This window comes from Peromyscus leucopus, chromosome 4 (assembly GCF_004664715.2).
Source record: "Peromyscus leucopus breed LL Stock chromosome 4, UCI_PerLeu_2.1, whole genome shotgun sequence".
In the NCBI taxonomy this organism is placed as follows: Eukaryota; Metazoa; Chordata; class Mammalia; order Rodentia; family Cricetidae; genus Peromyscus; species Peromyscus leucopus.
In genome coordinates this window covers 55245485-55389663 of record NC_051066.1, presented here as the reverse complement: position 1 = coordinate 55389663, position 144179 = coordinate 55245485, and the positions used below count along the sequence as shown (strand labels likewise).

The 144179-nt window shown below is 39.5% G+C and overlaps 1 long non-coding RNA gene and 1 other non-coding gene across 2 annotated transcripts; both read left to right on the top strand.

Moving 5' to 3' along the window:
- Positions 1-48668: 48668 nt before the first annotated feature.
- On the top strand, positions 48669-118919 carry LOC119087768. The gene is made up of 4 exons (XR_005091246.1): positions 48669-48733; positions 55666-55867; positions 109835-109934; positions 118489-118919. It is a non-coding gene; the product is annotated as an uncharacterized LOC119087768 (long non-coding RNA).
- On the top strand, positions 56971-57077 carry LOC114703741. The gene has a single exon (XR_003736177.1). It is a non-coding gene; the product is annotated as a U6 spliceosomal RNA (small nuclear RNA).
- Positions 118920-144179: the final 25260 nt, after the last annotated feature.

Genomic DNA, 144179 nt, shown 5'->3' with positions numbered 1-144179 from the left:
TGTCCACTTGACCTCCATTCTTGTCTCTTGGGCCTATCTGGAAGAAAGTGTAGCAACAGGGTTGGAGATTTTGGGACTGTGACTTTTGGTTCACCTTGACCAGATTAAAACGGCCCAAGACACTGTCCAGGTACTGCCGGATCCTGTGTAACAAAACACTGGAGGAGGAAGAAGGAGGAAAAGAGGAGGAGGAGAAGGAACAAACGGAGGAAGAAGAATGGGGAAGAAGAAACAATGAGGCATCATCCTCATCCGGGAGGTGGTGCTGGAGACCTGGGTTCTGGCAGCCACTTGGAAGCTTTTGTAAGTCGTTACTAAGTTCCCCCGTTCTGTAGCTTCTTCCACTGCTGCAGCACTCCAAAACCCTTATTATTTTCCAACTGTATTCTCTTGGGAAAGAATACAATTCACTGGAACATCCTGGATAAGAAGAAGGGATCGAAGCAACATGGAAGATCCGTCCTGCAAACAGCCAACACCCACTTGAGGAAGTTTAAGGGTAAGATCTGTGCAACTCCAGGAGGAGTGAGATCTATGCACCCTCCTCTTCCCCAAGGAAAACTGGCTTTGTAGTGACAGTTTAAATGCCTTCTGGCAATCCTCAGAAGGATATCTTCCCTGGTTCCTAGATACAGTCAATTAGTGAAGTCAGTACCTTCATGAGTGAGTGGGCCAGGGAATTCTTTTATCATTTTGTCACACTCACAGGGCACTTTCATACTCTCCACAGCTGCTGAGTTGGTATGTGAATATTCCAGATGTGAGCTGCTAGTCAGGAGCAATGACTTTAATTTTTAAACAATTCTGGGCATCAAACTCAGAGTCTTGAGAGTGTAGGCAAGACCTGTACCCTTGAGCCACAAACCAGCCCAAGCAGGGAGTGGAATCCAAGCTAGAGGATGCTGGGCACTGAAGTACAATTTCTGAACCAGATTTGATGATGCATGATGATAATCCCAGCACTCATGAGGCAGAGGCAGGAAGATTGCCAAAATTCCAAAGCCAGCCTGGCCTGTATAGTGAATTCCAGGCCAGTCAAAGCTATATAGTAATATTTTATCAAAAATTAAATTAAAAAACAATAAATGAAGGAAAGAAGAAAAAAAGAAAGAAGGAAACACACAGTTTGCTCTTTTAAAAAAGTATAGTTGCTACAATTTAAGTTTTCCTACATCTCTAAACTTTGTTTTTGTTTTGTCTTTATTTATTTATTTTATTAAGAATTTTTTATTCATTTTACATACCAATCAAAGATCCCCCTCTTCCCTCCTCCCACCCCTCCAGCCTCGCCCCCCACAAGCCACCCCCCATTCACTCCTACAAGAAGGTAAGGCCTCCCATGAGGAATCAGCAGAGCCTGATACATTTAGTAGAGGCAGGTCCAAGCTAGAACAGGGATGGAGTGGGAGAGCAATGAAAGAGATACCATGATAGAGGGAGACATCATGGGGATAGAGAGAAATCAGGTGCTAGGGACATTCCCAAGAATCCACAAGAATGACCCCAGCTTAGACTACTAGCACTAGTGGAGAGGATGCCTGAACTGACTTACCCCATAATCAGGTGAATACCCTAACTGTCATCATAGAGCCTTTCTCCAGTAAGTGATGGAAGCAGATGCAGAGATCCACAGCCAAACACCAGGCTGAGCTCCAGGAGTCCAGTTGAAGAGAGAGAAGAGGGATTCTATGAGCAAGGGCATCAAGATCATGATGGGGAAACCTACAGAGATAACCAAACCAAACTAGTGGGACCTCATGAAATTCATACCAACACGTGTGGAGCCTGCATGGGACTGGACTAGCCTCTCTAAATTTTGTATGGGCTTTGCTAGCTTTCATTAGAAAAATTTAATTGCCTACAATAATGTTGTATCAAAGCTATGCCCTCTCCTGTTTTTCTTAGGAAAGTGGATTATCTTGACTTTGCTCCACATAATTAAATAATAAACATTCTGTGTTATGAAAAGAAAACAAAAATGAAAACAAAAAACCCAAAACCAAAAAAACAGCAGCAGCAACAACAAAACAATGAAACACTGTCGTTTGTGACCACCACCACCCCCAACTCCCATAGACCAGAACAAATATGGCCCTGCTACCTTTCTATCTGTGTTGGGCCAGTGTAAGTCCATTTCTTCAGCAAAATTGATCCCTTGCAGCTTCCAAGAAAAAAAATGTTTAATATGAAAATTACTTGGGTGAGATATGGACCAAGCTGGCTAGTCTGCAGACAAGCGCTAGAGGAGTGATCACTGGTAAGAGCAAGTTTGGAGCATGGAGAGGCTGGGAAAGCTGAGCTTGTGGTGAAATCTCAGATTACGTCATGTCTGGCCAATGGACAGCCAAGTAGGAATGGTGGAGTTCATTCCCTGGGGCTGCCCTATTTGGCAACCACCCCAAAATCATGGCTTTCTCTTTACTTTCTACATCTCCTGCAACAGCTGCCTGGGTTTTGCTATATGCTCCTTAAGGGGAGAGGAAGAGTGAGATAAAAACTGAATACCAAGAATTCTCTATGTGGTAGGACACTCCTATGGTTGTGTTCTTGTAATTAAAGAAACAATGAACCTGAGGTATCTAGGCTAAAATGTACACCTCAGTGGCCTGACTGCTCAGGGATGATGTAAAGCCGTGTGAAATCATAGCACCGTGATCTCTGTCAACACTGTGAGATCCTTTTTCTATTTAGATCTGTGTGTGTGTGTGTGTGTGTGTGTGTGTGTGTGTGTGTGTATACTTTTTTATTTTTATTTATTTTGTGCTTACCACCATGGAATGAGAAAAAAGCAGGATTCTAGCCCATCTGGCCTCCTCTAGTATCAGGACAACACTAAGTCTTGGTCACATTGTCCTCTGTGTGGGTGGCCGACTAGAATCCCAGGATCCCCTTCCTGCTCCTCTCCTTCTGTACATTGATACAAAGAGACAGACTTCCTTCCCCCACTGCTATGAACCAACACTGAAAACCACGGCAATTAACTCATCTATGAAACTAGTGCCCGAAAGTAAATCATTTTAAAATAGCACTATAAATTCAGAGTATGGTCCCTTACACATGTGAAAAATTAAGACCTTTTAAAATGAGGCAGTATTTACTTTTCAAGTGAAGCAGCTTGTACATCATTATTATTTAATATTTAATGAAGGCGAACAGTGTGTTAGGCATTGTATATCATCCTACACAAACAGTTTGTGTGTGTGTGTGTGTGTGTGTGTGTGTGTGTGTGTGTGTGTGTGTGTAATCCTATAATGATAGGGTCATGTGGCATCTGGATGAATGAACCACATCCCACAAAGGGCAGGGGAGACTGCTCCATCATAATGGGTTTACATATTTCGTTTTCATATTCTTGATGAATTACCATTTATATCACACTTCACGGCTCATGTGGGACTTGCTGAAAATTATGACCACTTGAAAGAGAGTTAAGCTTGTATTATTCACCGGTCATTCGCCCTAAGATGAGACCGCTTTTGCTTTTGTCGTCTCCTTCCCGTGTGAAATACTCTATTCCTTTCAGGTTTTTAAGTTGTCAACACTGAAAGAACTAGTACAAAGAGGAGCACTCCTCGTTTCCTGTCTCGTGTGATAAACACCATGACCAAGTGACTGGGTTAGGAAAGGGTTTATTTCATCTTACAGACTCTGAAAGGAAGTCAAGCCTGAAGCAGAGGCAACGGGGAAACACTGGCTTGCTCCCCTGGCTTGCTCAGCCTGCTCTCTTAGACAACCCAGGACCACCAGCCCAGGGATGGCACCACTCGCAGTGAGCCGGGCCCTCCCACATCCATCATTCATCAAGGAAATAGCCTCCACGGACTTGCCTACAGCTAATCGGATGCAGGCGCCTTCTCAATTGGGGCTCCCTCTTCCTAGATGACTCCAGTTTGTGTCAAGTTGACCAAGAACAAAACAAAACCACCAACAAAACCAAAACAAAACCAGCACAGAGTAGTAACTACATGTTTTAAAGAAGAAAATCATTCTACGTTGAAAAGATTTTGCAAGCATAAAAGGACCTAGTCAGCTATGTGCTGAGAGCCATATTTTTACAGTTTTAGATTTGCCAATCTGAGTTTATGGCACCCTGAAAGTACCCTGTTAAATATAATGGGCATAGCCAGGCAGTGGTGGCTCATGCCTTTAATCCCAGCATTCAGGAGGCAGAGGCAAGCAGATCTCCGAGTTCCAGGCTAGCCTGGTCTACAGAGCAAGTTCTAGGACATCCTTATTACACAGAGAAACCCGGTCTCGAAAAGCCAATATATGTACATATACATAAATATAGCATAGTGAAAACAGCTATTTACATAGAGATAATACTTGGAAAGAAAAGATTAAAAAGTTGTAGCAAATGCATACCAGAAAGCTCTTAGCAAATGAAACGGTCCCTCCAACAGCTCTTCTGTGCCATTGTATGAGATTAGTTTTAGGGGAAAACAAAAACAAACAAACAAACAAAAAACAAAAGTCACAAGGTTTCAGCTCATTAGTCTGGATACCTGACTTTGAGAAGTGCTTATACTCGAGGCTAATCTGCAGTGAGGATTGCCAGATTTCTATAACTTAAGGTACAGATGAGATGAATGTCTTCAGGTTCAGGTACTTGGGATTATTTTTTTAATGGGATAACCATTCCCCGTGTACTAATTGATCCTCAGACAGTTCCAGCAACTTTTGCAGATGGGGCTTGACATAATCAAAAAGAACCATGTTGCCAAGAGGAAATAAACAAGAGCTAATGGAACTTCTGTTGAACACAGAGGGAATATTTCCGATGTTTGGCTAAGGGTTCAATTTCACACTCGAGAACGTTCTATTCTGTCCTCTTTTCCCTGGTCTGTACCACTCACACTTCAAGAAGGGATGAAGAGGAACAAACAAGCAAACAAACAAACACATGTCAAGCTGGCAGACCCAGCTGTCAGAAAGAGCAAACAAGGTTTTTACACAAGCATGAGCCATCAGAGCACCTGGGGATACCTCATTTCACTCTTCTCTGTTTACTGTAAGGCCCAAAGTCAGACATTTGTCACTGGGGGACTGTTTCTTGAACTGAGTGTTTTAATTCCATAATCAGATACCGTGGCTTTAGGGAACCAATGGGCTTCTCAGGATGCTCCTGGCACTGGGCTTAGCAGATCTAGACATCAAGTTTGATTGTTTAAGCAGGCCCCTCTGACCTCAACAAAGAACTTCAGGACTTTTTTTTTTTCCTTTCTTTCACAAAGTCTGTGCAAGATTAGTGATTGCAAAGCACTTTTTAAAAAGCAATTGCTCAATTGCCCCCTCCCCTCCTCTTTCAAGACAGCTATTACTTTCCAGATCTTTTCAGGCATTATGCTGTTTGAGTTATCCTTCAGGTGTCTGAAACACATAACAGCCATTTCTTAGGAAGCATTCCTGAGGTGTGTATTTCATGAATCAGGATGAATTTCAAGCATCTTTTGGTTGTCTTGAATCAACCACAATGAGTGACAGTTTGACCCAGTTACAGGATCACAATTTTTTTCTCTTCCCAAATGCTGTGCACACTGATTGATTTTCCTAACCATTCTAAAAGTCACTATACTTTTTATGTTGTTATAGGTGACCCACTAGCTTTTCACAGATGATTAAAAAGCTCCTTTTTTTAAATAAAATATTTAAGCATAAAAAAAGTCTGTTTATATCTTTTTAAAAACTATTTTAACTAAAATAGAACTACATCATTTCTCTCCTCCCTGTCCTTCTTCCAGCCCCTCCCAGCCATCTTCTCCCAAACTCTTGCATCGCTCCTCCACTCTCAAGGGGACAGGCTCTTTTTTAGGTGGGCTTTCCCTTTATAAGGGAAGTAAAATGTGACTATGACACTCAAGCCAGAGGAGAGGAGCAAACACTGACTTGTGCACACACCAAGGCTTTGCTGATTTATTATCAGTTCTTGCAGAACCACAGGGCAAGGCAAGCGCAGCCTGAACTAAGTAAAAACAGTGCTGCACGCACACCTCTTGCATTCTGAAGGACTTGACTTCCCAGTTTGCATAGTTCGTCGATTTCAAGCATTGTTTACTCAGACATTGATAGTATTTTCTGCCCTAAAATTTTTTCCTGACGGCTTCCAGCACCGAAACCGTATAAAAGTCCTTTCCATTTGAGTTTCTGTCAAAATGTCCCCCTCCCTTGTCCAAGCAGTTATGAACAACAATAGTCAACCTTGTATGAACATGAACAGCAGCAGTTTCTTTGCGGTCTTTGGACTAGGACTTCAACATGAGTTCTCTTAAGCTTTCCCTGCATATTTAGAGACCTATGTTCTCCTTGAGTTTACAAAATTTGGGTGTCTTTCTTGAACCAAAAGAATACGAGTAGAAACAATTTGATTCTGTCACACTTTATTCATTTTTTTTAAAGTACACCTTAAAACTGGGTTGAAAATTTGAATGTCGATTCTTTTTCTTCCCTGACACATTAGGTGATTAAGACAAGGCAAAAGCTGAGGCTGTGAGTATTTTCAATCTTGAAGAGTAGTCCCTGGGCTTCTCTCTATTGCCTTCAACCCAAGCCCTGAACTCACAGTATGTTCTATTCTGTGTTGGGAATGGTATCCTCTGGAAGTTTGAGCCTCTTTTTGTGCTTTGGTTTCAGAAGGGAAAATTAAAAATAAGCCAAATGAAAAGGCTCAAACCTCAAGTTTTCTTTGGGTAACATTGTCATTCTGTATTTATAAACATGGATTTGGATATGGTTTCACCTCTCTTCTCACCAACATTCCTTTCAATGTGTTTAGGTTTGGGGCCATTAGGACAACAGCATTGCTGACTGTCTTGTTTCTATTCCGACCCTCCCTTTCCTCCTTCTATTTAACAGCAGTTACAGACACCACAGGTGTAGTAGTTTTGTTTCTAACTCCATGTGCTTCAAGTTAAGACTCTTAATAAATTATTCAGAAAAAAAAATCTCCCTTTTCTCTACTTTATTCTTGTCTTGGGAGGAGACTGTATGCTTCCACTATAAACATCCTGTCAAACTTAACAGTGAATCTTGCAGGAATTTGAGGGTTCTATGGTTTGAAGAAAAAATTCTTGATTTCAATGGAAATGAAATTTTTTCCTCTCCTTCTACTCCTCCTTCTTTGTGTGTGTGTGTGTGTGTGTGTGTGTGTGTGTGTGTGTGTGTTGGTAGACTGGAGAAAGTGAAATTATACAGACATTTTCCAAAAGTATAACTGGCCACTTTTATTGTAAGATTATATACTTTTCTGTTATTTATCACTTAATGTCAAGAATATCTACTTTAGACCATCAATTTTCAAATGTCTTTCTTTCATTCTCTAGTACAGACAATACAAAAATATCTAGATGGGAAGAATACAGCATGTTTAAGTGGACAGGGGATTTATAGGCAGAAATCTAAGAGGATCTTGACAATGTGTGATCACGGGTGTATTCTATATAATCTTAAAGTATTTTTCCTCTGCCACGAAATAGATTTACATCTGGGGATGTGGCTCAGTCAATAAAGTGGTTGCCATGCAAGCAGGAGGATCTGACTTCAGATCCCCAGCACCAATATACAAAGCTGGGTATCATCACATACACCTATAAATCTAGCTCCAAGGAGACAGTGATCCTTACAGATCTCTGGCCCAGCTAGTCTTGCTGAAATCAGTGAACTCCAGGTTCAGTTAGAGACCCTGTCTCAAAAAGTAAGGTAAATAGCAATATAGAGACACCGAACATCAACCTCTGGCCTCCATACAACCATGCATACACATATGCATGCACCCACTAGCACACATGCACATATATGGACACATACAAATGCACACTGCCAAAGAAATAAATATAGATCCATCTATCTATCTATCTATCTATCTATCTATCTATCTATCTATTCTATCTATTTTTTTTTTTTTTTTTTTTTTTTTTTTTTTTTTTTTTTCTATTTTTATCTATCTATCTATCTATCTATCTATCTATCTATCTATCTATCTGTTATCTATCACCTGTTTTCATCTATTATCTATCATCATCTATCTATCAATAAATCCTATCATTTATTTATATATCCTTCTGGCATTTACTAATTATCTACTATCTATCTACTATTTATCATCTATCATCAGTTAAGTCTATCTATCTATCTATCTATCTATCTATCTATCTATCTATCATCTGTCTCTATCTATATCAACCTTCAGGAAAACAGACATTTTGGGTCCATATAGTATTCACCACTTTCATCATAACAAACTAAGAAACTGAAACAGAGCCTGAGTATGATAGTTTATATTAAAATATCTATAAGTTTCAAGCACAATATTTTGAAGTACTTTTGAGTAATAAGTTAATGCAGGTACTTCAGTGCAAAGTGATTCTTTCTATTGTCTCTTTCTGATTATTTCCCAAAGCAACTTGAAAGTGATCTAATCAGCTCGCTACTGTGATTGCCTCTTGCTGCCACTTAGTGCAGCTGTTGAGGCTGATTCTCATGCAGCTCTGTAGACATTTCCATACTGCAGGGACCCTCTTGCTGACTCAGATTCTTCAAGGGGTTCAGAGTTGCACTTTTTCTTCCTGTCACTGGGTCTGCATTGAAGATTATTTAATCTATCTGGGCATTTGTGGTTTCCTTTATTCCCAGAAACTCTTTGTGTTCATGTCATTCTTTTTATTGATATTTGTGCATGCTTCTCAGGAAGTGAGAAACTTCATAAAGCCATAGATATTATCTGTATATCTTTCCCCTACATACATAAAGCCAAAGAGCCAGCTCCTGTGGTACCTGGGAGCAGGGACATTCATGGAACAACAAAAAGGTCTATGTGACATGTCCTCAGTGATGGACATTCAGTAGGCTTGGGATAGCATGAGTGATAGGACAAAGGACCGGTAGGCTTATGGGTGCTGAGTAAGGAGCCTCTGCTGGCTCACTTGTTGCTCTCTGAGACCCAGACAAAGATATACACATGCAAACCATTAAATATCTGGCTTGATTACTTGATTTTGCCTTCCACCTCAGAATGGCACATCAATATATAGCATAGAGTCTATCAACCGTATTGATCAGTCCCAGGTTTTCCTATTGCTATAAGGATTCTTGATTTTACTCTAAGTCAGTTAGGAAGCTATTGGAAGCTGTTGAGTAAATCAGTATCAGAGCCTGATTTGATTTACCTTTTAAAGAATTATATGTGCTTTTCTGTGGAGAACAAGAAACAGTGGTAGCAACAAGAAGGCTAGTCAAGATGGCTGGAGAGATGGCTCAGTGGTTAAGAGCACTTAACCAAACTCTTCCAGAGAATCTGAGTTTGGTTCCCAGCACCCACAGCAGGTAGCACACAACTACCTGTAACCCCAGTTCCAGGGAATCCAGTACCCTCCTCCGGGCATCTGCAGGCACATTGTGTACAAACACAGAGATAATTTTTATAAATCATTAAAAATAAGATCAATTGGAAGAAGAGTAAAAAACTGTTTTTATTAGGACATTAGTAATCAAGGCACAAAAAAAATCCTTTAGGTCTAGGCACTATTTTAAAGATAGATTTTAGAGGATTATAAGAAAAAGCACCAAAAGTGACTAAAAGGACTGTATTGGTTTGAGTGACAATGTCCCACATAGACTCAGCTATTTGATTTCAGGTGGAGACAATGTCTGGGAAATTTAGGAGGTGTGGCCTTGCTTAAGGAAGTATGTAACTGGGGTGGTCTTGAGATTAATTTATGTACTCTGAAACAAGCACAGGCTTTGAGATCAAAACCTCCACCACTTCCAGTTTGCTCTCTCTGTTTGGTACTTATAGTAAAGGACGTGAGCTCTCAGCTTCCTGTTCCATCTTTCTCATCTGCTTTTTGCTGATTTGCCTTCCTGCCAGTATGGACTCATCACTCTGGAGCTGTAAGCCAAAATAAACTCTTCTATAAGTTCCTTTGGTCATGGTATTTTATCAAAGCAAAAGAAAAGTAACTGATACAAATGATAAAATTCTTAATAATCTTCATAGAATCAGTCATTAAATAGATACATTTGGAAAGACAAGATTGTCCACTTTACTATAGAACCCTCTTTTTTCATTTGTTGGTTGAGAATAATAATAGTATTGTACCTAATTATTGTACTGTGTCAGTGTGAGAGTCATGAAATACTGTGTCAAAATATTTCCAAAGGCAAAAAATGATATAATGATAATTAATATCTGAAGGCTGACTTCTGGGCATGTTTAATAGTACCTGGAAAATCCTTCCTGCATTCTTGTTTTATTGCCTATTATGTGTCAGAGATCTCTAATAAACAGGGTAGACACCTGTCTATTTGAGCCTTGATTTTTTTTAAGCATTAAAGAGCCCTTACAGCACTCAGATGCAGTTGTGTATAATAGCTTTTTTTTTTTTGTGATTAGCAGTTAACAGCTCAGTGGGGACTGATAACACTACAGAAAAGTGACACTGTGTGAATAATGCTCAATTTATGCTTCAGGAAAGGATACCTGGAAGGCTGATACCCAAAAGAGAAGACTTCATAGTCTGTATCTTTGTACTTCACAATTTTCTCCATAATCTATAGTATTTCTCATGCCCCGTGTCACATAGGTGTATTTTTAGTAAGAAGAAAATCACAACTTTACATTTCATAGATTTTAGGTAGAGGTCCCAGAGATCCAGTGATAGTGACTAGAATAAGGGGTAATTTATTTTGCATAAATTAAAGAAAAATAAGAGCTGAGGGTGTCTCAATAGTTATAATGCTTGCTGCATAAACATGAGGACCTACTTCTGGTCTCCAGGACCCATGTAAAAGCCAGCTGTGGCCATACACATGTGTAACCCCAGCACTGAGGACACAGAAATAAGAGGATACTGAGGGCTTCCTGGTCAACCAGTCCAACCAATTGGTAATCATAGAAGGTGGCCTCGATATCAGCCTTTGACCTCCACATGTACACATATGGATTCACACACATGTATACATATATCACATCACACACACAAAAAAGGAAGAAACAAAGAAACCTGTAACTTTTATGAGAAAATATAGACCATCATTGCTGTATCAAACTGCATGAAGAGAAAGCTTACATGAGCAGTGACTTACTTCATCTTGTGGTTTGAGCCCACAGTCAGCTGGCTCATTCTTCCTAAGCCAGAGGCAAAGCATTAAAGTAGAAGGGCATGGTGCAGAAATCCTGGTGGCCAGGAAGCAGAATGATAGGTTAAGGAGTCCCCAATAAGATGAAGCTCCCAGAACACACCCCAGAAACCTACTACCTACAACTAGAACTCATCCATGAAAGCTTACACTAACTCCCAGTAATAGCACCAAACTAGTACAATTAAATCACTGGATTAATCTGTCAGTTAGGTCAATAGTTGGACTCATCACCAGAGGATCAATCCTTCAATACAAGAGTCTTCTGTGGAGCATACCTCAGATCTAAATGACAACAGGCAATTTCCCCAAAACTGTACCTAAGTTCTACAGTCTAGAATTAGCATATATGGTACAAACATAATCCACTTCCATGAATTTAAGATCTTTTTTTTTCTCTTTGTATAATTTCTTTCAGCTCTTTTTAATATGTTAGGACAATTCCTATATACTATTTTCTGATAATACAGAAAATGCTAATAATTTGATGTTTTCTATAATCTTTGTTTAAATCATAAAGAAAAAATGACCTCATTCCTGAAGGTCATATGTTCAATATATGGTATTCATGTCCTCTTACTAATTCATAAAATTGATAGTAACACTAGTATTTATTTAATACTACTTATGTGCCCTTGTTGGACCACTGTGACCTTGCTGTCCAACTCTTAATGCTCTTAGCTGCATTCTGGTGTCATGTGTGGGTGAGGCATGGTTTTATGTGTGCAGATTTGTAATCCATGTGTACAGGTGCTGTGGAGGCCAGGTCGACTCAGGTTGCTTAGTTACATAATCAGCCCCTTTATCAGTGTTGGCTATTACTAGACCACTTCATAGATGAGAAGATTGAGAATTATCAGTTGTCAACTCTGTGGAGATCAGTTGTAAGGTAGAAAGATGTCCCTATGAGAGTGGTGTAAGAGTCAGGTAGATGGAGGAAGGCTGAGGATCAGAGAAATTATAGAAAGCCACTGAATAGTAAAATAGGTTTTAATCAAGACAATTTTTACCACATATATTATGAACTACTTTGTGACACTACATTCAGTGGAATTTCTTTTGAAAATAACCCTGATTAGTGTGATAGCTGTAATTTAATAATTTTCAAAATGCCATTATGAGTGATTTCATTGATATGCATTTCATGATAGCATTGAAAAAAAGTCAATTATATGTAGTTCTACAATAACATACTCTACATTTTTAGTGTCAGCAATAACACGGTCTACTCCCTGAAAAATTACTCACTCTTAGCATTGACAAATCAGCATATTTAGTTCTTAGTAAAGATAAAGGATTTAATGCACTTGGGGAAGGTTTATCATGTGAATTCTGTGTGTCACATTCTGATCTAGATGCTCTGGATACACTGGAAAGTAAATAGCTAGAATCTGCCTCAACTGCAGAATGCTAAACTATACAAAGAAAAAATGATTTCCGAGTAGTATTACAGAAAATCAAGAAAATCTCACAGTGCTCCCTCCAAGTATTATCATGATTAATTTGTCTCCAAGACCTCAATTCTGAGCCATTCTTACTTTTGAAATTTGTTATAAAAGAAGAGGTTGATAGACTTCCTTACCGGGGTAGGTTGGGGATTGAGAATAATAATATCATATGACTTAACCAAATACCTATTTTAGGCTCACTGAATGATTTGAGGAAGTTCCCAGGAAACTTTGGACAAGTTCTCAGAGGTTTTGATAGGCCTGTGGTGGTTAAACTACCATGCCTGTGCAAAGCCATGAGCGATGTAAGGTGTCATGAATGCTCCTGAGTCTTTCTCCTTCAGATATGTACCCATTATCATCTCTGGCTTCTCTGCTTGCTAGATTCGAGAAAAACATTCAATAAAGGTATGGCCATCTTACAAAGGAATGCAGACTGAACTATTACCAGTGATAGTGCACGTTGAACATCTTCCAAATACATAACGTTTAGTCACAGAATTTTCACATCTGTAAAACGTGGAGAATTTAAAATGCTTAGCTGGCTTTTGGGTAACTGACAATTCCTGCTGGACAGCCATGAGGAAAAGTGTTTCTGATGTTCTTGAAAATAATAATTATAATGAAAGACACATTTAGTAGGCATGTAGAATGTGCTTTAATTTCTTTGAGTTAAAAATCTCATCACTGTAATAAAAACCCAGCTTTCTCATGAATGGAGAAGCCAGTTAGAAGAACTTTGGTCGTCAGTTCTGCAAGATATTATATTCAGTAATTAATTTTATAAAGCTAGTTCACACATACAAAATAGTCCATTTGCATAAAAAATTACTGCTTAAATGACAAATCAATTATTGCACACAAAGTCAATTATTATACACTTGTTTAAAGCTGAATATCATAATTAAAATTTGAGTAATTTGCTGTTTTTCCTAATGCAACACAGTACAGTAATTAGTATTCTAGCACTGTGAGATTAAGCATCTCCATAAAGCCATTAAATAAAAATCCCCAACTCTAATGCACAGCAAAGCCTGGTAATTGTAAGGTTTCAAAGAAAGGTGCTGTTTTTCTCTTAATAGGGCTGATCACTGAGACTCCAGCTCCCTCCTTGCTATTCCTCAAATGGAGGTAAACATGACAACTGGGCAGTGCTCTGTATTTCCCTGAAAAAAGCATGGGGTGAAGCACTGAGAGCTTAAATTTAGGACATAAGCATCTTTCTGACCAAATGAAAGTCACCCCTACCTTATAAAGAAATTGTAATTCTTGAAGCAAACATCAAAGAGGAGCTTAGTGCTGAGTTTTCTAATTAGGCATGTAACTCCCGGTGGAGATGAGCATTTAGTTAGTGTATTTTAATCCCACTGAAATGCTCTGTGAGTGAAAAACACCCACAATGGCAGCCAATTCATCACAGGTGAATTGAAGTCTGTGAGCAACTTACAAACCAGCTTCACTCAGAAGCGAACACAGGCCCACATAGAATGTGGCTTAGAGAAGCTCTAGGTATTCAGTTCCTTCCAAATCTGACCTTTTTTGGGATATTCTAACAGCTTCTTGACTTCATAAGGATAAGGACCCAATTCACTGAATGACCAGTTCAACAAAACTGTACCAAGTTCACAGTCATTCTTCTGTGCAAATGCTCGAGTGGCCGTCATCTCACGCACAGTACATACTTATGTCTGTCATTGTCCTGAACCGGCAGGAATAAGGGTCCAGGGTGAAAGGTGTTGAGTGGGAGGGCAAGGAATGAGAAGTAGAGACAACGGGAAATAAAGACAAAAGCAATAGCTGGGACCATGAAGTCTGATACAAGCTGATGACTTATGCCAAGCAAGTTTGTAAGGAAGTATAGCATCATATAGACTATTTTCAGAGAGAAGAACACTCAAGGTCAGAGAGAGCATAGTCAGACAATGTTGGCAAAAAAAGCATGGGATAAGATGCTTAAGAACTGATAACCACAGCTCAGGGAGAAGAGTCAGGTCCCCAGAAACCTCAGCCTTTACTCCTCTAAGGCACTGGCTCCAGCCTTAGACTGATCATGCCAGTTCCACGTAGACAAGGACACAGAACTAAAGCTCCATCTGTCCTTTCATTGGGGCCTCTGAGAAAGCCTGCATCAATCTGGCTCTTCACATGCCGTGACCCAGCACACCCTGACCAACGCAGCATCTCCTTCCCTGTGTCTGTCTCCTACCAGCTTATCCCCTCCATGTCAGCCTGCCTGGACTCCTTTCTCCTGACTCTGGACTTGCTCACCTATGCTTTGCTCAGTCTGGACAGTGTTTCCCATGCTCCATGCATGATTGGTCCACTCCTTCATATCCTTTGGGTCTCAGCTCAAGAGATACTTTACACCTAAGGCGTTTCCTTATACACTATCTTAGGACTCCCTACCCCACTTTTTTTTCCTCCTGAAATGTCATTTAATCATTGTTCATTTTTATACTTCCATTTTCCAGCAAGCATATAAATTCCACTAGGACAGGAATTGTTTTGTTCACTGCCATACCTCAAACATCCAGGTTACTAGTGAGTATTTTGTAGGAATTCAGTTAAATGCTATTGGATGAATTGATTAGTGGGTGTATTCATAATCTACTCCAACCCTACACCACCTTCAGTTTATCTATCAAGACTGTGTTAATAGTGGTGACGAATGAATAACTTTATAATGACCACTAGCCATCACTTATTTAACAAAGTGTTATTTATTATTCATAATATGTCAATACTTTTACAAGTACTACAGATATAGCAATGAGCAAAACAAATTTATATCATTGAGTGTGTATTTTATTGGTGATTACCAACAACGAAGATTATATAATACAATGCCCAACAGTGGTGAGGCCTATATTGACAAATGAAACAAGGTCAGAGCTGTATAGACTTCCAAATGCTGTTCTGAGAGAGCTGGTGAGGGAAATCCTGTCCGAGCAGTGTCCTGAGTGAGGCATGTGGGTGAGCCAAAATGAGTCCACAGAAGAGCTGTCCGAAGCATACCACAGGATGAGCCCACTGTTACAGGTATCATATTTGAGAAAAGGAGATGAGGACAGGCAGCACTGAGGAACTGGGGAGGCAGTGTGGCAGCCAAGAAAGCTGAAGAAATATCTAGGGCATATTTTCCTAGGGTCCCATTAGCATGGGACTCTCGGTGTGACTGGAAGCTCCTGGAGAGTTGCCAGCAGGACAGTGACTTTAGCTGACTTAGATTTTACATGACAGATTCCTGGAGGCTGTTATGTAGAAAACAGATTGGGAGGGAGGGGGTGCGGAGTCTGGAAATGCAGACTTGCAGGGGATGATTGGTCTTTGCAGTGGTGGCACAATACTAAGGTCTCCTTGGTAATTGGGAGCTAAAATAAAAGGGCTGGGTACTCATTACTCAGGTGTCTATAAAAAGCAAAGCATGGTGACTAGGTTCAGCAAAGGTCATTGTCATGCTTATTTAAGATGTTTAGAAGAGGAGTCCAGAATTCAACATGCCCTGGACATCATCTTTCCAATATTGGAAAAAGAAAAACAAATACGATAAGAAATACAGTATTTTTCAATCTTTCAACTGTAAAGAAAGAAAAATAGAATCAGCAGAAATAACACGTGAAATTAACCACCCAGGTCCACCCATCCTCCTGGGAAATCTGTTGCCAGATTGGCCCCATTAGTCAGTTGTGGTCACATTAAATAAGGCATTATGGAGGAAGTCACCCGTAACCCCAAAGGAGCAGTCACAGCATTGGCCACAGCAGAAAAATAAGTTTTGCTTTCTCTGTCCTAACTTGAAGTTTCCTTGTTTCAAATCACCACTGTTATATAAGTGTCTCTGTTTGCTTTCCAGTAAAGAGAATACTTCATGCTAATCTACCTTGAAGTCACTAATTACTTTAATTCACTAAAAATCTGCTAATTTATTCTTGTCACCAGATTACCTGTGCCATACTCATATTGACTGTGACAGAGACACACTAGTGAGTAAAGGTACTTCAGTGTCCCAAGGACCCATCAGATTTTGAATACCAAAGGGTTGCTATTTATACTGTTGAACAATTTATGATTTAAGCCTCTGCCTAGAGTGGGACCAATGCCACACCCCATTCTAAGCTTTCCTGATTCTTTCTGGAAGGGCCCATTATGTGCAGGTGGCTAGAATGCTTAGCTGGTAATAGGGTCTCTCTTTAAAACTATTCTCTATTTGTGCTGGGTGGTGGTGGTGCATGCTTTTAATCCCAGCACTCCGAAGGCAGAGGCAGAGGCAGAGGCAGAGGCAGGTGGATCTCTGGGAGTATGAGGCCAGCCTGGTCTACAGAGCTACTTCCAGGACAGCTAGGGCTGTTGCACAGAGAACCCCTGTCTTGAAAAACCAAAAACCAAACCAAAACAAACAACAACAACAACAACAACAACAAAACTATTCCCTATTTGCATGGAGTGTGGAGGAAGAAAAAACAAGGGTCAGCTCAGGCTCTGAATTCAAAATGCCCAGATTTGAATTCAAGTTTTTCTACTTATTAGCTATAAAATATTGGGTGAGTAATTTAGTCTCTGTATTCCTCATTTCCTTGATATATAAAACAGGAGCAATCATTTCTTCTTTCCCTCATAGTAATTACAGCCTCAATGCAGTCATGCAGAATTAGGATCTATAAAGTATTTATAATTGCGTCTACATCTGATAGATGGCTATCAAGAGTTATTGGCATTACTGTGACTCAGGGATGGAACTATTTCCTGCTAACCATGGCTTCTGATAATACCACTTTGGAAATGGCTACGTCTAGGCAAAATCTCCTATTCCCAGGTCTTCTCAAAGCTTTCTTGCTTTGGTCCTTAGTTCTGGACAGAAGCAGAAAAATTAACTGTCTTTGAACTCTATTAGATCCCAAACAGAGTTGAGATCCATTATCAGGACAAATTTGTAGCAAGTGTAGAATGGTTTTGTTAGTTTCTGATCCTGCACCGATGACTGTTCAAACCCATACTTTGCACCTACTTGGAGAAAAGACCTCAGATCATCTTCTTCCAGCTAGAGTCTACTTCCAAGAAAACTATATTACTTCTTTTAATTACCTAGTAATCCCTTCCCCTCACTCCACCAAATATTAGAACATACAAGAATGGATAAGAGTATATATCTACAGCTAGTATCTTCATATGGTTGATCAGTGAACTACTTGATACATTGCAGTTTTATACTGATGTGGGTCATATCTAGATGGCTTACAATATTTTGTTCTAAAGGTATAATGTATTAATTAAACACATCAATATATATATTTTAAATGTTTTTCTTTATTTTTTATTTATGTGTATGGTGGTTTTGTCAGCATGTATGTCTGTGTACCAGGTGCATGCAAGGCCTTCCAAGGCTATAATAGAGGTTGTCAAATCCCCTGGAACTGGAGATACAAACAGTTGAGATCCACCATTCAGATTCTAGGACTCAAATCCAGGTCCTCTTAAAGACCAACCTGTGTTTTTCACCACTGAGCCATCTCTGCAGCCCAATGTAGATTTTAAAACACAAAAATCAAGTCTGTATGGCTAATATTCTATGAGATTTTGATTTCATATTCATGAAATAAATCCAAGGTAGTTGTAACTATCTGGTATCTCTCCTCCACTTAATCATTCAAGGACTAGTTAAGATTCTTTACCTTTGGATGATCTGGACCCTAATGCCATCTAGAGCCTTTCTAGAGAAAAAAGACGAGCCTGTTTCCTTTAGTACAGTCTTTTCCACTCACCGTCCATTGTGAGCTAATCCTATGATCATATATTATCTACAAGGGTTGTCAAAGGTATTTCCTAACCAAAAATGACACCTTCTAGCTATATCTTTAACTGACAAAAGGAAGGAGTGTCCTTTAGTGGGCAGTTAGCCATCTCTGCACATAGAGAAAAAATTCACATTTCTCTACGTCATTCAAAATGCATGAACGTTTAATTCAACTTTAGAACTGGCTTAGTCAAGCACAAACTTAAAGCCTACTGGTGAATTATTATCAGACAAAATGAAATATTTTTAAAAGGTGTAGTTTAATAAGCATTTTTATTTCTACTGCCAGATTCTTTACAGGGAGTTACAATTTTAAAAAGAGACAGTATTTGCTGACAAAGAACATTAGATACATTCTTATTCTAATAATCATGTCTGGCAAAATTTAACCTTGACTGAAATATCACAGACACATAAAAATGGTAACTGAATTCCCTCCCTCAACTTAAAAAAAAGCCTTTCTACCATCCAAATGATGACCAACATTAAGTCTCTCATAAATCCAGAGATGGTTGTAAATAACTGACTTCATGGCATTCATTAGCAATATTTGAAAGGCTATTTTTAACTTTAATAAGCTAATTCAATTCATGCTCAGGAGCTGTTGAAATAAAGTGATTTCAGTGTGCTAAACAAATACCCCCAACTCGGGCAGCATCATTCTCTACATTACTAATGCATTACACATAAGCTTTCCTAATATTGGTGCCACTGTGCAAACAGTACTGTCACTTGGAGCCACGTTTACCTTTTGTAAACAAATGATTTAATTAATAAGCCTCAATGGGGAATAGTACTTTTGACTTAAAGGTTGCCTTTCTACGATTGCGTTATAAAAGAGTCTTCACACGCCAGGAGCTTATGACCTATATGCGTTTTAGGATTCACTAATGAACTGCCCAGCTGCTGAGCTGGGTAAATAGAAAAGGCCATTTCTCTTTGCTCTTTTCACACCTTTTAATTGGAAGAAGTATGTTTTGGTCTGATTCATGCCACTTTTATGTGCTAAGACTTGTGTGCATAAAAATTCGATTGAAATTCTACAGGCAGCAGGGGTCATATTTTTTAACACGGGCAGCAGTGTTGTTCTGATTCTACAGAACAAGGATTAATAGATCCTGAGTGACATGATGGATTGGTTGGAGAATTACATTCCAACCTAAGTGAGTTTTAACTCCCATAATGTGTCTGTCCACATTTCTAAAGCAATTATTTTCCAAGTAGAATGCACAAGGTGGCCCAAGGGGGTCAGAGAGATTGTATTAGTCAGGATTCCTTCCAGTTGCAAGTGATAGAAGCACCTCAAAATGGATTAGGCAAACCTGGAATGTTCAATGCATATCTGTGAAAGGTCTATGATTAAAGTGATTTCAGCCAAGGCTGGTATGTCATTGGGTATCTCATAGATAGATAGATAGATAGATAGATAGATAGATAGATAGATAGATAGATAGATGGATGGATGGGCAGACAGATGATAAATGGATGGATAGATAGATAGATAGATAGATAGATAGATAGATAGATACACACACATACACGAATGCTCTCAGATTAGAAAAAAAAGATCCATTTATTCTGACAAGGGCTCTTAGGAAGATATAAAAACAGTGAGGGAGTTGAGCTTATACAGTAGCCCAGGAGCAGCAGCAGAGCTGATAGATGCCATCTGTGTGATTAATAAGTGAGAGGTGAAAAAGACTGGGTCTTCAAAGAAAAAAGTAGGGTGTCATTTTCAGAAAAGAAAAGAGAAGTTGTGTTGAATGCACTAAATTGATGGCAATTCAGAGATATAACCCCAAATCATGTGGAAGATATTCCACTCAGCAGTATGATTCTGTCGATGTCCCCAAGATTTGTTCTATGAAAAGCAACCCCTTTTACTTGGGACACATCTGTTTGGGAATCTGAATGTTTAATGTTGTCTTATCTTTTCTGATTCCACCAATTTAATCCTTTGGTAATTGTCTTTTCCATAGGTTGAAAACAGCTCCATTCTCTCCCGAAAATAACTAAGGAAATTTGGTAATATACTCTCAGCATTCATTAAGAATGGTTTCTGGAGAGGTGGCTCAGTGGTTAAGAGCACTGGCTACTCTTGTAGAGGACCCAAGTTCAATTCCCAGTACCCACATGGAAGCTAACAACTGCCTGTAACTCCAGCTCCAAAGGTTCTGATGCCCTCCTCTGGCCTCCAAAAGCACTGTATGCATGCAGTACACAGACATAGAAGCAGGCAAGAAACACATATGCATAAAATAAAAGTAAATCTTATATAAAAAGAAAAAAAAAATGGTTCTTGGGGCTGTTGAGTCGTTTATCGTTAAAGGAACTTGCCACCAAGCCTGACAACCTGAATGCAATCTCCAGGACATGGCGAAAGAAAACTGACTTCTGCAAGTTATCCTCTGACCTCCATACATGTACCCTCATCCACGATTAATTTAATGTAGGAAAAAATAAGAAATTGTTCTTACAAGCCTAGGCAGTTCAGTTATAGAAATTAGATATGTTTTCTTGTATATATTTGAAATTATACAGAAAATATCATTTTCATAATGAGGAGAATTCATAGGTTTTCTTAGGGTCTTGTAACAGGCTTTCTTTTGAGCCATGCTTCCAAATCATGACATGGAGACTTATTATTAGTTATGAATGCTCGGCCTTATTGTATGCTATTTCTTTTTCTTTCCTTTCCTTTTTTTTTTTTTTGTTTGTTTTGCTAGCTCTTATAACTTATATTAACCTGTTTCTCTTCATCTACATTTTGCCTCAGGGCTTTTAACCTTTCTTTCATTCTGTATGTCTTGCTTCCCTGCTTACTCTGTCTGGCTGGCTGGCTGGCCCCAGGTGACTCCTTTTTTTTTTTCTCCCTCATTCTCTCCTCTTTTCTACTCCTTTTGTGAGCCTAGATTCTTATTCTCATTTATTCTCTCTGCCCACCAGCCCTGTCTACACCTCTACTGCCTAGCTATTGGCCATTCAACTTTTTATTAGAGCAATCAGGTACCTTAGACAGACAAGGTGAAACAGCAGCACACCTTTACATAATTAAACAAATACAGCATAAACAAACGTAACACACCTTTACAAATTTTAAGTAATATTCCACAATGGGTGTCTAGATTGGTAGACAGCAAACAGTTCATAAACTTTTGACGCTCATACCCTTTCTTGTGCAAATGCTCTTTTCAGTGATTTACAGCCTTTCTGGGGAACAGTTATAAAATGATTGACCAGCATCTGAGTTCAAGAGATCACAGACCACTGCCTCTTTTGTTGAGGGTTTTTTTTCAAGTTGTGAGTAGACAAACATGACAAGACAAACATGATCTATAAAAGGAAAGAAAGGAAAAAAAAACATTTAATTTAAAATGTCAACATAAATCAGATTATGATACCCAAGAAATACATGATGCTTATAAAAACTAATTCAAATAAAATACTGAATTTAAAATATCAATATAAATTAAATTCAATGATATTCAGGATATGCACGATACATATAAAAGCTAATTATATAATGAAATGAAATTCTCATAAATATCTAGGAATGTTTGGGATTTTTTTTTCTAGAGATCAGATCTACCTTGGTTAATACTATTTTAAAATCAATTTATGTTCTTTCTCATATTAATTTTCAGTGTCTTTAAATGAAAGATATGGCATATTGCTGCCTAGAGGCACACTAAAATTTCATTCTTTTCATAGCTCTGTCATTCTGTGTGCTTGTAATGTTAAACCAGATGATCATGTCAACTAAAACCCCAGAGGCTAGAATGTAGCATGAGTCTTAAAAGTTTTTATTAATAAAAACAAACCCAGAGCCAGGTATTGGGGTGAACTCTAAATGATCAGAGAAACAGAACAAGCCACAGCCACCTCACCTTGCCAATTCCTCAGCTGATTCTGTTTCCTCAGATTGAAAGCCTCTGAGTCTTCATCCAAAATGAATCTCAACTAAACTGTTGCTCAAAAGCATAAAAGCTTAACCAGACTAGTTCCTGGTCCTCACACCTTATATACCTTTCTGCTTCCTGCCATCACTTCCTGAGATTAAAGGCGTGAGTCACCATGCCTGGCTGTTTCTAGTGTGGCTTTGAAATCACAGAGATCCAGATGGATTTCTGCCTCTGGAATTCTAGGATTAAAGGTGTGTGCTACCACTGCCTAACCTCTATGTTTAATATTATGGCTGTTCTGTTCTCTGAACCCAGATAAGCTTATTGGGGTGCACAATATATCAACCACACTGGAGGTGGCAATGTACAGGGGCTTAGCTCCATGTCATAGAATCATGACAGGACTTAACATTCGAAGTGAGGCTGGCAAACATAGAGCTAGCTTAGCAATGGATGAGTATGACTGGAGCTTCACACACCCACCTTTCTCAACAAAACATTTAGCAACCCAGGACCTCACCTGCATCAAGTGTATGCACACCCCTCTCCAAACAAAGCAATCGGGTCACTTCAACCTGTGGCCACCTAGCAACCTTGAGAAACTTCCCTTTTGTGACCACATATATCCTAGAATATATCCAGAAAGAAGGAAATAAGCTAATGCAGCCTGGACAGGGTTTTGGTATATGTGCAATAAGGCAAACTGTGACCTCAGAATGAACTTTTAGGAGAAATTCCCTATTTATGATCTTATGTCTATTCATGACTGAGCATGGACATGAAATAAAATCAGGTGCATCATGAGAAAGGACATACACAAAGAAGAAAGGCTTATGTGTCCCAAGACTATCACCTGAAACAGAAAAACTTCCATATCTCATCCTTAGCAATTGAGTCCTCCTTCTGGAACCCATACAAGGAGGCAACAAGCAATAGGTCACTGCTCTTGACCACTCTAACTCAGGAGCCCCTGGTTCTTCTATAAAGCATCTCACCTGCACTTGGACTTGCCTTTTGAAGAAAACCTCTTGCTGCTCCATAATTTGAGTGCTCTTTCAATTCTTTGAACAAGATAACTCATCAACACCTGGTCCACACTGAAACCACATTAATAAAAGCAAACAGAGGCACACAGAAAGAACAAGGCTTCAGTTCCCGCCTTGCCTTGACTCTTGGCTGTAACTAGAGTTTTCCTGCCTTGCCCACAGTCAGGACAAATCTTTGTCACCTGCCAGTCCCACAGCCACTCAGACCCAACCAAGTAAACACAGTGACTTATATTGGTTACAAACTGTATGGCTGTGGCAGGGTTCTTGCTAACTATTCTTTGACATACAGACCATTCCACAGGACTTAGCAGAATGAAGACATGAGAACCCCAGGGCAGACAGCCAACCAGGTAGATGCTGGAGATGGGCTTAGAGAAGCAAGCACTGCCTAGGCTGCCATAACAAAGCAACATAAACTCAGCCTTATTATTTCACCCCAGAGGTTCATTTCCCTTGTTTCTGGATGTTTGAAGTATTAGACCAAGATATTAAAGTTGTTTTCTTTAGAAAGTGGAAATAAAATTCATGTATGCCTTTCTTCTAGCTCATGGTGGCTAGCTGATGTTCTTGGGACATCATTGTCTGAAGACGCACACTGATAATCTCTGCCCTGACCTTCATGTGGTGTCACTGTGTGAGGCCTTTCCATCCAAATCTCTTTAATGAGGGCTTCATTCATAGGACAGTAAGAGCTCCCTCACACTCTGGCAAGGTCTGATCCTTACCTCCACTGCTTCTACAGAAACTTCCTCTCCAAATGCATTCATAATCAGAGATGCTAGGAGCCAGGACTTCAGAAGATGAGGTTTTAAGAAGCCTACATACAGTTCCTACAGGACATTCCCACTGAACAATCTATATTGAGATACATAACAGTAATAAAGTCAATGTTATCAGACCAGATTAAATGGGTTTGGCAGAGCAGAAGTAGCCATGAAATTAGGAACTACACGAATTAGGAAGAATTGGAAGTTAAAAGGAGAGGGATTTTCACCTATAGATAATGGTGTTATGAATATATTAAAACCACAACCTCTTCTGCACATTTTCCCGTGGAAGCCACCAGTGAATCAGGCTTTTCTCCCAGTCCCTGGCTCTGTGGGGTTGGATAAGAAAGCCTGGTGAATGAAAAATGGCTTTCCGAGCCTGGTTCTTTTTGTCTACTTAGTAAATGGATTAGATCAGAACAGCCCACGTTCCCCCAGTGCTAGATCGTCTCCTCTCAGATTTCAACAGAAAGAAAATGAATTTAAGATACTACCCTCTCTCCTTTTAAGGAGACTGGTGTGTTAGAAAAGCTGACACTTCCTACAGTCAACAATGCTTAATCTTGTTTGAACCAGAGTTTTCCAAACTTATTTTTACCACATTTCACATTATTTTTTCATTAACTCTCATTCTTCATGCTGTGTAGCTAATGCTATGAGAGACATATATCCGGAAACAACATGGCAAAGCCTATTCCAGATATTTTTTAATTCCAGGAAGAGAGAAGTAGGATGCAGAAGGAGAACTAACAACTGAATAACTGAGTTTCATTTCTTACATTTTAAAGTCACAGAGTCTGATCTGTACTCCATGTTCCTGACAAATAAAACTCGTATGGAAGATTCATGGCACACTTAAGTAACGCCTAGCATCTATATGGGGAGATTTATTTAAAATATCATGTATCCAGGATTTATTTAGTTAGGGTTTCCTAGATCCCAGGCTAGCCTCAAATTTACTACATGGTGGAGAAAACTGGACTTCTGCTCTTCCTGCTTCTCCCTCCCAGAGGGCTGGGATTAAAGGTGGGCACCACCACAACTGGTGTATGCAGGTCTGGAGACTGAGCCCAGCGCTTCGGGGAGGCTGGACAAGAACTCTACCACCTGAGCTATATCCTCAGCCCTAAAAAACGATTTATTATTCATGGCTGAGAATACAAAAACAAAAGCAACAGAGCGCTTTCCACCTGATGTTAAAGAAGCATGAGATGACTGATTAATTGTAGAACAAGGTCTACTCCACAGATAGCATGGACAGTGCTGACAGTACAGAGCACAGCAGAAAGTACTTAGGTCTCAACCCCATATGTTTACTCCTTACTGTAGGCATCTGAGGTCCGCGCTGTTATTCTGGTTTTATATTTGGTATTCAAAGTCATCACAGTACTGAGGAAGAGAATCTAGACATCTAAATTCCTCACACCCATATCCCATACAGCTCTGTAGACATCCCTCAGAGAAGGGGATATCATCGAGCAGTTAAGCAGAATGAAGAAAGAGTGACTTGATCAAAAAGTCTTGTCCTAGAAATGCCAAGGAAGCTTCACCTCAACAATATGGCTGCCTAAACAAGCTCTGAACAAGAACGACAATAGATAAGTTAGCCGGGAAAGGGAAATCTCACTGGACCCCACCCCTAGAAAAGGAGATGTGGGCAATTAAGGAATGCTGAGAATGGGAGAAATAGTCTTCCCCAGGGAAAAGCACTGGCTACCCAGTACCAAGTGTTCAGCCCTGAAATAACCATACACATACAAAAACACAAACTGAGTGGGTTCTCTCGCTCTCTCTTCTCTCTCTCTTTCTTCTCTCTCTCTCTCTTTAAAATATAAGAAATGAAACTCAGTTATTCAAATATATCAAAATTATCCCTTTGATAATTACAAAGAAAAAGAGGTCATGAATTTGAGAGGAAGCAAGAGGAGGGACATACAGGAAGGGCTAGAGGAAAGGGAAGGGGAAAATGTAATCTTATTTTTAATAAAAAGAAAGTCTTGACCTAGCACATCATATTTCATATCATGATTTTTAGTATGGATTATTGTCACTGTTGATATAAGTACTGTTACTTCCAAACTAGAGTGACATGCAAAAGACAGAAGTACATTTCCAAGACCCAGATTTCACTGAACAACAGAAAGTGAAAAACTATCACTGAATTCTTTGGTCTATAGGTAGATTTGCAGGCACATGCTAATGATGAGAGAAAACAAAAGGTTAATTAACTTTAAAAACTCAATACCCTTGAGACCAGACCAGACATGATTAATCAATGGTTGTATCTGATATTCAAGGCTCCTGCTAGGTCTCTGGTATACACTGGGTACTGGGAAGCTTCTCAATGTCACTAGTCAGTCATAATTGGTATAAAATGAGACAGTCGGAGATCACCAAGGAAATCCTGAAGCAGTCAGTAGCCAAGCTGGTTATCCACCACTGATTTGTGGCAAATACATAAGAAACACAGTAGCAGGATCCAAGGCAGCTGAAGAGCAGGTTTGAAGCAGGAAGCGTTTGAAAGATACTGAAGCCCATTTTGAGCAGCATAGCAGAGCTGGGAAGGAGCTAGAAGTCTCACTGGCAGACAGAGCAATATGGCATGAAGCATCCCAGATGGGTTGACTTATTGCGTAAAGGTGTCAAACAGACTGTGAGGAAGCGAAACAGATTCTCCCATGGTGGCTGCAGATGCAAATGAAAGGGCAATCATTGTGTCTGCAATGTGGAGAACACCACTTTGCATTTTTCTCAGCATCAGTAACACCCATACATCTAGACTGGGAACAAGCACAGGATAGACTTTCAGCTTAAAAAAAAAGACTCACCATAAAAATCCTTCAAGAACTCTGAGCATTCGATCCTCCTGGTTTCCTATGGGATTCCTTGCTCAGTGCCATTCTATTCCAACACACAGTTAAGCTTCAGCACACTGAATAGTAACTTTTCTTTCTACAACTAATGGATATTTTTCTCCCAACCAGGATAAGACAAGTGGGATAACATTGGAAGGGTGGGTGGTGAGAGTGTCTCAAAATATTACTATGCCAGTGTTAAAAATATAATAGAAACTAAAAGGTTTTGGTGGAGAAGATAAAGCTGTTTATCGAACTGAAGTGATCAAACTAGGGACAGAAAGGATCTCAGATATTTAAAATTTTATCCTACAAAACAAAGCAAAAGCAATTCAGAAGAGCAGATCAGAAACCAATGGAAAGGAACCACAGAGATACAGATTTTAGTTCAGTACAATGGAGACCTTTCCAAAGATATTCCAGACTTATAGAGTAGACTACATGGAGGTAGCCATTTAGCTGGCACTGGTCAGCAACTATTTGCTTGGAATGATACAGGATATAGAATAGCATAATCAGAGGGCTGATTACTTTTATTTTCCATTTGTTTGGCTCTCATTTCTTCTACTGGCTACAAACTCCTTGAAGACAAGAATGAGATGTTCTACCTATTCCTATCTCTAGAGAATCTAACAGGAAATATTGAAAACAACAGGCTCTCAGAACCTATGATTAAATTGATTTCACAGCTCAGCTGATTATCAGACTATTGTGGTATAAAAGTGCAACCATATCAACTCACATTGATTCAGTTTATCCAATCCAGAAGCAATAGGTTGCACAGATTTATTAAAAATCTGTATTTTTCTTTCAAATTCATGACCTCTTTTTCTTTAATTGTTGTTACATACAAGATGGGTACATGAGATGGTTTGTAGAAAGGAAAGAGAAAGGGAGAAATAATCATAACCTCAAAAAAACTTATTTTTGAGTCAGCTATATACTCCATGATTCTCTAAGACAATACAATTCTTGGTTAGCTATCATTTAATATTAGATCATATCATGCATGCCAAAAGGGCCAAGGTCATTTGACTCATGACATTTTCCACTTCCCAAACTTAAATACTCTTATCAGGTGACTATAATTATTTGCAGGAAAAAGTATCTTTTAACCATTTAGGAGTTTTTACAACAGCCAAAACAAAATTAAATAGCATCAGTCTATCCTTCCTAAGCTCCAGCTCTTCCATGTAGCCTCTTCAACACGTACAAATGCATTAAATTATTAAGAGACTTCAGTCCCATCCTTTCAAAACTTAATCTTTGTTTGAATGATGTACTCAAACTATCGTGTCGACCTTCAAATCTTTGCACTTGAGACTGTCTTTTAAAATGTGCCAGTGACATGCCTATCTTAACAGACATTTCATTAAGGTCACTGCTACATTTGCTGTAATAAATAGAGGGGAATTAAGAGCTCCCTGGCAGGGTGGTAGTACAACACTGAAGAGCTAGAATTATGTGCTTCTTGAGATGACAGTGCTTCACTGATGACAGTTGGCAAACTGCTTAAAAAGCAGCTGCCTTGAAAAATATCCTTGGGTACACGTGTTTCCACGAACATTTTTCCTCCTTCAGCATATTTTATTTTGACAAAATACAGCCATAAATTGGAGTTATCTTTTTAAGATTCACACTCAGACTCCATCATTTAACTATCCTCTAATGAGGTCTCAGGGATCCGCGGCATAGCTGTTGTAAAGATCTCAAAAATGCAGTCGTCAAGTGCTGATTGAACATGAGTTGTTCGCCTGACTCAAGGGAGTAATAGAGTGCTGTTTAAACAAACAAACAAGAGGAACAATAAATATTCAAATAATGAGGAAATATGCTCTATGAATTGTGTGAAGGTATACTTAGAGGTATTTAAGACATCCTTTGTGTAAAATCTAGCATCAATCTATTTCCAAGTGTGGAGAGTGAGCCTGGAAAATCCAATGTAGCTGTGAGCAGTTTACATTGTATCCTACCAATGTTCAATTTAAGAAAAGATTGAAGGACATCAGGCTGCTTTAAAAACAATTTGTGCAAAATAAATTTGGTACTTGCCAACCGTTTCTCAGAGAAAACAGCTTTCAAGCAGAGCCTAGATGTCGTATGGCATGGTTTACCAGCACTCAGGCAAAATGATTATCAGGCATAAAATTAGTTCAAGAAAATAGATATGCCACAGTACTTAATGCTCAAAATGGGAGCTGTATCTGCCTTCGAAATCTATTTCGATTTTGTTAACTGAGAACAGGTGGGAAGAAAAGGATGTTTCTTGCTGTAATTTAACAAGTTATTTTCTGTAGGAGTTTTGTAATTGCATCCTACAAAATAATAAATTAAAGAATAACAGCCACTACCTGTGAATTAAGCGTGTCCATTCTCTTTATAATGTGAGCCATAGAGAATTAAGAAGGACAGGAAAGCCTGGGTTGGGGGAAGGGTCTAAATGGAGTTGATAGTGTTAACTGTAATTCTAGAAGGCAAGTTTAAAGGGAGTAGAACTTCAAAGCCAAATCAGTGATGGAGAATTCAAAGAATGCTTTTGTGGAGGGCATGGAGCTAAAGAAAGACCCCTGAAGAACACAGAGTTCAACGAATGTGGGGACGTAATAATTCATTGACCACACCACCACAGTTCAGAGAAGTCTGTGGAGCCAGAACACTAGAGGGCAGTTCTGCACTCCTCCTCTTTGTGCCCTTGCAGAAGTCACTTACCTTCCTCGTGCCTCAGTTCCTGGATCTTCTGTACTGCAGCATCTGGATGCTATAGTTTGATCTGAAGTTTCTCTCAAGACCCTATGTTCTAAGGCGCTGTTTCCAGCATGTGGAGCTAATGGAGTAGTGGTAGAACCTTTAGAAGGTAGCCCCTAGGAAAGGGAACTTAGGTGGCAGGGTCATGTCCATGAAGGGTGTCTTAGTCAGGGTTTATATTGCTGTGATGAAACACCATGACCAAAAGCAAGCTGCAGAGAAAGAGTTTATTTGGCTTACACTACCACAGCACTGTTCATCATCTAAGGAAGTGAGGACAGGAACTCAAGCAGAGCAGGAACCTGGAGGCAGGCTCTGATACAGAGGCTATGGAGGAGTGCTGCTTTCTGGCTTACTCTCCATGGCTTGCTTAGCCTGCTTTCTTATAGAACTCAGGACAACCAGCCCAGGGATGGCATTACCCACCGTGGGCTGGGTCCTCCCCACTGATCATTAATTAAGAAAATGTCCTACAGCAAGATCTTATGGAGGCATTTTCTCAATTGAGGCTCCCTCCTCTCTGATGACTTTAGCTTGTGTCAAGTTGACATAAAACCAGCCAGTACAGAGGGTATCAAGTATCCCAGCCCCTTTGCTTCCTTCTTCACTCCCATCATGATGTTCTGCCTGAGCACCATCCAGCCCAGCACGACCTCATGACTGCGGACTGGAATCCTCAAAATTCTGAGCAAAATGATTCTTTCCTTTTCCCTTTAAGTTGTGTATTTCAGGTATTTGTCTCAGTGAAAAATGCTACCACATGGACCTAATGAGCTACCTGCCTCTAAGGGTTGGCTCAGGGATTAAGTTAGTCAACATAAGCAAAACTTTGGAGTCATATTTAGCATGCAATTAATACTAAAGGTAGTGATTATTAATATTGGCATTTTAATGGCTTTTTGGTTCGCATCATCTGGGTTGAAGTATTTCTTTCTCTAAGGTTTTTTGGGGGGTGGGGAGTAGAAGTAATGGACATGGCAATTTTATGTGAGGCACATGTCTGGTTTCCTTAGAACCGCTTTGCTATTATGTAGTTCGTTGTCAAGGGGAGATATAGCTGGACCTCACACATTTCCTCTCTTGCCTTGGTTCCTGCTGTCGATAATTGACTTGCTTTGCCCCAGATCTTCATGCTTGATGAAAGTTCTTTTGGGTAGCCTTCTTGGGTATTCTTCTATCTGTCTGGCAGAATCTTGATGAAGAGGAAATTTACAAAGACAAACACAGGAGGCTGGGATATTGTTGCATAGAAATTCTCCCTGAAGCTGTGAAGAATCATTACATTCTAAAGACTCAGGGAATTCTGAGGGGAGGTGTGGTGATTTGAATAGGAATGGCCCCTATAGGCTCATATATTTGAATGATTGGTTATTAAGGAGTGGCACTACTTGACAGGGATTAGGAGGTGTGGCCTTACTGAAGTAGGTGTGGCCTTGTTGGAGGAAGTGCATTACTGGGACATCACTGGGAGCAGACTTGGGGTTCCGAAAAGCTCAGCCAGGAACGGCATCTCTCTCTTCATGCTGCCTGTGTTTCCAGATGTAGAACCCCCTGTCACTTCTCCAGCACCATGTCTGCCTGCATGCTGTCATTCTCCCTTCCATGATGACGATGGACTACACCTTGAAACTATAAGCAGGCTCCAATTAAATGCTTTCCTTTGTAAGAGTTGCCCTCGTCATGGTGTCATTTCACATTGACCAACACAGGAGGCTTGTTAAGACTGGAAGTTCTAGAAAGAGGCACCTATAGACCCAGGGAGCGAATAACTCACAAGTCTAAGGAAGTCTCTGAAACTGACCAGATGCTGAAGGTTTCTTACTCTCCAACATCGTATAAGTAGTAAGCACTGCTAAGAAGACAGAACAACAGAGCTGCCTGAAAAAGTGTCAGACTGACTGAGCTGTGTGGAAGATATCTGGCATGCCTGCAAGTTAAACAGTGAGTTCCAGGCTTCTGGGTTTTGTGAGTCATCACCCATGCCAGGGTACTTTCAATGTTACAGCTGCTTTCCACTCATCCCTGCTCCTGTAGCTAACCACTAACCTACACTCCTGCTAGTAACCCCAATAAAAACTCTTTGGTTCACCAAGTTGGACTTTGACAGTACCCTTAACTTTGCTCTGGTTTCCTATCTGAAAGGAGTCAGTATTTGTTCCTATCTCTTGTTTCCCAAGATAGCTGCTTCTCATTTCTTTTCCGAATTCTGCCATCTCTTCCCAGTTCTTGTCAAGGTTACAGATGGATGAGTAGATCTTAAAATTGCCAGTCCAAGTATATATCCAACAATGAGATGAAAAAACTGTGCTTTCTTGAAGATGTCCTGAAGCCAATGATTCTCTTGCATGTTATTTGCATATTTGGGGATCATATCCCTTACACTCTTCCCTTCTCCCAGCCATCAATCACCCCTCTATACACACACTTGAAAGAGGCCTCAAAGGGTAAGGGTTAAGAAAGAGTAATGGGAAGGTAGGTGATTGCCTTTGTGGCCTCTTAGCAGGAATTTTAGTGAGTATCTGCTTGGTGGACTTCTGATCTGAGGCCTTTTACCTGCAAGTCCAGAAAAATAAGAATAAAACATTCCTGAACATCCCATAACATATAAATGGCACCTAGTGAATTAGATACTTCCTGTTAATGTTCAAAAATTCTATTAACTTTTCAGATTCCATTCCAAATTAGAAAATGTTGGGCCTGGTGGTGGTGGTGGTGGTGGTGGTGGTGGTGGTGGTGGTGGTGGTGGTGGCTCACGCCTTTAATCCCAGCACTCAGGAGGCAGAGGCAGGCGGATCTCTATGAGTTCAAGACCAGCTTGGGCTACAGAGTGGGTTCCAGGACAGACACCAAATCTGCACGGAGAAACCCTGTCTGGAGAAACCCTGTCTCGAAAAACCAAAAGAAAAAAAAAAGAAAAGAAAAGAAAATAAAATGTTAACCTACTTCCTTGTAGTTGTATATTCAATATGCCATATTTAAATTCTCATGGTACTTTAATTCATAACACTTGATATATAATTACTGTATATTCCAATATTTAATGATACTTATACAGTTATAATTGCAAAATTAAATATTATATTATATATAATTATTTGCCTTCACAATTTTTATATTTAAAAAATTTAGATTTATTGATCTTATGTATATGAGTTATTTGCCTATGCATACATGTCTGCACTATGTGCATACTTGGCACCTGAGGGACTCAGAAAAAGACACCTCGTATTCCCTGAAACTGGAGTTACAGGTCATGGTGAGCTATCGTGTAAGATCTGGGAACTGAACTTGAGTCCTCTGCAAAAGCAACAAGAGCTTTTAAACATAGAGCCATCTCTCCAGCCCTGATTTTTATCATTTTAAATGATAAGATTGTTAAAACTATACTTTACATAGGAATAGTCTTGATGAAGTGATTCTTAACTATGAAGTGATTCTTAACTATGAAGAGGTGAAGGAGCTTTGTATAAAGTGCACAAAATTTTACATTTATCATAATACAGCACATAAATAGGGATAAACTTCCAACAAATGGTATAGAAATATTGACACAAGCTTGAATGGTAGAATCCCTTACAAACATATGTATTATCTTCCTTGTATAAATATGGCACATGGAAATAATTCAAACAATACAGAATAACATTAAGACCCTTGTTCTAATGCTGTATTAGTGAATGGCTGCAACTTGAAGCCATTGGTCCAATAGGAAGAACAGAGCTCCAATTTTCACACTAATTCTCATGTAAGCATGAAAAAAAAGGATAGCACTAAGAGACATAAAATTTAGACAATACGAAAAAATACTTGTTGAAGTCATAATTTAAACGAAGAATACAAAACTTAAATAAAGATGATTGAAATTAATAAAAACCATAAGCAAATGAATAAAATTTGGAAGGTAGATGAATGCAGTGGACTAAAGATGTGGTATTATATTTATATATTTTTGTAATTTAGTTTGAAACAAATACAAATTTAAAACAAAGACTTGTGAATTTTGAAAATGTTGTACAACATTCCTGGAAAATGTTTTCCTGAGTATCAGCAAGCGGAGGATGCCCAGCTCTGTCACTAGCTGAAGAGTTTCCATGTCTGTGCCAAGTGAATTATTACATTCCCCAGATCAGAGTCCTCTGTCATAAAGACTGTCACTCCTTTTTGGATATTATTGTCATTTTTTACCTCAGTCTCTATTTACCTGCCCATCTAAAGCAAACTGTCAAGTGACCTTGAAGAGTCATCAGTGAGAATGCAGCTAAGGAGAATTCTGCCAATCCATATTAGATACTAATGGCTGCCATGGTAGCATTTGAATCTTTTTCCTTCTCTATGTTTTACCCTTGGTGCTTTTTTCACTCTTCTGAAACTGACTTTCCCAGATGACTAAAATTAATAAACCTGAGACCAAGGCTATTAGATATCTGTTGAATAAATTAAAACTACAAAACAAGTTAAACACAATTTGCTCAGAAGCCACTCTCCTCCTCTGCTATCCCGTGAAGTCGTTTTTAAAAGCACACATATCTGTTTCATTTTCTCTAAAGCCGCCTTCGTCAGAATAGGAGTACCTAACAGAAACTCTCCCCTGGTATCTTAGTCTAAAATGCTCGTCTATAGGAAACAAAAAATCACATATTTCCAAACTGTCAGCCCTCTGTGCATTTTTCTGATCTGTACTGATGACTTCCAGTTCAAACCTTCCGTACCATGTTGTGATTCTGGTATTTCTGAGAATGCTCCTTTGGAACACAGTGACAATGTTTCTCAAATCAGTGATCAACTAAGATATGTACCTGGATGTCTAATCTTTATCTGTACCTTCCTCCTTGACATAGATAAACCACCTACCACAGCAACCAAATTTCAATATGCTTTCCTTTTTAAATATCTTCAAATGTTTTTCTGTTACATAAAAAAATTCAGAAAATTACTTTTTGTAATTACACAAAATTATCTCAGTTCTGTTCTTCTTAACTACACTAAGCCCTCTAGTTCTCATATCATTGTTTGGGGGCCAGTTTATCATGATAGCAGAGTTACGTTTGTAAAAAATAAAGCTCACACGGGGATCTAATGTAATTACAACTTTACCTTCAATTAACCTTCTCCTCAATGGCTAAATTAACACAAATTAGACAGGATGTTATTCCTTGCCACACAACCTTACTGTTAAAACAGTGGTTATCTCGTGAACACAGTATCCCCATTAGGAAGAAGAAAATCGTTTTGAATGCGCAGCTACACACGGCTCTCATTTATCTTTTGGTCTTTATTATGTGGTGGTATTCCTGGAAATCAGTAGATACATAATGTCAGTTGATTCTCTTCTTCCCCACCCCCCCCCATAAACTGAAATGCAGCACAGCCAAAACAGGATTAGTTCTTCCACTTTACATTCATTAGTCATGCGGGAAGCTAACCATCTGACTGTCAGTGGAAGCTTGCTCCAGCTCAGGTAGGGCACTGTTTACTTTCTTCTCATCCTTAGAAATGGAAGGCACAGTTGGTGGAGGACAACATGACCAACAAGCCTTGAGATGGTCACACTTTAAACAAAATATTTTGCTTTCTCAGAGCAGTAATGCTCAACCTTTTTATGATCAGAGGACATTACTATACCCTTCGTAAGAGGCCCGCTGAGCTGACAGAGGGGACGGTTGGTTCACAGGTGAGGTGTGGAAAGTAAGAAACTTTACATCTCATTGGCATGCTGACTGACCATAGTCTTCTCTTCACAACCCACTGCTATCTAAAGAAGTCGGTGATGTGGTCTGACTGCTCCAGCCTTGATTACATTTTTCCCTAGAGCAAAGTTCGAAACTCTGGAATTGTGTCAGCAAGAAAGATTGGAGGCAACTGTCTGGTCTCTCTGTGGACCTGAGAGCAACCTGTGGGAAAAGATCTGCAAAAGTGTTAAACCATTACTTCTAAGTCATAGTCTTAGGCCCATCAAGATTTAAACCCTAGGAAGTTGGAAAATTCTATTTCCAAAATTAATGTAATAGATGAAAGAAATCAATAGAATTTAAGCTGATATTTTTACTATAGAAAATGATATAACAATGTTATTTTTTGACAATAATAGTGAATTGATTTTCTATTCTAAGGCATGTAAGCATCAATATTTATGTTGATTCTCTCAAGTCCACTACACAGAAGAAACAGAGATAAGAATAAGCCTATGGAATCCCAGAAATGCTGCTATCAACAGTCCTAAAATAGAGGGAGTCTTGGAAAGTAGAAAAGAGTCAACAGGATATCAACTGTCACACTGAGGGAAACTTGAGAAAATGAGACCTCAAAGCCTGCCTCCACAGAGACACTTCCTCCAACAAGGCCACAACTCCTAATAGCGCCACTCACTTTGGGGGTCACTTTCTTTCAAACCACTACAGTCATGAAAGCAAAACATGTTAAAGGGAAGAAATGATCTCACTAGAAAAGAATCCATTATAACAAAGGAATAACGCCATGATCAGGAGTGATGGATATTGAGGCAGACCACTGGGGTGCCCTCTGCTAGCAGCTAGTGACCACGGTGGTCTATCTAAGGAGCAAGGAACATCTTCCTAGCATTCCCGATCTCAGTTTCATGATACCATGTTCTCACCAAGAGAAAATAATCACTAGAGCTCTTTGAATAATGTAAGGTGAAAGAAAGCTCTTAGAATTAACATAATGGCTCACCCCTGCAACACCAACATTTAGGAGCAAAAGTTAGAGGATCACAAGTTCAAAGCCAGTCTGCGATACATAGCAAGTGCCTGACCAGCTTGTACTAACTAGTAAGACTCCATTTACATAGACAAATGACTGAGGATATATCTCAGCACTTGAGTGATGACCTGGTGTTCACAAAATCCAGAACAACAATCACAACAAAAGGATAGAAGAAAGGAGAAAAGCAGACATTGCCCAGGATGGGCGATGGGCTACCTACAAGGCAAACTCTCTACTCATGCAGGAACCAACAGTACTTTCTAAATCCACAGACTAAATCTAGTACTGCCTAAGACTTTTCTTGGAAGAGAATATAGATTTTAATTTACATAGGAAGATTGTATTGTGAATAAAAAGATACTAAAGAATGCCAACTACTTGAGGAAATCATATAAACATTCCAATAAAAATGTTGATACAAAAAGTTAGAAAAGGACTTAACTAGAAATGTGACCATTCTCAGAGGAGTTAAAAGGGATGGCTATAAAATTAAAACATGCAGCTATAGGGGAAAAAAGGATTAATTACATCTTTGAAGTTAAAAAAAATTAAAATCCAGTAGCAAAGTTGAATTACAGGGAAGTTTCTTTGTTTTTCTATCTAGTCTTTTACATCAGCTGAAGTTTGGCCCCTTGGCCAGCTCCAAGCTCTATCATATGACCAAGAGAACCAAGTGCAGCTGTCTAATATCTTTAATTGTTTTAATAATACCAGAAATGGAGAGTGTCTTTATTGGCAGCTTCTGTGTGACCCACTTTCATGATCGAGTCCTTCAGGACCCAGAACTGCCCATGGTGACAAGAATCAGTCTCCCTAACTACTTGAAAATGAAGAGAAATGCAGTGAATTCACCATAGACAAACAGTTGATAGGAAAAGTAGGAATGCACAGAGTGAGCCAGTCAGCTACATAAATTAATGGGAAAAATAAGAATCCTCCAATACCAAGTGGGCAACCCTGAATTCACATACATACAAGTAGCACTCAGTAGACTGATCAGGTTGTATTTACATGTTTAGTAGTGTTCACATGTGTGTGTGTGTGTGTGTGTGTGTGTGTGTGTGTGTGTGTGTGTGAAACAATAAAAATTAAAAGAGACAACAATTTGGAGAGGAAGCAAGTCAGAGTGGAACACAAGAAGAACTGGAGGGAGAAAATTATAAGATTATACCACTAATACAATTTTAAAAGTTCAAAAATCTATGGAAGTGTGTGTGTGTGTGTGTGTGTGTGTGTGTGTGTGTGTGTGTGTGAACGAGAACTGCTGAGTGCCAAATAAAGTTAGAGAACTTCCAATAATAATAATACAGATTCTCATTAATTAATCTAACATGTTAAGTTTGCTATTTTGCTTTTGATGTCCAAGACCCTGGTTCTTGAAACTTTATCAATTTAAAAGATAATTTTGATACTAATTTACAGTACTAAAACTTGTATTATATAAATATTTAAAGTCTGTAACAAAGAACAATGCTGATGTCAGCACAATAGAAAATCGTGTTTTCAAAACCCCAAATCTTAGCTGCCGAATATGCCAATAGCCACTGACTGTTTCTTCTTGGAAGTCTTGAAAATTAGGATTCCCCCAGTTCAAAGTTGGGGAAATTGCCTTGTGATTTCATAAATCTGGCCAAGGTTGATTTCATTGTATAAGCAACGATCATGAGGATGTACCTAAACTACATCCTGACGGGCAATCATACTCCCAGAAGACAAAGGAGATGATCTGATATTTAATAGACAATTTTGGCATTACGTGATTTCTTGATGAGGTAAGGCCATTTCATAGATGGCTGAGCATCGTTTGGAAGGTCAATGACTGGAGGTGAACAGCTTAGTACATTCTCCCAATCATAAGCAGAGAGGGGCTGTGCGAGTTACACAGGTTCTGCTCCCCGCCCCCTCAACGCTAAGGTCCTGCCGGCACAGTCGCTCTGTAAGGAAGGATGCTGACGCAGCTGCACGTGCTTAGAACGCAATAGATTTTCTTCCTACAGGATAGTTTTAGGAAATAATTGATTAAAGCTGAGCGCAAATTTCCTTTGTGATAGACATGGGAAAGAGCTTAATTTGATCCTTCAGTAACAACAACAACAACAAAAATAGGCATTTTCTAAGTCAAGCTTCTCTCCTCAGTTTTATGTACATGTTTGAATAAAGAAGTATTCTAAAATATTATTTCAATTTTGTAATGTTTTGGTAAAGTTTCCTAAGAATTTCGCAAATGTCTTGATTTTGTCTAATCATGAGAACTGGATCAAACCAGCTTTCATGGTATTTAGAGATTTCCAGGATATATTGCCATTGGACACAGGGCAATAAATGCATGCACTATAATGAAATTCGTTTCTGGGAAAAAATATCCATCAGTAATTAAAACAAGGTTTAGTGATTATTACCTAAGATAAGAAGGACACACAACATCACTGCTCAGTGTCTGTAAATATTAGCTGTGTTGGGGAAATTAACTGTCTTTTGTAATGTATACTAATCTAGGCTTAAATTAATCATGGTTAGCAAAGGCATTCAAAAGACTGTTGTTTTCTCAGTTCCTAGTTGCTGTAGAACATTCTAGAATCTAGATGTACAGGAATACCTGAAACTCAGTAACTATACTTTATTTTCGATTGTAAATCTGTATCTTCATCCAGTGCCTTATATCATTTTATGATACTGGAATGATTTCAGTGACCTCTCTTTGACAGTGCAGAAGATAAGGTACAGGTATAAAATACAGGATGTAAGATAAGACATAAAAGAATAGATATTTAGAAATTCAGTGTTGCTAGAAAAATCAAAGTTTAGATTTTGCATTAAAGTGTAATTTAGATAGGTTAAGTCTAAACATATAACTTACTGACAAATGTATACACCAATACATCCTAAACATCCACCCCCACACAGGACATGCCCGTGCTTCCAGATGTTTCCACCAGGCCCTCCTCCATCTTGCTTCTGTCTCATTTCTGTCACATTCATCTCTTTTTTGCCCTTCCCAATGTCACCCTCTCTCTCAACAATTTGGCTGTATTGTGAATCTCTCAGTTGGGCAGTATACATTCTCTATGACTGTTCTCTGTTTTCTTTTTAGGAAATTACACATTTCATTTTTATTCATAACACATTGACTAGAATTAACCATGTGGACCCCTCACTGAAAATAAAGAAATACGATTCACCCATGTACCCTAAAAACACAGAGAATTGGACTTTCTGCCCCATAGACATTGTTATCATAGATTAATAATATCTCATTTGGATTTTATGTAACAGATTGAAAAACTAGCAAAAATACTTTTCTGAAAAAGCTAAAAAGAAAAAAAGCTTTTTTTTAAAAAAAAAAAAAAGCTAAAAGCTAGAAGCTTTTCCTGAATGCACACAAATCTATATATAATCACTTCCTTATGTATTAAATAATAAAAAAGGAGGAAGGATTGGAGGAAGGGAAGGGAGAAGGCATGTGATATAATTATATTTCAATTAAAAACATATTTTAGAGAAGAATATTAAACTTTTTCTAGAACTTTCCATATACTTATTGTAGTGATTTTAAAAATACTAAGAGTTTCATCCTCTATGTTACCTCTCATTCTGACTCTGTCACTTATATCTTCTATTTTCATTTATTTATGTATGTATGTGTGTATGTATGTATGTGCCACTGAATATATGAACTCAGGGGCTCAGTCTTGGTAGTGTGTGCCTTTACCTGCTGAGCCATGCTGCTGGTCCTCTATTGTCTATATCATCCCTGAATAATAGGTCTCATTTTATTCTACATGCAACTGAAATGAATATTTTTACTTCCAGAAATAGATTTCTACCTCCCATCTGCTCCCTGTAGTGAATCTAACCTATTAGACATCGTTTTCTAGATTTTTGTTGTTTTACTTAGATACTGTTCACCACCAGCTTTAATAGATTCAATGACAGAAATGAAAACTCCCTTTATCAAAATGTGGGGTCCAAGTGCCTGGAGTATTTGACCCAGGATTCTGGTTCCCTTCTCAGCCATTAATGTGTTCTGTGGATTTGTTCCTCAGCAGGAAGTTTTTCTTCTGCTCTCTGGCCAGTAGCTGATAGTTATTCCTGGTGCTCAACATACATGTTGGAGAGCTTGCTAGGTTTTTTCTGAACTCTTCGTACCTCAGTGAGCCTGATATGTCCATCTTTCTCATGGGCACTTATCAAAGACCTTTGCAAAAGAGTTATGGGTAGAGTCTCTTTTGTTTGCGACTTCCATGTCCTCTAAATGACACCGTGTACCCATCCCAGCCTTCAGCAATTCATTGTGAAACTGCTCTTACCTTTCTCACACATATGGCAGCTTGTTTTTTTTTCTTCCCATTGCCCTGCCAAGAATGAGTGTGGCCATGAGTCTCCCTGTTCCTAGAAGGGACTCATTACTTTATAAATTTCACCCTACAGGTTTTCTTTAACATCTCATTTCCCTGATGGTCTTCTTTTAAATTTGGTCTTTTTCTGGGAGACTATCTCCTAATTCCCAATGGGTCTGATGACCTGGGACAGATGTGTGAAGTCAGTTCAACAAAGAAACTATGACCACCTGTTTCATACAAGTGGCCCCGGGATAGCCTGAGCTGTTTTTATTTATACAGTTTTAATAGTTTGCATGAACAGTTTTACAATCAGATTTGTTTCCTTCAGTTTGTAACAATGGTGACAATAATTGCCAGTTTGTTCCTTTACCTCATTCCCCTTCCGTCCCCCAACTTTCCCACTGGTAACCATTACCCACTTTATTCATAGCTGTAATGTCAGGAACATAAGCAGTGTTGTAAGTGACAAAGGAAGTTTTCTAACTAGGCACACCTACAGGTAGAACAGTGTGCCCAGTTGGCAGCATTGGCAGTTACAGCACCATGCAAAGGGAAAGAGAATTTGGCCTCTAATGGTGAATGTTTACCTCTAGTCAAATCTAAGTTCTCACAATTAACTCCTCAGCCACGGCTGAATCAATTCACTCTTCATTCTATACTGCTCTATCTCCTCTAGGGCACATACCTGGTTTTCTCCTATCATCCTGTACACTGCATAACTTAAAAGCTTACTCTTAGTAATTGACACTGCTTATCTCCTGTTCTCATGTCTCCTTCCCCTCAACTTTCCACAGTATTGGCACAGCTATTAAAAGTAAGGGCTTGTGGATTTCTATGATTCTGCTTCATCCCCTGTTTGTAGACTGTTCCCATTAACTCCTGATATCATCTATTCATTTACATTTCTCCTAGACTCTTGTGGTTAAAAATCATTCTCTCCAGAATAGTCACACAAATTTTTAATGGCATGAACTACTGTGACTCTTTCAGGCTAGTCACAAGGTGTGTTGGAAAGGCAACATCCTGTTCTTAACAATCCTGAATTCATGGTCACACTTGAAACATCAAAGGCTTTAGGAGTTGAATTAAGTCCATTGTAGATTTTTAACACCATCCCCTCTGGCTCACCCCGAGGAGAGTCCTTGGGGGGAAGTTTTCCTAATGCAATAGCCATTCCCTCCATAGCTCTGAGAAAGTGAAACTAGAGGCAGCCAGCGATATGGTTTGTATAAGGAAAGCAAGGACAGCGGGTAGCACATATGTTCCTGGGGTCATGCCCAGCATTATACAGCAAACTATCCTTTGGCCTTGCCAAAAATGGGTCAGATTCTCCACGGTCTTGCCACAAGGAGAACTTGTGTGTGCTATTCTCAGGCCTTGTTCCCTGAAGGAGTCACACGGTCCCAGCAGTCTTTGTAGGAAATCTAACTTCTAAGCATTATTGTAAAAGAACAGCTGTCTTGAGACTTTCTGTTTCCTGAGCATAAGATGATTTCAAACTTTAAACTAAAATACACATGACATTACATTTATGGCATGTGATGTGAAAAGACTGTGTTTTTCTCAAGTGCCCAGTGCATACTTTAAGTATTTAATGACTATTGTTATGCCTGTAGTTAAATACAGTAGTGTTTTACTGGTTTTTTTTTTTTTTTTTTTTTTTTTTTTTTTTTTTTTTTTTTTTTTTTTTTTTTTTCGAGACAGGGTTTCTCTGTGTAGCTTTGCGCCTTTCCTGGAACTCACTTGGTAGCCAGCTGGCTCGAACTCACAGAGATCCGCCTTGCTCTGCCTTCCGAGTGCTGGGATTAAAGGCGTGCGCCACCACCGCCCGGCTATGGTGTCTTAATGGATTCCCTGAATGTTTGTTTTTGGTGAAAACAAAAACAAACAAAAAAAACTGATCAACTTGACTCTCTTAAGTCCATTGTGGGAAAAAAAAAGATGCTACATTTCAAATAAAAAATCACATTATAATATCGGGTGCAATTTTGTATTGTATCACTTCCTCGTATTACCTATCCGAAAACTTCTCTGTAACCAAGTCAAGAGACTGGGGCTAGGAGGGGTAGTTCAGTGGTTAGGTGTTAGCACTGCTCTTGCAGAGGACATGGACGTGGGTCTAAGAACATACATTGGTGGCTCACAACCACCAGTTCTAAGGAATCCAACAGCATCTTCTTTCACATAGTATCATGGGATTGTATTTTTAAAATATTTTTAAATACTTAGCTGTACGAGACCAATTCGGCTCACATGCCTTACGGAAATGGATCAGCTATGTATGCCTGTTATTACAGGCTGTAACTGGAACTATATTTGTCTAATATATTGGTAGACTATGACAAGTTCTATTCAAGCAGAAGTCATGATTCCTTGAACACTATTACAACCGCTGTGTGTGTGTGTTATCGATGCTATCCAACTAATGCTTTGCGCATTTTGTATTTTCAGTCATTCATTGAACATACACTTCCTATCACTGTGATGAGTAACAAAGACTCTGTCATGGGCATAAGTGAAGAACCAAAGCACCCACCCCCATTTCAAGTAAGCCCCTCACCCCAGCTTGGAACAGGCCTGAGTTTCAAAATTCTCAGAGCTGCTGGCAAGTCAAAGGACAAAGTCAGGATGTTTGAAGGACTATCTGGTTGCAATTGATTAACCATAGAATGCCCCAATGCCAGAGGTAGTCTATAAAGTTTAACAAACAACTGGTTAAAACTACAACGTAAGATAACCCAGAAATTCTGAAAAGCCCCTAAAACTTGAGCCAATCAGAATTGTACCCATACTCGCACCCCTAAATGATGTAACCTTGTGGTTTTTGCCTTATAAAACTGAGCTTGCAGAGGGGCAGACACCTCCCCTAGCCTCTGCTGTGTCAGGGTGCTCGACCGAGTTCCCTGCCGTGGCTTGAATTGAAATAAACCTTGCTTTTGCATTTTGGTGAGTTCTCTGGTGGTCTCCTTGGGGGCCTCATGTCCAGGGCACAACATAAGTAGGAATCTTTTAGTCTAATTGGAAAAAGCAATAGACTACAGTGTGGGGAGGGAAACAGTAGAATATATTATTCAATGGGGAAGAAGCACACTTTAATTCAGGATAGAATCTGTAAAAGATTCCTTACAAAAGGGGAAACATGAGCCAGACTTTCAAAGACAGATGAGCTTTTTCAAGTAGATCAATGAGAAGTGGTAACAAAAAAAAATTAAATAAATAGCACAGTGTCTGGAGAGGCACATTAGACAAGATAATAAAAGCAATACAACCCATATCACCAAACATAAAATAAATCACTTCTTAGAATATATGGAAGCTCTTGCTCCACAAAGACAGAGTTATCATGCCCAAACTTCCATCAGCTTCTCCTAGGTACTTCTATCACTGGGTCCTAGTGTAGGCTCCCGTGACAGGTCCAGACCTAGAAGAGTCTCCTGTTTCAACCAAATGCCATACTTGAAAACATTTTGCCATAGTTTCCAGGAGTGGAATGAGTAATCATTATCCCCTGTCTTTAGGGGGGAAATCCTAAACCTAATTTGGTCTACATAATTCTTCCTACTTAAATTTCCATCCTAGAGCATAATTCCTTTCTCTAAGAGTTGAACCTAGGACTTCTTGAATATTAGGCAAGTGATCTACCACTGAGCAATATTCTCAGACCTCTAAAAATAATCCTTACCATGCTAATTAAGAATATGCACTAGTTCTCTATTACATAGGTATTATTGCCATGGATATATGAATATTCTCACTTCAAAATTATCAGCATAATGAGGCAAAAAAGGTTAAGTAACCATACACTTGAGGAAGAATACAAGAAAAAAATTACTACATCATGCAAAGGAGAGAGTCATGGGTCACCTATTGTCTGGTCTAAGCTTTCTCAGATTGAAACTGATGATACATCAGAAGATAGATAGATAGATAGATAGATAGATAGATAGATAGATAGATAGATAGATAGATAGATAGAGATAGATGCATATGCTTGTGCATGCATACATACACATACTCAGAAATTAATTTATAGAAGAACCATGTCATGTTGAACTATGACTTACTCCAGGTTCTGAATTAAGAAAACACATTTTTAAAATACTATATTTAGGAATGTATATTAGGAAAGGTGAAGTCTGTCCCCTTGTGACAGAAGCCAGGTTACAATATTACTCAGGCAACAACTCCAGTAGCCACCCTAGGGCCCTGCTGTCCAGGAGTTCATTTAGGATTCAGACTTTTCACTTCTCTTCCCTCCATCATGGCTGTGGTTTTTACATTCATGACACTGTCATTATATTCTAGCAAGGATGGAGGAATGAAAACCAGAAAGGGTAGTGCCTATATTAGGAAATGAAGACATTCTATTTTGTTTTAGTGACTACAATGTGTCATGTGGCCACTCCTAGGAAACAAAAGTACTAAAAAACTAAATTTTCATCAGAGAATATCATAATCCCAAATAAAAATTGTTTTTCATCTTATTGAAGTAGATAGAAAAAGTTACTTTCTACTACTTTCATGCAGACAATAGACATGTGTTATGGTTTAAAAACTGCACCTTCGAATCTTGGGCATTCAAGTTCAATGGCCACAGTGACAGTTTTAAGAGACAAGACCTTTAAAAATAGTGAAGTCATGAGGCCTTGTCCCTTTATAACTAGAATTAAGTATCCTATAAAAGGGCTTGCAAGAGGATGTTCATCTCTTTGGAATCCTCTGCTTCAGAGGATGTAACACCAAGATACCATCTACAAAACAGAGAACAGCCCTCAGGGCAGCTGACCATCTGGCCCTTTGATACTGGACTTCTCAGACACTGGAACTGTAGGAAATAAAGTTCTCGTATTTATTAACTGGCTAGTATTGATGTTTTATTGTAGCAGAACAAACAGACCCAGACAGCATGCCTGACAGAGTCATCAGGTTGTAGAGCTTTAATAGAATTTGAAACTGGCTAGCGTAAGCTCTAATTTTTCAGATAGAAAGATTACAGTGATTTGCTGCAAGTTATATCTCAAATACATAATAATGACACAATGTAAAGTTAACAAAAACAGAACTTAGTTACCTTTCTAGGGGCACACCTATCACTTCATTACAGCATCAACCGTCTAAAAATGTATTATGCTTGTGCAAAAAACCTTGTCTCAGACTCGGTTTCCTTCTCAGCTCATAGTCCTCAGTGCAAACAACCATTGTCACACTGGGCACTCTTCTGTAATTACCTGAGTTAGTGTCTACTCATCCTCCAAAGTAGGAACACCCCAGGAGCAGCACCATCACTTATTCATCTCTATATCCCTTTCTTATCCCCCCAACCCTGCTCTCAGGGATGCTGAGCACACGGTAGGTGACTAACAGATGATCACTGAATCAATTATCCTCATATAAAAGTGAACAATCTCAGGATGCATCCCAATGGAAGGATTTGATGTATTCTTAGGATGTTGATTTTGACTCCTGTAGCCCCCAAACCATTGGTTAAAATTATTACTTTATCCTTATAGATCTTATAACTGGTGAAAAGCATCATTCCATTCCTACATTTGTATATTCTACTTAATCAACAGATTTAACTAAGGATCCAGTGGAGACTCTGACTGAGATGACAGGCCCCACAGCCTTACAAACAAGCGCCATAAGCTGGGGACCAAGTGCTTAAAAAGAGGAACCTGTGAGGAAACTTCACATTCAGATAATAACAACACTCAACCCTAAACTGCTCTGTACTACTTTAATACCAACCCTCTGATAAATTGGCAGAATTGAGTCATTATTAACTGAAAATGCAAACTTTCTACATGTATAATATTGAACATAGATGACAAAAAATAAAAGTTAAGCATATGGTTGGGATTGAACTTGAGTTTTTCTACTTTTTGTTTTGTTTTGTTGTTTTTCGAGACAGGGTTTCTCTGTGTAGCTTTGCGCCTTTCCTGGAACTCACTTGGTAGCCCAGGCTGGCCTCGAACTCACAGAGATCTGCCTGCCTCTGCCTCCCAAGTGCTGGGATTAAAGGCATGCACCAAGAGTTTTTCTACTTTAAAAAAAAATTTTTTAAAAATGTTTATATATTTTGATCGTTACTTTCCTCTTTCCAAATTCCAAGATCCTTCTCCATGCTCTATCAAACTTCAAATCTTTTTCTCTCTTAAAAATAAATAACACAAAAGCAAAACAAACAAAACACACACACAAAGAAAAGAAAAGAAAAGAAAAGAAAAGAAAAGAAAAGAAAAGAAAAGAAAAACCCATGTAGTCGGATTATGTTGACCAGCTCTTCCAGAGCATGTGGCCTGCTTAGGGCCTGGTTGATATACCCAATACCACCACACTAAGAAAACCAGCGCCCCTCTGCCCCCCAGCAATCGCTTGCAAATAGATTCATGGTTACAGGTGGGACTTTGCACCCACTTCCCCTCTTTGCGTTGGGATTTTGTCTGGCTTGGATTTGTGCAGGCCCTGTGCATGCTGTCCCGTGCATCTTTGAGGTCAGATGTGCATCAGTTCTGCTGTGTCTGTGCTGTGTCATGGAGTGGGCCTTAAGGACAACCAAATGGTGGTTCGTTACTACCACAAATAACGTTTGTGTCACTGTTGCATGAGTGGATACAGCTTCCAGGGAGGTTGCCATTGTAGCTTGCACAATTCACAGCTAAGTGAGATTGACGATTACAGTTTTTCCACTTCTAGAGGTGAACACTTACAATACATCTTAAGTACCCTTCAAAGGCAGCTTACATAGTCCACTACCTGTAACTTGGAAAACAAGGGTTCAAATGAAGTCAGACAGAGAGTTAGAAAGCTACTATATAAACATAGGCATTTGTTTTAATTTTCTGACTTTTGTAAGGGATATCTTTGTGATAATATAACAGGTTCAGCACTATTTTCTCTGAATTTTTTTTTTCATTTGAAAAGGTGGATGCACATTTTGTGTGATGAAATAAATTAGAACAGATTAGGATATGACACACAGTCCTTGTCTCTAAGACCTAAATGAATTCAGAGAAGCACATTAAAAGCTAGATGCTGGACATAGAACAATCAAGTACAGCATGCACCCTGAACTCATCTGTTTCTCATACATATAACCACATGTATCAAGTTTCATATATTTATAGCAATCTTCATGGTTTTTGTTACAATTTGTTGTATGATTACTTCCTCTGGACATAAATTCTACTCAGTACAAGTTTCTTCTTTTTTTTTATTAAAATAAGGTTTTATTTTTAATTTAATTTTCAGTAATAAATTACACTGTTAACAGTGTGCTTTTACAGAATCTAAATCATGACGACTGTACTGTGTTCATTAACATCACTAAAAAAAAAGACCCAGACATCACAACTAAAGCAGAATTCTATTCCTTGTAATACTTTTATTAACTGAAGTTATGTGGATCAATAGCTATAAATTGTCTTAGGATAAAATTCAAATATCTGTGCTCTTAAAAATAATCAACAAACCTGTGACTATAAAATGTGATTGTTAATATTCTAATAACAGAAAAAAAAATCACAAAACTTCATGGAGAGCAGTATTGTTAAAGGATGAGAAGAACAGCTTCTCTTTTTAATTGGGGTACTCTGTTCATTCTGAAGGTGACCCTAGTGAATACTCAACCATGGAGGACACGGAGCTCAAACTGTCCATCTTCTGCAACAAGGCAAGACTTCCAGGGATGGCACTGGGACACCAACACAGCCACAAAACCCACGACCCACGATCTGTTCTGCCTGCACGAGGTTCTGAGGCAATGGTAACACACCAAACAAGACTTTGGTTGATGGGTGATGTCGTTCTGTACACTGTGAATATCTGTTGCTCTGATTGGTTGATAAATAAAGCTGTTTGGCCAATGGTGAGGCAGAATAAGGTTAGGTGGGACATTCCAACTAGAGAGAGAGGAAAGAAAAAAGAGAGCGGAGGAGACGCTGCCAGCCAACGGTAGCAGAAGCAAGATGTAAAGTACCGGTAAGCCACAAGCCATGTGGTAAAGTATAGATTTATAGAAATGGGTTAATTTAAGATGTAAGAGCTGGCTAGTGAGAAGCCTGAGCCATTAGGCCATATTATCTGTAAATAATATAAGCCTCTGTTATTTGGGATCTGCTTATTTGGGATCAAGGGTCATGGGAATTGGGCGGGACCAGAAAAATTTCAGCTACATTGGGTCCCTAGGACTGGACTAGCCCCAGTTAAATTAGAAGTCTTCTGCCTAATTGTCAGCCAGAGCATGGAGCCCAGGGGAAGGGGTCCTGTATAAGTATGTTAAAGAAAATTATTTATGTTTTTGTCTCCAGTTTAGAACAACTTGTAAAAACAGGAAAACTGGAAGTTGTTTGAGTATTTTAAGGTAGTTCAGAAATTCAAACAGGATCTGATGCAATTTTTACATGAAGTTATACTCTCAATATACCTAAAGAGATGGTAACTGGACTTCTGTTTAAAAATATATGTTCTCATTTTCACACTTGGACATATTGGATCCTTTCTACCCTCATAAAGTAAATAATAAATTCTTGTGTTTTTGAAATATAGGGGGAAAAACAGACTCAAAAAAATATACAGCCTGCCCCAATTCTTAGATCAAAGAACTTGAGGTTAGACCTTGAAATTGCAGAAGTCTACTTCTAAATTCTGGCCACCATTTACATCCCCTCTCTCTTCATCAGCAGTAGAGCCTCTTGGGCAATGGTGGATGGAATCAATGCACCTTGTTAGACCAAAGTTCATGTTCTATAGAGTCATTTTTTTAAAAATTATTTTTACTCTAGTTTGGTTACTAAACAACTACCTGGAGACAGGTAATCATTTGAAACATAAATCATTTGTTAAAAGTATGAAGTGACTGAAGAGTAATTAGTTCTACTGTATAATTGCCTTGCTATGCTTCATGTAATGATCATTACGACTTTACATTTGTAATTGTCTAATATCTACTCACCTATTGCTATGGGACAAAGAGACCTGTTTCTGTGATATGTGTGCCCTGTAATCCTGTCTTTATATTGCTCTGTGAAAGCTGATTAGGAGCAAAACCCATTAAGGGCTATACTAAAAGAAACGAAGGAAAATAATGAATTAAAAAAAAAAAAAAAACCTGACACAGGGAGTGAAATGGAAAATAAACCCTCTCATACCTGTTATTCTCTTTGTAATGCATGTGCTTCCTTTGCATGAAAGTGTTAGAGGTCAGTTAAAAATTTGAAGCAAAAGCCCCATGGCTACAGATGAGTGATTGAGTGTTTGCCTAGCTATGTGCTGGGGGAGGAGGAGGCTGGGTTTGAACACATTCAACAAAAATTAGCAAAAATAAATAAAACCGTGCCACAAAACTCCTATTGGAAACAACAGAACAGAACTCTTTTTTTGGTGCAACAACCTAGCCTTCAGATAAAAGGATTGCGTCTACTGACACTTTTGTATTTGTTTAATGCTTTATAGTTGAAAAGCAAAATTTCCATATATATTCTATTTGATCTTTCTCTATTCTAGTGTGCACATCCTATTATGTCTATATCTTCAGGGTTACCCTATTTTTTCTGGTCATTGTCTCTTATAGAAGGTAATTTCAGGAGTTATTCATGAGCCATTACACTGAGATCTTCATCAGTATTTGGTGTGGTGAATATATAGAGATTTTTAGCTAGCAAGAAGTTTGTAGCTAAGCAATAAGATGAATGTCCTGATCACTGTGCAATAAATTTCATGAAAAAACATGTCATAAATCATCTAGAAATTTCATGTTCTCCTAGATCATAGACTTAAGAATGTCAGAAACATAGCAATGGGTTGTCATCCTTGGTATTCAAAGGTGACTCTTGTTACCAATACACTCATGTCTATTTAAGCCTGCACTTGCCAAATGTTTGAAAATCTGAGCACATTCTGTACAAACCGAGTGCCCTAGCTGCTAATTGCTGTTGTTAAAGAGCTGTGTTTCAGGTTACGGATTTGATTTAAACGTTTGACCTCTGCATGCCGGGGTACCCAGTCTGCTACCCCCTTTGCTATCTTAAAGCTCAATTATTCTGCTTAAAGCCAAGTAACTCCGTGATGTTGCTTTGGCTCTCCCCAGGAATTTGTACTTCTTACATGTCTGTCTAATTTTATAATTTTCCTCTGCCTATATCTAACCTAGGTCCATATGGTTATTATCCCCAGTCAAGGAAGAGATAGAGTTTGCTATTCGTTTCCTTCTATCACAACACATGGGACTCCCCTTACTATTGCTCCAATCAAATTCAGCTTTGAAGAAAGTTCTATAAATATTATTTCAATTCTTTTATAAACACAAATCACCCTAACCCTAGAGTTTTAGTATTTAGCATAGTATTTCTAGTCCTGAACTAAAATTTTCTTAAACATATAGTAGATATTATACAAGAAAGGGAAATTCATATGGAGGCTGTCATTTAAAAAAAGCAAAGGTTGAGCAATGGGTTCTGAAGTATGTATTTGTCTGACACTTTATCTAGATCAGAGTCTTACTTTGAAATTCTAAGAATAAATTTCTCTACTCTCATCTTCTGACACACATTCTAGAAAGATTAGGAGTGGGAACTTTGACATTGTAATTTAAAGCCACAAAGCAATATTTGTGTAATTAAAAATGGTTCCAAACTCAATGCCAAAAAAAAAAACCAAACAATTTAGCTGCTTTGTTTCATTTAATAATCAAGAGCAATCTGAAGAAGAAGCTAGTGTCTTGGAAAAGTAAATACTGGGAATGGAGACATCTTTGGGGAGAACAATATAACTTTTGAAATGTCTCATTTATAATGACTAAAGAAAAAGGTGCAAAATTCTTTTCCTCTTCCTATCATTTTGTCTGTGTTTTGAAATGAAATATTTCTACTTTTATTGTATTGAGAACAACTACTAGATATGTTATTAAAATGCAAGTCTGAAGATTAAAATGGGTTCAAAGAACCACTTTGATTTTATCATTTTATATCTCAGAAGTGACAACTTACAGAACACCTTTGCTAAACTTAATAACAGGCTGCAGAAATGCCAGGCATGTATACATCTGTCTTGTGGAACAGTGTGAAATTCAGAGACAGCTGCACCAGCATGCACACCATCCTATGTGCTCTTCATACAATGTAATAGTGCCTGGTGGAGAGGTGAGGTCTGTCTCCCTTCTCTCTTTCTCTAGTATTTTCTCTTTGTCTTGAGTCCATGTGGAGAATTCACAGAGTCCACACCACATGAGGGAACTGACTCTGCCATCTAATAGCTGCAGGTATGAGGTGGAATTCAGGTGCTTCCAGCCTTTACTGCTTGCAACTGCTGCTCCACACATAATGAATAGAAAAGTTAAAATGTTTTTGTATGCTTTCTATATTGCTTACCTATGTGACCAAGAAGTGTAATAAAAGCTTATTTTTCCAAAATAGGTTTTTCATAATTCTTATACAGTCATGGTAATCAAGGCATCATTAAATTAGAAACATGGGACCCGATGTGTCTGTTTTCTACTCTTCATCTCTGTCATTACTGCATTTTTTGATTGTTTAAAGAAATGATGAGGACCAGTGAAATAGCTCAGAAAGTAAAACGCGCTTGTTGTCATCTGATGCCCCATGTTCAGTCTCCAGGTGACACAAGGTAGAACGAGAGAACTCTGGCAAATTGTCCTCTAATCACTAAGGTGTGCACTTCTTATGCACAAACAAATAACTGTAATTTAATGACTGAATAAAAACAATGAAGTAGTTTGCCTTATTTGCCTCAGCCTTTCCATACCTAGGTAGGTTCAAATTCACAACCAGAAGTATCTCATGGCATACCGTATTTCAACACTACCTCAGTTATTTAGATGCCCCATGTGAAAAACTCAACTTATGACCATATTTATGGTAGCTTCCAAATATATAGACACTAAAGTTGTTTCAATATACATTTATAAAGTGTCTGTAGACTAAAATGGAGAAGATACAAAGAGATGATTGGTGCCTGGTAATTTGTGAACCAGTATTGTAAGTTTCTTAGAAATGTATGACCACCTTATCATACTTTATCATATAACACATTTACCATGAAGTTCAAGGCATAGCTACCAAATGGTGGTAGACAGGATTCAAGCACATGTCTTCATCATGACAAATTTGTGTCATTTACATCTTGCCTTATTCTATTAGGATGACTATGATAAGGATTTCAATAGTAATTAAGTGTCAGTCTAATGACTGGCTGACATAATAACATAACCTCTGAAAACTGCCTGACACAAAGTAAGCATGTATTACATGTTATTACCATCCCATTTTGTTCTGTTTTCACTTAGGACTAGATACTACAAAAATTAGTGTGACAAAATCTTCACCTTCAATAAATTTACTCTATATGATTGAATATTGAGTATAATGTAAAATAAAATTTAATAAATGGTTCAGTAAATTATTCATTTGACATATTTAAAATGTTTCATGGATACAATGCGATTGTTGATCTACACTGCCTGGGCTTTCATAAACAATACAATTTTTAAAAAAATCAAATAGTTCTCAGAATGTGTTGGCTGTTTATGCTCAACTGTAACTGCCAAGGAAAACCAGTTGTGGTCATGTGTTACTCCATTTGGGGGCTTCGGACTCAAAATAGCTATCACAGTCTAACTGAGGTAGCTGAGGTAACATTCTAACTGTGGTAACATCCATAGTTAAAACGTGAGAATCAAAAGCAGTTTTATGATCACCTATCTTTATCCACTTTTAGCACATGAAAAGTGTAGACATTTGAAGAACAGAGGGTTTTTGTAGGGAGCTGTGTTTTCTGTAATTACCTCCCCAAGTGTGAGGCTTCAGAACATATGTGTGTTTCTCCTTTCATTCTTAGGAAACTGACATTTTTCTCAGGCAGCCCTCAGAAGGGATGATGTTGTGATTTGGGTTAGACATAGGGAAACATGATAGAGAGTTTGATGGTCTGAGGAATCATGATTTACAACACTGGGCTGACTATGTGCTCTGGAAATGGAATAGAGAGGATGTGTCTGGTTTCTTCAGGGAATAGTGGTGAGGGTTCTTGTGGACTAAAAAGGCTCTCTTAAAGAGAATATGGGTGTCTCTTATAAGACAAGAGTCCTTGATGAAAAGAGCTGGAATTGTCTGTTAGAAGGAGCAGCTTTGGGGACTTTAAAAAAATAATTTGTGGGGATCTCTGTGATCCTCATGTCCTCCAACAGGATAACATCCTAGAAAGGTAAGAAGGCAGTTGAGTTCAGCACAACACAGTAGCTCGTGTTGGTTCAAATTTCCGGAATTGGATCCTGAGGGGTTTGTTTTAGGCAAGTCTAAGCACAGCACACTTTGGTGAAAACTTTTCTGATGATAATTAACTCAATTCCATGTGTTTTGTTGTCAAAGCATATGTAAAGCTCCTTGAGGAACAAAGTAAGCTAAATACAGGTCGGGCTTGATTACACCAAAAAGGCTTTGTGAGGTCCATAAAGATGGGATCTATAGATAAATGTGAAAAGCAAATTTACGGTAAGGGTCTGGGGGAGGACCTGGTGCTGGAGAAGTCTGCAGCCACATAGATAGTGCAAAGGTAACCAAACCAGTGAACACATCTGCCCCTTCTAGGCAGATAACAGATATTTCATTCCTTCCCTTGATGGAACAACCATGTGTGCTTAAGACACCAAGTTCTTCAAGTTCAGTGGTTCTCAACCTGTGAGATGCGGAACCCCAAAGATCATCAGAAAACACAGATATGTTAATCAACATTCACACGATGATTAACAACAGTAGCAAAATTACAGTTAAGAAGTAGCAATGAAAATAATTTTTAGGTTGGAGATCACCACAACATGAGGAACTGTATTACAGGGTCGCAGCATTAGGAAGGTTGAGAAACTCTACACCTAGTGCTTATCTGTGAGAACAAAGAACTCTTTGTTTCCTACAAAGACCAAAAAAAAAAAAAAAAAAAAAAAAATCAATAATTCATCTTGAAAGGTTTATTCAAATAATTGTTTTTGCCACTCTTAGTTTGATCTGCCTCCAGTTAATTTGTCAAACATGGAAGCCTCAGAAACTTTTTAAAAGGTACTGAAATGTTTAGGTTGGGGAAAAGATACCATAACACTTGACTCCTCACTTCCTACTTAGCAAGACAGTTTGGGTAGATCTGAAAGAGACAAAATTAACTTAAAAATAAAAATGTATTGTTAGTCCTTACATTTCATGAGGAAGAAACCAAACTATGATGGTCTCTCAAAATGGCTGGGGCGCTTTTCATATATGCATACATTAGGAAAGATCATGGTTTGCCCAAGGTCCTATCAAGAGGCAGGATCAGTACTAACCTCATACAACAAAATAAAACAAGGAAAAGAAACAGAGTGGTTGTGGGTTGCACCCCAGGCCCCTCGTGTTCGTGGAGATGACTACACAAACATTCATAGCCTTCCTACCACTTGCTCTCTTTCCCCAGGGGATACATGACCAACATTTCTAGTATCTCAAGTTTTTTTCCCCTGTCCTGTAACTTGAAGCTTTAAAAAGCAATAAAGGTGTGGATCAGATAGATCAGATGGAACCTAAAGGTATTTTAGTTTATAAAATATTGAATCAGTTTTCTCTTATTTACTTTCCGGGTGAGATGAGTTAGCAAATGCTTGCAGAATTCTTTCTACCTAGACAGAATGTAATCTTCTGTGCTAAATGTGCCCATGTATTCCTGAATTAATTATTCCCATACTGCTCTTTTAATGCTTATTCTTAAAATAAATGTCATTAACTAAATGATCCCAGTGAAACATATTTGTTACCAGAATAATGACTTGGTAAAACATTTATGTTAGGGCTATCTGTGCTTCTGCTGACTCTGGCGTTACAGGCTGTAAGTTGTTTGTCCTAGGTAAAGACTTCTGTATTGTTTGTTTGCCTTAGGAGAAAATATGGTAGAACTATGGAATGCTGATTTCTGTGAGAGCTACTTTGAAAGCAGTCATTTGAAAGCAGACCAAGTTCTCTGCCTATGCTGAGCAACAGACAGTATGGCCGAGCGGAGTGTGTGAGAAACCTTGTCTATCTGAACCAGTCACTGAATTGTGTACAGAGCTGCCTGTGGCATCCAGACATGAAGTATCAGGTGAGCCATGCTTACAGTATGATATTTCTATAATGCATTTTCTGCCAATACAGGTTTTTGATTAATCACTTGTTAATGTATGAACATTACATTTTTATGGAGGTGATTTAAGGCTTTAAATTTGGGATAAAAGGGAAGTATTTCATTTTTCTATGACATATATACTACTTCAATTTTAATTCTGAAAAACAGTATTTTACTTTTCTTTGCATTTTCTGGTTGTGTAGCAAGAGTTTAACTGCCTGGGCACAGTCAGGACAAATCTCTCTCACCCGCCAGTCCCACAGCCACTTAGACCCAACCAAGTAAACACACAGAGATTTATATTGCTTACAAACTGTATGGCCATGACAGACTTCTTGCTAACTGTTCCTATATCTTAAATTAACCCATTTCTATTAATCTATTAGTTGCCACATGCCTTATGGCTTACCAGTACCTTACATCTCACTTGTCATGGCAGCGACTGGCAGTGTCTCTCTGACTCAGGCTTCTACCTCCCAGAATCCTCTTCTCTGCTTATCCTGCCTATACTTCCTGCCTAGCTACTGGCCAATCAGCATTTTATTTATACAGAGTGATATCCACAGCACTTCCACTTTTCTTTTTTTTTCAAAAAGGAAGGTTTTAACTTTCACATAGTAAAATTATAGCCACAACATGCGGGTTTAAGCTACTATGGCAGGTTCCTGGCGTGTGATTTTGACCGGAATGAGGCATCCACAAGTGGCACATTACGCTGCTGCGTGGTGTATTTAGTCTTTGCTAGTACATCAACAAAGAGGTTTCTGGTCTACAAGCTGCTTTGATAGAACTGTTTCTGATCATGATGGTACACATGGCTCCAGACCCAGAGCTGGTGGTAAACTGTACCACAGCCATATTGGGAAGCTGAGGTGGGTGGAGCCACCAGCCACAGTGCAGTTTCAGTCTTAGAAATGCTGCAGTTTAAAGCAATAGGTTCACGATAAGACAGATTCAGATGGAACAAGACTTCAAATGCTTTACAATGTGTGTAAAAATGTATGTAAGCTTGGAAGAGAGAGAAAAAGGAATATATACAGTTATATAAAGAAATAGATAGTTTTTAAAAATAAAGTCTTGTGCTTGCTTCGGCAGCACATATACTAAAATTGGAATGATACAGAGAAGATTAGCATGGCCCCTGCACAAGGATGACACGCAAATTCTTGAAGCATTCCATATTTTTTTTTAAAAAAAATAAAGTCTTTAAAGAGAAAGTAAAAGTAATATAAAAAATAAGCCACGTAAAGATGGCTATCACACAGAGAATCTGGATTATGTTGTCTTTGATATTCGTAATTGAAGAAAAACATTTGATTATAAAAGCTGTTGAGTTAAGCCAATATGTATACTTTAAAGGTACCTTGACTTCAAAATTTGGATGTAAGGATATGTTGCTTTGGAAAGGAGGCTCTGCTTTTGTTTCCACAGAAAGCAAGAGGCTATGAATTTGTTCCATATTAAGATACATCAGGTTTGACCAGCAAAGACCCCCTGAAAGGTCTCCAATGACACCATGGCCCAGATGATCCACCATCAAAAATGGTTTCAAGGCAATTGGCTCAGACAATACAGCCTCATGGACTACCCCATAATCCCAGAATTTTCTTTGTGTCCCCATAAGATACAGCCCCCCCCCCAGCAGGAAGTAGTAAGAGAATCTAGGCACAAATACACCAAATATACAAAGCTGGCTTTGGAGATGGAATTGGCTCACTCCTTCTCTGAACCCAAACATATTGCTAAAAAAAAAAAAAAAAAAAAAAAAAAGGTTGAGAGATTCTTTTGTCCCATATCAGAAGAGCCCTCTGGTATGGGACAGAGAAAAACCAATATTTTTATTTAAATCAGGTTGATTATGAATGTGATCTGTTTCTAAAGAAGAAAAGGGAATATGATATAGATATGATAGGATGAAAGGGTAGACTAATGAACCTACTTTTAAAGAGTAACAACTCATTTAGAAATGTTTTGCATTGCTATGGATTTTAGTTTATTGATACAAGTTTAAACTTAATTTTGTTATACTGTATATATATATATATATATATATTTCTATTCTCATTTGAGATATTATGTTTATGTAACTCATTTAAATTGCAATGGATAATTAAGAAGTACAGATTAATAATTAGTCTTCTATGATTGTCAAACTTATAGTCATGTTGTTTGCTAAGTATACATAGATATAATTCAATTAGGTTGGTAATCTTCAAACACTTCAAAGACCTACAGAATATGGCATTTAAAATGTTTTAAAAATTTAGACTTTCTGGACAATGAGACATGACTGCTCCTGGCAGCACAGATTTACTTCAGAGAGGAGGATGGCTATCAAAGATACTTCATATGGAGTTTATCTTCACCTTGGCAAAAATAGCTATTTGTGTAAGAAACTGTTCTTGCCTGGACTGCTTGATCAACTGGACATACAGGACCCATGGAAAGGTGACCACTGAGCTTTGCTTGGAAAAATGGTCCTTCAGGTTCCTACTTCACAGAGGAAAATGCCAGACATTCTACAGGACACAGAAAGAAATGACTGAGAAACTCCAGGCCTGTGGCTGAAGACAGATGCCCCAACTTTACAAAGGAATATTAGGTGACTGTCCAGGCTGTCAGCTGACTCTGTCTACCCTGCAAGACTCCCGAAAGTTTTTTGCATCCTTTTCCCATTGCTGTGGGATGGTCTGTATGTCAAATTACTCTGATTGGTCAATAAATAAAACACTGATTGGCCAGTGGCTAGGCAGGAAGTATAGGCGGAACTAACAGAGAGGAGAAAAGAAGGAACAGGAAGGCAGAAGGAGTCACTGCCAGCTGCCACCATGACAAGCAACATGTGAAGATGCCGGTAAGCCACGAGACACGTGGCAAGGTATAGATTTATGGAAATGGATTAATTTAAGCTATAAGAACAGTTATCAAGAAGCCTGGTACAGCCATACAGTTTGTAAGCAATATAAGTCTCTGTGTTTACTTGGTTAGGTCTGAGCGGCTGTGGCACTGGCAGGTGACAAAGATTTGTCCTGACTGTGGGCAAGGCAGGAAAACTCTAGCTACATCCCATTTCTCAGGTAATAATATATCCTTCTGGGGTCTTTGATGTAGTTGAAGACTAGAGTTATAATTTTCTTTAGTTATGATAAAAGATAAGTTAGATATGAAACCTTAGACTCACAAATATAAGATAGATAGGATATCTTCTTTAATCTTGCCAAATACAAATAGACTAGATATTATAAATAGACTAGATATTGTAACTGTAATTCATGCTTGATAATTGTTTTGTTATATGTAATTTTACTATGTGAAAGTTAAAACCTTCCTTTTTGAAAAAAGAAAAGAAAAGGGGAAGTGCTATGGATGTCGCTCTGTATAAATAAAATGCTGATTGGCCAGTAGCCAGGCAGGAAGTATAGACAGGACAAGCAGAGAGGAGAATTCTGGGAAGTGGAAGGCTGAGGCAGGGAGATACTGCCAGCCGCCACCATGAAAAGTGAAATGTAAGGTACTAGTAAGCCATGAGCCATGTGGCAACTTATAGACTCATAGATATGGATTATTTTAAGATAGAAGAACTAGATAACAAGAAGCCTGTCACGGCCATTCAGTTTGTAAGCAATATAAGTCTCTGTGTTTACTTGATTGGGTCTAAGTGGCTGTGGGACTGGTGGGTGAGAGAGATTTGTCCTGACCGTGGACCAGGCAGGACTGGAAAACTCTAGCTACATGGTTGTGATAAGCATATTTAACACAAGATCTAACCTCTTAATGAAATTGCACATGTCCACTATGGTGCTGTTGGTTTAAGCATGATATTGTGCATCAGGCCACCAGAATCTGTTTAACTTGCATAACTGTAACTTTGTATACATAAAGCCTTTGAACAGTGACTCCCAACTTCTGTCATGACCCCAGCGTCTGCCATTCTCTCCACATCTTCTAGTTATTATTGAAAACAGGATATTACTCCTATTATCATGCTCAGTTCGATTCTCTCCTCAATTCTTTGCTATTTGCTTTATAGATTCAAGTACTCTGATGTTGGGTCTGCATGTATTTATAATTGTGTTGCTTCCTCAGGAATTGATTCCTTTGTCATTATTTAATGTCTGCCTTTGTTTGTAGCATGAATCTTAAAAGTTCTTATTAATAAAATCAAACCTGAGGCGAGTTATTGGGGTCCATGCTGGTAGATCAGAGAGACAGAACAAGCCACAGCTATCTCACCTTGCCGGTCCTCAGCTGGTCTTGTCTCCTCAGACTGGAGGCCTCTGAGTCCTCATTCCAATGGCTCTCAGCTGAACTACTGCTCAAAAGCCTGAATGCTTAACCAGCCAAAATCTTAACCAGCCAAATGCCTCTAGTTTCTGGTCCTCACGCCTTATATACATTTATGCTTTCTACCATCACTCCCTAGGATTAAAGCCTTGCTTCCTGGGATTAAAGGCGTGAGTCACCATGCCTGGCTGTTTCCAATGTGGCCTTGAACTCACAGAGATCCAGAGGGATTTCTATCTCTGGAATGCTAGGATTAAAGGTGTGAGTGCCACCATTTCCTAGCCTTTGTATCTAGTGACTGACTGTTCTCTGACCCCAGATAAAGTTATTAGAGTACACAATATTTTGGGGAACACAATACCACCACATTTGTTGCTGGTTTTTAACTTAAAGCTATGTTATTTGATAGAAATAGTTTTAATTGCATTCTCCTTTGGTTACCATTTCCACAGAATATCTCTTTCCATATCTATTTTCAGCCAGTGTGTGTCTAAAATAGGTTCTTATTTAAAAACAACAACAACCCCCCCCACATACTTGGGCTATGGTAGTGGCTCTCAACCTGTGGGATGTGACCCCTTTGTGGGTAGAATGACCCTTTCACAGGGATCACCTAAGATCATCAGAAAACACATATTTACATTACAATTCATAACAGTAGCAAAATTACAGTTATGAAGAAGCAACAAAAATAATTATATGGTTGGGGGTCAACATAACATGAAGCACTGTATTACAGGGTCGCAGCATTAGGAAGGTTGAGAACTGCTGAGCTATGGTGTTTGTTTGTTTGTTTTTGAGACAGGCTCGTGGTGCACAACCTGGACGTGAACTCACTCTATAAGCTGGGCTGCACTCAAACCTGCACTCCTCCTGCCTCAGTGTCCTGGGTGCTGAATTAAAAGTGTCCACCACCATGCCCAGTGGGCCTAGCTTTTTGTATTTTTTGGTGGTGGAGTCATATCTATTTTACATTTTTAATTAATAGGACAGGACTTTCACATGACATTTTAATATTAACTTTATCTTTGTCTTATGGTTTTGTTTGCTTTTTTGCACTTTTTTAGGGCTTTGCCTTGCACTGACATACTTTGGTTCCTGTATGACCCTTTGATTATCTTCTACAGGTACCTTCTTTACGGATTTCACAGGACTTACCTAAATAGCTTAATAGCCTATTGTATATCAATAACAACTTAATCGTGTACAAAACCACACGCTTTTACTTCTTCCTACGTTTGGTTGTTAATACCACATATGGTATTTCCATATTGTATATTGACTAAGAACATTATATGTATAGTTACTTTTAATATTTTTACCTTTATTTTTATGTTAGAAGCAAGTGATTTACTGATGAAATTCATGGCATCACCCTTATGTATTGATCTACATTTCATTATGATTTCACTGTACCACTTAGTGTCCTAATTTTATTTCAGCTCAAAATTCCCCTTATAGTACTTTTATATGGTAGTCAAGCAGAAATCAACACTGCCAGTGTTTGTCTAGAAAGTCTTTATCACATCTTAATTTTGAAGAATTATTCTTGTTGGCATTTCTTTTTCATTTAGCATTTTGAATTCCATGATCTTCTGCCCTGATGGTTAGGGATCCATTATCCATCCATAGGGATCCATAGTCTCAGGAGGATTTCCTTGTATGTGATCATTGTTTTTCTTTTGATGCCTGGATTAAGATGACTATTTCACAGGATTTTGGTGGTCTTTCATGGTTTCTTTTTTTTTTTTTTAATATCTTCTATCTTTAATATTTTCTATCTTTTTAACCTTACTGACACCCCAAAAAGTATATGTCTCCTAAGTTTTCTCTTCTAATTGATCAGTTCAAAGTCTGTTTTGGCGATGCTGGGGGTTGAACGTAGGGTCCTTGCTCATGCTAGATCCAAGTTTTACCACTGAGTCATGTCCCAGAACTCTTTTAATTGGATCAATTCCAATGATCTTTTTTTTTTTTTTTTTTTTTTTTTTTTTTTTTTTCTTTTCTTTTTTTTTTTTTTTTTGGTTTTTCGAGACAGGGTTTCTCTGTGTAGCTTTGTGCCTTTCCTGGAACTCACTTGGTAGCCCAGGCTGGCCTCGAATTCACAGAGATCCGCCTGCCTCTGCCTCCGGAGTGCTGGGATTAAAGGTGTGCGCCACCACCGCCCGGCTCCAATGATCTGTTTTTATATCTGTGATCCTTCTGATTTTTGTTCTACTTGGCTTTGAACCACTCTTGTGCATTTTTCATTCTATTACCATATGTTTCAGCTTTGAGATTTGCATCTGGCCTGTTTACTGTCTTCTCTCTGTGGAAATTTTCACAAGGCACACACTTTGCTCTCTTACCATGATTGAGGACTTTTGTAATGATTATTTTAAATTCCCTGTCATATTGCTACATTAGTATCAGTTTATAAACATATTGTTCCTTTGATTGAGACTATTTTCTTTTATCTTCACTTTCCTTAGTACTTTATGTCACAACCTAGACAGTAGACAAAACAGCTTTTTTTTTTTTTTTCTATCTTGAGGACTTGGCATGGTTCAGGAGAAGAATCACAACAGTCAGGCTGGCCAGAAATGATGAGTACTACTTAAACCTTCATGGTGGTTTGTTCTCAGGTCTCAGGTGTATGGAGTACGTGGCATCTCTGAAACAACAAGGACTGAGTGTAGGCTCTTTGGAGACCACAGAAAGTCAGATTACCAAAACTCTGTGCAGTTTTGTGTCTCTACAAGAAAAACTGGGATCTGAAACAATTTTTCCCACTCACCCTACTGATACTTGAGTCACAAGGAGCTGTGGGTGGCAGTTACATGATGGATCAAGTTGTTCCTTCTTTGACCATTGGATCCTAGGAATATAGAGTGTGTGAGCCCCCAACAATACTCTGAGACAGGCGTAACAGAAATAATTCTTTTGGGCATACGCCAGAAATATTGGCACCTAGGTTGTATTGGCCAACTCTCTCCCTCCCAGGGACAACCTGGGACATAAATGTTTTTGTCCATTAGTTTTGTGCTGTACTAAGTAGAGAGGCTCTACAAATTACCAGTCAAACTGTCTTCTTTCTTCTCACCCTTCCCAGTCACTTAGCACTTGAACAGAGGTAAAAATTTAATTTGGCATATGAGATGTCAGAATATTTGATATGTAGCCCAAGTCTTTTCTCCAGGAGGAACTGGGAGTTTGTAAGTACTTTCTTTACACTGAAGTAGAATGTGAGGCTATGGTGACTGTGTGCAAATTCAAGGGTCTTGTTTGTTTTTTAACTATCCATGAAGCATTTAGAAGATGCTGGATTCCACCCATGCTCTGAAGCAAGTGAGATAGAAGCCAGAACTCTAGATGACCCCAGGAAAGATCTGGACACTGTATGTGAAAACCATATCTTTCCCTCCCCAGATATGCTGGAAGTTAGGGTTTTCTTTTAATCTTTTTTTTTATTAAGAGATTTTCTATTCATTTTACATACCAACCACAGATTCCCCTGTCCTCCCTCCTCCCACCCCCTAGCATTCTCCACAACCCACACCTTTTTCCTGTCTTCTCCAAGGCAAGGTCTCACATGGGGAGTTAGCAGAGCCTGGTACATTCAGTTGAGGCAGGTTCAAGCCCCTCCTCCTTACTCCAAGGCTGCACAAAGTGCCTCACCATAGGCACTAGGTTCCAAAAAGTCGACTCATGTACTAGGAACAGGTTCCGATCCCACGGCCTAGGAGCCCCTAAACAGTTCAAGCTAAACAACTGTCTCACTTATCCAGAGAGTCTAGTCCAGTACCATGGGGGCTCCTCAGCTATTGGTCCACAGTTCATGTGTTTCCACTAGTTTGGCTAGTTGTCTCTGTACTTTTTCCAATCATGGTCTCGATATCTCTTGCTCATAGAATCCCTCCTCTCTCTCATTGATTGGACTCCTGGAGCTCTGCCTGGGACCTGGCTGTGGTTTTCTGCATCTGCTTCCTTTAGGCACTTGATGAGGGCTCTATGATGACAGTTGGGGTATTCAGTTATCTGATCATCAGATAACTATTGCCAGTAGTCTATGGTGGAATCATCCTTGTGGATTCCTGGGAACCTTTCTAGCACCCTGTTTCTCCCTATTCCTGTGGTGTCTTCATTTATCATGAAGTTTGCAGGCAAATGGATGGAACTAGAAAATATCATCTTGAGTGAGGTAACCCAGACTCAGAAGGACAAACATGGTATGTACTCACTTCAATCATAAGTGGACACTAGTTATAAAGCAAGGGATAACCAGACTGTAAACCACAGCTCCAGGGAGGCTAGATAGTAAGGATGACCCTAGGAAGGGCGCATGGATTGCCCAGTGATGGAGAAATGGATGAGATCTACATGAGCAAGGTGGGGGGTAATGGAAGGCAAGGGACAGGGGATGAGAGCTTAGAGGAGTAGAAGGTTCGAGCTGGTGCTGGAACAGAGTGGGAGAGCAAGGAAAGAGGTTCCTTTTGATCTTATATGGCATGTCTGGAATGGGTTGAGATAGCATCTTCATTACCAGCTTCCATGTGTGTGATCCACCGGACACAGGAATTTCCAGGGAGCGTGTGAATTTCTCACACAAGAGATTTGGCAGTGTGTGATGGAGGCAGTATATTCAGTGAGGGAGAGGGGTCCAGGGCTTCATTTTCTACTATTCTTCTGGTGTTACTTTTGCCATCATATTTTCTACACTCTTCTATGACACTGAAATTTTCAATGAGTTTATGTGGTATGACAAATGGAAAAGGGAAATACAATAAAGATGTTCATTGCTATAATTTTGTTATTTGAAAAGTTCATCCCAAATAGAAAATACCACATTTATAAAAAAGTTTGTGTGTATTAGGCATGTCAGCGAACACATTTTCCTCCGGTGGTAACAAACAGTTCTTCAGTGCCATAAAGTAGAAAGGACAAATATTATGACTTTACTGGGTCGGGGAGGAAATGGGGAACAGCATTTGAACCGACTTGCATTCAAAAGCCTGCTGTCAACTCCAAACAGGTGTTCTTTTTATGGCTTACTGAATAAAAACACTTCTTATTCACTGCAAATCTACAAGTTTCATGTTTAGTCTTTAACTGGAAAATTTGCTTCCTAGCCTGGCACGGGGTGAAGAAAGCACAGAGGTGATGTTTCATAGCACTGTTTAGTGGAGTTTCTGGGAAGAGATTAATAACGGCTTAGCTCGGAGTTTTTGCCTTCTGCCCGAGAACACCTTTGCATGGAAGGAATAAAATGCTCCTCGCTGTGATCAATGGAAATAAATTAGGCACACTGTTTTGGAACACGGAAACATTTATGTCATCCTTCTTATTTCCTCAGTTTATATTCTCAAGCAGTGAAATGTGATGTCTGAAGGCACAGAATATGGTCTCAAAGGAACTGAAGATCTTTTGGAAATCAATATACTGGGGGTCTGGGGAGATGTCTCAGTCAGTAAAATTTCCTTCTGTGCAAATATGAGGACCTGAATTTAGATCCTAAGTACCCAAATAAAACCTGAGCCTTGTGGCACATGTCTGTGCCCCTGGTATTAGAGGTATAGAGGTGAGCAGAGACAGACAGATATCTGGAACTCATTAGTCAACCAAACTAGGTAAACCAGTGAACTCCAGATTCAGTGAGAGACCCTAGATTTAACTCTTGCTCTTCAGGTCCCACAAGGGAATATAAGCTCGTCCATGAGAATACAGCAGCCTAGATATCAGAATTCTATCCAAAAACAGATACCATGTGGTTTAAACTCAGTGGAGGGAGCAGGAAAAGCTTGTGTAGACCTGGGAGGCCTGCTTGGGGCCCCAGGCACTGGAAACTTGCTATACTAGAAGTAGGAAACATGAACACTGGGGGAATATCTCTTCTTGGCCACCTATTTCCTGGTTCCTTGAAAAACACCATGGGAAAGCCAGTGTCCTCTACCTCACCTCCTCCATGGCAATAGTTTCTCTTCGTTGGTCCCTAGGGTCACAGTGCTCTCTAGAAAAACTTTAAAAAAATGAATGCTAATTGCATTTCCTCTTTTTTAAAATAAACTGTTCTTGACAGGTAGGTAGTATCGTCTGTATCTACCTCAGCAGTTCCCATCCAACACAATGCAGAGGAAAAGATCAGTAGGCTGCCGCATGGCTTCAAGTGAAATGGGCTGGTTACCAAAGCCTTGTAACACATTGATTTGTGAGTTATTTATTCAAGTTCACTGAAGAAGCAATGTACAAATCACCTTTCACTGATTTGATTCAGCACTCTGAAGTAAACAAATATGGTCTCTGTACTGGGCTTTTAGTGAAATGTCAGTTTGGCCCAAATAGACGATGCTGCATTTCAGTCATAAATGCAACTCTATTTTACTACATCTGGACCCTACTTTGTCATTCTGTTGTTCATTGGATCAGTGTGAAGATTAGTAGAACAGAATGAAAAGGCTTCAACAGCTTTTTGAGACAATAATAAATTTCAAACAAATCATTCTAGCTTTAATGTTTATGTCTTCAGCTTAGTTTTCTTAAATAGTTAATTGATTGAAAAGAAATGTCTAAACACAGAAGTTTTACTTACTCGTGTTCGTTCTAAAACTTGACCACAGATGAAAGTATAATCTCTTATACTGGCTCTGGATTAGAAATTAGCAGATTTTCACAAGAGCCTTGCCTGTATCTTCTTTATTTTTCTATATTTAAAAGTAATTAATCCTTACACGCACTGAGACATGTCATGGCCTATACAGATTTTGAAAATACATCATTTATCATATCAAAAAAGATAGAATTTATGCTCTGGTACGCAAGGATGTAAAGGAGACAATTCCAGAGAAACCATATTTAAGTGATGTTCTGTTGTTAAAAGAATCACCACACAGCAAGATAGCTAGAAGAAATTCGCTTATACTTATCAAGTAATTAACTATTTAGAAAATTAATCAACTGGAAGAATCAGAGGTTAAAGATATGAAAGGAAGTCATGGTTGGTTATACAAAAATAACAAATTGACCTAAAGGTTAATCAGTGAAAATTATTCCCAGAAAACCCCCCATTACATGAATTTATGAAACCAGATTATATGGCACATAAATGCCTTATGAATTATTCCCACATGTTTCTTTGTATTTTTCCCATGTTGAAGCAGAGCATAATAAGAAACCCCAGAGTGCCGTGTACAACTCTCAAAAGTTATTTGAAAATCAGAATGATTTCAATAATTTTGATCTCAATAATAATTGGCTTTTTTTCTAGTTAGAATGAATCTAGCTTTTGAAAAATATTAACAGTAAGGTAGGCAGATGCCGGCTTATACAACAATACAGCAATTAAAGAGAATGGAGATACGAAGTCAAGGTCAGCTTTTACTGATTGTTCCCCCCTCTGACTTGTGGGTACAAATGTGTCCATCTTCTTTTAGACATGAAACAAAAACATGTAAATAAACAGAAAAGAATGTTAAATTGTGTTGACTCACCAGTGTCTTGGTGATGAATAAGGGGGAAAATGTGCATTGGTCTTGGACCACAGACTTAATGTCAACAAAAGATATTTAAAATACCCTTGCCAGCCTCCTTGTTTCAGAACATCAATGACACATTCAGAAAATGCGGAGCAGGCGGCAGGAACATACTGATCAAGGAGAGCACGGGGACTCAAGGAGTCAGAGAAGCACAAGCAGGCAGGCATTCTTACCAAGAGAGCACAAGAAGCATTCTGAGCACAGAACAATTCTGCCAGAATCTACCAAGAATGGTTGTGTCCACGAAACTGTCCATTGTCTAGCTCCATAAACAAAGAACAGAGTAAGGACTGGGAATATCCAACCGTAGAAACCTTGAAGCAAATGTGTAAGCGTCATGGCAAAGAGAAGCATCTCATTCACTAAGAAGTATTCTCTCCTAAACAGAACGTTTGTGAACAGATTTGATTTCAGAGCAAAGAGGAAATGGATAGTAGACAATGATAGCCAACACCATAAATAGCTTCTTAAAATTCTAATAATAGAATTTTAATAGAATGGAGAGAGCTGGGAGATGCCCACCGTTAAGAGTGCTTGCTGCTGTGCAGAGGACCTGAGTTTGGTTCTCAGCACCCACACTGGGCAGCTTACATCCACATTTAACTTCAGCCCCCAGGGATCTACAGTCCTCTTTAGCCTCGCTTGGCACCACATGCACATATAAATATACACATGTGAACACAAACACAGATAAATAAAATTAAAAATCTCAAATGGCTTGAGGTCTTATTGTAGTGTATTGGCTCTGATAAATGTCAAAACTCAGTTTGCTGTTTTCACAAGATCCTGGACTAAAAAAAAAAAAAAGTCTTCTAGGTTCTATGATAGCAACAGAGCGGAAACAAAAGACAGTGTGGTGTTGAGTTAGACTTTTCCTGAGCGTGATGGGCAACCTAATGCCTATCTTATATGAACAGGTGCAATCACTGCCTTTCACAAAAAAAAACGAGAAGATAAGTTGTAAAGATTTCACGTTCACACTTTACTCTCTCCAGGAAGACTTCACAATCAAAATTGTGCAGCTGATGTAAAGCGCATGACACACACTGGAACTACGAACATAATTCTATGATATTTTTAAACAACTTATATCAGTTTCAAACCTCTCAAGAAAGGAGAAACAAATTCAGTGGAGTTTGATTTTATGTTATTTCTTTTTAAGGTTGTATAAAGCACCAGAGTGCTCTGGTATTCCCAAGCTATAAAAGATGAGAAGGGAGATATAGATTCTCGAATCCTTGAACAACCTGGGTCCAGGGTGACTGTAACAACCCAAAGCTCTGTTCCTGGAGCTTCCTGAGGCCCCCAGTTACCTATAGAAAGTTCACCATACCTATAGAAAGTTCACCATTATTTCTCCTTTGTGTTCTTGCATCATCCCTGGGCTTAGCTTGTAAGATGGACAGGGGCGTGCTTTTTCAAATGTCCATGTTGCTACTTCCATCTTCTTGTTTATACCTCACCTTTCCTTTACCAAGCCTGAGGGAACTTTATGAGGACAATAAATTGATCAAAGGGATCCTACCTTTATCTTCTTGCTACTCCCAAATATTTAGTTCAATCTTTGAAAAATCTGCCATCTCCTAATGACAGTATGACTCATAAGGTTTCAAAATCTCTTTACTGTCACATCTGTCTCCTGAGGGTCTAAACAAAGGGTTAAGTTACTCCAATGGGAAATTTTCACTCCAAAAAAAATTATCAGAATATACATAGTGGTTAACATTTAGTGTGTGTGTGTGTGTGTGTGTGTGTGTGTGTGTGTGTGTGTGTGTAAAACATACTTGTGTATGCTTGTGGTTATAAGTGCATGTGCATTTGTTGAGGCCAGAGGTTGATGCTGGATACCAATTACAGTCACTGTCTGCCTTTTGTTTTTTGAGACAGGGTCTCTCCTCAGATCTGGCATTTGTTCACTGCTTTACCCAGACTGGCTGGCCAGCAAGTCCCATAGATCCTCCTGTCCCCACCTCCCCAACACCGTCATTAGAAGAAAGTACTAGCATACCCAGCTTTTTTGTGGGCGCTGGGAATGTGAGCTTAGGTGTTAAAGCTTATGTGGCACACACTTAACCAACTGAGCTGTGTCCCCAGTCCCTTGTTCATATCTCTTTTAAGTTCTCTGGATACAATAGCCCTTAAAATGAGATGACCAAAAGATTATCATTTATTTGAGATTTATTAAGATTTATTTGAAATGTTATACATGCATATACATGTCATGTAATACATCATTATGCCTCAGCTTTTGAATTCATGTTTAAATTCATGAATTCCAAGTTTAAATGGACTATAAATACAATATAATAAGTAACTAGTGCTTTCAAGGATAATCTGAGCTTAAAATTTTGATTTTAAGATCTCTCAAGAAAAAACATTTTATAAAATCTGAATTAGACCTCAAGATTCAAAAAAATTATGGTTTCTGCTTTTAAATGTCACCTTGCTCTGAGATTTTTATTTTAATGATGAGCAGGAATTTCTGAAGACATACAGCCACAGTCATGACATCAGACAGGAAGGGAGAGCCCTCTGCATAACATGTACCCAGGAGAGATGGCCTGCGGAGGAAATGTCACGAACAATGTTTTGTCAAGGATTTCTCTAAGCCCATCATTGCCAGGCACCTGTGCTCCGGGGCATCTATCCAACCACCAGAGAGCAGGCACCTTGCCATTTCAGCAGATGGGTATTAATGTTGAAGGCAAAGAAACCATGTAGAGTATATATTTCAATTACGAGTGTAGAGACTAGGAGTCCCAGTTGGACTCATGTCCATTCCTTTCTAAGCTTGTATCAAACCAGAGATTGTACTATCCAGAATTGGCTTTCAGGAAAAAATATACATTCACAAAGGGAAGAACATGCCTTATAGACAAACCGAGAGTCAAAGAAAACATATTAAATAATACTTGAAGAAATTCCCTAAGTATTTCATCTCTACTGAAATGGTATTTAAGAGGTGTAAGGGAGGGAGTATTTCCAGAAATTCCATAGATACGTTATGTCAGAACTGGTAGAGCTCCAAAAGCCTTTGTATCCCTAAAGGATCAGGCCACGTTTCAATTTTTCCAAGTATTCTAGTCAAACAAACCCCAGAGTTGAAGTGACTTTGGAATAAGATCATCTTCCATTTTAAATCCATATATTCTAAGACATACTTCCAATTCATATTATACCTTATGCGGTATTATATATTTTAAAAGTAAAATCTCCTGGCATCTCACTGTTTAATATCATTCACTGGCCAGTTATTTTAAAACCTAGCATACTGTGTCACTTTGTATTTAATTATTTACCTAATATCACTATCATCATAAAATTATTTAAATGTTCACTTCATGTTTTATACATTATTCTAGCCAATCCACATTATAAGTCAGTGGTTATATTTGGGAGACTCCATTTAAAGAAAGATGATCCATTTTTCATTGCCCTGGCACAAAAATCCATAACAGTCTTCTTAAATAAGGGATTTAATCCATGCTTTGTGATTAGCTCAGGGAAAGAAAGAAAATTTTTATCCTCATCAAAAATACATTTATTGTTTTACCTAGTCAATCAAGCATTGCCATGAAGTTTCTTTATAATGCCTGGGGTTGACATGCAAGAGGAAAGTTCACACATCATCTCATCAGTAGAATTTCTAACTTCTTATCAAAACATTCCGTTATTTGTATTATCAACCACAAGTAGTACCTAGTGCTGAGAATATACCATTACTTATGAGCCACATGAGAATTAAGAACAGTGGTAGGTTCCAATGACAGAATACTCTGTACTGTAAGCCATGGAAGCCACCCCCAAACTTAAGGGCTCTGCCTGTGTTCTAAAATGCCACTTGAGGCTTTCTCCTCATTGACATACTCAAGTAACATGACAACAAAATTAATCCTCTAACACTGGAGGAAGTCACATGGGTAATCAGATGGCTAACACAGTGATGGGAGAACGAGGTATCACTAGCGACAGAAACATCCCATGCACCACTGTCTACTCGATGAAGATGAAGAAGTAAGTTGAATCAAATTTCTGATCGGCCCACCATTTCTGTTTGGACTGGACGAGCTGCTGTATCCCCTTTCTATGAGAGTCTAGGTTTAAATTTGGAGCCCCAAAGCTGCACTCATTATCATCTTGAAGTAGAACCTGCCATGGTATCTTTCTGACATCAGGCTGTCCCAGAATTGAATTCTTTCTTACTCAAGAAAAAGGCTTTGTGTGCTGTAGGTAGCCACCTTGCAATGATTGACCGGTACTTAATCCTTCTAGTGCCCTGCCTCCTAATTATGATAACAGCTACCATGTGTGAGCACTTATTGTGTACCAGGCATTATGTTCACTCCCCCAATAGCCTCAGATAGAACTGTCTCCTTTAGTCATCTCAAAAGCATAGCAAACCACAGCCTTCAATCATCTCTACCTTTCAGAACAGATTATCATGCTATGTTTACTATCCAGTAATGAAAGTCAAGGCTCATCAAACCTACTTTCACTCTCATTTTTAAAACATTTGTGGTACACATACATGCATGAAGCAAAATAGTCATACACATAAAATAAATAAAATTTGAAAACGTTATATTTCTTTAACTGCCTAGTAAAGAAGAGACAAAAGGGAAATAATTCATATATCACAAAAATTTCTGTCTCAAGCAGGGCGTTCATGCCTATTCTCTAAACCTGCTCAAACACTGGAGAAGTATAAGCCATGGAAGGAAGAAGAACCTACTGCTGATATTTTGCTAAGTGGACGTATTGTCAAACCACCACTTAAATATTTATATTTATTCTTACAGACTGGTCCTGTCTTCAGCCTGCACCAGCGAAGTTTCTGTCTGCAATGGACAATGGTTCACAAAAAAGCTCATAACTGTTCCAAATGCAGAGAATAAGTGACTAGCACGTGTTCAGCCCTAAATGGGAAAGCTTTATCAGGCCTTCCTCCAAGGTGCAGGAGACAGAAGAAAAATAAACAGCCAAGCAAAGAAAATAGGATATGGAAGTAGAACTAGCTTGGAAGGATAAGGGACCAATAACAGTGGGGGAGACGAGAGTAACAGGGTGAATACGATCACAGGATATTGTTTACATGGATGTCAAATAAGAATTTTTAAAGAACATGTAGCTTATTAATATATGTCAAATAGTTGCTTTCTTTTAAAAAAAAAATGCCCAGGAATTGCTACTGTGGGACACACATAATGAGAGAATCAATAGTGACACTCATATATGTCACTGAGATTATTGTCTGCTCAGCTACAGTCTGATAGACACTCATATTGATGATTTAATTGTGGGAACTGTGTCAGTATGGGTTATGGGATTTATTTTCCAAAGGATGAACAAACTTTGACCATAGAGCAGAAAGAAAACAAAGTATATTTTTCCCTCAGTTTACATGTTAATAATTTATAGTCCGGGAAACTTTATGCATATAACATGAAACAGACTGAACAGGTTGTATTTATATACAATTACAAGGGAAAAAAAGAGAGACCATAAATTCCAGAGGAGGCAAAGAGGGATAAGTAAAAGGGCTTGGAGGGAGGAAAGGGAAGGGGGAGATTATGAAATATTTTAGTTAAAAATTAAAACTATGCAAAAACATTACATTTTTATGTAAAATATTCTAGGCTTGGGTAACTCTAAAGATAATTTTTATCTGAATTAACATCTTACAGCTGTTGAAAAAAAAAGTTCAGGACATGGTCCTCTGTGATAGGAGCTTTGCACTGTCGCCCTACTAACCAGAGTATTAGACTCTCTACCAATGCTATCACCAGAGTGAATCCCCACAAAAGGTTAAATTCTATCTCTTCCTGTGGAAATCACCTCCCTAAAGAGTAATCTTACTACCCTGCTATACAGCCTAAAAGCCTGACACAGATAATTTATCTAACTCCAAATCTCTAGTGAGATTTCAGCCTAGGTCTTACTGTCTCTGAAACACAGAGCTGGCTCTGTTTATACACAGTGCACCCTGTAAAATCTGCATTCAGGAGGCTGAGGCAGGAAGACGGCACAGACTGAAGTCAGTCTAGGTTACAAAGTGAGACTGAGCTTCCAAAGGATAAAATGAAGCAAAGGAGCTTTAGTATATTGCAGTGGTTTAAGAGAAAATGTCCCCCAAAGGGAATAGCACTATTAGGAGGCACGGCTTTTTTGAAATAGCTATGGCCTTGTTGGAGGAAGTGTGTCACTGGGGAGGCAGGCTTTGAAGTCTCATATATGCTCAAGCCACACCCAGTGTCTCAGTCCACTTCCTGTTGCCTTCTGATCAAGATATAACCAGCACCATGTCTGCCTACATGCCACCATGCTCCCTGCCTTGATGATAATGGCCAAACCTCTGAAACTGTAAGCTGACACTTAAATCTTTTTCTGTATAATGGTTGTCATGGTTGTGGTATCTCTTCACAACAATAGACACCCTAACTAAGACATATATAGACTCTTTAGGCAGGGTACTGCTCCAAGGACATAAGTAATTTCATTGAATACACTAAATATATATATAAAACTCAGTAAGGTGGCAATGAAGAATAAACAGAACCTAGACTCAAGGACTCAACTCTCAGAGTTTTGAGAGAGTAGAAAAAGCCTTTTGTATTCCCACTAGTTATTCTTTTTTTTATTTTTATAGAATTTCATATGTGAGTACACTGTATTTTTATTATTTCTACTCCTCCCATTACTCTCTCCAGCACCTTTGAATCTAATTTTCAGAATTGACTTAATTATTTTTCCTTCTTGTGAACTTACACTTCTTTGTCAAAGACCTTGCTGTAACTGGAACCTTTTTGGTCCCACCTAGCCCCACAGTCCAGCAGCCGCTTGTAAAATAATCACTCAGAGGCTTATATTAATTACAAACTGTGTGGCCTATGGCTTCAGCTTCTTGCTAGCTAGATCTCTTATCTTAAATTAACCCATTCCTATTAATATATATGTTTCCACGTGGCCATGGTGTTACCGGTCTTCCGGCATCTTGTTGCTCCTTTTGTTGGCAGGCTGACATCTCTCTCGACTCCGCCCCTCTTCTCTCATTATGTCTTTTGGATTTTCCCACCTGGCTCCATCCTGCCCTGCCATAGGCCAATGCAGGTTTATTTATGATTCAATGGGAGTCACACATATTCACATCATACAGAAAGACATCCCACAGCGCCTTGCCCTGCCTGGCTCCAAAATACAATTTACTTACCTTCATTGCGCTGACTACTTAGTAATTCTTTCTCTCTCTCCCCTTATGAATTATTGATACTAAATTGATCTGCATAGCCAGGAGAAATACAGACTTGTGAACCTGAGGAAAGGGTACTTTTACTATACAAACCTTCAAATGTCCCAGTGGCCTCAAGGTCAAATGGTCAGTTTCCAGATTAGTGTGATTTGAGGGTCACAGGTAAATCAGACCTTTTAGGCATAACGTTTTAACAAAAAATGTGTTAACAGTTGATTAGCTTACCTCACATTTCTGTGAACTTGAGTGAATTCAGAATAATGTTAGCACACTACTTATGAATTGTTTCATAATTATGGAAGGTTGGCTTTAAGGTTTAGACTTTCTCCATCATACAAAGGATATGCTGAAATTTTTAGTAAAAAGAAATGCATGCGGGTGGAGTTTTAAGAGTAAACCCACAGTATGTGGGGTTTTACATCACATATCCACAGAACTCTGACACAGAGGGGGGAGTTCAAATAAAAAGAGGGTCAACTGAATCTTTGGTTCATAATTAGAAACACGCCCAACAAGATAAAATCCTTTGTTTTAATAAATGACCATAAATGTTAATAAAATGTCAGTATGGTAAATGATCAACTGTTGTGACATTAAGAATAAGAATTAACTAATCCATTTGAAAAGGTTAGCTCTGGATTGGAGTGTCACTGTACTTTATATGCATTTCAGTCTGGAAATAAACCACCTTGAAACATTCTAGATACATAATCAATAAATGCAGTATATTCTTCAAAAGATATTTTATAGAAAAGAATGGTAAAACTTTTATGACAATATTGATGTTTTATTTTGAATTAACTATTGCATCTTGACTTCATAATCTAGTTTATAGATTATCTATGGATAGCTTGGTTTCAAATTTTTTACACTCTTCTTTTAAGGAATTTACCTTCATGTAACATAGAAAATGATCTGATTTGACACTGTCTTCCTAGTAAAAATGAAGTTTTTATGTGAGTTACAGATTAAAATTCTGTTTTCAATTGGTTCAGGGTAGAACAGTGCAAATAATACATTTCAAGAAAACCGATGCATACACGCAGCATGGCATACAGCATGGCAACCACAAGATACATGCATTTTATGTGGGCATAAGAGTATTTGAAAATTTCAAGAGAAATTCAATTGACTTGTATTTATAAATTTAAAAGTGAGAATTTACTTCTCACTTTCCTCCCTCCCTCCGTCCTTCCCTCCCTCCCTCCCTCTCTGCCTTCCTTTCTTCCTTTTTGGTGTGTGTCTGTGTGTGCATGTGCCTGTGTGTGTGTGTGTGTGTGCGTGTGCGTGTGCGTGTGCGTGTGTGTGTGTGTGTGTGTGTGTAGTGTATATGTATGTGAAGTGTGTGTGTGTATGTGTGTGTGCATGTGCGTGTGTGTGTGTGTGTGGGTGTGGGTGTAGTATATATGTATGTGAAGTGTGTGTATGTGTGTGTGTGTGTGTATGTGTGTGTGTGTAGAGTGTGTATGTGTAGTGTGGTAGTGTGGGTATGTATGTGGAATGTATGTGTGTGCTTATATGTTATGTGCAGGTCAGCATGGAGGCTAGAGGCCTTAAGTCTTCACCATCTTTTACTTTTTGTAAAAGGTCTCTCCCTGGCCCTAAGTTGACTAGGCTGGCTAAACAACATGGTGGATCTTTGTCTTCTCAGCTCTGGATTTCACATGCATGCTGATACACACAGCTTTTTATGTGGGCACTGAGGATAGAACTCAGGTACTCACACTTGTGTGGCAAACACTATGCTGACTGAGCCTCCCCACCCACTCACCTTCCTTTCTATTAGGGGTGCTAAATTTAAAACAGTGATAAGCTGTATGTATTGGGTAATACCAAATCCTTCCTCACATTTTTCCAAGTTCTTCTGGCTTGGTTTTAATGGAAGGAAGAATACAACTTTCTCAATTCCACTTTCTCAGCATCCTGACATCTTCCTTGAAAAAAAAAAGTGTGATCTAAATTTCATGAGTTCCTACTAGTTTGATTTGGTTGTCTCTGTAGGTTTCCCCATCATGATCTTGATGTCCTTTGGTCACAGAATCTCTCTCTCTCTCTCTCTCTCTCTCTCTCTCTCTCTCTCTCTCTCTCTCTATCTCTATCTCTATCTCTATCTCTATCTCTATCTCTATCTCTCTCCCCCCTCCCCCGCCCCGCCCTGCCTCCAACTGGACTCCCAAAGCTTGGCCTGGTGCTTGGCTGTGGATCTCTGAATCTGCTTCCATCAGTGACTGGAAAAAGGCTCTATGATGACAGTTCCGGGTATTCACAGATCTGGTTACGGGGTAGGCCAGTTCAGGCACCCTCTTCACTATGGCTAGTTGTCTAAGCTGGGGTCATCCTTGTGGATTCCTGGGAACTTCCCTAGCACCTGGTATTTCCCTATCCCCATGAAGTCTCCCTCTATCAAGATATCTCTTTCATTGTTCTCCCACTCCATCTCTGTTTCGGCTCGACAATCACATTCCCTTATGTTCTCATACCCCATCCCCTACCCTCCATTGCCCACCCCTCATCTCCAGTTTACTCATGGGATTGGACTAGGCCCTCTGCATAGTGAGACAGTTGTATAGCATGATCTGCTTAAGGAGCCTCCTGGCAGTAGGATCAGAATCCATCCCTGGTGCATGAGCAGGCCTTTTGGAACCCACTTCTATGATGGGAAGCCTCATACAGCCTTGAGGCAGGGGGATGGACTTGGAACTGCCTCTCCTAAAAGTACCTCCCCATGGGAGGCCTTGCCTTCTTGAAGAAGGGAATGGTGGGTGGTGGGAAGGGGGAGGTTGGAGGGGCAGGAGGAGGGAAGAGGGGGATCTTTGGTATGTAAAATGAATAAAACAAATTTCTTAACTAAAAAAGAAAAAGAATGTGTGTGTGTGTGTGTGTGTGTGTGTGTGTGTGTGTGTGTGTGTGTGTGTGTGTTTGGGAGAGAGACAGAGACAGACAGAGAGAGAGAGAGAGAAATCAGGTGGCAAGAGTGTGTGTGAGCCTTTGTTTAGAAGCCAGAGGGCAACTTGGGACACTGTTCCTCAGGAGTCATTCACTTCAAGGTTTGAGACAGGGTCTCACTGTCCTGGACCTTGCTGGGTGGAGTAAGCTGACCAGCTAGCAATCCCCAGACCTTCCACTTCATTGCTAGCACAGCACTGAGATGACAGTGATTTACCATTGTGCCCATTGCTTTGTTTGTTTGTTTTGTTTTGTTTTTCCACTAAACCTGGGTTAAGGGATTGAACTCAGGTACTCAGGTTTGTAAGGTAAACACTTTACTGACCGGGGTGTCTCCCCAACTCTGATATCTTCTCCATCCTGAAAACAGTTGTCACTGTGGCTGGGGAAAGACGGATAAATGAAGCAAAAGAATGAATGGGGAATGAGATAGGAATCAGAGCAGAGGCCAAAGAGAAATGAAAACAGTACCATGGTGAGGGAGAAGTTGGGACTGAAGCCAGAGAGGAACAAAGACTCTCTCACGAGATCGCTAGAAGACAAGCTAAAAGTGGAAATATGAATGAGTCCATGACAATTGCCTGCGGAATTTGAGAACATTCAGCGCCTTGAGTATTTTTTATCCAAAATTATCAACAGAGCAGAGGGTCCAGCAACTACTTAGGAAGCTAATATTTGAAGATTGTAGGCAGTTACATAGTTAGGACATCAAACTTGACGGAGGACTGGTGAGATGACTAAGGAGGTAAAAATCCTTGTTTCAAGTCTAATGACCTAAGTTCAAACCCTAGGACACATATTGTAGAGGGAGAGAACTGACTCCTACAAGTTATCTTCTGTCATACAAGCACATACACACATAATGAATGAGTAGATACATAAATGTAATATTTTTTAAAGGTCATTACATTTCTCAATGATTATCTTGAACAGTTAGTAAAAAAAAAATAATTGTTAGCCCTCACTAATGCCATTCATAGCAAAACAGAAAAGCATGGGAAGCATATTTAACAACATCTTATACTAGTTAATTTATTGACTATTTAGGAGACGTAATCATTCAAAAGCTATGAAAATGAGAATTTTCATCCTTCAATTTTTCAAAAGTTATTACTCTGAGGATAAAATTCACAGAACTGTTGTTTGAAGAAAGTTACTTTTCACATGAATAGGTACAGCAGCATCCTTAAATCAGATGTTGCAAACACATCAAGGCAGAATTTTTTCCAACCAGTTCAAGTAAATAACCAAAAAAAAAACTCAGAAATATGTTTTGGGACTGCTGAACATGTTAATTCATAGTTTATATAAATTTCAAGCTTTTAAGGTAAACCTTAAAATATCAAAAAGCTGATTTGATAGCCTGTCCTCAGTACATGGTAGTCATATATTAAACTGTACATACTCCAATATACTATTAACTTGATCACATAATAATCAACACAACACAAGAACAGCCAGGATGACCCTATGTCACATGCCTTTATTGTCTTAAGAGTTTTCTGAATCCAGAAAAGGACCAGATTGTGAATCCCACTGTGTTCACAGTATTGGCAATAGACCAATCTATTTCCAAACTCTGGCAGCAGAACATTGCATCCTTCTTTTACGAAACTTTTATAACTGTGATTAATATTTTTAATATATATGGTGCTTAACTAATGTTCCATTCTTTCTAATCTATTAATATGTCCATTACATTTTCATGATAAATAATGACTTTGGCTATGGATACTAGCTTTGACCTGCTGGTTTGTCCAAAGAAGCCTTGACACCTCATTCTCAATGAGCTGAGCCACTGAGTGAGAACAGCCTATAGGTGGAGTCAGGCTGGCTTGCAGCACCCAATGTGCAACGGGCAACCTGATCAGAGTGCTTTCTTTCTCGGGGTGCATTGTTTAAAGCACCTGGCAGCTGCAAGCCATACCACACTGGGTTATGCAATACATCTCAAGGCCAGAGGAGAAATAGATTTTGTTAACTATGTCATATTTGATAAGGAACAAAAAATAAATCATATGCCCCACTCAACAAGAAGAGAATGTTAGCCTCTTTCTTTAAAAGTGATTAATAGCCAGGCGATGGTGGCGCACGCCTTTAATCCCAGCACTCGGGAGGCAGAGCCAGGCAGATCTTTGTGAGTTCGAGGCCAGCCTGGGCTACCAAGTGAGTTCCAGGAAAGGCTCAAAGCTACACAGAGAAACCCTGTCTCTAAAAAAAAAACAAACAAACAAACAAACAAAAAAAAGTGATTAATAATTATTCCCTTAGTGTTGAAACAGTTTGTGCTTTTTTTTTTTTTTTTTTTTATGCCAGGTTTTAGATCACATTGGAATGGAAGTTAGATATTTCTGGTTCTGGATAGGACTGAGTCATTTTGTAAAAACCCTTAGTAAGAATTTCTTCCCCGGTTGTCACTGCTGCAATGACCTGGATAGGAGCCGCTGTCTGCATGGGAATGAGGAGTTAGTGTGCTGGACATGAAACGGAGCCTTTGCATTTCCTCAGATTTGGAATGTGGTAAAATCTTGTGTTCTTGCAGCAAGTCCTAGAAGCCCCTCTACCATTTTCTTCAAAAATGGTGTCTTGTACAACAAATTAGGACAATTTTATAAGTTTTCTTCCCATTCTGACATGATTTAATTCTCACTGCCTCCAGGCAAATTGCTCAGACACAAAATCAAATTATCCCCCAGAACCCTTACAACTATTTCCAGCTAAACATATTGAGAACTCGTTAGGTACCAGATTCCCTGCTAAAATGTTTGACATGTATATTCTCCTAAAGAGTGTAATACTCTAAATGAATTATTCACAAGCAGTTACCAGTATGAGAGTCCTGTTTTTCTTTTGGGTTACTTGATCTGGTGTTTATTATAATATTAACTGGGTTGGCTCTCCATTTCTATAATTGTATGATTTTGTGTTTCTTAATGATAGCTAAGAACACAAAAGGAAATGTGAAGGGAAGATATTGGAAAAGAACAATTTACACTGTGTAAACCAAGTACAATTTTTACCAGCCCAACCCTCATTACAAGTAGTTTACACCCAAGGAATAGGATTTCTCACATTCTTTTTGGTCCTATAACATTCTCTGCATGCTTCTGCTATAGAATACAACTAAATCCACTGCTTAGATTCAAGAAGTACATAGTCCCTGACTCCTAACTGCTTTACCTGCCTCATTTGCACAGTTAATCTGACTCAAACCTCCATTTTTCGCTTGGAAAAAGCCATATTAATTCACTAAGCAATGCAGATGGATAAATGCCTACCCATATTGGCCTGGCATGGGGTATTCTGGCAAGCAATATTTAGTCTAGAATTTCTTGCAGAGTAGGTATTAGAAATTACTTCCTTGCTATTTCTTCTTCTCTATCACAGTTATTTGTAGATGAACGGTCTTATTAAATAAGAAACACAGAGCCAATGCAGAGATGAAAGCCCAAGGGGTCAGAGCTAAAAACCCTACCCTTCACTGCTGCTATTGTCCTCTTCAGCAGGAGAGCTACTTCCTGTCTGTTTGTCTTTTTTATAGACTTTCTATTCTGCCTTCTCATTGGTTGTAAACCCAACCACATGACCTCCTCTTCACTGCCTGTCTGTACAGACCTCCAGGTCTTCTATGGTTGGTATTGAGATTAAAGGCGTGTGTCTCCATGCTGGCTGTATCCTTGAACAGACAGAGATCCACCTAGCTCTGCCTCCCAAGAGCTGGGATTAAAGGTGTGCACCACCACTGCCCAGCTTTCGCTATGGCTTGCTATTAGCTCTGACCCCCAGGCAACTTTATTTATTAACATACAAATAAAATCACATTTCAGTACAATTAAAATATCACCATAGTTATTGATCCTTGATAAACACCTGATATCTTAGAGTTCATTTAATAGCTCAGAATGATGGGTACTCTCAACCATAGTCTAAGAAATCAGGCCATAAAATAATTTTGCGGTTGGATCACTCATGTCCAACTAGCAATGAGTATTCCATCACTGCTGAAGGTAAAGTGCCAATAGCCCTGGTCACAAAGTGACAGTCTCCTTATAAAACTTTAACAAGGGGGTGAATTCAGAAGCTATATCAGTAGAAAGTAGTACACTGGGAACAGCCTATCTGATATTTGCAACATATGGAAGAAATACTAGCTACAAATATAATAGAATAGGATGGCTGTATTTAAGAGCCATGGATGCTCTATTAAAGAAAATGTTCAATAAAGGTAATTAACAGCCAAATGAAATCCAGGTACAAAGGCCAAAGAACTACTTTCATTACATATATACAAAAAAGTTCTCATGACCCACATGGGGAGCAGAGAAAGTTGAGGAAATTTTCCAGATTTAAATAGTATGAGCAGTTTTATTTCCAAAAAGGTTAAAGACAAGACCAAGCCTGTCACTTGTACTTGAATATGTAAGGAAAGTGTGTAAGTATATAATCAAATTCAAGAACTTTTTCTAAGAAGCAATCCAACACAAACTTAGAGAGGCTGCATGAATGCATGCAGAAAACAGAGTCTATGGTTGTCCAATAAGAAGATTAGAGCATTAGATTATACATGGAAGAATTTGTGGGCTTTGGCGTGCTCTCTCTCTCTCTCTCTTTCTCTCTCTCTCTCTCTCTTTCTCTCTTCTCTCTCTCTCTCTCTCTCTCTCTCTCTCTCTCTCTCTCTCTCTCTCCAGATATACCCTGTGTGGTGGTTTGAATGAGAATGTCTCCTATAGTCTTGAGTATTTGAATATTTGGTCCCTTGTTGGTGGCACTGTTTGGGGAGGTTTAAGAGGTGAGGTCTTGTTGGAGAAGGTGTGTTGCTAGAGGCAGGTTTTTGTGGAGAACCCTACACATTTCTCTGTGGGAGGCCCTCTTCTACTTTTTCCCCAGGGTACTTTTGAGGAGGGAGGAGGGAGAAATATTTAGATAGAAGGATAGAGGGGGAGAGAAACAGAAACAAAGGATACGCCTCAGGAGGGCCTGGGTCATTATCCACTGGCCCCTCTGTCTCTTCTAAAGGACTTTTTATAGGAATGCTAAGGGGTGGAGAAAAACGATCTTCTTCTAGGACAGCCAAGTGCAGACCCTTTCCAATCACCTGGTAACCACACATATGGTCAAGCAATTCTCTAATGCAGCCCTGCTGGATAAAACAAGCTCAGATCTCACTATGAAACCTCTGTGAGCCTCCACGGGCTTTGAAAGTTTAAAGGCTTCAGCCATTTCCAGTTAGCTCTTACTCTTTCCATTCTGTGCTTGTGATTGAGATGTGGGCTCTCAGCTTCCTGTTCCTGCTGCTTGCTTCCATGCCTCCCCACTGTGATTGACTCTTATCCCTCTAGAACCATTAGCCCAAACAAACTTCTCCTTCTATAAGTTGCTTTGGTCATGGTATTTTACCATAGCAACAGAAAAGTAACTAAGACACCCTGGCATAATTTAGGAGGTAGATATAGTATGAGCTCATTGCTAGGATGATGCTAAAAGCACAGAAAAATTAACCCAAGAAAAGGCAAAATGCTGAATTGTCATAGTGGACAAGAAAGAAAGAAAGAAAGAAAGAAAGAAAGAAAGAAAGAAAGAAAGAAAGAAAGAAAAAAAAAAAAAAAAAAAAAAAAGAAAGAAAGAAAGAAAGAAAAAAAAAAAAAAGAAAAAAAAAAAAAAAAAGAAAGAAAGAAAGAAAGAAAGAAAGAAAGAAAGAAAGAAAGAAAGAAAGAAAGAAAGAAAGAAAGAAAGAAAGAAAGAAAGAAAGAAAGAAAGAAAGAAAGGGCTCAGGAAACTGAGCGTCCTGAAATGACTATACAACAGAATGTTGAAAGGCTTACTAGAAGACTGTTTCCCATAGGAAGTAACAGGAAAGAGAAGACTTACCAAAGGCACAGGAATTCAGTCGTTAAAAAGGCAATAGCATGAATACAGTGTTTAATATTGGCTCTCCTTTATAAGCCAAGGTATACAAAAAATAGAAAGTTTTGTTATGTACATTGATTTGTTGATCTAAACAAAGATACTATGGACCCCAAATCCTTCAAGTTACATAGCAATCAGCCTCTAGAATCCAAAAGAGTATGGCTTTTTAAATGACAACACAGAACAAAGCAACTTCAAAGAATAATGGAGACACTTGAAAGAACACAGTATCCTAAGGGTTGTATAGATGTATATCCAACAAGAAAACTTCTCAATTTATAATATCAGAGGAAATCAAGTGTAAAAGACCAGAGGGCCAAGGGCTATTGCCCAACAAAAGTCAAGATCTATTGTCCATTTCTTTAGACTTGAGCCATTTCCAAGACCCATAATTCAGTGGTTGAAGAGGTTGTTGGATCCTTAAAAAGAAAGACCATGCCTACTGCATCAGACTTGTACAGTATTGAACCCTCAATCATTGCTTGAGGGGAATTTGGCTATTGACAATGATAATTAACAGAAACTTTTTATGAGAAGTTGATAGGGAGACATTTCAAAGACAGTTGCATACAGGTTAAAATTAGCATTGATATCTAGAAATTTATTGTCAATATCCCTGGATGACTAGGGAAATGCATTCATTCAAGTCCTTTGAAAAGCAAATGTTAAATTTGAATTGAAATGTGAATAATTTGTTGGGAGAAACTCAAGTGAAAGATAAATTTAAAATAGAGAGAGATACTACAGAAAAGCAGCAGTTTTCTTCCTTGTGCCAAAAATCAACCACATTATAAACTGCTGCAGATTAAGGATGAAGGTAACTAAGCATCAATGGAAGCAGCCACTATTATACCATATTCCCTCCCCAGCTTATTCCTATAGCTGTAAAGGGAGTCCTCTATAACCATCTGAACAAGGAAGAGAAGACTCCCAGCAAATAAATGAAATGTAATGAACACTCTTCTTCATTTTGAAAAACTGAATAATAGTACAATATATTCATATCTGTGGATAAATGGTTAAAGTTCTACCTGGGCTTACAGATATGTAAAAGAAAGATATTTGTTTATAGGAAGGTGGATTAGATACATGAGATGTTTATGTGGTACACATATGAGAATGGGTATGAAAGGTAAAGATTGGTGTATCATATGTCCAAGTCCACAAAGGAATACCTACTATAAAAGACCCAGTAATCGACTAACTTGGCAATATAACTCTTCCACTTAATATCAGCAAGCCTCTGCCATTACCCACTACAATGATGATTTACAAATACAGATACAATTATTATAACAGCAGAATATAAGATAACACATGCTAATTAATGGACTCCCACTCAATAAGGCAAATTTAGCTACCGAATCACCAACCTACAAATAACAGATACCAATGTGGAGCCACTGATGTGGCAACATTATTTAGGGAGAAGCATTGAGTCATTTAAGCCACATTCACCACAGAAGTGCCATTAGTTTATATCTAGAAGACCAGACGTGAAATGCATTCCAGGCATGGGTTTTATTTTCCTATCCAAAGACCCAAGTCAGCATTCTGTCCAAGTAGTTACAAAATGTGCTGTCTACTATTATGTATGTTAATATCACATTTCTTCATACCAAGAAACAACTGACAACATGAGAAGTACTATTTTGGTACTATGACAATAACAAATTACACTATCAAGATGCTGAAGGACTAAGAAAGCTTTGTGGCTGCCTATTTAATGAACAGCCATTGATCCAAATATGAGGTAATATTCAGAGGCCACCAACCTTTGAGCTACAGTATTCTCCATGAATCAAAGACCTTTGAGCACTGAGTATTACATAAGAAGAATCCAGGGACCCCAGAAATAGGAATTAAAAACAGGAATATGGCCACTTTACCATCATAACCAAAAATCCTTGGGGAACTCTTTGTTTTCTGTTCCTGAAACTCTATGCTCTTCACAGTTATAAATGCCCACAATTTCAATAGAAGACTATCATAATAGTCTTATAAGAATTATGAACAATATGGGAATTTGAGGCTAAAAGATAAGTTATGATCTTAGCAAGAACGATTAATTGGAGCTAAAAGGACATCAAAAGGACTGAGAGCAGCTGTTATATAATGAGAACAGCAAGATGTACATATGAAACATAGATGATTCTCCTTGGTCAATGTTAAGTGAAAATGGACAGATTCAGCAATGCAGGCATGAGAAAGATGGGATGACTACAGAGTGTAATGAATCTAAAATAAGGGGTGCAGGGGCATCAATTTAGGACTGAACTTGACTGCAGCAATGGGACTGTTGTTGGTTTCAGATTACCTCTTTCTTTTTAATTTCCCTTATGAAGAGATTTTCCCCACAGTTCTCTAGAAAAACGGCCTATTCAAACACACATGAAGAAGTTGGTATATATAATTAAAAGGTGAAGTGTGGTGGATATGGAATTGTACTAGCAAGATCCACCTTTAAGGAAAGACTTACTGCCTTCATGAGCTGTCAGGACTTTTAGCTCTCTATTGCTACTAAAGAAAATTTACTTTTAGAACTTAGCAACCCCAATTTTGTGCCTTAAATTTCTTTGTAATATGAATCAATGTGTGTCATAGTTGGTGCCTCTAGTTCGAAGTCTCTAAGACTGTGGTCAGGCTGTTGACTAGAGCTGTAACTACATTTTCAACATACTGAGAGGGGCTGCAGATGGAGGAAGGTCCATTCACCAGACTGATGCACGATTCAGTCCTTCACTGTGCAAACCTCTCTCTCGAGAGGACTTTGTCACGACATAGCAGCAGGCATTGTCAAGGTGAGGAATCCAAAAGAAAGTATAAAAAGATGCCTCCCTCAGGGTCATACCCTTTTTGGGCCCCACATCCAGTAGTTAAATCGTGTGAAAATGGCCCAGCCATCTATCCAGACATTGGTCACTCTGGTAAGTAATACTCCTCTGAAAGCCCATTGACAGGTGGATGAAGGCACTGTCAAGACTACATCAGAAACCACGTTTTCCTCTTGCCAATTTCCTCTTCCTTTGTCTAATAAAAATTGAACACCAGTAAACATCTTGTGCCCCATGGTCCATCTCTGTGTCTGCTTCAGAAATGCCAAACTCTTCCTTCATAGTGAATTGCTTGGAATGGTTGCTTTATTACCTTTCTTCCTGACTGACCATTTTCCATTCAGGAGGTTACAAGTTCTCCTTTCAATGTTAGTACTTCTTGCACACTGAGCTATTGCTCAAGGGTCTAGAAGAGCTCATTCCCCTAAATCACAGCACGTGGAGTCATTATGCTTTGTCCAAGTTAGCTGTTTCACCTGGCATGGAGGTTTTGTGTTTTGTTATATTAGAATAGTTGGGACAAAGTTCTGGAAAATGATTCTACTTTTCTATTTTTACAAATTTAATCTAAGTAGAGATAAAACTGACTTATAAAGATCAGTTTGGAGGCAGGAGAAGAAAGCTCAATCAATGGAATGAGAATCTCTAATTCCTTTGAAAGTAAATGAATCATCAATCTTAGTACATACAGATTAGAAGCAGAAATAAATGAAAATGCAAATTAATTCAAAGGTCTATGGTGAGATTGCTTAGCCATATGGCCACTAATGAAGTCTGTAACTGCTAAGATTTCAGCATCCCAATAAGAAGGCAAAAATAGAAAATCGCTGCTGTATTGTCATTTCTTTAAGACATTTTCAAAACTTAGAGTAAGCTTGGAAAATAGTGTCTACCTTGGAAATATTCCTTTTACCCCAAGGATCATTGAAAACTTGTAACTACAAAGCTTTAAAAGAGAGTGTAAGTATTAACATCTCATGTTGTCAGATGAATAAAAAAATCAAAATGCAACATTCATAATTTAGCATACAAAATATATGCCAACATGGATTTCATAATGAATATAATTAATTTATTCATCTATCTAAGACATATTAATTAGCATGTATAATGTGCCAGGAACTCTTCTAAGCATTGGAGAGATAGATGATTTTTCTAAACAATAAGCCTTGTCTTCATGGAATCTGTATTCTACTCTGGAAGATAGACAGTAAAATGGTTTTTGAAACTAAGAAGTAGGTGAAATAGTAAAAAATTTGGAAAATGGGAGAAGGAAGTGATATGAACAATGGATGCCCATGAAAAATGAGAGTACAAAGTTTGCACTCTATATTGAGAGAAGACTTCAAGAAAGGAGAGCAGACTTTAGTTGGGTGGGATTTCCTCTTGAGAAGGACTTTGAAACAGCAATGGGAAGTTCCTGGGGAAACACTATAGCAGGATTCAGTCTGTGTCCCAGATAGCATGACAAGATTGCAGTGTAACTCCTGATGAGAAAGGAGGAACAAACCCCTTGAGTAGAACCTGAAAGGTCAGAGCAAGAGGCAGATCACAGCGAGACTGTGGCCTCATGTAGAAGAGAGACCTTGAGGAGCTAGCAAGTGACTGTAACATGGCTATATATCATGTTTCCACAGAATGGCAAAACTGTTCTTGTAAGTAATGAAATCAGAACACAGACAAATTAGGACTTCTTATAAGCAAGTGCGAGATGCTAGAAACTTCTCCAAAGCAACATCAACTTCAATGAGGAAAGTGGTCAAACTCTGCAATGCATAGGACTCCCCAAATGTCCTTAGTCATGAGCATGGTTTCTAGTGGAGAAAACTAAAACTCAAAAATGTTTTTACCTTCACTTTATCAAACATGACTAAAGAAAGATAATGCTAAATCTGTCCAACCTTTATTTCTCTTACCTTATTTTCCTCATTCTTAGTAAAGACATATTTCTGATGTTTATCATTCAATATTGTTATATAAATTATATTTGTCAATGAAAATTTTGTTTATGTTCAAGTTTAGCACTTAATAACAGTAAGAAAATGTCCAACCAACTTAAAATGTCTACTTTGTAATGAATAAGAACACAAAAAGTTCAAAATGCTGGGACTGGTGGCATAGACAAGTAGCATCAACCATTTGGGAGATTGAGATAGAAAAAAATTTCAGGTTCGAGACTGGCCTGAGGAACAGAGTAAGTTCAAGGCCAGCCTGGGTGACTTAGTGAGGCCAGGTCTGCAAACTATAGAAGTAAAACAAGGCTGGGGATATAGCTTAGTGGTAGGATGTAACTTAGCGAGCGGCCATGCAAATTGCCATACATTCAAGCGTCAGTACCACAATTGAAAATAAAAGTTCAGTGAAAGCTTAACCTATTATCATGTTAAAGAAGGTGCTTGGAGGAAAAACACTGTGAAACTGGTTATTGCTCTTAGTTCTAGAGAAGGGGAACTTGACTGTTGGCTGTCTGGAAATGGAGCCATAAAGGGCCAGAGCAGGGGCTCCACTGTTTCTAAGGGTTTGAGAACTGACACTATCCTCACTATTCTTTGTAGGGAAAAGGGGCTAAAGAAACCCACCCTGACCCTGGAGCCCAGAATTAGGGCTGTGTTTCTTTCCTTTCTGGTGTCCTGCTCTGTGATTGGTTGATTTCACAGGTCAGTTGGACAGGAGCGGAAATGGCTCTGATCTGAGCTAAACTGTGTATTTCTCTCACTGGACTTACTTAGCTTTTTGACACTACCTCTCAGGCCAGGGTACATTTCATTCACTGACTCTGATTCTAGGGGCCAAGAGTGTTTCTTTGGTACTGGTTTTAGAGCCAGGGTACGTTTCCTTGGTTCATTTCTCTGGCTCAGGTCCCAAATATAGGCTGTGTTTCTTTCCCTGGTTCTGGGCCCTGGGGCCAGGATTCTGTTGTCCTGCTCTGTGATTGGTTCGTTTCACAAGTCAGTTGGACAGGGGCAGAGATGGCTCTGATCTGAGCCAAACTGTGTTTCTTTCATTGGCCTTATCTGAGCCATCCTTCCCTAATTTTGGGCTCCAGGGTCAGGGTGTGTTTCTTTAGCCAGCCCCTTTTCCCTACATTCTTGCTTCCTAGAGGTGGACTTTTTGATTCAGTGATTGTTCAAACACCCAGTACTTGTACTTTACACCTCAGTGTTTGTGATATTGAGAGAACATTAAGTTTCATTTTCTGATTTGAAAGAACAAATAAATACATGTGATCAACAAGGATCCTGCAGTACACAGCCACTCCCCGAAGGCTGCTTCTGCTAGTCTGCATGCTTTTTCACCCTGAAACCTCTTCATCATAACTGCCCTTGAGCTCTGTTTAAGGTCATGTAACAAAAATGGAGAATCAAGTAGATGCTTCTTCCACTTTGAAAGCTTCATCATTTTCTTCAACGAAAACTGGTATATTTCCTCTCTACTATCACCACGTCTCCTAATTCTCTTATTTCTCTCTTTGGCCTGGTCCCCATGGTTAGCTTTTCTGTCCTCTCCATAGTTTCTAACATAGCCGTTAGACTCCAGACTTTCTGTCCTCCAGCTTCCAGAACAATGACATATGAATCTTCCTTGAATTTATTTCATATCCAATGAGCCTGTGTTTATTACTAGACCTAGCCAAAAATGAATGCCAATTCCCCAAACACTTAGCACTGTGGCATTGTTAATTCTATTGGTGCCAATAGTATTAAATTAACTTAGCGATGTTTCTGGAGAAGAGCCTTGGTACAGAAAGCCAAATTATTAACATTCTAAAATGGTAAAAACATTTAAAAATAAGAATAAAGTGAAACAGTCTTTGATCACCAATGGTAAAAGGAGTAGAGACAACAGATAAAATAGAAAACCATATTTCACTACATGGATGCTAAATAGTTAGAATCTAGATTTCACCTCTCTTAATTACTTTTCTCTTTCTGTGATGAAACAACATGACCAAGGCAACTTACAGAAGAAAGAGTTCATTGGGGCTTACAGTTATAGAGGGTGAGTCCATGACAATCATGATGAGAAGCATGGAGGCAAGGAGGCAGGCAGGCACTGGAGCAGTAGGTAAGAGCTTACATCTTGAGATACAACTACAAGACAGAGGGGAGAGGGAGGGAGGGAGGGAGGGATGGAGGGAGGGAAGGAGGGAGGGAGAGCATTCATTGAGAGTGATATGGGCTTTAAAAGCCTCAAAGCCCAGCCACCTCCAGTAACATACCTCCTCCAACAAGGCCACACTTCCTAATCTACCCAAAACAGTTCCACAAACTAGGGACCAAGTATTCAAAATACATGACCCAATGTGAATCATTCTCACTCAGTCCACATTTCTCAAAGATTTGTGTGTTGCATTCTTAGTCATGAGCTGATAGCACTATATGGAGAGGTCATGGAAGCTTGCATAAGTAGGGCCTACCTGGCAGAAGTCAGTCATGAAGGGTCTACATTGGTGACCTGCCTGCAAGATATGCTGGTGCAAGCATTGTGAGAGTAACCAACTACTCTCTGATTGGCCTTAAGGCCTACGCCATGAGATGAAATCCGTGCTTTGCCAAGAACCTAAGACTAAATAGGTCATAGACCTAGGGAAAAACTAAATACAACTGCTCTACTAAAAGAATAGCAGTAAAATGACTCCTAATGACATAATCCTATACCCATAGTAATGGTTAAAATAAGAATGGCCCCCACTGGCTCATATATTTGAATATTTGGTTTCCAGTTGGTGGACTACTGAGAAGGATTAAGAAATGTGGCCTTGTTGGAGGAGGTATGGCCCCTAGGAGTGGGCTTTGAGGTTTGAAAAGACTACTCCAGGCATAATTTAAGCTCTCTGTGTCTGTCTCTGTCTGTTTCTGTCTGTCTGTCTGTCTCTGTGTCTTGTTGGTGTGTGTGTGTGTGTGTGTGTGTGTGTGTGTGTGTGTGTGTGTGTCTGCCTGCTGCAGATCAAGATGTAAAGCTCTCAGCTACTTCTCCAACACCATGCCTGCTCTCCTACCTGCCATCATGCCCCTGCTGTGTGAATGGACTAACCCTCTGAAACTGCAAACAAGCTCCCAGCTAAATGCTTTCTTTTGTAAGAGTTGCCTTGGTCATGGTGTTTCTTCACAGTGATAGAACAGTAACTAAGACACCCATAGTTCAGTTCCTTGCTCAGCCATTATCAGTGAAGCTTCCTCTTGTAGTAGATAAGAACTGACACGAAGATCCACAATGGGACAATGTATACAAAATGTGCAGAGAATGAGAAATTTTGGAACACTCAGTCCTGAATGGGATGTCCTCATCAAGCTCTATGAGATCTTCATCAGGGATCTATGTGGAAGTAGAAGAGGGGATCGATGATTCTTCCAGACACAACAGGACTGATGCACATATAAACTCACATACTGTGGAAGCATGCACAGGTTCAAGACAGATGGGGTCCCAGCACTGGGAGGGGGTAATGGACATGGGCTTGTACCCCTAACCAAGAACCTATATCCAATTAACATCCACTTGCAAAGAAAAAATTAGTTTTCCCCAACAGAGTTTCACTGGGTATATGAACCACAATAAAAGTAGGCTCCATGCCCAGAAGTAGATGGCCAATATAAAATTATCTCAGTGATATTTTTGGAAACTTTTTAATCTCATATTACTTTATTTGGGTTGTTTTGTCATTTGTCTTTATAATATGTTTTCCAATTTTATGTTGTTGTTGTTTTTTTTTGTGTGTGTGTGTGTGTGTTTCTTGTGGTTTTTTTTTTTCTTAAAATTCTGGTTTGTTTGTTTCCATGTTTATTTTTTAAAGAATGAAAGAGCATAGAGTTGGATGGGTGTGGAGGATGGGGGGGGGGAGTTGGGGCAGGAGAAAGTTTTGATATTTTATCAGAATTTATTGTATGAAAAAATTTTCTTTTCTTTATTGTATTGATTATTTGAGAATTTCACATCACGCACCCCAATCCCACTCATCTCCCTGTCCCTCCATCGCTGCCACTCCCTCTTGTAGTGTACACTCCCAACCGAAAGCTAAAAAAGAATAAAAATAATACAATAACGAACAGTAATAAAAACAGAACAAAGGAAAACACTTCATGTCTCCTTCTTTCCTGCTTCTCCATAGTGTCTTCATTCATTCAGCGGCCTTGGGGGCTGCTGTGTATCAATCAGTATACCCTTTTGTCCAAACAGCTTTGTTTGAACATACTTGCAAATGTTCATTCTGTAATGAGTTGTCGGTCAGGTTCAAGGCCTCTGACTTTGGTATACCATCAGTACTGGACCCCCACTGACATTCAGTTCTGATATCCTGCTGTTGCCCCAAGTCACAGAAACCCCGTGGCTATGGTTCTTCACACACTCCAGTCCCTTTGCACACTCCAAAAGGTCATAGATGGGGTAGATGTTGGTGTGTGCCTACTCCAAGTTCCAGCTGAGTTGGTCAGTCCAGGCCACTGGGACCACTCCCTTCAGGTGAGGGGTTCCTCCCCCCTTCCGGTGCCCCCCCCCAAGTCCTATGGTGAGGGATGGTGCAAGCTTTCCTGCATGTGGGGTCCAGCTTTCCTAATAGAGGGTGGGGCCATCTTTCCCTTGCCTGAGTCAGCAGGGTCATTATCCAAGGGCCAGTGGGGGGCATACTCAATTCTTCTGTGAGGGGCAGGCAGTCATTCCAGGTGAGTGAGGGATGGGGCCAGCTCACTAGGGTCCTTTTACTTTAATACATACATGGAAACAAGGGCAATGGGCATTCATACAGAGCCCAGCTACAGCAGAAGCATGGACCCAGATGTGATCAGCAGCAGCAGCTTAGGCCAGATGTCACCATGGCCCAAGGTGGCAGTTCAGACCTCTCAGATCCAGATGGGCCCAGCAGCAGCATGTTCTGGGGCTCTAACCTGGCCCCTTGTGGTGGTTCAGACCCTGGGCATTTGCATGGCTCCCAGTGGCAACAGGAGCTATGAAAAAAAATATTTTAAATAAAAATAATAATACTATTTACAATGTAGAGATCAAAGCAATATGAGATCATCGTATTTGTGTGAATAATGGGCAAATCCTATATGTCATGGAGAAATTTTGGATTTATTCTTAACATGTAACTTCCTAATAGAGATCTATAATAACACAAGACTATATAATATATTGTAACTTTAGTAGAGTAAGAATACTTCAATGAAAGCATATTGTGTTTGTTAGAGGGAAAGTATAGACTTTTGAAGAGACAAGTTTTAGTTTGCTGTATAATTACATGACTTAATTGTGACTTCATGGGAATGAAAAAATGTGTAGAAATTTTCAATTGTTGCATTATTATACTACTTAAATCATTTGCAACCATTGTCCAAACATGACAAGAATAGGAAGAGCTGAAAGAAGCAGTAATGGTTTCTCAGAGTAAATGTTACTGTATCTCACTATAGAATCAATATACAGTTCTTTCTAAAGTTTTGTCATAGAAGTATCCATGTCATTGGACAACTGCATTCTGACCCAGGGGATACTTATCCACCCAGTATCAAATGATGCCAAGGAAAGATATTCATACAAGTAATTGCTACTCTTATCTATGCATGTTGTATCATTTATCATCTTAAATGGGATGTGCTTCTTTTTAAACACTTCTTAAGCAAGCATTATTAGAAAGCAGTTCTCTCCTGGATGCTATGAGAGATGAGAAATAAATGCAATGTTTGGAGATCATACCAAAGTAAAGCAGCTGGGGTAGATATGCAAATGTGTATACATGTGAGGTAGAGTGAAGTATCATGAATGGGAAGGAAATTCAGTGTCAAGAAAGCACAAGGGAGAATTTACTTTCAGCCAAAGGAATCAAAGAAGGCTCAGACAGGTAGCATCTGAGACGAGCTTGAAAATTGACTTTGAAATCTATCAAATGCTTTTAGCAATTTAACTGAGATTAAAGTATTATCTGTCTCTTTTGATCAATCTATGTAACTTATGTTAATAATTCCATGGTAACAATCTATCCTTACACCTGCCCAAGAAAATGCACTTTTTTTTTCAAAAACATGATGCTGTGTTCAATTTGCATTTAGTTTGTTTGCCGTCAAAATGTTTATTATTGCATACTTACTCATACATATTTTACACTTTTCTCTGTATCATTTACTTTCCCTACAGAGATGAACTAAACAGGCAAAATTTGTCTTTACTAGAATTTACAGTGTAGAGATCATAGCCATGTGAGCCCATCTTTATTCTGCATATTACTAAGCATATTCTATGTAACCAGGGGTCACTTACCATCAGGTTAACAGAAAATGGATCCCTCAGCATTTTGTTCTCTTCACTCTATTGAAAGAAGTCTTAAGGGGATCTTCAGTTCTTAGAAAACAGTCAAGTGCTGGGTTCACACTTCGAAAGTAATTCTGTGGTGGCTTTTTCAGTTCTCTCTATCATACAAATACACCAAAGTCTTTATTCACGTTTATTAGCTTTTTCCAAGATAATTGTAGTAATTAGCGTTTATAAAAATATGAATTTTATTTTGTTTAGATTTTAAAATGTGCTTTTATAGAGTTTCATAGTTTTTCTCCCCATTACAGATGTCTTTTGTCAATAAACCATTGCCCTCTCTAATTTCACTAGATTTTTTTTTCTAACTTGTGTATTTTATATTTCTTGGTTAATTTTCACCACTAGGGCTGGCGCCTCAAATGAATAAAATTAGGAGACAGAAAAGCAATGGAAAACTATATTAACTGCCTAGAATAAAGATAGAGGGTAGAAGAGAGAGACAAGCAGCAAACTTTTCAGCAAATGAAATATTTAATAGCAGTGAGGGAACAAAAAAAGGACAGAATTCTCTGAAAGATAAACAATATTGTGTGTCTTGATAACATAATAATCACCTTTAAAGTGCTACTTTACTAGCTCAGCCCACATGAGCATTGTATTGTAATAGATAGACACATTTATCAAAATGAATGTTTTCAAATATAGGCCTATATTTATCTAGAAAAATAGCTACACTGATAATCAGGAATTGTGCACTAACTATGGCACAAGTTGAGCGAGGCTGCTGCTGAGTGTTTAATTCCCCTCCTCTCGTTCATCCTGTATGAGGCAGGGATGATGTTTGTCCTATAACTAGCTACCAAGACTATCTCAACAATAAATAAGGAAATACAAGAAACACGTCAGTCTTGTAAAACTTTAACGCCAAATAAGAAAAGTTTAAAGCCTTTAAGACTCATTTAAGGACATATTGTGCCAATCAATTTGTGTCACTAACAGAATATCTACTGAATATTTTAATTTCAGTGATTTTAGGCAAACTAGTTGAAATGTAGGCTATTTAAAATGGAATGTAACCTCAGTTAGGAGCAGGTCCAAGCAGCACTGTGGTCCTTTGCTTCAGTTGGCACCTGGCAAAATTAGGTGCAGGGACTGTCTACGTATTGAAATAAGCACAGCCATTCCATAAAGAGGCTTCCATTATTTATATTGTTGGTCCTCTCCTCATCTCTCGGAAAGCACAAGTACAATGAGATCCTGGAACAAATGAGCTTATTAAGATCATGCTTAGACATATCGTTTTTCAAATCACACTCTACAAGACAGATATGCTGGCAAAGCTGTAATAAATGTCAAGGCTCAAGGCATCCACCATTCTTTTCAGCTGCCGGTGGCTTGGCTAGAAAAGCTTTCCATAAATTTTAGCACACACCTGTCAAATGGCAGGTGTGATAGTCTGCTATCACAGAGGAGCCTGAGCTGTGATTTCTGGGCAGGCAGCACTGTCATCCTTTTCAGAGCAATCCTGTGCTTTTCTCTGTTTGTGACCAGAGAAATCCCTGTGATCACACTGGGACTCCGCACATCCTGGCAGATCTGCCAGTGGTACTCAACACATCGAGAATTATTTTAGATTGCATGCCATGAGGTGTTACTTCCCATTTGCTAACACGATGGGGTTTCAGGACCATGACAACTGGAACACATTCATTTGTATATAAGATTTGTCCTTGTTGTGGGTACAGAAAGGTGATATATCTTCCCTAGATCCCTTCCATCTTCCACCAATCCTCTACCAGGAAATGCTGCAATGTCAATCATGTGGTGTGTTTTCTTACACAGAAAACAGAGGAAGGGAGCCTTTATTTTGTTTCAGTGAACTTAACTTGCAGGTTATAAATAAACTTATTTGAAATAAAATTGTTTCCTATATGCACATGTATGTATGCTTAGAACATTCATAAAGGAAAACTAAACTATTCAAGATGGCACTCAAGAGAAAAGAATATTTAGATAAGTGAGTCAAAGTTCTTCCATTCTCTTCTCTGTATATTATGGTAATGCTTTGATCTCTAAGATGATAACATAGTTACATTTTCTTTGTGTAATAAAAAGGGAAATTTTAAACCAAGAAACCTAAATATTAATGTCAAAAAGAGAGCAGGATACTGAAGAGGATACCATGATGAATAGCACTAATATAGTTAAATAATGTGTGCTTTCATACACATTTTATACCCAAATCTCATAGAAACTGGACAGGGTGATTAGATCAGATATTTGCATACAATTTGCATAGGCAAAATCTGAAATTCAATGAAGTTCAGTGATGCGCTAAAATTTCTTGTTAAGTTTCTAAATGAAGATTATGACCTGGATCCTCAGACACCAAATGGAAACTCAGGCTCCCCAAGCTCCTGTCAACACTGCTTCCTGCTTTGAAAGTAACAATGGATTTTATTCTCTGTTTTTAAATTTTTCATACATTTGTGCAACATGTCTATATTTCAAACTACCAATAGCTAGGGTTTTATATGAATAAAATAGACCAATTACTTTGTGGAACTGTTCAGTCATAAACAGAAATTTAGATTCTGGAACATAAACAGAAATTCTATTACTAAGCTTCCCATTGAAGAAGAAATAACTGTAATTATGTTTAGCACAATAACTTTTTTTTTCCAAAATCATGGCAAGTGCCATGCCTCTGGCTTGTCAAGTAACGGATGTCTGCCATCTGAATGTCATTTAACTACAATTGCAATGTGGAAATATTAGTTTCTAGTATGGTCTAATTTATGGAATTAATAACAAATCGGCAGTTATGTACAGGCACATTTAAAAAAATATCTTTACTAAAAAAAACAGTAATTACTCAGTGAAACATTAGCATGAGAATTTCAGTACTACTCACCTTTCCAGTCCTTTGCTGGGATGTCTCTGCTTTGCTCTGATCACACCATAATTCCCAATTATCTTCCTTCCTTTCAAATTGATTCTGTAAAAATGTTTTCGAGAAAAGGATGTTGAAAGGGGTCTCTAGCCTCACATTTACACCTACAGTTATGGAACTTAAACAGTAACATCCTCATATCTCTGTATTAGAGTACCATGTACCTGCACAGAAAATGTTAGGTCATCTCAAATCCACATGCAGAATCATAGCTGTTGGCAGTACTGGTCCTCAAACCAGTGTTCCTAGCACTCTTTGGAACTAGATGGAAATTCTAGTAAACATTACAGGTAATTAAAAACTTGAAACAGTGTTAAGCAACAGCAATCACAGCCACTAAACAGTGGGGTCTCACATACCTGGCAGAAGCACCTCTCTGCCTATGGCTTTCTCATTGTCTGCCCCTCTGAACTGAATCACAAGGTAAACTGCAAGCAAATCCTTGATCTCCCCCTACTCCTGTGGCTGTTCCCTGTGCCTCTTAAAGAAACATCAACTTAGACAATTTTTAGGGCATGTTCCCTTCAGCACTCTGACCTCCACTAAACTCATCATTAACTGATGTAAATGTAATGTTACATCTTGTGGTTTTTGGAAGCAAAGATGGGAAGGTACATAGGGTGTCATAATTACTGTTTTATTGCTATGAGGAGATACCACGACCAAGGCAACTTGTAGATGGAAGCATTTATTTGGGGTTTGCTTAGAGTTTCCAAGGATTAGTAAGTTAACATCATGTGGGTTCACAGGCTCCCAGCAGGCAGGCATGGTACTGGAGAAGGAGCAGAAAGCTTTAAAGCCTCAATTGCAGGCAGAGAGAGGGGGGGAGGGAGAGAGAGGGAGGAGAGGGAAAGGGAGAGGGAGAAGGAGAGGGAGAAGGACAGGGAGAGGGAGGAGACTGAGCCTGGCATGGGCTTTTGAAATCTCAAAGCTCACCCTTCAGTGACACACTTCCTCCAACAAGGCACACTTACTCCAACAAGGCTACACCTCTAAATCCTTCCCAAACAGTTCCACTAAGTGGGGACCAAGCATTCAAATACATGAGCCTATGGGGCCCATTCTCATTCAAACCATCACATGGGAGAGCTCATCACAACACCCTTTGAGAAGCTGTCTCCTTCCTTCCCAAGTATGTCCACTGCTAAGTCTAGCCCAGTGATACTTGGGAGTTGGGAGTGCCCAGTCTCTTCCTATAAGTGCTGGTTGACAGGAATGTCCTCTCCTGGCCATGACTGAAATTTCTTTTTGCTGTACCTTCTCCTAATGTGCTCAGATCTTCACCATGGTTTCCCATCTAGGGCCTCCTTTACCCACTAACTAGAGGAGTTGAGGAGCGCAGTTTTCTGTTTCTGGCAACTTAGAGGCAAGAGATATAAAGTTACCATCACATTGAGGAAACAATTTCCATTTTGATATTTGCTTTTTTCCAACTTGTTTCTTAGAAATACTTATTCACTAAGTGCTAGATAATCTTAAAGATTTACATTAATTAAATCATTTAATCTGAAAAATAACTGTAAGAGACAAGTACTGCAGTTACCCACATGTTATACACAAGAAAACGGAGGCCACAGATAATCTATTGAACTTGGCCAATAACAATAGAGTTAGCATCATCAAGCGTTGGCATTTGTGGGATGCTATTTCCTTCACTGGCTTCTCTGTCCATCTGTTCTTATCTAAAATGCTAAAGTTCAGACATCTTCCCAGGACAAACATTCAATGTAGAGAAATGCATTTTATAAATCATCTTTCACCTGTCCTAAGAAAACAGCAATTCAACCAATCCCAGCTGGTCTTCTTAGCACTTTGCAAGAAAATTCCTGCTCTTTATACACATGGGCCTTTCTTTCTTTTTTTTATTTTTATTTTTTTTAGGTTCAGTCAATATCAGTTTATTTGGTTTTTTTTTTGTTTGTTTGTTTGGTTGGTTTTTTTGGTTTTTTTTTCTCCTTTTATTTTATTTTACAATACCATTCAGTTCTACATATCAGCCACGGATTCCCTTGTTCTCCCCCTTCCTGCCCCCCTCCCCTTCCCCCCAGCGCACCCCCCATTCCCATCTCCTGCAGGGGGCCTTTCTTTTTCATAGCTACCGAAGATGTAATCTGACAAAGGGTAAAGGGGGATTGTGAACAGGACAGTGAGATATTCATCATGACTCAACCCCCTGATTGCTGGTGTCAAGGGAGGTGCTGTGGAAGTTCTGGTAACGAACTCATGGCTTGTTTCCACCAGGGAATGAACAGCTAAACCTGGGTCTTACATTGTTTCTGAGTCTTTGCCTCCTCCCCTGGCTTTCCCATAGGCTGTTTCCCAGGCCCTGCTCTAGGTCAAAGCAAAGATAATGCTGGTGGCAAAATCTCATTCCTAAGGGATTTCAGTTGGTTCCATTTCAACAGTCTCTGTCATGGACTTCATGGAGTATCTCTGTGTTCATATTTTAACTTGCCATCGTTTCACATTCCAATTTTAAGTTGCATGAATCATTCTAGCATCCTCTCTAGCTGATATGCTGATGGCCTAGAAAACAATCACGTTTTACCAAAGCAAGCTGTCGATCAAAATTTGTAAGTATGTGAATGAAGCAAAGGCAACTATCAATCCAAAGGAAATGCTCATTAGATTCTGGCAGGGAAATCATTAATATTTGAATAATTTCAGGGAAAGTGATCAGGTTCCTGATTAATGCAAACAGTGTGTGCAGTCCTGAATGAAATGTGGTTTTTCTAATCCAGCTTTCTCCCTTTTCTCTAAGGTAAGGAGAAAGGGACCTATAAATAGCTTCATCACTGTAGTCTCCAGAGCTGAGGAATTTGTTCAGGTGACTCTCAGCTCACCAGGTTCATTTCTCTGATCTTTTGCAACAAAGGCTGAGATCGATGATTACATTTTTAAAATTTCTAAGGGGTTGTTGCATTCAATTTAACCTGAGACTGTAGTTTTTACTTAAGAAGGCATGGGGTAATTTTTTTAAAATATAAAACCAGCCATTGTTTTAACTGATGAATTGCAAACATGCTTACATTACCCTAACTACAAGCCCAGTCAGCCATCTACTGTCGTAGTTCTTCCTCTTTCATGGAGGTTAAACATCCTAGCCATGTGCCTTAAGTGTTGGGGTCCACAGAGGTTTCCTAGTGAGATCTGAGATTGCTTTACACAGCAGGCCTACATAAGGGGATGGATTGACCATGTGTGTGGTTACCAGGTGTTTGGAAGGGGTCCGCACTGGGCTGTGCCTGAGGTGTGCTTTGATCTAGTGGGGGGGGTGTCTTTTGCTCCATCCCTTGGCATTCCTTTAAAAGCCCTTTAGCAGAGACAGAAGGGGCTGGTGAGTTTTGACCCAGGCCCTCCTGAGACTATCCTGTGTTTCTATCTGTTTCTCTTCCCTCTATATTTCTATCTCAATATTTCTCCTTCTCCCTACTCAAGAGGACCCTGGGGGGAAAAGTGGGAGCAAGTCTCCCACACTTAAGGTCTTGGTTCAATTTCCATTTGACTGGACTTATAAGAAAACACTATGGAAATCTGTGTTACAGACTGCAAGGTGTGTTACTTATCAGGTACAAAAAGACAAAACTGGCCGGGGGTCCTACTACAGAGTAAACCAAATGACACAGTAAGTGAGTCAGTGTGTGAAGTTTTATCACTACCATCATTTACCCTGTGGCAGAAAGAACTCTGCTAATGGGATCGTGCTTTCACAGATTAATTTTCATTAATATGTGAGGTAGATGTTACAATATTGCCATCTTAGCAAATACGGGGGGTGCAGGGAGGGGGGGAACTTAGAAAGAGTGAGCGGCTCAGTCTTCAGACCAGTCATTCAGCCACTCAGCTGTCTCATTAGGACGGGAGCTCTATCCAAAGCCTGGACAGGCTACTGTCAGGGTTGATGTGCTAACTCAGTATAAGCCATGACTCTCTCTCTCTCACCACATGAAGGGAGCCTTTGGGTTAAATAATACATCTAGTCCTTATTTCTTCATTGTGACAGGTTACAGTACATTTACATAACACACACGATCTATTCTCTTTTAAATAAAGGGAGTGTTTTATAGTATATCCGTAATTTCTTCATCTGTTCATATATTAGCACATCCTATTTCATGATATGGATAAATTTACCTAGATCTAAGTATAATTATGCTAGAGAACACCGTGATGTCCCCATAGTTTGATCTGGCCAAAAATGTTCCTATAAGCAGCTTTTGTTAATGCATTTATTTGTGTACATGTGTGCATATACACACAGAAGCATATCTACATTTGTGTATGCATAGGTGTATGTAAAGAAAGAGAATCAGAAAGTGGAAGCAGTCACTGGACAGAAGCCCCACTGACAGATGGCAAAAGAAGGAAGGCTGGCCAAGTAGACAGACAGAAATAAGCACAACCTGCTGCGAGCTGTTTCACTGTTCCCTCATCCACTGGCAGGACAGGAGAGCATCCACCTCACTCTCAACCCTCCTGATCTAGCAGTTACTGTGATTTTTAGTTTTCATCAATATGTTGATGAGGAAAAAATGTTTCCTCAATATTACATTGTTTTGCATACCCTCACTAGAAAGATTCAAAGATACTAAACCAGAGATATATATTTTACTTTCTATAAAATATTGATAATATCATTTGTTTTTCTCTTGGGCTTTGCTTTTATTTATTATTTATTTCATGGCATTAAGGCCATTTTGTCAAGGCCTTGGAAAACCTGAAGTTTTTACCCAATTTGCAAGCTACCAATTAGTCTACTATTGATTTATGGATGGTGGCTAAATACAATAGACTCCTTGGTCTAAACCAGTGGGCATTTTTTAGCATATCACATAAAGCATAGATGGCACTATTATCTTTGTCAGTTCTTCTGACAACCAAGTCTAATAGAGAGGTCAGAACTGGATCCAGCTGTGTGGGAAAATACAGCAGCTTATGCTACAGGAAGGAAACCCAAAGTATTTATGCTAAGCAGTAAAGAATCTTGCCTTTTGATCCAGATAGTTTCTATATATTGAAAGGCTTTCTATGCCTTCCTCAAGAGAAAAGTCTGAAACAAAGGGAATGTAATGCCTTACTCTAAAGACAAACAGCAACACAAAGGACTCCATGGTGACTGGGATCATTTCTCAGCATTTTAATTTAGGTCATTGCATCTGCTTTCTCCTAATCGCTACTTGCAAAATGTATTTTGTCATTGCTTATCTGTTTTTTATGGTCCTTGATTGGACATGCATGTTATTCATCATATATTAAATTCAAATAGCATGGAAAATTTACCCTAAGTGTAGATACAAGCTATTGCTTTGCCCCTGGTCAAAATGAAGAGAGACACTGTCTAATAGATTTATGAATATATGTATGTCATATTTCTCTTGTGCTTTCGGCCTGATGCATTGGGGCTGAAAGGCATGGGAAGAGAAATAAACAGGAGCTTCTTCCCAGCCAAAATAAAACTGAAAGTTCCTAAATCTTTCCTTTCAATGTCAACTTTGCTAATTCGGGGAGTTGGCAGCAGATTCCTGAACAGGGAAAGCTATAGGGTGGGAACAAATCCATTGTTCTGTGGGGCTTAGATGGTCTAACACCTGGGAGGACAGGAAGACAAAGTGCTTGAGGTAGAAGAATACGAGATTTTATACCCAGTGTTGCTAGGCTTGTCCCAGGCACTTAAAGATCCAAAACTGAAATGCTAGGCACACTCTAGTGTGATGGTTGGTTTTTATGTCAGCTTGACACAAGTTATAGTCATCTGAGAAGAAGGAGCCTTATCTGAGAAAATGCTTCCGTAAGATTATGCTGCAGATAAGCCTGTAGAGCAGTGGTTCTCAACATGTGGGTCATGACCCCTTTTGAACCAACAGCCCTCTCACAGGAGTCACCTAAGACCATCAAAAAACACAGATATTTACATTAGGATTCATAACCATAGCAAAATGACAGTATTGAAGTAGCAATGGAAATAATTTTATGGTTGGGGGGGTCACTACAATGTGAGGAACTGTATTAAAGGGTTGCAGCACCAGGAAGGTTGAGGACCACTGCTGTAGAGTGTTTTCTTAATTAGTGACTGATGTGGGAGGACCCAGTCCATTTTGGCTGATGCTGTTCCTGGGCTAATGGTCTTGGGTTCTAGAAGAAAGCCTTGAGGAGTAATCCAGTAAGGAGCACCCCTCCATGGCCGCCTCAGCATCAGCTCCTGCCTCCAAGTTCCTGTGGTTTGAGTTCCTGTCCCAACTTCCTTCAGTGATGAACAATGATGTGAAAGCCTAAGAGGAATAAACCCTTTTCTTTTCAAGTTGTTGTGGTCATAGGGATTCATCACAGCAGTGGTAACATTAACTAGAACATTTAACATTACAGACAGCATGCTCTTCCTGCTAAAGGTTGTGAAGGAAAAGGTAGAGGCACATCATAATTGTGGCTTGAATTAAAACCACACCCTTATGTCTATGTTATGTTTGAATGTTTAGTCCCCAGTTGGTAGAACTATTTGAGAAGGATTAGGAGATATGTTACATGGGGCAGGCCTTAAGGTTTCAAAGACCCATGCCAGGCCCAGTTAGCTCTCTATCTCCTCCTTTCAGATTAGATGTGAACCCTCATTTAGTCAGAGCCATGGCTGCCTGCTGCCATGCTCCCTGCCATGATGATCATTGGCTTTAACCCTCTGGAATCATGCGTCCCATAGTAAATACTTCTCCTAATAGGCGGCCTTAGCCATGGTGCCTTAATCGCAGCCATAGAAAAGTAACTAAGACAATATATAGTATCGAGATTTTGCTATTTTATTCCACAGGGCTCTTTTATTAAGCTCATCAGCATCTGTGGTATTCCATAGCTTTTGTCCTTCCAGCCCTTGGATTATTCTGGGCTTTAATCCAAGGAAACAATTTTCAATAGTTTATATCACTGAATGCATAAATGATCATACTTGATCCAGCACACTGTGAGGGTTGGAGGTGGGCACAATGACTAGCATATTCATTTTTCTAGGTGCCCTTATGTGACCTCTCAGGCATTAAAGGGATGAAATACATTCTAAATAAACCCAGAAGGTAAGAAGCCAGGCAAAGAGTTACTGAAGCATCATGATACAGGGTAATACGGGGACTGACATTTGGGGATGCACATAGAGTAGGCTTAACAGTGTGTGAGGCAGCCCAGGTCCTCTTTTGTCTATCTGACAGCTTCTTCTTCACATAAGATGCTTCACACCACACACACACACACACACACACACACACACACACACACACACAGAGTTTTCCCTCAGTATCTGCAGGATTTATTTTAGAACAGTGGTTCTCAATCTTTTTTAATTAATTTATTTATTTTTAAATTACACTCATGATATTAATCACATTTGTGGTATTCATAGATTATATTCGCAGTATTCATTCAATTTTATTTACATAGATAGATAGATAGATAGATAGATAGATAGATAGATAGATAGATAGATTTAATTTTAAATGTCGAATGTAATTTCTTGAAGGGGGTAGGGGATCTTAAATACAGGCTTATAGCACAATGAGAGGACCCCGGAGGGCAGAAGTTCGCTACTGATGTTTTACAATCTTGCATCTAAGCTGTTAATGCCCATTATTCAGGATACACAGATAAGGGACTTCCCTTAAGCATTCAGGAGGGTGAAACCTGGCAGGGAATTAGCATAGGGAGGATATCAAGGTCAAGGTCCACAAGCAAGGCAACAGTTACCCAAAACAGGGGCCAGAACCCTGCAGGTCTCCCTTTTATTAAAAAATGAACTTCTGACTTGGGTTGCATGGGACGTCAGCAGGTCACCTTACCTGTCATGAAGACGCCTGCCCAAGCCACACAGGTGCTCTGTCTTAGGTTGGTGAGTGCCCCCCAGGCATTACCCATCTCTGAATACTTATTATCATACCAGCTCAATCGTGTGTGAGCTGCATGGTTAATTGCTGCCAAAGATCTCAAAGTGGCACTGGGCTTGCAATCTGTGTGTTCAATACAGAAAAGACCAACAGAGGTCCTATCTCACCCATAACCAGTAGGCTAAAGGCAACTGAGCCATTCCCTTCCTTATCGAGCCATACTGTGTGTTGGAGTCCTTGTAAGATAGTATCCCAAAAGCAACTGGAACTTGAGTTTATAAATTTATAATTTTCAAAGCCAATCGAGATGTATATAACTACTGAATTAAATTTATCATGCCCAATAGAATGAAAGATTAACTAACTGTGGTAGCTACTTTTGTTGCCAGGGTCTCCACTGTGCTAACTGTAGTAAGCATTTATAAAATGGTAATCCCAGAAATAGTAGCAGCAGTGGCCGCCATTGTTATAACAGCTACAGCGGCAGCAGCAATATCAAATTCTCTTCTGGATTGTGTGGACATCCACTGGCATGGATACAACTCCAGGAACACGAACCACCAAGGCCCGTTTTTCTTGATCCCAGCATGACTTTGGCTGGCAGCTCTTCTGGAGAATCCAATCTCATGGCTACAGTTCCTAGGCTTACATTAATGCTTGCCAAAGCTGGCCATATTGGGCTCTCAATCTCCATTGGCATCAGAAGGGTAGATTTTTTCATGATGACCCATTAGGTCTCTGTCATGTTGGGCTTCAGCAGCAGCCACAGGGCACGTTCAGTGCTCAGGAATCCAAAGAGGAACCTCATTGTCCTGAGGAAAGACATAAACCAAACTCCGGGGCCACACCAAAACTAGATCGGGTCTCCTCCACATGCTGGTAGAAAGATCCTTCCATCGCTCCAGAGGGTGATTTGTAACAGGAGCCCTCCAGTGTTTATCTGCATCGGATACTGCAGAATCCTCCAATAAAAAAATTTAAAATATATAAAACAAGGGAAAGAATAGAATGTGGAGAGGAATGATGAGTTCCTAGTTCTCCCTTTTTTTTTAACTTTAGTAAAATGTTTGTTTGTTTGTTTGTTTAATATTTCAAATTTTTCTATTTTTATTTATTTATTATTGTTTAAAATTAATTAATTAATTTATTTTTCTATTATTATCTTGATAGAGCATGTATTCTTATCTTAATAGTGAGATGTTTCATTGAGGCTTGCTCAGTCTCAATCTTCTTAATGCTATGATTCTATAATATAATTCCTCATGTTGAGGTGACCCCCAATCATAAATTTATTTTCTTTGCTACTTCATATCTGTAATTTTGCTACTCTTATAAATCATAATGTAAATAAATATCTGATATGTAAGACATCTGATAGTGACCTCTAAAGTGATTGTGACCCATAGGTTGAGAACCACTTATCTAGAACTTTGTAAGATATCAAAATATATAGATGTTCATATTAATGGTGTAATAATTGCATATAACCTGCATATATTCTTCTGAATACTTTAAATTATCTACGTATTATTTATTATACCTAATAAAATGTAAGCACTATGGAAATGATTGTTATTAAATACTACTTATGAAATAATTACAAGAAATGATCAGTATTTATTGAGTACAGGGTCAACATCACAGACCTAATTATGTAGTCTATGCATGAGACACAGACATGTGGTAATCACAAAGGTAGTGGGAACAGGTTTCAGATCTCTAGAGTGGTTGGTACCTAACAGCAGCCAGGTGTGTCTACACATAATTCAATTTGTATTGATTCAGATAGTATTCACACATTGCAAGTTAAGTTTTGCATTTTGGAACCTTCTGGATTTTTTAAAACAATATTTTTGGAATATGGATGGGTGAATCTGCAGACAGGAAAGAATGTATATAAGAAAAGTGGTCCATGTATATTTAACAGCATTTGGTGGAGTCTGCCTCACATTTTCACTGGATGTCCCTAGTAACTCAGTTCATGTCTGTAGCTTAAGAAAATAATCCTATTAAGTGAGTAGGCAATCAGCCCACAAAATTTGTTGCAGCACTCCCTTTCCTCATAGAGTTTATAGTTTTCATATGGAAATAAAATAAGTATCTAGATAGCTCCAATGCCAGAGAGGAGCTTGCTGGTGTAAGAAAATCAACTGAGGATGACTTATACAAATATTTCATGGAGAGAATCACATTTGAAACGATTCCTGAAACCTGAGGTTGTCTATAGATAACAAGAAAGAGTTCCGAGTAGGCTAAGGATCAAGGCCTGGGAGGTAGAGCACTCAAGAAACAAGAAATAATCCAGTTTTGACTATCCACACATTATAACTAAATCCTTTAGGCTGGAGAAGCAGTGGGACTATGTCACTGAGATGTCTATATTCCCATGCTATGGAAATGTGGTAATATATGGTGTACCCCAATAAAGCTTTCCTGGAGATCAGTGGAAAAGGCCAGCCACTAATTAGACATAGAGGTTAGACAGTGGTGGCATACACCTTTAATCCCAGCACTTGAGATCTCATGTCTTTGCATGGGAAGGACACATGCCTTTAATCCCAGGAAGTAGTATGGTAGGACACAGAAAGGTATATTGGGCATGAGGAAATAGGAACTCGCTCACTTGAGGCTGAGGATTTCATAGAAGTAAGAATGTGGCTGCCTTGTTCTGTTTCTCTGATCTTTTAGCTTTCACCCCAATATCTGGCTCTGGGTTTTTGGCTTTTTTTTTTTTTTATTAATAAGACCATTTAGCAATGCCACTGTCAGCAACAGAATCCAGGAAGTCATTCAGAATGTCAAAGCACATAGTGTACATTTGAGAAAAGAGATGAAAATTAAAAATGCTGAGGTTGGCCGAGTAAATGGGAGTTGTGGTAGTTGTGGAAATGGGTTGTTTGTAAGGTACATGGTGGGAATAAGAGAGTCCAGAGAGGAAAAGAGTAGCAGTTCTCTGTGGATCTCGAAGGACAATGCACTTTATGTGTGGTCCATTTTCATGTTGACATGCACATCCTCTTTTCTTCCTCTGTAAGTTTCTACTTATTGTTGCACTCTTCTCTCTGTCTCTGTCTCTCCCTCCCTCCCTCCCTTCTTCCCTCCACCTCCCCACTTGCCCATATTATTTCCCATTAGCAAAATCTACCATCTTCCACAGCTTGGCCGACGGCTCCTTAGATTCACACCTCTGCTAACACTACAGACCTTGTGCAGTGTACCAGAGAAAATCAAAGTTCAATTGTTCTTGTTTGAGTGTCAGATGACTTCCATGAGAGTCCAGGGCTAGTCACTAGAGAAGAAAAATATTTGAAAAACACAAATACCATCAACTACCTCTAAATATAAACATGGGCACCAAGAGGCAGTTTCCAAGCAGGAGGGGAAACAAACATGGAGGAACTAATGAGGTAGCTGATATTAGGTTGTGGTACCAGGAGAAATGTGCTCAACTGAGTGTGACTGAATGCAATAGGTTCACACCCTGGCGAGTACAGATCCCAACCAAAATGGACAAGACATTTAAGAGGTGAAAAGACCTTATTATCTGCAGCAAGCCAGGGTGCATGGGAGTCCTCTCAAAGCAGTGTCCTCTCTGAGTAAATGAAGCATAGGGATTTTATTAGTGGAATCTATACCTATTCATAGTGGTAAACAGTAAAGCAATGGGCACACTCTTGAGCATGCTCCATTGAAGTTCAGAAGGAAATATTAGAACAAATTCATTGAGCACATATTGGAAAGGTTAAAATGGTTGGCTGTGATGCCTCTGGGGATGCTCAGCTTACAGCATAAAGATTTAGTTAGTGGGAAGCAACAGAAACGACACTTTGATAGTACGTTAATATAAGAATTTGCTTCTAAAAATACCTGTCTTGCTTTGTGACTAACGGAGGAGCTCACATGCCGCCGCCCTTGAGTCCCTCCATGGCTTGGAAGGGTGAGAGGCTATTGAGGAAGGGGGTGCTAGCTGGCGCCATGCACTGAAACGCTTCTCACCTTCCTTGAATTCCCAGTGCCTGCATTCCATGTCTTTATTTCCATTTTGTTCTCATCATCTCAGCCACAGTCAGGACACAAGTGACAGGTTTGACAGGGAAGAAGATCTAATGTTATAAAATAACAGAACGCTTCGGCTTATTCTCTGACATGCCTCTTTCCACAGATCTTCATACCTCTCAGTCCTGAAAAGAGGAATCACACAATCTTGATTTTTGCCTATGAAACGTCAACAGATTCCTGACAGATGTACTCAGGGAAAGAATGTGAGTTGGAGACTTGCAGTAATTGATTTCTGTGCCAAAAAACTGCATCATTCCACCTATTCTGTTTAATATCATTGGGAAAGTATTTTAAAATTTTGCATTTACATGCTTGTGCCTTATTTTGTGCTATGACTAAAGTAAACACCTGTCTAGGAAAGGGTGCATTCCATATCTCACTGATCTCGTCATATTCAGCAATATGTTTTGAGTTTCCAGTGGAAGGAAACTGTGTAAATTGTTCATAAACTCACACTATTGTTACCAGAGATTCCATCATTTCCTGTAGTCCTAAAATTCCTGAGTTGTCAAGGGTTCTGTAGAAACTTGATAGAAATGTTTGTATTAGAGAATTCCCATGGCTTCCAGATCTTCTCTATGACCCAGCCACTGTTTGTCAGTGGGATAACTACTAATCAAGGAGAAAGCTAAGCAATTTCAAGTCACTACAAACTAAGACAAAAAAATTGTTAGAAAATAGAAACAAGGTCATCCTCAGGTTCCATCGAACACAGAGCTGTGCTTCATAGAAATCTTTTACCAAGCAATAAAAAAAATAACACATACAGAATTTAGTACAAAATAATTATTTCCTTGTAGCAAAGGAACAAATCACAAAAATGGTTAATTTTAAAGGGATGAGAAAAAGCACAAACAAAATTGTAAATGTGTTACATACAAGCTAAGGAATCATTTTCCAGAGATAATGAACTATATACACTTTTTTGTTACCTCTTTGTGAGATCATGATTTTATAATAACATTTTCCACTAAGAAAGAATAATGATAGTTGTCTCTCCTCTAGAATAGTGGATTGAGATGTATTTTCATTATTGATAATTGAGATGCAACAATGATGGTTGTTCACATTTCCATATATTCTCTTTGTAGTGCTGCCTAGGGTTTGTACCTTCCTACTAGGAATTCTAATAAATCCCATTACCTCTTAAAATATGATATGCATAATACATTTGTAATTGTATGTATTCATTATTAAGGCCATCCCTGACAGGAGAGAACTTCAGATTAGACCTGATGTAAATGAGAGCAGAATCCAGTGCTTAAAATTTTACACTCTGCTACTCAAAATAATTCATCCCAGGCTACTTCTGGCTTTGCATATTTTCACCCTCTCTATTCATCAACTTATGAATAGGCGTGACCTCTAACCTTTAACCTCTCTACCGAGATACCAGGAAACAACAACTTTTTAGGAGCAAATCTTACTTTGAGTTACCAATGTGAGATATGGCAGGCACATCAGAAATTTGTCTCCCAAGGTATAGGCAATGAAAGGTCACTGTTAGATGATCACTCTTAGCTGCTGTAGACAGTTTCAGCCACACTTTCTGTTCTCTCTAGTCCTTCCCCTAAGTTGATGAGGTCTAGCAGTTAGCAGCCCCAAGGTAGGGTGTCGCCACAGGATTACCTTCACAAGTCCCAGCCTAACATCCTATCTAGTACCTTCACAAATCTGCTAAACTCAGAGAAATCCTCTAAACTCAGATATCTCTCCCCTATAAAGATCATAAATGTAAGGAATTTCCTTTGTTATGTGGGCTGCTGTTGGATTGCCTATCTCAGTTTTTCCACTGTCCAAGTGGCTGGCACTATTAAAGGACCTGCGCACCTGAAATACACCTTGGCACTTACCTATAGACCAGCCTGCACAACCTGTTCTTTCCATACCTAAATACTGGTGCTGAAATCTGGGCATAAGCCTAAGAGTGAAAGGCCCATCAGAACCTTGGCAGTAAGACACTAGCCCAAAAGATCTCCAAAGTAAGTATACCTCACACTCTACTTCCTTCATCTTGATTCCCAAATTCCATAGCTATACTGGGAGCATCTATGGCAAAGTAAGAATCTTAATGGGTATGGTTAAAATTCTTTTCTTTATAAACTTGGAACTATACCAGCATGTCAACCAACACCAAAGTCATCTTTAGCCTTTGGAGCTAGCCTAAGCAAGTGAGTCTAATGAAGATTAGATTCAAGCCGGGCGTTGGTGGCGCACGCCTTTAATCCCAGCACTCAGGAGGCAGAGCCAAGCGAATCTCTGTGAGTTCGAGGCCAGCCTGGGCTACCAAGTGAGCTCCAGGAGAGGCGCAAAGCTACACAGAGAAACCCTGTCTCGAAAAACCAAAAAAAAAAAAAAAAAAAAGATTAGATTCAATTAGCTTCTCCTGAAGTCTGCCTCTGAATCAAAGATTATGAAATTAAGGAAATGTCTTATTTTCTCTTTATATCTCAGAAGAGTGTCAAGTACAGATGAGTGACAGCCAGGTTAGTGACAGCCAGGATAGTGACAGTCAGATTAGAGACAGGTTAGGGACAGCTGGGTCACAATTCTCCAAGCTAGACAAAAGATCACAGGCTGAGGCTGAGCAGATACAGCAAAAGGAAATTTAGGCAGGAAAAAAGGATGGCAGAATAGGAATCCTAAAGAAGTTCAGGAATTCAGTATTCCAGAGTAAAAGCAAAGAAAGAATTGTAACTAAAGCTGCCTTTTCTACTCAGTCCTTATTTCATAACACCGGAACATTTATAAACTCACTCAGCAGAAGATGCCCATTGTAAGAGCCACCCATTCCAGGAGTATAAAAGATGTAGCCAATGCTGGTATTGGTCTAAATTGTTCAATGGTGACATGGACAACAGGGATTTCTAATTGACTGACACTCTGGTTGTCTGCTGGGGATGTCCTTCTGTGTGCTGTGAATGTATTGCTCTAATTGGTTGATAAATATAATGCTGATTGGCCAGTAGCCAGGCAGGAAGTATAGTATAGGCGAGATAAGCAGAGAGGAGAATTCTGGGAACAGGAAGGCTGAGGCAGGAGTCACCCACCAGCCAGACACAGAAGAAGCAAGATGTGAAGGCAGAACTGAGAAAAGGTACCAAGCCACGTGGCTAAACATAAATAAGAATTATGGGTTAATTTAAGTGTAAGAGCTAGTCAATACTTAGCCTGAGCTAATGGCCGAGTAGTTTTAATTAGTATAAGCCTCTGTGTGTTTACTTCGTTCCAAGTGGCTACAGGACTGGTGGATGAGAGAGATTTGTCCTGACCATGGGCCAGGTGGGACACAAGTAAACTTCAGCTACAGTTGTCTTATCTGGAACTTCAAACTCTCTTCCAAAGGGGTTTCTGTCAACAATTGCCCAGTGAGGAGAGGATGAGCCTGCCTGGGTCACTGGTCCTTGAATCAGGCTGGTGATGCTGACAATATGCTCACAATCTTCAAATGTTTCCTTGGGAGATTATCAGAGTTATTATTTTAATTTGGAAATGTACAGTTACAGGGGTAGATGGAGTATTAGAGGGAATATTAGGATTGCTATCTAAAATAAACCATGTTCCCCCTCCTCACCATAAGAATAAGAACCCTCACAGTTACAAAAAAAAAAAAAAAAAAAAAAACAAAAACAAAAACATTTTTGTACTTTTATTTCAACCTCCACTTCATTTTCTAAAGCGGGATCAGGAGAGCAAAGATGAAGATTACATATAATTCTGATACCAGCGGAGTAATACTTGCACAATATCTTTTTTATTTTTCTGGAAAAAAAAACTGTAGAATGTACAGGGTTCAGATTCCCATCTATTCACGGATAGCAAACAGAACTACAACACAGTGGCTCAGAGAGCGATCACTAGTCCCGTTTGTTGGAATTACCAAGGATACCTGTTTAAAATGCAGGAAGTCCAGCTCATGGAGCTGTAAGGGCCTGGCCCTTCTGCATGTGGATTCCACAAACCTGTGTGCTGACTAGGGCTTCCAAGGATTCCTATAGTATTGCACCAACACTCCTCAAGATAACAAGTGTCCCCGTAAAGGGAAAGGATGTGCTTCTGAGACCTGTGGAGAAATTGGTGCAAGTCTCAATCCGGAGCTACTGGGAATCAAACACGAGGATGCACACACATTCAAAGCCTGCCCTTCCTGAAATTGAGCTCTCTGAAGACCCGTTTCTACTGACACCAGTTCCCCTCATTGTTTCGCATGTCTATCTACCGCTTCGCCTCTCCTTCCTACTTTTTTGTATATTGCCATCTATTTGGGACACTTCTCAGGCCATAGGGCTCTTACAACCAAATGAGACCTTAAATACAAAACGTATTTAAATACGAAAAGTAATTTTGAGGTGTTGCCGCTTGATTCTATCTTTACTGATGGCTTCCAAGTTTAGTTTTCTGGATTGACTTTTCTCTGATTCCTTATGCCTGCCCTACAATGTCTAATGGGCATTTATCTTAGCAAATACAAAACTGAGTTCTTGCTTATTCCTGTCTATTTCCTAAAAATATGGCCTTTCTCTAGGAATCACCATTACAGTATGAGTCACCGTGAAACATCCAGCTCCTTAGGCAAAAGCTTTAAAGTGCTATTGAATTTGTCTACTTCTCCTAACTTATACTCAGACCGCCAAACAAATCCTGTTAGGTATATATTCATATACTATCCCACAGATGATCTCTTCCCCTAAACTTACCCGGTCTGAAAGGGTGCGAGCAGCATGACAACTGAGCAATAACCTTATCGACCATAAGGGCCATGATTATTTTGCTCTTCCAAGAATTTCGCAACTGTTTCACACAAGTCTATTCTGGGAAGCCACTGACTGGCATGAGAACACAATAGAAGTGTAAATTTTCTAACACCCTCTTCAGTCAATATTTTTCTTTAAATTCTCTCTTGTTCCATTACAAGTTTGGAGCTTGAGTTATTCTCTAGTCAATAGCTCTTTGTATATTTTGACTGGACCAGAAATAAGGAGACCCTCTGAGGAATAGCAGAATTGTTGTTGGCTATTACAAAGGAATCAATTTTAGTCAAAAGCAGACCAGCTTGTTTCGAGTGACAATTGAGCTAGTGAAGATAACTAAATGATAAGTACCGTGATTGACATTGTACACACTGAAGAAACTCAATTACATTGTCAATGTCACATAAACAAATGGTAAATTTTACTCAATATTTAGACTCTGGTTACTCACATTGTATAAGAATTCCATACAGTATAACATTATTATATAAAATTATTTTAATATTAACTATGGGAAATATCAACTTAATCCCAGTTGCCATCTTTAAACACCATAACAAAAATTAAGAATCCCAGTTTGCAATGTGAGTAAGAAAACCCTAAACATGTTTTAGCATTTTCAAAAGATTTTATATGTGAGAGAATTGTTATAATATTAATATATCTAGAAAAATATAACAAAATTTCATAAAGGAAAATTAAAGTGCTAAAATTATACCATTATTCTCCATACAAAAGGAACTACTTAAATCAAGTTCTTTAGATAAATCCTTAAATGAATCAATTCATGTCTTAATTTAACATAATGATTTCCTCTTAAATTACTAGCCTGGAATGCTGTCTTCCTCAAATAAGTAAGATTGAGTGTTTATATACGCAAAGAATGAAATTCTTCACTTGACCTTTTGAAGTCACTGAAAGACAAAAGCAATTGATTGAGTGCCAAAGGAGAGATTTAAACTGACGTTACAATTTTAAGGCTGACCAACTGTGAGCTCCCATTTGAAAGAATTTCACAACATTTTTAGCACAGGATTTTTATCCCTCAGGCTGAGTAGCTTTGGGTTACTCAAGGGTAAGCAGGGGCAAACTGAAACCCAGTCTACCAAACAAACTGAACAGCACTTGGCCACTCCATTGAAGGAAAGTCAAAGTTAGACTAAAGCTAAGTACTAAGGTTGCAAAAGGAGATACTCTCTCCAATCATGTTATTTTGTTTTACAAATGTTGCTTTTGGCATGCTTTGTAAATTTCATTTGCTTTCTGTACTTAGGGGACTGGAGAGATGGCTCTGGAGAAAGCAAGCTCTGTCTTTGCAGAGCACAGAAGTTTGTTTCCTTACATCCATGCTGGGCAACTCACAACTCCAGGCACAGGGGATCTGACCACCTCTTCTAGCCTCCATGAGCACTTGCACAGACACATATGAGCATGCATAATTTAAAATTTTAAAGTCAGAATATTTTATTCAAAACATTTTAGATATTTGGCTTTTCTTTAAAACACACAAAGAGATATATGACATATGCACATAATCTAACAGATCCATTCCAGCTTTCCATGCATAAAGTAATCAGTAGCAATGAGAAAAATACGTTTTTTGTTTTTTTTTTTTTAGATGGACATTGCCCCAAAGCCTGATTTTTAGTCATATATACACACATGGGCTAGGCACACAAACATACACGTATGACATCACATTTAATTATTTGGATGCATACAGAGGGATAGGCCATGGCAGATACGTGATGTGGGAGTCAGTTCTCTCCTTCCACCATGGAGGTCCTAGGAATGGAACTCAGGTTGTCAGGCTCAGCAGCAAGTGTCCTCACTTGCAGAGCCAGCTCAGCGGCTCTGGGGTGTTTTGCTTCTGATTTGCTAATTCATGTTTTTGTCCTTTTATTTTATGATCCTAATCAAAATAGATTTAAATGCTTCAACTTGAAAATGCACACAGAAAATTTAGCCTTAAAATGTTAAAGCCCCCCAAGGTATAGCTTTGAGATGTTCATTTTAATAAATGAGTAATGACATTGAACAGTCTGTAGTTCATATACACAGCTGGTCAAGTTGAGAATTCAAGTCAGCATGGAAAGAAAGCCTTAAATCCTTAGGTACGACAAGCTTCCTGCTTGTCTTCCCTGGTGTCTCTGTGGTGATGCAGATCAAACACAGCTTGTGAGCATGAAAGGAGTTGGAAAAGACAGAAATGAGCCACACTTAATATTTGCTTAAGAACAAAGGTAGATGATTCCATGATTGTGTGACTCAGGGTAATTCCTAAGACAAAATGCCTGGGGAAAACAACTTAAGGGGGAAAGGATTAATTTCAATCCAATGTGCCATGGTTGTGTTGATCTTGAGCCCTAGTGAGAAAATATCACAGTGGAGAGCTTGAGGCAGAGCAGAGCTCCCAACCATGTAGTGAAGAAGCAGTGGAAGGGGTTTGGGGCAAGACATGCCCTGTGGAGGCAGGTGAGCTCCACTCTCAGTCCAGACAAGCTGACAGTCAACATTAACTTTCATCTCTAATATGGACAGTAACTCTCCCATTACCTTCATTAATATACAGAACTCAACACATTAAATATTGAAAGAAGATTACATGCTAGAAAGTATGTCTTCCCTAAACTTAAGTTGATCTAGTAAGTGCTCACTCTACTTATTTACTACTCAATATATGAAACTGTATGATTTAAATATATAAATGAAAAAAAATGGCCCCTGGAGCCAATCTATTTCCATTTCTAACATAGGTTTCACATTGTGGAAACAAGGTGTGGTGTAACCAAAGATTCCTATATAATGAAGCTTATCATTGCTTCAGTAAAGCCAAACGGAGGGGGACATAAGGCAAAATCAGTAGAGTGTTTTTTGGAATTATTTCAGTGTACTAAAACAAAAAGTGTAGGAAGCTAATGAGTGCTACAAGAAAACATTTATAACATGAAATAAATCAAGCAAGCAAAAAAAGGATGTTTCAAGATCCCAATTTCATAACAGGTACAAACAACATAAAAATGTACATCAAAATATATCATGTGCTACATAGCATATACCTTATATCATGTGCTACATAGCATATACCTTATACCTACACCTATAACAATGTCATTCACAATAGCTAAAATACAGAAACTATACAAGGGTTCATCCACCGATTAATGGATAAGGAAAATGAATGCAGGCACAATGAAACGATATCAAAGTCAGAAAGGAAGAAAACGGTAATCTGTGCTACATCATGGAAGAACCTGGACGACATTGCATTCATTGAAACAAGTCAATTAGAAGAAGACAAGTTGCATGATTCCATCTCTTTATAAAATCAAACACAGAATGTAGAATGCTGATGGCTAAGGTATGAGAGGATGGGGAAATGACTATAAGTTCCAGGACAGCCACGAAACCCTGCCTCAAAATAAATAAATAAATAAATAAAAGATATATCATTTGGCTGTCAATAAATTCAGCTTTGTGGGGAGTAGAGAGTCTGGGAGATGAGGCGTGAGTGGGGGCTGCACAATGCTTTAAAGGGAGACTCCACAGCAATACGACAGAACAGCTACATCTTGTCATGACTCTGAGTGAGAAGAACGGGGACAACAAAGGATGTTTTCCAGGAGCAGAAAAAGAGGCAGAACTCGAGAAAGCAACAAATGAGTGATGGGAAAGCTAACTAGAGCAGAAGGGCAACACAGAGACAAGCAGAAAGCAGGGTGCCATATCTCCAATGCTGGCTCCCTGGTATAGACTGGTAAGAGAGTGGGGGTGGGGTGTTAGGGATACCTAGTACTTCAGACATGAGGTACATTGAGGGAGTACACTTAGCCTCAGTGTCAAGAAGCTGTCTGTCCCAGCTGCAGGAAATCCTGCACTTCTTACCAACCATATATACAGCGTAGGGACTTGGTCTGAACATGACTGCTTCAGCATAGCCAGGTGCCTTTAAAGAAAAAACAAAAACAAACAAACAAAGACCTGATGCCTACCTCATGTCTTTCAGACTACTAAACCCAGGAACTTTCTTGAGAAGGAGCCATCAAGGACAAAACTACTTGGAATCAGGAAACATGGAATATTGCCAATTCAAGTTCCTTGGACACTCTGTCATGCTGGCAAGGTAGATCTGTTGTAACAGCCTTAGGAAACTAATCTATGAAGTGGCCATTAATTTTCTCTTCATGGGTAAGATTTTTTTTCTATTTTATGCATAGACTAGATGGTTACAGTTGGAATCCTCTCGTATCTTAGCTAAGTATCAGGTGCTAGATTTAGATTCTTCAGGATTAGAAAGCTATTGGAATAATCTCTGTATTTTGCCATTTACCTGTATTCTGTACATCTAGTATATGGTTCTTGATTGATGTTGTTCTTGTTGGTTGTAATTCCATTTTTCTTTATGTTATTACCCTTTTTCTTTCCTGGACATTACTTGATAATTGTTCTTATTGTATATAGTTTTGTGTTGGGTTTAGAACCTTCTTATTTAGACAAAAATGGGAAGTGTGGTGGGAATTTGTTCCACCAATTAGCTTTGAGGTATAAACCTTAGGGCGTGGCTTCTGATCCATGTGTCTGATCACTTAAAAAGAGGTGGGGGGCGTGTCTCTTCTTCTTTGGGTAGATTCAGACGGCTGGATCCATTCACTCCTGGGCAGAATGGAAGGTGGCTGTACACTTGGTTCTGTATTCCTGAGTGTGTCTTCCCCTTTATTACCTTAATAAATCTTTGTTACCCCTTAAACAGACTGAAGTGGATTTCTCATAATAAAACATGTTTCTTTCCCGACAGAAAAATGTGACTGAAAATATATTATGACCTAATCATATATACTCTGAAGATGGTAATTATAACCTCTTAAAGTTAACCTGCAATCCAAATATTTGGGGGAAAAAAAAACCTATATTCAATTAGATTCTGAAATTCTGAGTGTATGAAATCTTGACACTTTTGCCACTTTCATCTTCTGCATTTATAAGACTTGGGAACAAAGAATTATCAAGAATCAAAAAGATATATTAATAAAAACATCCAAGTCAACTGAGAAGTTTGGTAAAATCAATAAGTGCCTTCTGCAAGAGTAATCATGTTTGGTTCGTATAACATTGATTTGATTTCAGTAAAAGGTATTTCTAGGGTAGTCATGGAGAGAATTCAATATTGAATCTCCCCCCCAAACAAACAAAATAGTGTACCTGTGTAGAAAGCAGAAATAACACAAAATAAAGCCATGGAAATAGAAGATTTTGGCTTCCTCTAGTATGTCTTAAAATAATTCAGGAGTCTTTCACACGGCATCCCTCACTTAGCAGAATAAAGTTGTGTAAGCTCTTGCCAGCTACTAAGGACACATGGCTGTTTCATCACTGACCACCTCCAAAGGGGACAGACTTCTCAGAAGGAAAACAATCCTGTTTTTCTATAATTTCGTTTTCTAGAAAATCCTTGTGTTGAAATTAAATCTGTCAGAATCAACTAACATGTTTACTCACATTCAATAACTGTTTTTCTTCCTTATACTTGCTTTTATAACTAACTTGGTTCATAGCTTAAAACTATAGATTTAAAGAACCTGGGTTTAGAAAGCAAGAAATGAACAATTTCACTCACCTGATAAACTTCTTTTTATAGCATTCTGTCCTAACCACTTTCTGTTCTGGTCTTGAATGCTTCCATTGAAGGACAACCCCCTTTGCTGTCTGGGCAGGTATATCTACTGAGAGAGGGTTAAGTTGTCTGGAAAACGATCTATGGTATTCATACTTTAAGTTTTGAATGAGTAAGTTTATTAGTTATATAGCAAGGAAAGCAAAAGAGCAAGCAGGAAGCAGCAGAGAAATAACACAATCTCAAGCTGGGCACTGACAGCACCCTACAGAAGTGATGGGAGGTATCTCACTGCAATGGCCGGCTGTCGTTCCCAACTGAAGGTCCCAGGCAGAACTTTGTTTTTATCCCTTGGCTGAAGTTTTAAGTTTCCTCTTCCCAACAAACACATTTTAATAACGTGATAAGCAACGTGCATCTCTGTTGGAAATGGTTTAACTTCTAGTGGTTCTCAGAGGTGCCATGTTTAATACCTGTGGCTGGTTGGCATTTTCCCTCTTACAGAGCCAGGAGAGCAGCCTGCCCCAGGATGGGAATGTTAGAGGAAAATTAAGATAAGCATGCTTGAGTCTGAGACAAGGGTGCCTACATTGTCTTCGGAGTCTGCTCTTGACAAGTCGAAAGAGCATATGACAATTTACAAATATAACTTAGATCATGTTTCATGTGGAACTCACGTCTGTCTTTTTGGGACTCTTACCATGGATTGGTCCTGTCACCGGTCAGCTTTGCCAAGGTGCTTTGGCTGTAACCAGTTAGAAACCATGGGTAGATGGTGACAGTGCTTAGAGTGCAGGTAACACAGCCTTGATAGCTAGCAGTAGAGAGCAGAGCAGCAGGTGGGCAGGGGCAGCGGCAGATGGTGCTGTCTGGTGTTTCAACTCCTGGGCAGGCCGCGGGTACTAGGAAACTTAGCCGTGTAAGCGTCTCAAGCGCGTGTGTATGGCAAGGCAGTTAGGATTCTTCAACTGGCAGTACAGGTTTCAGGAATAGAAACTGGTATTCTTTAGCTCTTGATGGCACCCAGGGTTACAGCTCCTGTGTTGGGCATCTGTGGGACCCATGGCCCTGAAGAAGTGACAGGCCTCTGGACGGCTCAAAACAGTCCGGGCTAGTGGTCTCTCTTCCATGTCTCCTCATACCTTTCTATCCTTGGATCTTTGACCTTCCCTCAGCCGCTCTTCCCTATGGTTCTGCTCTGCCTCTCACTTCAACTCTCTGGCCATGTCCTGCTGCAATGACCATGGTCACAGCTGCCACCACTGAAGAGGCCGTTCCTACGCCCTTTTGGCTGCTGATGTCTCTGCCAATGTAGTGCCCTGCTCTTGAGGCTTCTCCCCTTGGAGTTGCCATTGCAGCTGGTTGCTTTGCCACTTTTACAGCTGGGCTGGTCAGTTGTCCAGTCCCAAGTCTTCAGCTCGCTAGGCCAACAGCCAGCTCACTGCCACAACTCCTCTCCTGCCATTAGTCAAGGTTCTGCAGGTTCCTGTGGCTCCATCTTTGCTGATCACCAGGGATTCTCCGGTTGCCATGGCTCCCCGGTTTTCGGCACAACCTGCCACCATTCTCCATGTTTCCCCTCGGTGGTGGCTGTCGAAGCTGCGGCCCCTCTCATTTTTGCTTCAGTGCCTCTGCTTGCCCTGATGCTCATTTGCGATGCCACTGCCACCCTGCCAAGGCTGCCACCGTCACAGCCACTATGTTGCCTCTGCTGGCACTGCATCTTTCTTCAGGTAACCAGCTCAGCCGATTCAACTAAAAGTATCTACTCTAAGCAAAGGCCACCTCAGCGAAATATTTCATTGGACCTAAGGTTGCAACACCAGGAGAGGGGGCCTAGGAAGATGTCTCCCAGCTTGCACACCAACTGAGCCCAACAGCCTGCTTATATAGCCAGAGACTGTGTGTCTGCACCAGGAAGAGCAAACCTTTCATGCAGAGGAATATTGACGTTTCTACCAATCACGACACTGTGCTCTTTGTACCAGTCACAGCAATCCCCGTGCAGGCCACCTGGGGAAAGTGCTCCTCTTGTTCAGGTGAACAGGGTTGCAGGAAAAGTCCAGCGCAAGCTGTTTAAGCAGTCTTGGCTGGGGCTGCACCCTCAGGCACAAGAATAAGCAGTTGCTCTCACCTTCCAGCTTCCCAATGGCATTCATGGAGCATTCAGAACGGCTAGCATTAGTATAATTGTGGTCTATCTGGCTGCTTCACTGAAGAGGGTTTTGCTCAAGGCACACAGAGCAACAAGGGTGCTCAGCAGACTGCTAATTAGGCAGTCAAGTCACCCCATCCCCCAACATCCTTCTTTCTTTACAGGAACATAAACATTGAAAGGAGGCTTGGAGTGAGATCTTGAGAAGCATATCATTAACACTAACAGCAAATCTTTAGCAGAGTTTAAATGTGTCAGTGATGCCCAGCAACTGTCCGGCACCCCAGCAAGTGGTGAGTCCCCTTATCTGCCTCAGTCTTGTTCTTGCCAGAGCACACTGAGCAAACACCTCCACACTTGAGTTATTTGGACATCTGAAAACCACACACAAGCTCTCCCCTTATCTCTATCTCTCTACGTTACTTGATTTTTAGACTCGTTATTTACAATCCCAGTCACGTTTCTTTGAACAAATCTCCTTTATCCATTTATCCATCCACAGTCTGACTCCCAAAAGCCAACACATTCCATATGTGGTGTGGGCACTCAGCAACGCCAGGCTGACCTGTGTGCCCCAAATCAGGTTCTCCGTAATTGGAGGCGACATGACACTCCTGTTGATTAGCCAGCCAAAAGTCTACCACAGTAGTCCTTGGAATATCTCGTATATCTAGTATTCCTTAGAATATAAAATTCTGAGGCTTCTTTTTTCTTTTTTCTAAAAGGGTGGTACTTTTTTTAAAAAAACCTCAACAGGCAAAACATGTTATTTAATACTTGTTGGATGCCATCGCTGTATGTCTTATAGCCTTTGAAATGTTTTCAACTTCTTTAAATCGTAATTCTTTCTTGCATATAGTAGCCCTGAGAGTCTTGCACTGGGCTCAAGTTTAATGAGATATTCCCTTGGTTCTTTCAGCAGACCCTTTAAGTAAAGCTCTGATGCTCTCACGTATTAGTAACGATGATAGCTATGCTATATCACGTCGTCTCTGCCCACCAAACACTGCTCTAAGGGTTCCAGTGTCATCACGTCTAAGATGAAGACTATGCTGGCCCTCCTGCTACACTCGAAGACACAGTTACTAAGCGGTGACAGAAAGGCTGCCTAGCTGGTTGTTTCAGAGCATAGTCGTTTTGACTGGTTAGTCTGGCAATACCTTCTAAGTATTTTAAAATAGCCCCTGAAGGGTGCCAAGATTTGAACCCCAGCTGCCTGACTCCAGTCTGTCTTCTTCATCAGGCTGAATCCTATCCTCCCACGACAGATGAAGCAAAGGGCAAACAAAGTAAGTGACAACTGGGTTTTCCCACGTTCCTGTAACTGATGCCGTGCTTTTACCTCGCAGGACATTCGATATGTAAGTAAAAAATCTGCTGCCAAAACTTTAATAGCACTAAAGGGCAAAGGAAAATACAGCAAATAGCTGAATTTATCATGGATAGCTCCTCCAATGGCACAAATGGATGCATTTACTGACTTGAATGTATCATTTAAAACAGCTGTGTGAAGCTATATGCAATGCTGTGTGCATGCGAGGTGAGGCATCTTCCCCTTGAGAGACAATGTGCAGCTTTAATAGACGCTTAGGTGAGCTACAGACATACAATAGTTCAGCACTGCATAGGCTCCCATCTCAGATGTGTGCCTAAATGTGTTCATCTTTCAAGGAGATGAGGCAATAAAGAAAAATCTTGCTGAAATCATAGAACCCATAATTATGATCCTTAAACTCAGGAATTTGATGTCAAGCGAAACAGTTACTACGTTTGCGCTTCAGTTTTCACATTTGTGAGACAGGTGAGGATCGTACCTCCTTCAGACTGTTGTGAGAGAAAAGAAAACTAATGTGAGCAGCATGCTGGGAATAACTTCTGGTGCAGAATAGACACTTAATATACATTTACATTAGTGTGAGCAGTGTCCTAGGACTGATTATGGTGCTCCAACATTTTCAAAGCTAAAGAAAGTATTAAACAAAGCACATTTTTCAGAATGAATTATAGCCATGATTTGAAAAAAATAACGTTATTTATAATTTCAAATAAATGTTATTTGGACAGGAAGAAGCCATCTATCTGAATTAAAGGGGGTGGCTTTACAGTGCATTCATCAGGAAGACCTCATCTGCTGGCATACATCAGTGGAAACATTTGACAAAAACGGAAGCGTGGATTTCCTTTCCACTGGCCAGCTTAGTGATACTCTCAAAAGTGGAAAGAATTCTGTCAGTCTAAACAAAGCAAAAGCTAGAAGGCAAAGCAATAAGCATGGCTAATTTTAAAATGTTACCTCACTGTGCTATCAGAAGAGTGCGGCCTGGGCTCTTGCCTTGCAGTATGCCCTGAGAATAGAGGTGCTGAGAGGCCCGTGTTCTAAATGATCTTTTCCAAGGTTATCTGTTGCTATTGCTCTGGGAAATAGAGAAAATGAAGGTTGATTGCTGCTTAGGATGAAGATAATGATAAAGATAATGTCTCTGCTGGACAAAGACTGGATTGATGTGCCTACTATTAGAGAATTCAGGATAGCATGAGCCTTGGGCTGAGTATGTAAGTATCACCTTCTGTCACAGCACCTTTTTGGAATTAGAGCTTGATAAAAAGGGGATGTCTCAACAAACCACCTTCCAAATCCTCATGTTTAGGCCCATAGATAAGTGTGGCTCTCAGCTTTCCTCGGAGGAGTTTCTTATTACTTGGGAAGTGGTTAATGCATAACTGGTCAAAGTGTCAAGAATAAGTGAAAATATAGCACCCTGCTATGTTCCTTACTGTTTGTCTCTGCTTACCTCCTCTGACTGAAACCCTTGACTGTGTCTCTCATGTGACTCAATTCCCAGGGCCTCTCTATCCATTATACCTGTTCTTACATTTGGTGGCACCCTGTGACCAATGCCTTTAACATTCAGAGAGAATACTGCCAACACACAAACTTACAATGTATAAGAGACCAGAATTCCCACCATCTGTACATTACATTTCTGTCTTTCTCTTTCTTTTCTGAAGTAGCCATATCACTCTACTAATGCATAACAAACTTCTATGTACTAAGACTTTGCTATTATAAAAACACTGCTAAATCAGGTCTACATAATTTTGTGTATACATTATATATTATAGATGACCCACACACACTAATTATTGACCACAGGTTCTATGAATACCTGTGTTTTATAATGTTATCAGCAAAAAAGTCAAAATCATCAATGTACTGGTGTAACTGGTTTATAAGCATAATTCCCTATACATCAAATTCAAATTCTGAATTTCAAGTGTGAGTCCAAATAAAAATCTTTATATAAATGTGTTATATCAAAATGTGGTACCAAAAATGTTCACTCTGCATCTCATCATCACCACAAATGAAACTGGATTTACAAAATAAATATTTCATAATTTAGAGTTATTTTAGAACTTTGGGGTTTTTAATGAAATTTCTTGAAGATCTCTTTATTGTTGAGTATGACTAACCCTGCCACCACTGACACTATGGCAATGTCTCATAAGCAAAATGCACTCTCTTCTGTGACCTGTAACAGTGGCACAATTCTATTCTAGGCCTGACAGCTGAATTTCATAAGACCTTTGGAACACCAAGTGTAGTCCGGGACAGCTGATTCTGGCCAGAGTGATCACTATAGACAAACAATTCTGTTGCTGGAGGGCTTCTCTCCAGGTCCCAGCAAGCCCCTGCAGTCCCACAACCCACGTATCAAATAATCACTCAGATGCTTATATTGCTTATAAACTGTATGGCCATGGCAGGCTTCTGGTTATCTACTTCTTTTGTCTTAAATTAACCCATTTCTATTAATCTATACCTTGCCACATGGCTCGTGGCTTACCAGCATCTTCGAATGCTGCTTGTCATGGCGACAGCTGGCAGTGTCCCCTCCTCAGCCTTTCACTTCCCAGAAAATTCCATTTGACTAGTTATTTGAAAGAAGAAAGGGGAAAATTATTTGACTTGACTGTGTATCAAGATAGGCTTTCCTTAGATCCAAATCTGGAATAACTAGAAAATGTTCACTTTGAAAATTGACATCTACTTAGAAAGTGGAGAGGGGCAATTTAATGATTTACACTCAGGTTTTCCTCAATCCCTTTCTAGCAGCTGCTCTTTAAGCTTGAGGGAACTCTGGCTGACACACAGAATCCCAGATCAAGAGCCAGAAAGTTGTCTGCATAAACCTGGAGATGGCCCAGCAGTCCACACACCATTGAACACTCTAGGTGAGCAGAAAGCCGGTCATCGGCAAACTGCATTTTCAGAGACATTTCCTAATCCCTGTCTCTTCCCCCAGAGGTTATTCCTACCAAACAATATCTGCTCTACATACTCCTTGATTTGTATATTATATATTATTAATATATCATTTTCAGAAGCCATACCAATGCAAAAAAAAAAAAAAGACTTGATGAGACACAGGCTATAATTTATTTAGTGATTCAAAGTGCTTATAAGCCATATCTCCAATTCACAGGACCCCTCACACCAGAAGTTAACAAAAGACGCTGGCAAACTTCAATGTTTCCAATATAGAAGCATTTACTCAATGCACACATATATGCGCTGAAGGAGCTGGGAGATGACTCATTGGGTAAAACCCTTGTGGCAAAAGCATAAGTAAGGATCTGGGCACTCACATAAAAATCAGCCAGTGCGAAGTAGTCTCTATCCTGGTGGGGCTTGGGGTAAGAAGAGGGCAGATCCTGGGGGCTCACTAGCCTGCCAGTCCAGCTGAAAGAACAAGCTCCAAGCTCAGTAAGAGAACCTGTCTAGGGCTGCTTCCAAGAGCCATTCCAATCTGAGTAGCCTGTGCTGCCACCTGGAGCCAAGGAGACATCTGGCCCAAGCTACAGCATAGGGTCATGTCTGGTCTGTGATCCTACAACAACAGGTTCTGTGTTGATGTCCATGGCCCAAGTTGCCACCAAAGGTCACACAGAGGCCTGAGGTCTAGACTGCAACCTGTGGCCATGTTGGTGTGGCCGCTGTGCAGGTCATGCCAATCTGAGTGGCCTGAGCTGTCACCGGGGACCATAGTGTTGTCCAGGTCAGGGCTCCTGCTGAAGGCCATGGTCCTGCTGCAGCTGGGGTCTGTATTTTGTCCTTGTCCTGTGTTACCACAGGGAGTCATAGGAACCATGTGTGCTGAAATCTGAGGTCCACGCTGAGCTGCCTGCCCCCTACCGTTCACTGGCCCTGGGAGAGCTGGCCTTGCCCCTCGCTGGACACTGCAGCAGGAGAGCTGTTCTGGCTCTCGTGGGAGAGCTAGCCCCACACTCAGGAGAGATGGTCCCACCCCTCACCATGGGCATGGGAGAGCTGGCCCTGATGGCATGGGTCTAGGAGAGCTGGCTCCATGCCTCACCTGAAAGGAGTGGTCCCAGCAGCCCAGACTGACCAGCTCAGCTACCACGCTGACCCACATCCTGGGCCTTGTGCTGTGGGATGTCCTGTATGTTGTGAATAAATAAAATGCTGATTGGCCAGTAGCCAGGCAGGAAGTATGGGATAGGCGGGACAAACAGAGAAGAGAGGCTGGGAGGTGGAAGCCTAGAGGAGATGCCAGTCTGCCATCCAGGGAGCATCATGCAAAGGCAGCAGGTAAAGCCACAGAATACGTGGCAACATATAGATTAACAGAAATGGGCTGAGTTAAGTGTAAGAGCTAGTCAATGGTAGGCCTGAGCTAATGGCCCAACAGTTTAAATAACATGTAAGCATCTGGTGGGCTATGGACTGTGGGGACTTGGCAGAACTGGAGAGAATCTCTCCAGCTACAGCCTTGTGTTGGCCCACCCCAACATCTACCCAATCTATGACCTGCCGGAGTGTGTGAAAGCACTGGTCCTGCAGAATGATAGCCACAGGATCTCCATGACTTGGGATGACTGATAGCTATCCAAGCGGAGTTTTGGTGAAGGTCCATTGATGACAGTGTGCCAGAGGCCAGAGGAATCAGACCAATGACTCTTTGCAATGAACATTTGTGTGTGGGGCTGATTGAACAAAAGGGTATAATGTGTGACACACCATAGCTTCCAATGCCACTAGGATGAATGAAGAGGTATTGGAGAGACAGAGAGGACAGAGGAGCAAGGTGGGGTTTCTGTTGCTGTTGTTTGCTTTGTTTTGTTTTTAATTAAATGGGGGGGCATGCATTCCCTTTGGGGTAGTGACACTGCAGTGGTGAGGGACCTATATAGTGGGACCGGGAGGTGAGTGGGATTGGGTTGCATGACATGAAATTCCAAAAAAAATCAATAAATAATATGTTTGAGAGAAAGAGAGAGAGAAAGAGAGGGGGAGAGACTGTCTCAAAAATGTACTGGAGAACAACAGAGGAAAACACCAATGTCAGCCTCTGGCACTGTACACCCAGGTGCATATGTGTGTACACACACACACACACACACACACACACACACACACACACACACACTGAAGGATCTTCTCTCCTTTGAAAGAGTGTCCTTGTAACCAGTCCAGAACTTGAGTGTACAGTGATTCCAGTTTCAGTCAGCAGTTGCCAGATGTTACGTTGGCCAGGGTCCTGAGAAAGATGGCTCCAGAATTCTTCTGTGTAGATCAGCTTTAACCATCTTGGAAAGAGTTTTGGCCCCGTGCCTCCAAACCAATCAAACAAGGACAGACTTCAGGCACGAACTTCTGCTTGAGTGTCTCTGACAGATTGTGATGGCCAGGCCAATAGAAAGCTGTGATTCTGTTAAGGATCAAAGTCCCTTTGACTGGGTTCCTTCAGAAAAAGCTCAGCGCTGAGAATGAATGCCACTAAGCGCAAGAGCTGACTTTTCTAACAGAAGACAGAACACACAACTCAACTGTGCGATGAGGAGGAGTGTGTGCACTGGACATTTCAAGTCTCTTTGACAAGTAAGCGACTCAGTTGTGATCCTTATTAGACGATATCTCAGCAAATACTTCCTCGTGATACACAGTTCTTCACATCCAGAAAGACTTGGAGTCATTGCTAGCTTACCATTTTTTTCTTTTCAATATCAATCATGTGCATGATTTCAATATTTAATTCATATAGTCATCAACAAAACTATAAATTCCCTGAGGACCTCATATCTTATGTTTTCATTTATCTGTAATTTAATTTGTCTTTACAAGCACATGGCAGAAACTAGCTAATATATCCATTACCCTTTGGGTATCAACTACACTTTCTCTCCTCCCTTGAAGCTAAACATGACCATGTGCCTGAATTCTGAACACAGAGTGTGGGCAGAAATAAGGTTCCTACTTCTAAACAGACTCACCAAGCATCCCTCCCACAACCCTCTTGGTCTTTCCCTTGCCTGCCACTTGGATGGAGACCAGTGAGAAATAGTTGATGGTATGGACAGAACCACTAGATACAGGAAAGCAGGCTCCTGGATTTTCTCTTCTGGAGAGTCATCCAGTTGCTGCCTCACAGAAAACAACCAGGTTGAACTGGAGAATAATAAGCAAAGTCTTCACCGTACACCCTGGAATTCTGGAATTTTCAAATATGAGCATTTAGCTTACCTTACACAGAGCTCTTCATTGAAGTGTGTATCATGTATATGTTGTTTATTTATTTCCTTATCTCCATAAATATTCTAGAAGCCCCTTGAAACTGGAACTGTGCCTAATTTTGCTCTCCAACAAGCATTTGCTCCTGGCCCAGTGCCTGGTAAGTAGCAAGTCCTCAATAAATCCTGTTGAGTGTGTGAATACAGGGAAACGTATACAAACACGAGTAAGTTAATAAACGCTTCTTCAACTGAAGCATAGAAACAAGGGAAGAAATCCAAAAGCAGATCTTAGGGAAAATGCCCATCATTTCTTACTTTGTCTTTCTTCCTCTGATGCAAAACATTTCAAAAACACTTGGAAGCAAATTTTGGCATGTTCTAATTAATCCAGTCATATCATGGCTACTGAACAAATGGCCTATATTTTCTGCTCTCACACCATGTCTATGTAACTTATTCTTCCTTAATGAGTGTGATTGTGTTGCTATGTGACATATTTTAGCAGCCAGCCAATGTTACACCTGTGCTGGTGCCATTTGAATGCTGTACTAATTTTGCCTAATTTGTTCTGATACATAATAACTCTTCTCGCCAGACAGCTCCAGATGCCTGCCTAAAACAACTTGCATCTTTATATGAGCCCCTGTGTAGATCAGATTAGATCAACAGCCCTGGCACACAATGCTAAAAGTAATCTCCCTTTGTCTTCTCTGACTGCAAAGCCAAATCAATGCCAGCAGGTGCCTTTACATGTTATCGCCTTTGCTGTCAGTCAGTGCCAACACAGACAAGCTCAACAGGATTAGAAGAAGCAGAACGGTTGTTAAACCATGTGTGCTGCCAAGACAACAGTGTATATTGCATCTATTGCCTGGTCTACACATCCTCAGCACCCAACAACGAGTACGGCTGATGGTTTGATAAAAACTCAACCTGCACATCAAGCAAAAAGTTAATGAGGAGCAATTATAGAACATAAACAAAATACAACTAGTCACATAAAGGCTAGGGCATCAGCTCACTACCCAATCTGCACATCAGATGTTTATAAAGAAACATATCTCATTGGTGTAAGTTTGATTTACAAATTGGTAATATTCCCTCAATTTTACCTGTTTGGTACTGCATGAAGAAACAATCACTCTATAAATATTGTTAATTGACTGTCACACACATTGACCATTTTAGTCTTTCCAAGATGTTTCCAAGATTTGTCTACAAAACTCTGGTTTGTGCATGCCAGTGAATTTTAAATAACCAACCCTTTAATACCTTTTATCAAGACATGAAATAGATGTGCCATCCCTTTGAACCTAGGCTAAGCTGTCACTGTCATTACCAGTCTGTACAGTGAAAGTAATGATATTCTAGCCTCTGTTTACTTTTACAATGATGAGTTCCATCTCTCCTGTGAGAAGTTTACAGCCATGCTGGAGAGACCACATTAGGAGGGGACACAGTCATGCAATAAAGACGAAGATCTATGCCAACTCAGTCTTCAAGCTATGGGCCTCAATATAGCAGGCTTTTAAGTAAATTCTCCTTTGTTACCTTCAGACTGGCCAAGACACCAGATAGACATCATAAAGGGACCCCATACAACCAACACCTTAGAAAGGAGAAAAATCATACAGCTAAGCTCTGATGAAATTCCTCTCAAATCAAATGAAAACTTAGCCCTAAATAGCACATCTATATCACTCCCTCAAAAGTGTAGGCAACATTCAGTGAGAAGGGGCAGAAAGAATATTAGAACCAAAGGAGGACTATGTAGCTGTATCCTAAACATGACATGGCCATTCCACTCACAAAATCACAGCAGCTGTGGTTTCCTCAGAAGACCTGCATATGATTGATCCTATCAACATCTCATCATGGCTGGGGAATTAGAGGCTCCAACTCTCTTTAAGGACTCACTGGCAATTAATGATGGGGGAGGCACTTCCTTCAGTGGCGGAGCCACTGGCTAGTTTCACATGCTCCAGTAAATAACCTCCTACATATGCTCATGTGAGAAACCCTAATTAAACTCAGCAGATCACAAAACCTGTAAAAACAAAACAAAACAAACAAAAAATGTCATGAAAATAGAAGGGGGGTATCTTAGGGACCAGCAGGCATTCCAGCATAAGTGAGAGAGGAATAGGAAAGAATAATAGGAGTACATGATCCAATTACATCAAAACATTTATGACACTGTCAAAGAATAAATGTACAATGAAACGATTTTTAAAGTAAATGCAACAACCAAATGCATTGATTCCACACAATAAAATGTGGAATTTCTCTCTGTTACAAAGAGAAAGAAGAAGAGAAAAGAACTATTACTTACAATAAAACAGTAGTTTGAAAGCACTGAATTCATGGGGGTATTTTAAATGCAGCAACAGAATAAATGAAATACATAGACATAAAATTCATCGGAATGGCCAAGCCACAAAATGACCTGACCAGAAGAACACAGGGAAGAATGGAAGTGGACAGTTCCACTCTGCAAGAATACGGCACCCCAGAGCTGGCCCAGGCTAACTGTAAGCCCTCCAAACCTCAGCTCAGTCACCATCGCTTAGCTTCTGCTGACTGCCTGAGGGATTTCTTTCCAAAGGCCATAAAATTAAATTAGAATTCACTGCTTAAGTGTAATGATTTCCCACTGTTTATGTGGGTTATCGTTTACAACCAACTGGCATTTAATCAAACCACTATTTTTATTTCAGGACCAGAGGCCACGACGTTGTGTATTTTCTCTGTCTCCCTGTCGAGCAAGGCAGCTTCATCCAGACTGTGAGGGGATATCAAATTGTTTATGAAAAGCCAGCATGAAGTATTGTTTTCAAACATATTTATGATTTCACACCAACTGAGGAAGGATTTAGTTCATTTTGTTGATTGACACATAATTTTTCATTTACATATATAATAATAACAAAATCTGGAGGGAAAGACGTAGGAATTAAAGGAACATGACCACATTCTGGTATGAATTTGCTAATAAAATTGGTGACATCCCAGATCTGATTCTGCTGGGAACAGGAGGAATACAGATTATGTGCGTGATTGCCTACCGCAGTGAATTCTCCCTGCTTATTACACTGTGGTTCTTCTCCTGTCCACAGTCCTTCTCCTTCCCTTTGCTTGGTCCATAGTCCCCTCCCTATTTCCTCCTTTCTTCTTGAATCAAGACTCATTATCTGCCTATCAGACCCACACATGGTGTTGTCCACTCTGAATATTCCCTTCTACTTTTGAGCAATACTGCTCTCCTCCTGTATAAGCATTGCCTCCCTCCAGACCCTGACTCCAGATCCTTTTATGACTGTAGCAGATAGTAAGAAAAGTAAATAAGCCATGTACCTGTCATCATGTGGTCTTAAATTCTTCCTTTTGAAGCCTTCCCTTTATCATCAGACTGCACGTCACCACCTGTGAACATCTATAGCCCTGTTGATTCCAGATTAAAGTTCTTATCTCAAATTAGCATGCCTCCCTTTCCTAACAGAACTGAAGCTCCTCAAGACAGACCTGATTCCCTTACTGCCCCCAACACCAAGCAACTATACCAAATTGTGTTCTCTTTGCAGGTAGTAGGCATTTATCTGGCAAATCCTGTTATATCATGAAATACCTGTCAAAATATTAAACAGAATCTCAGATGGCCTTCCATTCCTCTTTGATAAATTATAAGCAGTGCAAATAAAGCTTTGGAAATACACTAGTTGGCTACTGTGAAGATCACATTTACATATCATCTCCTACCATGGAGTCCTTTGACAACCCTGGTGTTGGGCACATTTCCATCCATTGAATAACTAATTAGTTAATGCTAGGTGTGCAGGATCCCTGTGATTGGAGTTATGCATAACCAATTTTTCCTAATAAACTATATTTAGATCAAGTCTATTAATTTATTTAAAAGAAATTACTGCCTTCAAAATCTCTTAGGCGTTCCTAAGACAAAACTTTTGAAATTATATGAATTTTCAGGATGCTTCAGGTAAGTTGACAATTAAAAATCAGGCACAGCACGTAATAGGATATTTACATATACGGGCAATCTCAGTTCAGAGAAACGTACATTTTGTTTTATACATGCCAGTAGTTGTTATGGTCGTGACACAGCTGCTAAAAATTACAGGTTTTCAGTGGCAAGCCTTAGCCGTCACTATAATTATTATTATTTCATCAAAAACAATCGCAGGGAGTATTTTAGGCTGACAAAAACCTTCTAGGTCTTTGTTTATTCCTTACACCATATATTCTGCCCTCCATGCCAACTGAGTTAAAGCTCTTTTCCTCCTGACTTCAAGCCTATTATTAGAGCAAGCAAAGGTTCTGCCTTTAATACGAAGTAAAGCTGGAGACCGTGAGAGCACCCATCACAGAATATAAATGAAAGGAATCACAACCTGGGAAGATACATCAGTGGGTTCCCAGCAGCATCCCACAAAGGGATGGTGGTTTACTGAGCAACGTCAACTCCAAAGACATAAAGCAACACAGACATGCCAGCCTGAACCGATTGACACTCAGAGACAGCATCAACAGCTCGAGGAGGTCAGGTCTGCTGGCTAAGCAGCAAATTTGGAAAAGGCTGCTCATTTGGAGGCCTAGTTTTTTCCTTTCTGATACCATATGGGCATTCTAAAATGAAGTTTCTCACCACATTGAAAGATTTCCTTGTCCTTTAAACTCCCCAACAAGACTGTAGCAGTGTTCCAGGAAAAAAAAAAAAAAAGAAAAGAAAAGAGTCCTCAGTCACATAGTGTCCAAAGAAATGACAAGGGGGAAATACCACTTGCTAAAGTATGGCTTCAGGACAGAGCACCAGTCAATGGATGTTGGTTTAAATAATGAAGTGTCTCTCCCAAATGCATATGATGAAGGCCTGGTCTCCAATGTAGTGTTTAGAGATGGGACTTTGGGGAAGTGATTAGATCATAAGATCTCTGAACTTCTCAGTAATGTAACTGACTCATGGATGCATCCTGTGGTGTCATTATTAGGTGATGCTGACCAGCAGGAAGGTCCTGGTTTGGTGAAAACGGGTCACCTAAGGTAAGACTTTGAAGGATGTACCTTGTCTGTGGCTCCTCCCTGACTCTCAATCTGTCTCCCAGAACACAGGTGAACAGTTTTGCTCCAGTACGAGCTCTGCACAGTGATTCTCTATTTCACATTAAGCTGATGACCAGGGCCCATCTGGCCACACACCGAAACTCCTGAGCTGTGAGCCAAAACAGATCCTGCTGCTTTCAAGGGTTCTATTCCCCAGGCATATCACCACATCAATGCAAAAATTTGACTAACACAGCTAAGGATAAGTTACAGAGGCATTTCACACAGTCCAGGCTGTAGCCACAATGGTCAGTAAACATTGTAGAGTGTATTACAGATTGGTACTGGAGTAGACAAGTGTGCCTCATGCCAACATCATGTTAGGATTATCATGTTCACTTTTGGCTGTTGAGTAAAATAGGAAAATAAAGGTTCTAAAATTCTCAGTCCATATTTCACAAGAAAACTTCCAATATTTCAATGACAAGCAAAGTCAAGAGCTAATGCTAAGAATGACAGCCTAGAAAGGCTATGGTATAATCTCTACAGTTTTATAATATAAAGCTGGATGCCCCTATTTTTGCTCAATAGTCGTGAGCAACAAGCCATGTTTAAAGCCCTGGGAGACCTATTGAAATTTGAAGCTCCTTTTCCATATAAATTAAGAAGTACATTTTAGTAACATTCAGAGTCTTAATGTTCAACTCTATCAATGTTTTAAGATGACCCTGTACTTGTGAACTCCAGAATGAATCAGCAGTCACACTGTACACAGAAATGTACACATTTGCCAAAGCTTGAACATCATTGTTTTCATTTGGTTATGTTGAAACATCATGTACATTGTTACACTTCAAGCCTGACTTTCCTGTCCCTTTTTTTTTTTTTTTTTTTTTTTTTTTTTTTTTTTGGATTTTTTGAGACAGGGTTTCTCTGTGTAGCTTGGGAGCCTGTCTTGGAACTCACTCTCTAGACCAGGCTGGCCTCGAACTCACAGAGATCTGCCTGCCTCTGCCTCCCAAATGCTAGGATTAAAGGCGTGTACCACCACTGCCCAGCTGACTTTCCTGTCTTTATGTGCTCCTTCTGACACACTCATACTTAATACCGTTACTACACTCAAGACAGGAAGTTCTATTTTAGGCTTAGTTGCTATATGAGCCAATGATGGACCCATTTAAAAAAAAAAATCACATACTTGCTCTGAGGTTGAGGGAAGATATTTCTCAAAAAAAAAAATATATCACATCATGGCTCCATTAATTTTTTATTTTTATTTTTATTTTTTATAGTATTTTTATTTTATAATTAACTTAATTTCACATATCAGCCACAGATTCCCCTATCCTCCATCCTCCCACCCCCCAGCCCTCCCCCCAATCCACCCCCCATTCCCACCTCTCCAAGGCAAGGTCTCCCCTGGGGAATCAGCTCAGCCTGGTAGACTCAGCTGAGGCAGGTTCAGTCCCCTCCTCCCTACACCAAGGCTGAGCAAAGTGTCCCAGAATAGGCCCCAGGCTCCAAAAAGCCAGCCCATGAAACAAGGACAGGTCCTAGTTCCACTGCCTGGGGGCCTCCCAAACCAAACATTTTATTCATTTTACATACCAAAGTTCCCCCTACTTCCCTCCTCCTGCTCCTCCAGCCTACCGCTCCCAACCCACCCCCCATTCCCTCCTATAAGAAGGTAAGGCCTCCCATGGGGAGGTACATTTAGTAGAGGCATGTCCAAGCCCCTCCCCCTGCCTCAAGGCTGTGCTAGATGTCCCATCATAGAAGTCAGCTCCAAAAGGCCTGCTCATTTACCAGGGATGGATTCTGATCCTACTGCCAGGGGGCCCCTTAAGCAGATCATGCTACACTCTGTTAATCTTAAGAATATAAAAGGGGAGATCCAATTTGGTTCACTGGTCTGCCCTTTCAATGCCAAACTGAAGGGCTATTCTATAAGGTCATGCTTGAATATTTAACCTAGTCAAGTTTTCACATTTTATTTTCACAGTCCAGTGGCTATACCACTAATTTCCCCTGAAAATTAACCTGTAGACATCTCTCTAAAATGTTCCTCTTCTGAACTTAGACTTATTCATTGTCTTTTTTTTTCAACTTTAGAATCTATAGCAAGGCTTTGAAAAGTAAAATCCATAAAAGAAGACATCTCCAGCAGCTCTTACTTTCAGAGAAATGAATGCTCTGGCAAATAGAAAATGCACCAACATTTCCAAAAGTACCAATGAAAAGCAAACAATGAAGACACCAATACCTTCAAAGTAAAACTAAAGTGGAAAAATATTTCAAAGAAAATATAGCATAAACTCTGAAGACAGTGCAGTCAGCAATGAGTTGAACTGTGTATTACTCAATTGATATAAAGATGTAGCAAATATCCAAAGTGCCTCAAGATATAAAATAGTTATTGTTGGCAATTTGATGAGGTTTAAACTCTGTGGAGAAGAATTGCAAAACCAATTTGTTATATCAAGGTAAATCTGAAATAAGTGTTCAAATTTGCCCAGAGCACATGTAACAAAAATCATCTCCTTTTTCTCTTTTATACAGTGAGGAAAGACATTGCACATTATTCCCCTATCTGTAGACACAGATAACCTGCATAGACTTTCTTGGAACAAAAGGTTACAAGCTCACATCACAGCTGTTCCACATTTACCTAAGTCATAACTGTGTACCCAGAGGAGATAGAATACCACCCTGTAGATAAGAAGAACTCCATTCAGAAAGCACAGGGAGGTGTCATTAAAATGTGTGTGTTTTCCCCCCACCTATACAACAGCTTTATTTCTCCACTGAAAATGATTAGAGAAAAAGAAAAGTCTGGGAGAAAGGAACAATTAAAAAAGTTCAGATTTCCTTAGCTACATTCCCTTTGTTATGGGTGTATTTAACTAAGGAAGTGTATACTGAAAGGATTAGGGATAAGAACCAGGAAAATATTTTTTAAAGTTTATGGTGGTTTGAATAAGAATAGCCCCATAAGTTCATATATTTGAATGTTTGTTCCACAGTTGGTGTAACTGTTTGGAAAGGATTAAGAGGTATGACCTTGTAGGGGGAGTTGTGTCATAGGAGGGGGGGCAGTGATGGATGGCACTTTGGGACTTAAAAGCCCACACCATTCTGACTTAGCTTTCTCTCTCTCTGCCTCATGCTTGCAGATAAGATGTGAGCTCTCAGCTACTGCTCCAATGCTGCTGCCATGACCTCTGCCATGGTAATTATCGACTCACCTTCTGAAGCTGCAAGTAAGAACTCAATAAAGTGCTTTCTTTTATAAACTGCCTTGACCATGATGTATCTTCACAGCAATAGAAAGATAACTTAGATAGAATTTAAGTGGAGTTACTCTCTAATGGGAGGACAATGCCGTAAAAAGATAGCACATGCTAGAAAATAAAACCCTAATACCAAAAATGGTGCCTCTTCCTGTGTGGCTGGCCAGTGGGATCCTATAGATCTATAAATATAACAGGCTTAGGTTATTGATCTCTGTTACTCTCTATAACTTGAAGCTAAGACCCTATATGAAATAAGACCACATACTTAAGTCATGAAGATTGGAGAAATCAAGTAGGTATTGACAAGCTTCATCCATACTGGCTAGCTTTCATAGTGCTGTGCAAACTACTAGAAGAAAAAAAAAAACCCATCAATCTTAACTAGCTGCAAATCCTGTGAGTTATAATAATAACTGCCTTGGCAAGATATCACCACTTTTGCAATAGTGGCGTGACCACCACAGGGGTAACCAAGTACTTTATGATTGGATTTAAGACCTGCTCTGTGAGATGGAACCCATACTTGGCAGTTGTTGGTGCAAAGAACCTGTGACTAGATGATTAGCCCTATTATCCTGCTGAATAAGGACAGTTTTACAACAGTCTTATTGACTTATTGCTATACCCAGAGATCAAGGCATGGCTCAATCTACATCAGAGAAACATCTTCTATCAGTAGACAAAAATCAACACAGAGACCGACAACTGTTAACATACAGAGAATAAGAGACTGTGGAATGTTCCGCCTTCACTGAGACAGCTATACAACATACCCTCTCCCAAAGTATGGGGGTCATCTCAGAAGAGTGGAGGGACTGTGAGAGACAGGTGGTGGATGACTAAATGGGAACAGTGTTTTCTGGATACAAGAGGTCAGTTGCACATACTAACTCACAATGACATGCAAGCACAAGATCTGTTCAAAGTCAACTCACAATGATCGTGATAGCGCAAAGTTCTGTTCAAAGCCAAGACAGATTAAAACCCCAGTGGGAAAATAAGCATGGAGTCCCATCCCTAGCCGAGGAGCTATTGACATTTGATAGCTGCTGGGAAATGGAGACTCTATTTTCTTTAAGGGTACAACCCTTCGTAGTTAGTCTACTCTCCAGGGCAGGCCCTATATCCAATAATATTTGGGCAACACTAATTTGACTTGATGGGTTTACAAAAAAAAAGAAAAAAACATGAAATTGGGTGGGTAGGGAAGTGGGGGTGAATCTGCAAAAAGTTTCAGAGTATGAATATGATCAATGTACATCGCATGACATTCTCAAATAATTAATAAAATATTATTAATATCATTTAAGAAAGAGTCTGGGGAAAATGTTAACTTTTCTGAAGGTTTCACAATGTTCAGAATAAAAACGTAAAGAAAAAATTGCATAATATAAAAATGATAATAGACATTATAGGTATAATTTTTAAGATAATATTTATTATAAACTAGTTACTGCTCATCTTTTTAAAGAGCACATGAATTAAATTCACAAGAAAAACACTTCTGGCATATACCTTGCCACTGACCACTTCAGCTTCCAATTCAACCTTCTTTTTTCTTTCTCTCTGTGCCTCTAGCTGCATGTACTACTTAGAACAACAAACTAAGCTAAGTGATGCTTCAGGATGCGTGTTGCCAGAAGTTGGGACAAAAACTCAATACAGAGAGATTAGTGGACAGATGACAGCCTGTGCTGCAGTTTGTCCTGAGAGCGCCACTGATTTCCATCACTTCCATTCTCTGTTTCCCTCTTCGTGGGGCCGCACTAAGAGAGGACAAGGTAACTTGTGGTGATTCAGACTTCATTCTTAGAGGGACTGAATTCTTTTGCTGACTTCCCCTTCTTCTTAGCCATGGTCGCTATAACTGTCCATCTATGTTGTCACGAGCTAGATGAACACTAAGAGACTTTGTTACCAAATTGACTTCTAAATACTTGACACATCTAAAATTTGCTCCTTTACGTACTGGTACAGGAAAGCCAAAATGATCACATGCTTGTTAAGGCTTTAGGTTCACTGTAGGTTTTACCATGCATTTGGTGGTAATACCCTTTACCACACTGAGAGTCAGGTTTCCACATAAATTGAGCCTGAGGGAACAGGATGAGAAGTTCAAAGTCCCCAAGTAGCTCACTGGTAAAGGATAAGAGAGCCCAAGAATATATCCACATTTTGTTTACCTTATCAAATGCCCCCCATATTCAAAACATAGTTGCTTGTGGTAAATGGCCATGCGTCTTTTGAAAAAGGACTGAGGGATATTTATTGCTTGTTCTTGTGGTTACATTGCAGGAGTCTTCCTCCAGAGCCCCTACCTTTCCTTCAATGAATGGGCTATCACAATGAAAACTCAGCTGTGCTGGAAGAGGGTGGAGGAAAACAAATTTCCCTTGCAGTATATGACATGAGCTTTCTGCCAGAACTTGACAGCTTTTTATTATATAAACCAAGAGAAGCCCTAGGTGGTATGCCCTCTATTTCATCCACAGAAACAGAACTCCTTCAGTCACTGGCACTGGCTGCCTTTCTGGCTTTGCTGTCTATTATATTACTTGGTTGCTGTCAGGTAAATTCTGGCACTTGATCCTTGGCTATTTTAGAATTCTATCCATCCTACTGATACTGAAAAGTGTACCTAAATGGCATTATCCCCTTCTTTTTTTTTTGCATTATCCCTTCTTAATGCAAGCTTGGCACAAGGGGACAACAGCCTCAGAGAGATCTGCAAAGATGCACATGCTCTTCACAGTTGGCCTGCTGTGGGATCAGCCCAGCTGTCTGTGAACAGATGAGGGTGAAGCAAATGTGCTATCCATACATAATGGACTTTTATTCAACCGTGAAGAGTAATGAAATTACCTTATTTATAGGAATATGGATGGAAGTCGAGATTATGCTCATCTAAATGAGTCAAACTCAGATAAATCTCACATTTTCTTTCTTATGTGGATCCTGGATTTCATATGTGTATATTCATTCATTCATGAATGAATGGCATAAGAGTACAAGTAGGACTGTCTGGGAAAAGAAAGAGGACTGGGGGTAGGAGAAGGAGAGAGGGAGTTGGTATGTGGAGTAAATAGGGTCAAAGTACATCATACACTTCCATGAACCCCATCTCTATTTACAGCAAATAAAAGTCAATAAAACCAAAATAAATAAATAATAAAAATGCAGTGCTCCCTAGTGTAGCTTTCAACGTGACAAAGGAAGGTTTACAGTCCGCTAAGGGTCTCAGTTCTCAGTTGGTAAACTCATTCTAACACTGTTCTTCCCAAGCTCTCAATCCCTTTTCTTCTGCTCTACCATGGCATATGTAGGCACTCCATTTCACCAACTGTGGGCTCACCGTGTGAAAACTTCAAGGAGCCATTCCAGCACTCTACTGAGGACAGTTTCACCTGTCCTTGCCCGGACAGTAAATCAGAAGTTACAAGAGAGTTGTTCACAATGCATTGTTCTCTACCCACCCTTATATTCTCTCTGGTGCAGTTCTCTCAAGACCCTTCCCCAAGCATGGTCTCCTGCCCTGGCTGGTACATACTATCCGGGTCTTTGGAAGAGTACACTGCTTCCTCTTAGGATGTGCTATCATTGGACACCAGTCACATGTTGAGATACCAGGCTTCCTTAATGATGCAGCCACCACATCAGAGGTGGTTACACATCTCCAGACAAAAGAGGAAATTCACTTGAAGAAAGAGAAAGGGAACCGGTGTTCCCAGTTGAGGAGAATCTAGGGATACAAAGTGCTTACTTTCATCAATCCTCAGGGACTTAAGTTTGCTTCCAGAATCTCACCTATTTTCTAACAGAGCCTAAACTTTGCCATCATCCCAACAGAATCTCTTCACTGGACCCTTTTGCTTTGTTTCCTTTGGCTACAGAGGATAAAAATCTCCTTCCAATGGAGGTTTGTTGACATCCCCACTGTGTTGAGTTTACTCTCTCAACAATCCAAACCAATCAGTTTCTTTCTCTAAGGCTTCTAACTTTATTAATGGAAGCCAATAATCTTTTACCATTGTCTTAGTCACTGTTCTATTGCTATAAACGAACACCATGACCAAGGCAACTCTTATAAAAGAAAGCACTTAATTGGGGGCTTGCTGACAGTTTCAGAGGCTTAGTCCATTGTCACCATGGTGGGGAGCATGGCAGCATGCAGGGGAGCATTGTCACCATGGTGGGGAGCATGGCAGACATGGTGCTCGAGAAGGGGCTGAGATTTCTACATCCTGATCCACTGTCAACTGGAAGAGAAGACTGGGCCTGCTGTGGGCTTTTGAACACAGTCCATTCCAGTGACACACTTCCTCCAACAAGGCACATCTCCCAATCCTCCTAATCATTGTCAAATAGTGACACTCCCTAATAACTAAGCATTCAAATACATGATTCTAGGAGGGCCATTCTTATTCATACCACCAAAACCATCTTTAAACCACCCTTGGCCTTGCTGTTTACCTGTCATCTTAAACTTAAGCTGCTGCTTTATCTCCTTTCTGTACCCTCTCCCAGTGCCCCTCTGTTCTCAACTTCTAGCTACCGCTGCTGCTTAACCATGTCATCAGCCCCATGCCTCACCAGCATAGGTCTTTTGCTTTCAGACCAAATACTATTCAAATTTAGGATCCTATTATCGGGGCTGGCTTCCTGGGACCACTCCTGGTATTAATCATTTTGTTTGGATTCCCTGAAAAAGCAGAGCCTGAGAAGAGTATCTCTGGGTAGTTAATTATGGAATTGATCCCAGGAAACCAGAGAGGTAAATGGAGAGAGTAAACAAAAAAAGGAAGTGTCAGTTCAGAATGCGTAATGAGCCTGCTTGGATACATAATTCTAGGGTTTTCAGTGCTGGCCCTCTAATATTTGGAAGGATTATTTATCAGCTGGCTTCCAAATCCCGTGGTTCAAAAACTGCCCCCGAGGTTCTGTTCCCACATTTTGAAGCCCATTAAAATCACCTGGAGCTCTTTCAAAACTCATGATGTCTGGGCTGAACCCCATACCAATTAATGGAGACTGCCTGGAGAGGAGATTCTCTCTTTTTTAAAGATCCCCTAGTGATACTGATGTATGACTCACTTTGGGAACAGCTTCCACAAGGAAGCTTAAGGAAATGCTAACTCCTTCCCACATTTAAGGTTTGAGCATACACCAAGCTGACTAAGCAGGTTTCTACAGAAAGTCCCAGTCTTTAGTGGCAAAAACATTTCAGAAGCAAAGCAAAAGATGCAGGGCCCAGCTGACGGAGGGGCTGTTACATTTGTGGGCAGCCAGTTGCCCACGGCCAACTCACAGCCAGCTGCCGCCGCTGCCACAGCCGGCTGGCAGGAGAAAGGCAGAGGAGGAATTTGTGAAGCTGAGAATCCGAAGAAGGAATGAATAATTGATGGAGGGTTTTGGTTGTGAAGTAGAATGGCAGTGCACTGCTCAAGATGTAATGAAAGAGCAGCCCACAGGAAGTGGTAAAACGTGGCCAAGTGTGAAAAGTAAGGTCAGAACCTGATGGCCAACTGGCTGCTCACTAATGTGACAGGGCAGAACAGGTAACAGCCAACACATGAAAGAGAGTTTTATTCAAATTACTTGTCTACTTAGGAATCCTTGTATCATCAGAAGGAAAATCTGAACTGATAAAAAATCATCAAAAGTGTCACCATGGAGCAGTTCCTCTAATAAAACTTGGCATTCAAAGGTTAGGAAACCGCATGACAAATGTGTATGCAGAAACATTTAGATGGCTTCTACTTATTCAAAAATTTCCAATCCAAGTTAAAACAGAGAAGGAGTACGGGAGGCCAGTTTGGAAAAAGAAATAGATTTATAATGCATATATTGGGATTTTGACTGATATATCCCCCAGTAATACAATCAGGCACAGAAATTTGTACCTGTCTCTTACTTTTGAAAATAGTGACCAGAGAAGAAGACATTACTATACTGTAGCCCACTTGTCATCCTGAATAAAGCATAAAAGAAAAATACCACATTTTTGGTTGCCTAGGTGAGAATTCTGAAAGTAAACATAAGCAAAAAGA